We start from the raw sequence: 115,126 nt of genomic DNA on the forward strand, positions 1-115,126 counted from the left end.
TAAATGTATTTCTTCTTCTTTTTTTTACATAAATTAATAAAATCCAGACTCCTCGATATTTAAAACATGAAAAAAAATATTATACCCCCCTTGAAATCACTGCGGTAGTGCTTCAGGGGGTTTCCTTTTCAGCAAGAGAAATCTAGAGACTGGAGATCTGCCTTTTTAAATTCTTAAAATAAATCATGACAAACAGGTTGAAAGATGAACTGTGAAATATATTGGGAATTGATGCAATTTTACATTAGAATTTATAAGACAACTTAAAGTAATAAAACACTTTAATGCAAACGGTTGCATATGATGTAATTAATCAGAACTTGAAGAGAGATATTTATTTTAGTTTATTGCTTATGGAGCCTAACAGCAGATATTATCTGCTCTGTTAGGAAGATGCTCGTCCTCCCACACTTCAAAACCCCTGATTTTAAATATCCCTGTGTTTGAGACATGACTGTTTGTTTTTGACATTTTTGAAACATGTATTAACCAAATAGAAACATGAAAAAATGCTGCATAACTAGTCAATTATAGATTTTAATTTTTGCTGTTTGCTGCCATGACATTAAAATAGAATTGACCGAAATGGTCACACAATTGTAGTTTTGTAAACATACTAGAATACTATAAGGATAACTGGATGATTACAAAACAAAAATGAAATAAGTCTCAGCCCCTGTTTTCTGGCTTATGTCATTTTATGTTAAAAATACATTTCCATTAGGTTTCTTTTTCACACACACCTTTTCATGTTCAGTTTAAATGATGAAAACCAATTCCATTAATAGAAGCCACAGTGTGTGTGAATACTGTGAATATGTAAACATGTGATGGGGAGCGAGGGTGTCACAGCGTGGTGCTGTACGTCTCTTTGGCCCTGAGAGGCATCGGGTAATAATATGGAAGATCCCAGTCTTTGTGCGCTGTGAATGAACTGGAGTTCCTCATGGTCCGGTCCACGTATCCAGAGACCGTTGGGATCTCTTCTCTCGGGTGGTCTCCACAGTGTGGGACGGTGGGTGTGACGAAGCTCTGCTTCATTTTGTACCGGCTCGTCCAGGTCTGCATGGGTGCAAAGGTGGCGGGCTGCACCGGGAACTCAGCCTGGTCCATGTGCTCCTTCTGGCTCAGGAAGTCTCTCAGCACCTGCTTGAAGATGGACGACAGCTCCCAGGGCCCAATGTTGTTGGAGGCAAGCACCTCACGGAACCTGTGGAGGCGTGCACCAAAGATTTCTATCAGCAGAATGTCGAGTCGCCACATTTGCAGACTGCAGTCGTCATGTTTCAATGTTTAAAGGGCTCAAACTTCTGACATTGACAGTTTTTAAATTGTGTGTTATGAATAAGGTGCAGTTTGTGATAAAAGCAGAAGGGTCATAGTATTAAAGTGGCCTGGTGGTGGGTCAGATGGCATCAGATTTAAGAGCGACAAATAATGTGTGACTTCTAGAAAAATAATTCAAACATAAAGCAAGTCCTTGGTTTAATACGTTATTGTAAATATAATGATGAGGGATGCAGGTTTACTTTAGATTTAGTTTCATATTGAGGTCATATTGATGTGCCACCTGTAATAGAAACATAACACCACTGTCACCAGTGTGGCTTTTACTTCTGCTCTGCATCACTTAGATTTCAAAATACAGTTATTTTAGGTGTTTGGTCCAACTCTGTAGTTGCATAACATGGATCACTGTGGAGCACGGGAGGATCGTGTTCCTTTTTTGAAAGCGGTTAAGGCAGGTAGACCTGGTCCGAGAGTGGGATATATCCCCCACAGCCCTCTCAAAACGTCCCCAATCATGAAGATTTTATCCTGAATGGAGAGCGGCAAACAAGTGTCATGAATATCATGTATGTTCTTCAGTTATCTGGTTATATAAACACACAGGAGTGACCGAGTAGTGGTTTTTTATGGGAAATGATTAAGTAGGTCACAGTGCTCAACCATGTCTAACAACTCATTCACCTTTCTTCCGTTCTGACTAACAGATGTTGAGTCTAAACAGGCCTCACTCAACCTTCCAGCGTGCCCTTCACATGTTGGCACCCTACGTAGTCTGTGTCTGTCATGGTAGCACATGATGGCTTTCTCGGTAGCTCGCCCCTGCCTCCTTTTCCCTTTTGCTCTTCTCCACATCGCCTCCTGTCAGGCCTCGTGTTGACGCCGTAGCAGCTAGCTACTGTTGACAGTGTGCTCATGTGAGGCCTGAGCCACATATCACAGCCACCACACACCTGGAGAGGACAGCGACTGCATGGATCGGGGGGATCTGGGCACACAGGAACTCCAGCTGGTGCAACTCGGATGAGGGGATGAGTGTCCGTAGCCGGGGGTACTTCTGGAACCAATGGAGGCTCGGGGCAGCGTGAGCCAGCCGGTGCTCCCGCTCCACTTCTCTGGCCAGCCGTTCTCGTTCCTCCACGTGCCAGAGGAGCTCTGCGATCAACATGCGGCTGGGAACGACCCCCGAGCTCTTCAGAGACGGCGCCTCCTCCTGAGCTTGTCTCCATGTCTCATGAGGCCATTTCATCCAGCTGAACAGCGGCATGGTCCTCGTGGCACACGCTCCCTAAAGACTGAAGGAGCAGCAACTGCATGTTTGTCTACATCGTGGTGTACACATAGAACATCCACAACAGCAGCTTTGCTTAAATACATTTGAATTCACTGGACTGATTGTTCCTTCATTAGTTACGGCCATTGCAGGCTGATCTGCAGAAATAACTAATTATCTGCATTGTTGTGGCTCTTCAATGCATTTCAACCTTTGACAGTGAGAGAAATAAGTTTAATAAGCTGTCTGGCCGCTGGTTCTTGCCTCATTGTGATGACTTCAGGGAAACTAGCTGAAGTGTTATAGCCGATGGATCCAGCAATTACACACTCTGCAGGTTCCCAGGTCAACCTCAAACACAAACTGTACAAGTGTCTTCACACATTGAGCTGTTGTAAAACAGCTTTTCAGTTTAATGACTAAACTGCAACTCCTCATTATGTCCAGAGATGAGTTATTACATTGGTGCCGGGCTCGGTAAGAGAAGATCAGTACTTACAGCTGTGAAAACTGCACCTCTGACTGTTTTCTGAGCAGTTGAGAAATGGGGAGATGAGCTTTTTGCAGAGTGCAGCCTCCAGCTTCTCGTCTCCATGGATGAGTCTGTGTCAACTTGACTCCAGCGCTTTCTGTTTGACCACGTCCTTCTGTGTCAAATGCCAGATGTCGGCTGCAGTCCTCTTGGACCCCGTCGTGGGAAGCGTTTCTCTTTTGGTCTTGTGCTGACCGTCTTCGTCTTGCCACTGCTCCTGTCACGCAGACTTTTGTTTTTCCAGTAGAGTTCGTCACACAGTGCTATCTGAGAGCTGTCACCTCTCTCCTCCTTTCACCCCTCACTCTCCTCTGCGCAGCGTGCAGCTTTGTTGTAAGCTCAGCTGCTTCGTGGCTTGCGTGAAATGTGTGCATTGGAGAGAGAGAGAGAGAGAGAGAGAGGATGAGAGTGCATATGTGCGCTCAAGCCGTGGGTGTGTTGTGTTCGAGCTCCTCTTCCCACTGTCAGGGTTTGTGTCTGTTGTGATGAAATCCTGCCTTCACCAAGAGTGCACACAGCTGGGAAGGCTCCTGAGGCGACGGAGCTATGGGCCCCCTCCAGCCAACCGAGGGTAAAGTCAAGAGGAGCCGCTGACCGAGTCCAGTTACAACTTGGCACTGAGCAATGAATTGGACAGAGATGCTGGGATTTGAAACCATTTTCATGTAATCATAAGACCGCAAAGGAGCGAAATCGCCATACTTTTATGATACAATAATGAACTAGTCCTCCATGACTTCTTTATCCTCATTGGATGTGTTTATATATTAAATGGGAATTCCTTACTATTGAAAGCTCGAATTCATCCATTTACATAAACGCTGAATCAAAAGATCAGATTAACGCACCAATAACAATCCATTCAGTCGGTGGATCAATTCCATAATAATAGTGTTGAAAATGATTTCACTTGTGTTCATTTAGAAAGTGAAACAAAGTCAGTCTGATCAGGACGTTTGAGAGCAGCATTTCTTCTGAATCCTCCAGGCCAGCTTTGAAAGCATCAGGTGAAGTTACGTAACAGACGTACATAACCCCAGTCAACCCGTGTTTACATGGACTAGGTTATACCTCTATACCGGTTAAAACTTTTCATTTCATGTTGCATATGTTTTGTTTGTTGTTAGATGGCCTTTTTCAGACGTCTAACAAGCATCCAGGTTTTCTACATGCATTGCAAAGAAGACTTTTTTGTTATCCAGTGTAAGAGCCAGTTTAAGATTGCTGCTGTTAGCAGTGGTTTTGTTTATCTGAAAAAAATCTGCAATACTTTTGTTTCAGTTTGGTGGAGGTCTTTGATGAGGACAGCCTAGGAACTGTGACGCCAGATGGAGGAAGAGCCCAAATACCAAAGACTGCAGAACGTGAGTATTGGCCTTTGAGCTGCCTTTTTTTTTTTTTTTACATTTCTGCACGGTTACATACTCAGATATACAAAATTGTTTTTATCTTTTTTCTTGGTTGAAAAACAGTTTCTAGTCCTCTCCAATTTTGTATTTCTAGGTACTCCTCTGCCTCCACTGGGCAGCTGCACATACCCAACCTTGCCCATAACTAAAAACAGACATAAGGTACGACACAGAGTCCATTCAATCAGCCACAACGTCTAGTGGTCTGATAATCCTCTCATTCACCTGTGATTTTGTTTCTTTGGTCCTTTTGTGGTTTTTTTACTGAAATTGTGGCTATGTCCTCAGGAGATAAGAGCACTTAAGCTTTTACAGTTTCTTCAAGATGAGCACAAAGTTATTTGATGCTGCAGGACAATGTCTAGCTTTAAATAAACCAATCTGTATTTGTCAACAGGAAATGCTAAAGCAGGACGTGTGCGTGTGCGTGTGCGTGTGTGTGTGTGTGTGTGTGTGTGTGTGTGTGCGTGCGTGAGCTGTATTTTCAAACTGCAGATTATAAAATCCCAATTACCTGCACTACATCCATCTGTGCTTAATTTTAAAGACTTTATTATTTCAGTGATATGATGCAGCACATGAATGCTTCCTCTGTTAACTGCCTCTCTTTGAACTGTGTGTGCGTGTGCTTCCAGTTGATTTCCCTGATCGAGAACAACTCCGTAGTGATCATTCGAGGAGCCACAGGCAGTGGCAAGACCACTCAGCTGCCACAGTACATTCTGGACCATTACAATGAGAAAAATGCTTCATGCAAGATTGCAGTCACCCAACCACGGAAGATTGGAGCCAGCAGTATTGCTCGCTGGGTTGCTACACAGCGGAAGTGTACGCTGGGTAGTCTGGTGGGTTATCAGGTGGGTGCAACACGCCCCTCTATGCAGTACAGACACCTAGATTAGCACGTAAAACCTGAGCAACACTTTATGTTAGTGAGCATATACCCTCATCAAAAGACCGCAGACTACCAAGGTCATTTTGCCCATGTTGGTATATTCGGTGTTTAAAAAAAAAACGAAAAGAAAAGAAAGGTTGTTTTTGAGTGTGTGTAGGTGGCCTGTCCCTTTAAGACACTGTACTGCGTGAGAAACATGATTCCCCCCATCCAGGCTGTAACAAAAATGGAGAGAGGAGGTAATGGGGGAGGTTCAGAAGTTGTAGCGGCTGCTGCAGTGGCTGCAGTGAACGGCTTTAGAAGCCATCGAAGCAAATCCTCCGTATTTAGAATCAGCGGGCAGAGTGACGGCAGCTGTGGGAATCCGCGCCTCCGTCGTGGGCAGAGCGCCGTGTCGTGCCGCGCATTCCGTTGGACTGGACGTGAAAAATCATTTTACACACAAAATATGCAAGTACTTTCAAGAGAATGAGGTTAGATAGATCTTCTTTCATATCACTGTGGAGAAATCCCATTCTCAGGTGCAATACAGAGAAATTCACAGTTTAATCTGCCCTCAGTCCTTCTCATTTCAAGTCATCTGTGCTTATCAGCTCTTCAATACATCTTCACTTAAAGTACTTCATTTGTATTTTCTTCATTTATTTTCAGACTGTAGTTTTACCGTCCTTTAAAGTGGCAATAAATAGGTCCAGGGGAGTCGTACTATCAACATAACTGCTACATATATTGGACAAACTTTATTTCCTATCCAGTGTTTTCCTGACACGGCGCTGTAGCGCTTCGTGCTGCTGCCTCACAGAGAGAAAATCCCTGGTTTGAGTCCGGGCTTGGGGGGTTTTTCTTGGTAGTTTGCGTACTTTTGGTGTGATTAACTGGTTATTTGTCTTAATCCACAGTCGTAACAAATAGTATACAATAGAATGAGATATTTTAAAAATATTTGACTTAAATCTAATGGCGGCTGTTGATGCTGTCATTAAATACAGTCAGAAATAACTCATACTTGTAGTATATACTAATAATCATTATACTAACTCAGCTTTTCCTGGATTTAGTGCAATTTAAGCAATGTGGCAGTGGTTTTCTGTACTTTTTTGTTAAAAAGTACTTTTGAGGACAGATGACAGCAAACCAGCAGTAATTGCACTCTTCATCTGTTTTACATTCAGTTTCGATATGATCTGAACTTGTTTTATTCTCCGCTGAGTGAATAATGTACAGTCAAACGGTCTCCCAGATCATTTCCAACCTGTGGGAGTTTTTCCACTCGTGCACCGAACAAAACGTATGAAGCTCTCAGCTCGGGTTTATTTATTGATGAAGAGAGAACATTTCCCCCCCAAAAAATCTGTTTTTCAGGTCAAGTAATAAAGACAAATGTGAAACATTTGCGCTTTCTCCTCCAGTTTTCTCCTCCTGCTATCATTGTGAGGAATGTGTTCACGCATGTCAGATTTGGTTCATGGACAAACTGTGGTGAGACATCTCTGTTAAGTCAGAACAATCTGACACCAACAGGTGATCATCTCTTTCTCATGTATCGTCCATTTACAGGAGGAATTCAAAAGCAGCACAAACCAAATCCAACTTATTAAACAATCACATACATGCTGAATTAAGGAGCTTTTAAATCAGTACTTGCAACAAAGCAGTTTGACTGGTTTGTTTTGGAAACCTGTGGTGAGGTTTAATGTTTTGTACAGTCATCTTCCCTGTTCATATGATCCAGCGTGCAACAGCTTTACAGGAGACTTTAAAGTTCTGCTGCAAAACGTATTTCAAAAAAGACTCGATTATGCCATCAGGGGTGTCAAACATACAGCCTGCAAGACAAACTTGACTATCCAGAGGGTCAGATTCCATAAAGTGACACACAGTAAAAATGAACCTATATTTTTTTCAATAAAAGTTCCTGCTGTTGGTGTGTTTTCACTGGGGATTGCACGATGAAGATCAGGGATGCAGCAGTGAAAGCTTGGTCAGTTTGGCATTAGCTCCAAAGCCAAACTGGAAAAGGATGAATCTGTGTGAAGACTGCAAAGAAATACTGCAGCAGGCAGGAGTCAATGATTTGTTGTAATTTTAGATGCAAGAAAATTCCAGATACAAGCCACAGGACAGTATCGTTTTCACACCGTCTTGTAGAAGTAGGCATAGGGGAGATGTACTCATAATTTACACTAAAACAAAGACATAGAGTCACAGTTGTTGTAATTTAAAGGTTATCATGCTCTAATATTACTCGTTCTTGGACTAAAATGAGCTGGTTTACATATCTGAGGCTAACTTGAATACAGCAATATCTTTCTTCACAAGTGAGAATTCAGCCTAAAGCAGCGCATGTTGAGATGTTTGGATGCGCTTTTAATAGATACGTATTCAAAGCAGTTTGCAGGCCCAGTGCCAGGATTGTTCTTCTCTAGAAACACACAGAAAGTCCTACTTTGGAACAGAAATACCCTCTTAGAGAATGCTAGTCTTAAATCAACATAGACTACATAGAATTTGTATCAACTTTGAGAGGTACAATGTGTATTTTTTATTTAATTACGACCTCAAATAATTAAACTAAATGAGACAAAACTTGAACTGCAACCTTATCGTGGTGGGGGAGTTTGAGCACCCGAATGACCCTCGGAGCTATGTTGTCGGGGGGCTTGCCCCCCCAGTAGGGTCTCCCAAGGCAAACAGGTCCGAGGCGACGGGTCAGACTAAAAGCAGTTCACAAGACCCCCATGGACACAATCACAAGGAGCAAGGTGACGTCGCCCGGTTTGGCGCAGCCGGGGCCACACCCTGGAGCCAGGCCCGGGGTGGAGGCTCGCACACGAGCGCCTGGTGGCCGGGTTCTTGCCCGCGGGACTCGGCCGGGCTCAGCCCGAAGGGACGACGCGGGCCCCTCCTCATCCTCCTGTGGACCCACCACCTACAGAGGCTGCCGTAGGGGTCGGGTGCAGTGTGGATTGGGTGGCAGTCGACGGCAGAGGCCTCGACGACCCGATCCCCGGACACAGACTCTGGCTTTCTGAACATGGAACGTGACCTCGCTGTGGGGGAAGGAGCCCGAGCTTGTGAGGGAGGCTGAGAGATACCGTCTAGATATAGTCGGGCTCACCTCCACTCACAGTTTGGACTCTGGAACCCAGCTCCTCCACAGGGGCTGGACACTCCACTTCTCTGGAGTTGCCCGCAGTGTAAGGCGGCGGGCTGGAGTGGGCTTGCTTATTGCCCCACAGCTCAGCCACCATGTGTTGGAGTTCACCCCGGTGAACGAGAGGGTTGCGTCCCTACGCCTACAAGTAGGGGACAGGTCTCTGACTGTTGTCTCGGCCTATGCATCGAACAGCAGCTCAGAGTACCCAACCTTCTTGGAGTCCCTGGGAGGGGTGCTGGATAGTGCCCCAACTGGGGACTCCATTGTTCTCCTGGGGGACTTCAACGCCCACGTGGGCAATGACAGTGAGACCTGGAAGGGGGTGATTGGGAGGAACGGCCTCCCCGATCTGAACCCGAGTGGTGTTCTGTTATTGGACTTCTGTGCTAGTCACAGTTTGTCCATAACGAACACCATGTTCGAGCACAGGGGTGTCCATAAGTGCACGTGGCACCAGGACACCCTAGGCCGGAGGTCAATGATAGACTTTGTGGTCGTGTCATCTGATCTCTGGCCGCGTGTCTTGGACACTCGGGTAAAGAGAGGGGCAGAGCTGTCAACTGATCACCACCTGGTGGTGAGTTGGATGCGCTGGACTGGGAGGAGGCCGGATAGACTCGGCAGGCCCAAACGTGTTGTGAGGGTCTGCTGGGAATATCTGGCCGAGCCCTCCGTCCGCGCAGCCTTCAACTCCCACCTCCGGGAGAGCTTCTCACAGATCCCGAGGGAGGTTGGAGACATTGAGTCCGAGTGGACCATGTTCTCCACTTCCATTGTCGAAGCTGCTGCTCGGAGCTGTGGCCGCAGGGTCTCTGGCGCCTGTCGTGGCGGCAATCCCCGAATCCGGTGGTGGACACCGGAAGTAAGGGATGCCGTCAAGCTGAAGAAGGAGTCCTACCGGGCACTGTTAGCTCATAGGACTCCCGAGGCAATCGACAGGTACCGGCAGGCCAAGCGAGCTGCAGCCCGGGCTGTGGTGGAGGCAAAAACTCGGGTCTGGGAGGAGTTCGGAGAGGCCATGGAGGAGGACTTTCGGTCGGCCTCGAGGAAATTCTGGCAAACCGTCCGGCGCCTCAGGCGGGGGAAGCAGTTCTCCACCAACACTGTTTACAGTGGACGTGGGGAGCTGTTGACCTCAACTGCGGACATTGTTGGGCGGTGGAAGGAATACTTCGAGGACCTCCTCAATCCCACCACCACGTCTTCCATTGAAGAAGCAGAGGCTGGGTTCTCAGAGGTGGACTCGTCCATTTCCCAAGCTGAAGTCACCGAGGTTGTTATGAAGCTCCTCAGTGGCAAGGCACCGGGAGTGGATGAGATTCGCCCAGAGTTCCTTAAGTCTCTGGATGTGCAGGGACTGTCGTGGCTGACTCGTCTCTGCAACATCGCGTGGCGGGCGGGGACAGTACCTCTGGACTGGCAGACCGGGGTGGTGGTCCCTCTCTTTAAGAAGGGGGATCGGAGGGTGTGTTCCAACTACAGAGGGATCACACTCCTCAGCCTCCCCGGGAAAGTCTATTCCAGGGTACTGGAGAGGAGGGTCTGGCCGTTAGTCCAACCTCGGATCCAAGAGGAACAATGCGGTTTTCGTCCTGGTCGTGGAACACTGGACCAGCTCTATACCCTCCACCAGGTGCTTGAGGGTTCGTGGGAGTTCGCCCAACCAGTCCACATGTGTTTTGTGGATCTGGAGAAGGCGTTCGACCGCGTCCCCCGAGATGTCCTGGGGGGGGTTCCCCAGGGAGTACGGAGTCCGGGGTCCCTTGTTGAGGGCTGTTCGGTCCTTGTATTCCCGGAGCAGGAGTCTGGTTCGCATTGCCGGCAGTAAGTCGGACCTGTTTCCTGTGCACGTTGGCCTCCGGCAGGGGTGTCCTTTATCACCGGTTCTGTTCATCATATATATGGACAGAATTTCTAGGCACAGCCGGGGGCCGGAGGGGGTCCAGTTTGGGGACCACAGGATCTCATCTCTGCTATTTGCGGATGATGTGGTTCTGTTGGCCCCATCAAGCCTGGATCTCCAGCGTGCACTGACACGGTTCGCAGCCGAGTGTGAAGCAGCTGGGATGAAGATCAGCACCTCTAAATCCGAGGCCATGGTTCTCGACCGGAAAAAGGTGTCTTGCCCCCTCCAGGTCGGTGGAGTGCCCTTGTCCCAAGTGGAGGAGTTCAAGTATCTTGGGGTCTTGTTCACGAGTGGGGGAAAGATGGAGCGTGAGATCGACAGGCGGATCGGTGCAGCGTCTGCAGTTATGCGGACGTTGTATCGGTCCGTCATGGTGAAGAAGGAGCTGAGCCAAAAAGCGAAGCTCTCGATTTACCGGTCGATCTTCGTTCCTACCCTCACCTATGGTCATGAACTATGGGTCATGACCGAAAGAACGAGATCCCGGATACAAGCGGCTGAAATGAGCTTCCTCCGTAGGGTGGCTGGGCGTACCCTTAGAGATAGGGTGAGGAGCTCAGTCACCCTTAGAGATAGGGTGAGGAGCTCAGTCACCCTTAGAGATAGGGTGAGGAGCTCAGTCACCAGGGAGGAGTTCGGAGTAGAGCCGCTGCTCCTCCACATCAAGAGGAGCCAGCTGAGGAGGCTCGGGCATCTATTTCGGATGCCCCCCGGACGCCTCCCTAGGGAGGTGTTCCGGGCATGTCCCTCCGGTAGGAGGCCTCGGGGCAGACCCAGGACACGCTGGAGGGACTATGTCTCTCTATGGCCTGGGAACGCCTTGGGGTGCCACCGGAGGAGCTGGAGGAAGTGTCTGGGGTGAGGGAAGTCTGGGCAACTCTGCTCGGACTGCTGCCTCCGCGACCCGGCCCCGGATAAAGCGGTAGCCAATGGATGGATGGATGGAGACAAAACTTTATGATATGCTGCGGTTTTATCTAAAATCAACAGGTTTTCCATTCTTTTACCTGGAGCTGATATGTTGATTGTATCAAAGAAGCAGCGGGGGGGGGGGGGGGCTGATTAACACAACTGGGTTATTAACTATGAGTGTTTAGTTTATGAGCGTTTATGAAATCAATCCAGACAACGGCACCCATAACTTCGAAAAGCTGTGGGACTCGACACCTGTACAATAAAGACATGACTAAATGTTTCATTTTCCTCTTCTATTTCCAGACACCAAGCCTCCTATCGTGCCCGTGTTGTCACCCGCCTCCAGCTCGCTCCCCTGGCCCGTCATCATCGGCATCCCCGCCGGGATTGTCTTCATCTTCGGCACGGTGCTGCTGTGGTTCTGCCAGAGCAGGAAACACTGCCCCCCTCCCAGCACCCAGACCACGCAGGCCCTGCCGAGCCCCCACCGGCCGCCATACCGAGAGCGGGAACGGAGCTGCGCGGCGCCGTCGTCCAGCTCCTCCAGCCCAGAGAAAGACTGCATGGCCTCCGTGAACTACGAGGAGTACCTGGCCCAGCAGCAGCTCCTCCTCAGCCAGGGAGGACCCACAATCCCCCCGAAGATCTACCCCAAAATCTACACTGACATTCACACGCACACTCACTCCCACGTGGACGGGAAAGTACATCAGCACCAGCACATTCACTTCCAGTGTTAGCCTCAGTGCCCACTAGCTGAGCCGCGGACCGACGGCAGCTCCGGACTGACTCACATCCACGTGTGTGGAAAACAGTGGCCAGTAACACACATCTTGTGATATTAGATGGAACAACTTCCGTCAGGTGGTGCTTTGTTTGTTTTTTACCTGTCACCACTAAAATCCATTCGACTTTCTTGTGCACTTATTTCAAAAAGGACATTTTTGCCAAGTGTGAGTTTACCTGCAGGTGTTCAGGCTCAAAGCTGCTTGTTGAGGGATGGTTTTTGGATTTCTCTAAACAAAGGTTTGTTTGTTTAATCCTTCACATAATCGTTTCATGTGGAAGACGGTACTCAAGTTTTACAAAAGGGCTGGTGTTTATGCTCCTTCTCAGGTTGCCCTTTTGTTTGTTGAAGATGCATTATGCTGGGAACGCTGACCACTAACTGAACCTTCCTCACTTCCTCACCTCACCTCTCCGTTCAAGCATAATGCTCAGATTTTATTAGTCTTTTCATGGCATGCAAACCTTGCCAGAGACTGCAAGGGATGGATGAAGTTGTGTTTCCGTGTTGGCTGTATGCTCTTTCATATCTTTTTAACCTTGTTGTTTTAGGTAGTTCCCGTTACTAGTCAGTAGCATGTCGAGGTAAACCAGCCGTCGTTTGACCACAACTTTATCCAAGCAGTTTATGAAGCTGTAGTCGTTTATAATCAAACTGAGTCATGAATATTTAATTTATTTTGCTAAAAAAAAATGTATCAAAGGTTTATTTTTCAGAGCAAGGCATTTTACATATCTATGTAATGTTATTAAAGTGTACTGTTGTTGTTGTGTATAGTACTTTGACACCCAGTTTAATCATATTTACTTCATGCCAATATTTAGTATGTAATTGTTTATATTTGACAATCTTGTATGATGTACTCTGTTGAAGGCTCCAAAACAACAACAAAAACATCTTAAGTTTGAAGGTTTGAGAGTTTGATTAAATAAGCTGAAACAAACCATCACGTGGAGAGGGTTCTTCAGAGGCTGCAGGTGTAAAACCTTTGGGAAGGAGGTCGTCACAGTGGTGGCGAGCTGTCCTGAGGTCAGCTTTCCTCCTTTGAGCAAGCTGAAGTGTCTGCGGAGGGTGATGCAGAGGGCAGCCAGCGACGGGACACAAGCTGCTGGGAAGAAGCGCTCAATAGACACCGGACGCACACAAGAGCAGTCTCAGTGTTGCTTTTTAGATGAGTGATGGGCCCTGCACCCAGTGACCAGCATCTTTCCCCCATTTAAGTGACCCCCCCCTACTCCTCTTGCCCCCCCCCCCGGTCTGCACCGCCACCTCATTCAACTCCGATCTGGGTAGGATTTCCTTTCACTATTTAGGAAGTGCATTGTCCTGCTGTGGGAGTGACGTGACAGGACCCTGCGATTGCTCGGGGAAGAAGGGGAGCATTGTGTCAGGTGAGCTGTGGTTTTGTTGTGAGCGTCGCAGGATGGAGGTGAGCTTTGGCTCCAGACAGATGACAGGAGAGTCACTTTGGACCGCCTGGTGGTTCAGACTGCACACTAAAGGGAATAAAGTTCAAAAAAAATGTCTACCTCCATAGGCTTTTCAACGTGAACCCTGAAAGAATTAGGCAAATCACAAAGGCAAACACTGCCCTCGAGTGGCTACAAGTGCTCATCTACCAAACAGAATCAAATTGAACCCGATTACTGTTATTTGGAGCCACAGTGCCAACCACTGCTCCAATGGGTCCATCTAAAACCATCTTACTACCAAGAGTGCGAACCACTAATCCACTGTGAGCCAATCCCTAATGAATGGGAACATTGAAATACCACAGAAAGGCTTTGTCTGTTATTTCAAACTAAAAAATTATTCTGAAGGAAATGAAGCAGACACACAGTGTTTTTGTGTTGTGTTTCTGTCACACAAGGAATGATCATCAAGAAAAACAAGTGTGGAGATGCGATTTGTATTTATTGAAATATCTTTAGCTGTTTTTTTCCCCATTGTAAAAATCTGTACGTTAAGTGATTTATCTTTTGCTAAACCAGCTTTTAAAAATGTATTTCAGGTTAAAGGATTTGAATGAAGTTTCTTAAATCCTCTTCCAGGCAGAATGTTTCAAATTTAATAATTTCTGAATAAAGGACATTGTGGATAATGTTATTTTATGATCAGTAGTTGAAGTACAGGTACATTTAATACTGCAAGTAAGCTTGTACTTGCAATTTGGGGGAAAACTGCAAAAAACATTTGATTACAGTTCAATTATTTGTTCTGGAGTTTGATTTAAATTATTCAGTTAACTTTGAAATAATATTTGACTTAAGCTAGAAATATAAAAAAAACTAAAAGTTTAGTTTCAGTGTAAAACGTGTTTAACTGTAAAAAGATATAATAATGTGACAATTAGAAGAAAACAAGCCCCAAAATAGCGTGTAATCATTTATTAGTAGTTGGTTTTTTTTTACAGTAAAAGAACACAAAGACAAGCAATAAACTACACATGAAGCTGATCAGGACCACAACACAAATAAAAACAAGACAAGTAGACGTACACAGTATGTTCAGTAATTAAAAACAATCTCAGCCCTTCTTAACTTTGGTGATGAGTTCGTCACAGAGCTTGGTGAGCTCTTCAGCTTCTTTCCCCTGTGAGAAGCAGAGCGGCGTTGGAAGGAAAACTTCGCAGGTGAAATGCAGCACACCGTGAATTCCTTCACTCACCTTCTGGTCCAGGTTCTTCTCCAGCGACTGAACCTTCAGCTGCTCGCGGCGCAGCTGAGCCTGAAGCGCAGAGACTTCAGCCTTGAACGACGCTCGCACCTCAGCGATACCTAAATTCGCTCTGAGTGGGAACAGTCACAATCCGGTCAGTCGCTGCACGTCTGCGGAGACGTCACATGACTTACAACATGCTGGTGCTGCTTACTGCCCGATTTTCTCCTCGGCGTGAGCTTTGAGGGTCTGATAGCGCTTCTCCTCCTTTTTGATCCTTTCCAGGTAGTCTTGAGCACAGGACTTCAGGGTCACTTCATTCTGTGGGAAAGGACAAAGAAAATTATTCCTCAGCACTCCAGTCTGGTGGAAAACAGCCGGGCTCGTTCAATCTCGTCTCCCACCTTTTTGTAACCCTCGATAACGTCCTTGTACTTCTCCAGCCTCTTGAAGAGGTCTGAGAATGACCTCTCCAAGGCGTTCAGGTCACTGGATATTTGCTCCTTTTCCAGCAGGGCGTCGTCGAGTTTGGCCTGGGCCGCCTCCCTCTCCTTCTCCTGTTCGGCTGAGCCATGACAGACAAAACAACATTAAAACGGATCCACACAACAAACGCACAGGTGTTCAATTTACATAAATATTATCTTACCCAACATTTTTGCAATCACAAGCTCAAATTCTGCTATTATCTTCCTGTGAGGTTGGAAAAATAAAACAAACATGTCAAAAGCCTTAAGAGAATGAAACTCGTGTGTGAAATGAAGCCCCACACAGTTTGACGCCTCACCTCATTTCAAGACCATCGTCAAGCAGCTTGTTAAGCTTGGTGCTCCACTGCTCCTCTTTTTCTTTGACCTGTTTGAGACATTTATTTAATTCTACAAATTAAAGAAGTGTAATCCAACTTTACACAATTTACAAACACGTGAATGCTCAGACTATTATGTGAAGACTTGTGAATGCTGGCCATAATTCTGACATCAGAAACTAATTCTGTTGAAATGCATCAGTCAAAAAGCTAAACAGCGAAAACACGTGTCACATCTGCATGTGTCCAACAACGTCTTGAGATTCAGCCATCGGGTACATGTGAAATAATTTTAAAGAGTAAACTTAAGTGTTTGAATAAGTTAAGCAAATGAGTCCATCTACAACAATTGCTTGACGTGTGATGGGGAACCAGGTAGAAATATTAGAATTGCATTGCTGGAAGCCAAAACAACTGAACATTTATAAAATATCAACAAAGCTCAACTGCAGTTCTTTAACTTGATAACGTTAGTAAAACTTTGTTCAAAATCTTTAGGAATGATATGTTTTGATGTAGTATGGCCAGTCTTGTTAAAGCAACGTCGATCCTCGGTAAACTTGCAAGTCTCAGAACTAAACACGGATGGAGTGTTGGACGCTCGACTCTCAAGCTTCATGATGCTGGGAACTGGACTCTGTAGGAGGCCACGTCGTTAGTCCAAAGACTGTAGAGGACTGACATGAAATGTTTTGTAGCTTTATTACGGTACGCTTTTTTCAAAATTTGATGAGAAGAAATACAAAAGGGCCAATTCCTGCCATGAAGGGGTTCAACCTGCTCCATGTTTGTGCTCTTCTCAAGCATTAGAAAACTCACGGAAACACAGTGGAAAATCTTCTGAGGTTTAGATCATCTGTTCTTTTGTGTCACAAACATCATTAAATGTTGAGTTGGACATACCTTTTCCTGCACTTTGGCGATGGCGGCGTCCATGTCCTTCTGGCTGTACTTCAGCACTTCGATGATGGCGTCCTCCGTGCTTGCCGACTGAGGGAAGGCGAGTGGGAGGCCCTGGAGGCCTGGAGTCTAATGAGAGGCAGGCATGGCAGGATGAAAGTGAAACATTGTGCTTAAAACCAAGCGAGTCAGCTGCGGTGGATGAAGAGAGACTCACTGGTGTCTCAGCATCAACCAGCAGCGTGAATCCATCTTTTTCTGCGTCTTTCTCTGCCATCTGTGGAGTTTCAAGCCTGGATTGTGCAGAGACAAAGACGGATTGTGATCAGGCTGCACATTAAATTCATCTCATTTTGTTTCACCTGACGTTGAAAATGATGGCGACGTCATACCGTGGAAGTAAGTTCACAGGTGGAGGCACGTTGACCTGAGCGGGTAGGCCTTCCACCTGCTTCGGGCTCTCCATCAGGAGGGGATCGAACCTTAGGTACAAGGATTGTTTCCTCAGAGCCGACTCCTTAAACTGTTGGCAGAAACCATCACTTGACGAAACACTTTCAGGTTGTGTGCAAGTTGAACATCGAGTTGGCATACTTACACTGTTGCACCCAAACTGCTCCAGGTAGTCGATCTGTCCATCAAAGTCATTTGCCATGACTACAAATAAAGATCACACATTCAGACTATTTCATTTCATAAAGACAGTCCAGCTCAACAGAGAAGAGTAGTCATGTGGAGTGATACAATGCTTAAGTCAAAAAAAAATGAACAACCGTACATTTGTGGAAAATGGTAGCAAGACTCACAAGTGGTTCCAGGAACAAACTCTTCATCAAAGTTGTACACGTCACACTGGGACTTCGGCTGAGGTGGAGACGCTTCAGAGGTCGCAGGGAGACTCTGCTCTGGAGTGTCACATGCAATTAATGGCTCCTCATCAGGAGCAAGCTTGTGATCAGCAGTCTGATCATTGAAAAAATAAGTTAGTGAAAATGCAAACAACCCAAACAGAAACCGTTTCATAAATGGAAATTAAAAGCATTACTATTTGTTCCACTTCATCAGTGGGGCTGGTGGCTGGTGCGTTCTCTTCAGTGCTGCAGAGGAAACAAAAGAAAGTTATAGACAAACTAACAGGCAGGCAAAGAAAATAATAATAAAGAAAAAGATACTTTCTGGACTTTGATGGGATGTATTTATTTACCATGGTGGTGAGGCAGCTTCCTTCTCCACAGAAATGTTGGTTTGATCTGGAAAATCAGGCTCAGTGAGAGAAGGTGTGGATTTCTCACTACACATCGGAGAATTGCTGATCTTGGTTTGTGTGCCAAAAGGATTGAGATGCGGGTCGTCAAGCTTTTCCAGGTCAAATGAGTAGGCACTTTTGAGAATGGGAGGATCTGCACCATCTCCAGGTGCAGGTTTCCGTGAAGCCTCTGCTGCAGGTTTGATGTCAGACACAGGGTTGGCCTCTTTGGCTTTCAGACCAGGAGGCCTCTTGCCCAATATCTTCGGTGGTGGTCTTCTCTTGACCTCACGGTCCTCACTGAAATTAAACTCAAGTTTGAGCGGTGCCTCGGTGGGCTGGAGGTCTTCGGCTGGAGGTTGGGCAGTGCTGGCAGATACTGGAGCCACATCAGCAGTGGGATCTTCTATGGGATGAACCGGCACCTCCTGGGTCAACTCGGGCGTTTTGGTAATCTCAGGTGTACGCTCTTCTGAAGGAGGATGCTCATTCGACAACTTCCTCTCAACAACTGGCGAATTCTGAATTTTAGAGCCACCGGTCTGGAAAGGGTCGATTGCGTCAAGGTTATCAAAATCCAGCGTGTAGGAACCTTTTGTTGGGAGCGGAGCATCCTCCAGAAAACTCCCCGACAGCTTATCTTGAGTGTTGCCAGAGGATGTGTCAGCAGACTGGGGCGTGGCTGCGGATGAATCTTGATCCTCGGCAGTCAGGACCTTGACCACAGTGACCACACTGCTCTCTGTGGAGCTGATGTCCTGCGTGACTTCAGCCAGGGAGGTTTCTAAAGACGGGATGAACGGTAGAGTCTCATCAAGGGCCGATTCTATTTTTGCTGACTCTTCCAAGACATTTTCTTGTGTTGGTAGAGACTCCGGGTGACCTGTTGGGGGGCTTTCAGTAGCAGGCTTCACGGGAGAAAAGGTCATCTTGTTAGACCCCTGAAAAGGATCAAGAGAATCCAGGTTGTCAAAATCCAGATGGTAGCCACCCTTGCTTTGAATCGGCATGTCATCGTCGGGATAAGATGAAGGCTCTTTGAAAAAGGTCAAGAAGAAGGTCAGGTTTGTGTTGCTCTCCTAGCAGTGACAAATGAGAGGAATAGTTTGACTATGTCTGATAACGCACCTTGACTGGGCTGCTGGGTGGCTTCCTGTGGCAACGTACTGCAAATAAATACACAACATGAGAGTCCTGCACATTTTAAATGGCAGAATTATTCATTTGAAAGCAGATCAGCACACAAGATTTGGTACTTACATTGAATTATCCAGACTTAAGGACTGCATTGCATTTAAACACTCGTCCACGCTCGACATCCTAACGGACTTGCTGGGAGACAGAATTCTTTTCGTCACAGGATCTCTTCGGGGGGTCTGAAAACAGACCTGCACAAAAACATTTTTATTAATCATTTGTGCATAAATATTACCTGTATAAAACAATTTACATTTCATCACACTTATGACATTTTTTTAAACAATAATTTCAGTATAGTAGGGATGTCAAACTGGTTGGTTAAATTACAATAGCATCAAATCTGTGAGAACAAGTTTGTGATATGACACAGAACTTATACAGACTGAAAAGCAACAGGCTTTAAAAGAAATATTGAACATGTAAGACAGTGCAAACTCAAAGAAAAATGTACAGTTGTCTGTTTATATGCCATTATATTTTTATGATCTGACTGATAGTAAAATGGCACGTTTGTAGTATATGAACTAATTTTATGGAGTTTGACACTCCTGCAGTGAACATGTGATAAAGAGTTAATTTCCCAAGTGTACAATCATTCCACTGAAACAGTCAGAGGTGGGCTGCATTTAGAGAAATGTCAAACTCAATGTAGTGAAAGATGCGTTTTGTTCTCAAGGACAAAAAAACAAACAGATGCAACGACAAACATAAGAGTTTCTAAGTCTATAAACCTGCAATCTTTACCACCAAAAGACTGCCCTGGACCCATGGAAAAGTCAAAGGTTCAAAAAAACAACTCAATTCTCTTTGAAATGCAATAACATGCAATCTTAAAACTTCAGATGAGGAAACGATAAACTAATAAACTAAATGAGCATGAGAAATCCACAAGATGTGATAAACATTTTACTTGATATAATGACATAATGAAACATTCTAATGTTCACGTGACTGCATCTTAACATGTACATTACATGCAATTTTCTGGAAGCAACTATAAAGAGCCCTGGTCTGGCTGTTCATGTACCTTCATCCCTTTGGGCGCCGTGTTGTTGGACAGGTTCTCCGACTGGCGCAGGATGGACGGTCTCCCAGTTGGCTGATCCAGTGCAAATATGTCGTCACTTGAGCTGCTGCTGATGCGTTTTACCCTGGGACAGACACCCCAATTTTCATCGTTGACGTCGACAGAACTCATCCTGTAAAAGTGGAGAAACGAACTGTTGAAGCAAACAGCCTAGAATGTGAAAGAGGCGTCACTCTGAAAGCTGCACTGAGCTGATAAGACGCAGTTTGTGTCTGAGGAGAGTGAAGAGATAATACGATGGAGTCAACGCAAGAATCAAGGCCCAAGTAAATGGGTCAGTTTAGTGATGTTTGTTCATGTACTGATAGACTTTCAAGGTAGGAGGAAGGTTTGTGGGTACAATTTTGGAAAGTCATATTTTCTTCAAAAGGGAACACTGATGACAAAACAGCGTTGGAAGCTAAATATACTGGGCATCAGTGTACAAGTTGTCCAAAAAAAGTAGGAGAATCAGTGCAGCAGTTACACAGTTTGAGCAGTAGACGGCACCGACAAGCAGTTTTTTTTTGTATACAAACACCGCCCAATTTAGTCACATTTTAAAAGAGTTTTGTTTTTGCGGAAAACAGCCTGCAGTCCAAACGTCTCTGATCTTGAAAAACTATACTGAATACATCTATTATTCATGAAGTCTGAAGGCCAAGGAACTCGCGCTCACCTGCCACAGAATTGTAATGAACTGTTCAGTGTACAGTTGTTTCTCATCGTTTTCAATAGGCATCATTGTTGCAATAATGCTATATTTCCACAATATAAGGTATTCTAAGTGGGGCTGCAAAATATGTCACATGAAAAATACACTTCCAAGACACGTAAGTGGGTAAAGTCTCCATGCAAGTTCCATACTCTGTATATCATGTTGGTTGGAACTATATTTCCCTGGTGGCCTCTGGCCCCCGAGGTGTTGGGAATGGTTTGGATCAATTCGGAGAAATAGAAAGATTTGAAAGTACGAATCCAAACTCCCAAGGACATAAACATCAAATGTATTTGTTTAGCCAGTATTTTCTTGAGTGTGCCCTTCCGAGTTTGACTTCAGAAGTATTTACTCAACACTGACGTTTTCTGGAGCCACATAGTCGAAATGCGTTCATCGTAATACGGGTGTGTGAAACAGGAAGAGAGACTGAGATTGAGAGATTGAGCAGTTATGGCACAGATGGCAGTTGTACCTAATGAAAACAGTCAACCACGCAATGGTGAAGACAGCGTCTCCTCCATGCTATGCTCGCAAATGATGAGAAAGAACAATTTGAGTTCATAATCTTAAGATTGAGAAACATCTTAATCTTTAAAACATTGAGCAGATTTTCTAAAAAAGACACCCACTGAAGTTTAGCAGTTTATTAACACGAACAGATTCGTATTTATTTAACTCGCGTTGAAAGTTAGCAACAGCCTCGTTAGTCAACAACGGGCGTCCCAACTCGAAGTGAACTTAATGTCAAGCTTGTTTTTTTTTATGTCACATTTTGAACCCAGAAAACCTCTGCAACTTCTTCATACTGTCTACATACAAACACCCACCTGTAAAAAAAAAAATAAAAATCTCTTGATGGGCGAAGTTATCAGGTATTTCCGTGAAATGTAGAAATTAAGACGCAGACGTTTCGGAAATATCCTCGATATGAACTGCAGCCGTTTGGATTTTAAAACTACAGACCAGCCAATCAGATCGCCAGAAGCCGGCCAAAGCAGCCAATCAGGTTAAAGAAGAAGAAGCGTCATTCTGCGGCTGCGCATTGTCAAAATGTTGTACGAACTTTATTAGTAAGACAGAGAGGGAACACAACAAAAACGTCATCGGAGTTGAAGCAGCTGCTATCTGAAAACAAATAACAAAAGCATTGTTGAAGAAAAAGTACAAAATCTAACGTTTTGTAATTGAATACAGCCAAATGTCTCAAAACTTAAAAAAAAGACTTAAAGTAAGATTAAACACATACAATTAATTTGAAAAAAAAAAAAAACTAAATTAATAAGTTAAATAAACATCTACCATGAATAAAGCTGCAAATCGATGGACGGAAGGACAAATTAAATTAAATTAAATTAAATTAAATTAAATTAAATTAAATTAAATTAAATTAAATTAAATTAAATTAAATTAAATTAAATTAAATTAAATTAAATTAAATACGTCGCTGGTGTTTTTGTCATCCGAAAGAAGGCGCTGTGCGCGCTCACCACTGCTGTGCTCCCCAAATGAAGAAGAAGAAGAAGAAGACGAAGAAGAAGCTCCAGCTGCCGAGTTGAGCTGCCAGCCAATTTCAAAAGATGTAAACAGTTTGCTCTTCTGCGTCGACATGCGATAAACTAACTTTATTCCACCTCCTAACGCCGAATATCTCTGTCAGCGATGACTTCCAGTGGAAAAGGTAAACACTTAAACGCTAATAAGGAAGCTGTATGCATCAGGAAAACTCTCCCGCCGTCTTACGTTAGTTTGTATTTCATTGCAGTTAGGCTAATACGATCATTGTTGACCTAAACTCCGCTGTTTCATAACAGACGTCATTCTAAGTTCACAGTGGTCTATTAACCAGGGGTCCGTTTCACGAAGCAGGTTTAAGAAGCCATGGGCTTAACACCGAGCTCTGAATTGAGTTACACTGAGACAGAAAACGCGGAGTTTTCGGTTTCACGACGCCGGATTTTGATCAGTTTGATGAACTCAGAGTAGTTTCATCTGGAGTTAAGCGCGTGCACCACGACTCTAAAAAGACCGCATCAATGGAGCCCCGATTCAACGAGTCACCATGACAACTGAGAGGCGGAGGGCGGAGTTTTTGACGCCAGTGGAGCAGGAAGTATTGATCCGATCATATGGCGAATATGAACGTATTAAAAAAAAAATGCAACGTTGCAGCGGCTGCCTAAGAGAGGGAGGCGGCGTGGAAGAAGATTGCTGCTCAAGTGAATGCGTAAGTTCAAACGTCTTTGTCATCACAATATTATTGCAAGGGAATACTGCTTGATGGTAGCTTATAAATTTATTTCTTTTAGGTGCAATTCCGCGGGAGAGAAGCCTCTTGGCAGCAGATGAAAATGAAATATAAAAACATTGTCCAATCGGGTGAGACCGCTGCCAATTTAATTGTTAATCAATACATTTCTTAACGTAATTTCGATCATGTGTGACATTGTACAGTAAATATCAAGTGGCCATTTGACTGTGAGGTGTTTTATTCCCAACATAATGCTGTTTTCAAACACATAAATGTCTCACCCATATCATGTGCTGTCAAATAACTAAGGCTAAACTAAGACAGACTTTACTCAGCCAACAGAAAGAAGGCAGATGTAAAACGGGTGGTGGCCCAGCACCTCCACCTTTAACAGAGGCGGAGGAGCCCTAAGCCAGAATGTTGGGAGGCCAGTGGCTGAGGGAATCCCTGGAGGAGCTCCTCTTCAGAGCTCACCCCTCAAGATACCACTTCCTTCATAATATATAATATGCCGAGGCCTATATATCTCTTTAAGCCTATTTTTGTTCATCTTTATTTCCCCATCATGTCTTTTGTTGTTGTCACCCAACAGATTGTGATGGTGCTCTCTGCCTGCTGGACCCCCTCATGCCACAACAGACCTTGTAAGTAGGCAACACTCCAAAGATCTTGCAAAATGGTAGTTTAAATATACTGAAACATATTCATCTAGGATGAAGAGTACGAGGAAACCCTGTCTGCTGCCTTTACAGAGGAGGATCCACAAAGGCCTGTAGAGGTATGATAGTTCTCATCCCGTTTACATTTCTTAAACATTGTGGTGGAATAAAGAGTGATATTTTGTCTACACTGAAGTATTGACACATTATTTTTAACAGGGCCTGGCTGGGCAGCAGCAGGAGGGTCCCTCAACATCCACTGCAAGGACTGACACAGTGAGACAGATGTTCAGTAAACACCAGAGGTTCATTCTGTGGAATTCATGTCCAACTGTAATAATTGAATGTCCTCCTTATGTCCTCCCAGTTATCTGTAAAACAGATCTATAGACTCCACCTGCTCCAGAAGATGGAAAAAACTGCTAAGGAAATGCAGATGTGTAAATTGAACTACTGGAGCACAAGTTAAGGGTGGGTGTACAGTCCCAGGTGAATTATGCTAACTACTAACTACATTAACTAAACTAGCTCTTGTATTTGTAGGAATTAAAAAAGACCAAATGAATTGTGCATCATGTCTTTATTTGGTGGTGGTGGTGGTGGTGGTGGTGGTGGTCAGACCCCGAAGTGATGATGTCATATGGTGTCTCTGACAGCTCTGCCATTTGCGAGGAAACGCAGCGCAACACACAATATCTGCTATGACGTCAGGGCAAGGCTCAGCTGGTGATGTTGCTAATGTACAGAGCGATTAAACTGTGGATGTACATAATGGTCTCTGCAGTAAAACGTACCGCTCAAAAAGGAAGGTGTCTGCAAATGCCAGTACATCTATGGTCTGATGATGTGAATATTATCTGCGAATATTAAATTCTCGGCGAAGTAATGCTGCGCCTTCATCAATCGGATCATTATCAAAAGCACATTCCATATTGAGGGAATAAAGTTGACGTCTAATTTGCCTCTGGAATAAGGCACTGCAGAACTGTTTCACCAAAACTCCCCCGCTGAATGAGGAAATGAAATCCCGTGTCCGTCTGAAAGGGGGCGGAGCCAGAGCAAAACTCCAGGTTCACTGACAAAAACCTGCTCCCGACCAGGTTAGTTCTAGAGCGTCTGTTGCCCCGGTAACTGACCGGGAGTTGACGTTACACCGCTTCGTGAAACAGGCTTGAGTTACCCCGCTTCCTCCGGTTTGAGTTACCTCCCGTCGTGAAACGGAAAACCCCGCATTTCCCTCAACTCGGTGTTCAATAACCTGGGGTAATCGATAAACCTGCTTCGTGAAACGGACCCCTGATGGCAAACTATGTTTAACAATGTTGCTGTTTTGTTGACAGGATCGTGTGATTCATCGCAGCTTTCTGCCAGGTAATCAGTGCCATTTCACGCTATACGCAGGCTTCTGCACAGACGACAGCAAATACCTTTTTTTCTATCAAAATGTCAGCTAGTTTTAGCGTTCCGTAATACAAATGCCAGTGAGCGTTTCACAAGGACACATACCAGCTATGTTGCTCAGGTATAGAGTTTCACAAGAATATTTGAGACTCCATTGTACTATCAAAGTTAAATGCATTATTAACTGTTCGATAGCTGCAGCCTCGACTGCTGGGAAACTACACCATAGTCCAGTCTACTCTCTGCTCAGTTAATACATGTACACTATGTGCTTTTACGTTTGTTTGACTGAGAACCAATTCTGTATAATTACATTGTTTCCATCTTATCGACACAACAATCTGGTTTTGAAATATGTTTCAATAAGGTTTTTGGCTGAATCCAATTCCTTGTAACCTGAAAATAGCGCTTCAAGTATGAAAAAAATATACAGCTGTAACTGACTCATTTGTCGTTTTCAATAAACTAAACTCTTGGTTTGAGGTAAAGCAGCTGTGATAAACAGTTTTATCCCCTGTAACACAGTTGATATATGTCATGACTGGATGTTTCATTGGGCTACAGCGGCGAAACTGATTCCATCAAAGTTTTCGTTCGAGTGCGACCTCTGACGCAGAGCACGGGGCTGACCACAGATGGAGATCAGAATCTGTGTCTCGCGGTCACCTCCCCCAACACCATCCGCCTACTCTCCAAACCGGAACCACGGACTTTCATCTATGATCATGTCGCAGACATGGACACATCTCAGGTTTAACTTGATTGTACCACTGGATTAGATCAGGGGTGTCTAAAAAATGGCTTCTGGATAAAATCAGCCCACCATAGAGTCCAGTGTGGCATGCTGGCATAACCTTGCCAAATATTACATTAAATTTCAATGAAATTGCTGGTATTTACATAGTGAGGATTGTAATATTGTGTTTCAGATGGTAAACAGAATGCAGTGCCGATAGAGCAGCGATCCGGCTACATAAGATAAGCAACAGCATCAAAGCCACACAGTGAAGTGAATGCTTAAAACGTGTGGGCTGAATGCTCTAAATTAAGGACTTTCGATGTATTATCGACCATGAGGCACCATAAACTTGGTGAGGTTTTGTAAAAAACAAAAAAACGACAACCCAAAAAAAGTAATGAAAACTCATTGTTATTGTATTCATACTTCTTTGCACTAACAAAGGGAAAACATATCTAGTGGTGCTTGAATGTGTATTTAAAGTTTATTATGCCATGATTTTACTGGTCCGACACACTTCAGATCAATAAAAATGGCTTTGACACCCCTGACTAAGGTGAGACTTTTTAGTCCAAATGACTAATGACACAGTGCCTGTGTAATCTTTTCTTGTCAACCTTCAACAGGACTCTGTTTTTTCATGTGTGGCCAAGAATATTGTTGAGTCTTGTATGAATGGATATAATGGTACAATATTTGCCTAGTAAGTACATAATTTTTTTAAATACCTATTTGAACAAAAAGGAATATCACACTCTCGGTATTGTGTTTAGTGTGACGCGCTTTCCCTTTCATGTCTGTAAAGAAATTCTCTTTAACTTTTGCAGTGGACAAACAGGCTCGGGAAAGACCTTCACTATGCTTGGTGAGTTGATTGTATGTTCCTCCTCACATTGTGTCTGAGGAACGGACAGTATCAGGACACACCCGCAAAAGAGATTATTAATCTCAATGTGTTTCTCCTGAATAAATAAAGGCTAATGAATGAATCTAACTTAAGTTACACCATTTCTCTCACTAGGGCCGTCTGATCTGGATAACTTCACACATGAACTGAGGGGTGTAATTCCTCGAAGTTTTGAGTACCTGTTTTTCCTCATTAACAGAGAAGTTGAAAAGGTTAATACTTCATCTTCACAAATGTATTGCCAATCTGAATTAAAAACCTGTTTTCTAATTTCTGTTTTCCCTCCCCAAAAAAGTCTTCCCAGTCAAAGAGTTTCCTGTGCAAATGTTCATTTATTGAGATCTACAATGAACAAATCTATGACCTCCTGGACACGGCGTCTGCCAGCCTTTTCCTCAGGGAGAACATCAAGAAGGGCATGTTTGTTGAGGGAGCTGTGGAGAAGTTTGTGAACTCAGCTGCTGAAGCCTATCAGGTACATGTTCTTTTGTCTTTACTCTCACGTGTGGACGTCTGGCGAACATAATGTTTGGTAGCTGACTCAGTTTAAGCATATGAAACATGTCTTTGAAAACACAGGTGCTGTCGATGGGCTGGCGCAATCGACGCGTGGCGTCCACGTCAATGAACCGAGAGTCCTCACGATCACACGCAGTGTTTACTATGACTTTGGAGTCCAAAGAGTCCATCAATGAAGTGGTGAACATCCGCATGTCTCAGCTGAACCTGGTTGATTTGGCAGGGTCTGAGAGACAGAAGGACACACACACGGAGGGCTCCAGACTCAAGGTAAGACTGTACCAGAATACTCTAAACACCACATGGGTACATTTTTATTTGCTGTTGGTCACAGCTGCTGTTTGCACTGCTTTCCTTTCAGGAAGCTAGCAGCATCAATCGCTCCCTCATGTGCCTTGGCCAGGTGATCATGGCACTGGTGGACGTCTCTAATGGGAAAAACCGCCACATCTGCTACCGGGACTCAAAACTCACCTTCTTGCTCAGAGTAAGGCCCTGGGGATGGGGACTTTTTTATGTTGCTTTTTGGAAACAATAGCCTCATCAGCACAGTGTTCTTAATATTATGTTTGGTTATTCCAGGATTCACTTGGTGGAAATGCAAAGACTTTCATCATAGCCAATGTGCACCCTGGTTCTAAGTGTTTTGGAGAGACACTGTCCACCTTACAGTTTGCCCAGAGAGCAAAGTTGATCAAAAACAAGGTATCGGTTATGCAACAAACCCATAGATCACTTTAAAAATTAGCAGGTTATTAAGGCTCCTATGAATTAATATTCAGAGCGGTCTGTCGGGATTTGGGATTTGGTTTTGTCAGGCCATCGTCAACGAGGACACACAGGGAAACGTGAGGCAGTTACAGGCTGAGGTGAAGAAGCTGAAGGAGCAGCTTGCGCAGGCGCTGACATCTCAGGGAGTAGACTGTGGCAGAGTCGTAGCACCAGGAGGAGCTGAAGTCACCACAGGTAACTATATGCAAATCCACCAAATATGAACCTTAATCTCAGCTAATTGATGCATATTTGGAATTAATACTTTCTTTTTATTTCCTGGGTTTTTTTTCTAAGGAGTTGAAGATGTTCAACGTGATTTGTTGTATAAAGCAAAGTTCATGGCTGCGGTTCGTCTGTGGAGAAAGCAAGATGAGGAGAAAAGGGTACGGAACGTATATTGTAGGGCTTTTTTTTTTAAAAAAAAGAGAGAAAGTATGTTGTTATTGCAAGGAAAAGTCATATTTTGTTGGGATCTACTCAGATCCTTCTCAGGAAGGTGGCTCAGCTCGAAGAGGCCTGGACGCAAAAGGACAAATTCATTCACTCCAGCAGAATGATCATCAAATTTCGAGAAGACCACATTTCTCGCCTTGAGAAAAAAGCGAAGGCCGGACAAAGCTCACTGTCAGAGGAGGAGTCTCAGGCGTTCATAGACCGACTGAAGGACGAGATTAAGATCCTGAGAGATCAGGTAAACACTGTCTGACAGTGCCTATGCTTAATTTGCAGAAGATTGAAAACATTATCCGTTTGGATGCCAAAACATTTTTATTCTTTCAGGGTTGTTATGAGACGCTCCAATACTTTTACATATTCATTCAAAAAATCAAGACATGACGTAGCCTTGTAGTGGAAGCATGACGTTGCCGGAACAGCCAGTAACTTTGGTGGAGATTCACTAACAAATGATTATTAGTACTGCTGTTTTGGTTTATCTCTACTTTTCCTGCTCCTTGTGACAAAATTATTTCAAAAGTAGGTGTTGTGCCAAATTCTGCATGACAGCTGACCATTGCATCCTTGTGTGAGCTGGTTGAGGAGGGCACATGCCGTTGAAAATGGCAAACGTCCGTCATGACTGATTATCTCAAACCAAAATCATACAATCACTTAATGAGTACATCAGTCATTATATGGATCAACACAGGCCTGAAAGATCAGCTAACTTATCACATTAACGCTACAACAACACAGCTATGAATATGTAGGATTAATGTGTCGTAAATCGTCCAACACCTGGTACTCGCCATATTTATCATCTGGTAAAAGCTAAATATCTTTAATAATGATCTTACTCTATTAGTCTTCACTTTTTTTGTACTCATCTGCCCTTTCAGGTTGAACATCATCCAAAAATGACTCGATATGCTGCAGAAAATTACAGCCTGAGGCAGGAAAACCGTCAGCTACGTTCTCTTGAATGGGTGATCAAAGCCGAAGGGGTTGCCGCTGAAGTTGCTGCAGAGTTGGAAGAAGCTTTCCAGAAGATTCTGGAGTCGGAAGGTCTTACAGATGGTAAGTCAATACAGAAGTGAGAGTAATGTAAAATAAGAGGAAACAGATTTCAGTTATCCTTTTCCTCCAGGTACAGTTGCTCCCTCAGCATCCGTGGCTACAAATAACGCAGCTACAATCGAGAGACTGAATGCTAAACTGCTTCAGAAACAGTCGGATTTCACAGCCGCTCTTCAAGCCTTCGATGAGTACAAAGAAGTCACCAAGTAAGGACTTCATTAAATGAGGAAAATCACTCTTCACAGCACATCGACTGTCCTAAAATGTTCATCATCTATTAACAACCTCATTTCAATCGTGAAGTCTTGTATAATTCCATCTGGTGCTTTGTGCTGCAGGAAACAGATATCTCAGTTGGAGGCTGACAAAAGATATCTTGACAAATCCAACAAGCATTTGGAGAATATTTTGAAGGCCACACACGATCATAAAAACCACGAGGTTTCTGAACTGAACAGAATCCATGTTGAGACTATAAAGGTGAGTCCAGGTTGAAAGAAGCTGTTCTTCCTATTTTGACATGCATGATCTTTATCATCTAATAATATGAAACCACTCCCATCAAACCAGATTCTTAGCACGCCCACCAAAGCATACAACCTGCGATCGCGTGTCGTGCCTCTCTCCAGCCCGGAGCACCTGAGTGGGACAGATGACATCTGGGCTGAGGAGCCTCCAGCAGACATGGCTGAAATGGCCTTGACAGAGGAACTGAGACAAGTCCAGGTAAAGCATTGGCAACTATTCTCAATACAGACGTGCCAGAGGAGTCCTACTGTCTAATTATCAATTGTCACATGTTCCCAGGAAATTGTGAGTAATGTGCAGACGCAGCTGAATGAGGAGGAGCTGAAGAACAGCAGGTTGATGCAGCAAATTGCCAAACTTGAGGAGCAGATTGTTGTGATGTCTCAACAGTTGGAGAGAAAAGATCAGGTTTGAAATCTCATTAACGGTCATTAAAAAGTAAGGGCTTTAAGTGCATCAACACGCTCTTTATTTTTCTGTTCTGGCTTTCACGTAGCTACTCGCAGCTGAGAGAGCAAATAGGAACAACGATCATCTCACCGTTCAAGAAACTATTAACAACCTGCAACAGAGACTTCAATCTGAACAGCAAGCCGCAGAACGTAAGGCCTCGATGTTTGTCCCAAGCTTTTCAAACCTGTAGCTTCCCCACAGATTGATGTATCTGGCTTTTCTCTCCTTTCAGTTCTGAGGACTGAGATCCGTGACCTGCGTCTGGTGCTGGAGTCCTCCGATAAGGAGCTGGAGTCTGTGAAGAACGAGTTAAAAGAAGGGCAGCGTGAGCAGCAGAGAGAGATGAACCAGCTCTCCAGCAGTCTGATCACCACACAGCTACAACTCGACAAAGTCCAGTAAGCACGAATCGTAACCAGAGGTGTCAGACTAATTTTAGACCAGGGCAACATACGTTTGTCCTTGGTGGCAACTTTGAAAAAATGGAAAACTTGCTTCCCCATGATTTAATTATTAAAATATTATGCAACAGTTGGGATTTGACATGAAGTTGTGGAGAATGTCATCTATTTGAGTCAATCCCCAGTACATGAATGAGAAACGGCAGTTACATTTATGAAATCCAACTGTAAATTGTAGCTATCATTTTTCAACCTGTACTCCCGTAGCCTGTTGGGACCCAGTGGTGTTCTGGCTTTGGTCTACTCTGTTCTCTTCTCGGTTGAGTTTTTTGACATGCTCACTCCCTGGTTATTCCAGCCTGGAGTGGGAGCAGCTTCTTGAGCAGCATCAGGTCCTGCAGGATTCGTTCGACCAGCTGCAAGCCGAGGCCAAGTTTGACGCTGATCAGGCCAAAGGGCAGATGAGCTCCAGCCAGCAGGAAATTCAAAAATTAAAGACGCGGGTCATGGTGAACAAACTCTTCAAATAGTGTGTGTGTGTGTGTGTGTGTGTGTGTGTGTGTGTGTGTGTGTGTGTGTGTGTGTGTGTGTGTGTGTGTGTGTGTGTGTGTGTGCGTGTGCGCGCGCGCGCGCCACAAAATATTAACAATCTTTTGTCTTATCTTTCTTCTTCCGTAGGAATTAAATAATTCTTTACACGCTGAGAAAGAGCGAGCAAACACTCTGATTGCCCAGCTAAAAGAAAACAAAGAAAGTACATCAAAGTGAGTTATTGCTTTTTTTATTTATTTGTATTTAAGATTGCTCTCATATTAATTTGGCTCTCTGTTTCTTTAGAGAACTGATTGAAACTGTGGAGCAGAATGCACAACTCAAAAAACAAACCTCTGATTTGATGGCACAAAATGAACAGCAGGTCAGATTTCCTGCATTTGATCAAAAAGTAGTGTTGCAGTAATCACAGCTCAGTGGTTTAACCTGGGTGTCTTGTTTTTTTTTTTTTTTTTTTTTTTAAAGAATTCCTATCTTGTAAATCTTGAGCAGAACCTCACCTCTGCCCACGAAAGAATCAAAAGCTTGGAGCAGAAGACTGAGCAGGACAGCGTAAGCCTGCCACATCTCCATTTGCTAAAGTTTCAGTGTGTCTGCTGCTCGTCTGATACAAACATTTGTGTTGTTGGACAGGATGTTGTTTTGGATCTGATCAACCAAACCAGGGATCTGCGCAGTGAACTGAGCCAGAAGGATCAGACCATTAGCCACTTCACTGAAGATTTCAAAGACATCACGGTATTCCTTCTATTGAAACCTTTGTCCATCTGACACAAGTTCCCATTTTATTTCCCGTCATATTGGTTTGCCATTTGGATCAGTTGATAAGATTAACACTGTCTTTTCTCTGCCAGGTAAAATATAATGCTGCCTGCCTTGAAAGGGAAGACATCAGAGAACAAAACTGCAAGATGCAGACCGAAATCTGTGACCTGAAATTATCTTTAGAAAAGAACACGGCATCAAACAAAATAGAGGTGATTTATTTTCTGAAGTCGGTGTTCTAAAGTCATGTTAAATAATTTGGTTTCACATCTTAATTGTGTGACAACAAAGAAAATGCTTAAACAGCCATCTCTTCTTCAGGTGGAGGTTTTGGAGGAGGAGGTTGTTTATGCCACTGAGGAGGTTGAAAGACTCACAAAGGTCTTAGATGAGCAGAATGGTCTCCTCCAAGCAGCTCAGGAACAAACAGCCCAGAAGGAAGCCATCATACGGGATCTGAAGGAGAAGGTGACGCTCCTCTTTCAAATATCTGCACAAAGAGTGAACAGATCTTTACTGTGGGAAAAATCAACGAGCATCTTCATGAAATCTCTCTTTTCAATTCAGGTCCAACAGCAGCAGGATGCAGTGGAGAAAACGGTCAGAAATGGGATCTTCAAACCTCTTGCTGAGCTGACAGCCACTCCCAAATCATTACTTCGGGTAAAACTTGCCTATTTATTCATCCAATATACATTCTTGTATTGAGGTTTTGTTTACACGTGACTAAGTGACATCACGAACCGTTGTGCCGCCATTTTGGGCGTCGAAGTATTGGTAAACACAATTAACCACAAGTAAACAATGTCATCAAACAGCAGTTAGGAGTGATACGTGCATTTTTACATGTGTTCAATGTGTCAGCAAGCCACACAGTAAAGCTGTCCACAGCTGTGAGTTGTCTGGATTGAGAAAAAAACAATATACATGGATAAACTGACATAGTTGGTGACTGACAACTCATATCTGTTGCCTCCTGGTGTGTTTACTGATGATGTGAAGTGTGAGCGAGTGTGTGTTGGAGGGAGGTGAGAGAAGCAGTCGATCGGAGCAGGTCTAGCTTAGGTACAAAGAGCTGTACATGTAGAGAGTTAATGTTAAATAGATGCTACAAGTACTGAGCATGAAACTGAGTCCCACGTCTTGCTTCCCGACTGCGGTGAAGCGAGGGAGTTGACCCCGAAGGCCCGGAGCAGAAGTTCGTCTCCCCGACCACGGTCTGGACACTGGAACAGGAGGGACTAACTTCTGTAATCAAACCTTAAAAATGGTCCACTCAGAAACAAAATAGCAAGCTGATATGACATGGGCTCTGCAGACTCTACAGTACTTGGTTGTCTCCCAGCCTTCCCTCCTCACATCCATCCCTCCCTTCTCTCGGGGTCAGCAGGGAAATGATCAAATGAGAGGTATGGGCAGGTTTCCTGCCTGCTAACGAGCCTGCAGCTACACAAAAGATGTCCATCTTCTCTGACATCTGATCAAATTATGCCTAAAGTGTGACTGTTTAGCGTGTTGTTTACAGTCAGGGGACGTCCAAAATGGCAGAACCTGTAGTAGCGCTTGACCTCTGACTTCACGTGAAAAACTTCAATACCGTTTTTATCAAACTTAGGGTTATGGGGGCCTGGAGCTAAACACAGAGGGACGGTCAGTCACACACACTCACATTCACTCCTACAGTCTTTAAAGACAACAGGCAACCTACAAAGTGCCCGTGGAGAATATGGAACACGGGAAAGCCCAGACTCTAACCGGAGACATTTTCGCTGTTACATGTTATTTTTATTTTTTTTCCCCTTCCTTTTCAGACACCTTCTACCCCAGAAAGCTTTAAGAGAGATGTGTCTGAGGTCCTGGAGAGCCAGGAGCGAGAGCTGGAGAACAGGCGTTCCTCCATGATCACCATGGAGATCCTTTTAACAGAGCTGAATGCTGAAAGAACCGCCAAGAACGAGGAAATCGAACGGCTTAAGGTGCATTTTTATATGAAAGTCAACCAAACCTGTAATAGTTTATTATTGCACTCATTTTGACCACTAATGATTTGGTGCCTTCATTGTTATTATTGACACTACAGTATGTCTGGGTACTTTAAATTCCATCTCTTGTCATTGTGTATCTCTAGATGCAGTTGTCTGAGAAGGAGATGGTCCGAATGGAGATCCAGGGTTTGCTTGATGAGTTTTACATCAAGCAGAGTAACTCCACACAGAACGGAAATCAAAATGGGTTGAGTTCTTCGTCTTCTTCTTCTTACGTGTGGACGTGTGTTTGAGAGGGAGCAAAGAGGGCGATTTAATTTACTGAAAAAAAGCGGTTTTGTTGTGTGTCTTTCTTTTTTTCAACTGTGTGTTTTGTATGATCATTATTATGGTTTGTTAGTGTAGTTCAAACTTAGTTCATTGGTGTTTTTTGTGAGTTGTTCCGTGTCTCGTGGCCTGGATGGCGTCCTCTGAGGCGTCTCCCGTGTCTCTGAGACATGGAGTCCGGTTGGTGCCGCAGCCCAGCTCCACCGTGGAGCAGGTGCTGCAGGTGGTTGGGGAGAAGTTGGGATATGAGAACATCACCTACGCTTCTCGTACCAATAAAGCAATGGTGGTTTTCTTCAAGGACGCAAAGTTTGTGGCTGATCTTGTTGAAAGCGGAGTTGTTATAAATGACGAGTTTACTCAAGTGTCCCCGCTGGTCCACACGGACCACCGTGTCCGGAGTCCCCCCGTTCATCTCCAGTGAGGCTCTGGAGCGAGAACTGAGGAGGTTCGGTGAGTTCACAAGTGGTTTCCGTCCTGTTGGTTTGGGCTGCAAGGACCCAAAGCTGAAACATGTCCAGTCTCTGCGGAGACAGGCTTTATGTTTCTGGACTCTGCGACTCAGACACTGGATGTGTCTTTCCGTGTGAAGCATGAGGAGGGTGTTCACATGGTGTATGCAACCTCTGGGAGTTGTAAATGCTTTGAGTGTGGAGAGCTGGGCCTCTCGGGGTGCTGCAGCCACTGACTCCAGTGTGACTGAAGCTGAGTCTGTGCAGAAGGAGAAAAGGGCAGAGGAGGTGGAGGACAACATTTCAAGTGTGAAAAAAATGAACCAACAGGAAAAGCTCAGGCTGGTACTGGTGTACAGGTGAGGACTGCTGGGGAGCAGTGTGTTGATATGGAGGAGGAACTGCAGTGGTCAGGCTGCTCCAGAGGCTGCAGGACTGGACTCAGAGGATGAGGTTAACTCTGACACTGCATCACTTGCAGGCAGTGTCTCTCAGAACTCGGATATTTACTCCTTGGATGAGATCAATGAGTTTCTGAGGGATTCTTTTGGTCGGCAGGTTGATGGGAGGAGTTATTTTCCTAATGCAGACAAGTTCGGCCAGACTGTCAGCACACTTCAAAAATCAGTCAGCACAGAACTGCTGGATGAGAAAAAGCGCTATCGTTTGAGAAAACATGTCACTGCAGTTAAAAATTCTTTAAAGGGCAAAAAAGATGAAAATTTCAAAATAACTGTATTATGATCATACATACACAGGGTGTTTTCTTATCTGTTGGTTCTCTTTGTCTGTTCTGTGTTTTCCTCTCCTCCTCTGATGGCCTTGACAGTCGCCTCACTAAATGCAGTATGAATGGAGGGAGAAATGCACAGAAAAGGGGTTTGTTGATGGAGACAATCAAACAGAAAAAGATAGATGTAGTCTTTTTACAGGAGACTCACAGTGACACCCTTGATAAAATAAAGATTTTATCAAGTTTAGAAATTGGAAAAAGGCAGACTTTTAATAGTTACAGTGAAAATTGATGATTTAAGCTTTTGCTTTATTAATTTGTATGCACCGAGTGGTGGTGCAGAGCGGTTGTCTCTTTTTGAAAAAATGAAGGCAGTGGTGACAAACATTGGTCATGGTGAGACTGTAGCGATGGGAGGAAACTGGAACTGTTGTCCAGTCGATGGTGTGGACAGGACAGGAACAGAACCCTACCCCCAGTCCTCCCGGTTCCTCTCTCAGCTGGTGATGGAGGCTGACCTGGTGGATGTGTGGAGGAATAAACACCCCTCTGATGTACAGTTTACGTGGGTCAAAGTGGTGGATGGTTGAATCAGTGCAGCCAGGTTGCATAGATTTTATATGTCTGCCTTTTTCCTCACTCATGTTGTAAGCTGCCACATTGTCCCTGTTGGTTTTACGGATCACCATCTAGTTTTAGCAGAGCTGTTTTTTATCTGGTAAAAGAAAAACGGGGTCTTTTTGGCATTTTAACGTTAATCTTTTAAATTATTTAAATATTTGTGAGAATTTTAACTATTTTTGGAAGTACTGGGCAGAAAAAAAATGTTTTTCTTCTCTCAGTCAGTGGTGGGAGGTGGGGAGGGGCCAGATCACAAGTTTCTGCCAGTAGTACACCTCCTTTTCCACAGCCAAGATTTGGAGGGCAGTTAAAGAGTTGGAAACAGAAATTAGTGGACTGCAGAATGTTTCTGACCCTGACACTGGTTTGCTGTTCTCTAAGCAGCAACAACTGAAGTCTCTTCTTCAGGAGAGAGCCAAAGGAGCCTTGGTCCGAGCCAGGCTCAGAACTCTGACAGGGTTGTCCCATCTCAGGCCAGCTGTACAGCATGGCTGTTGAGCCACTGCTGCGCAGACTGAAGAACCGGCTGAAGGGTCTGTGTCTGCCAACGTGAGCTGCTGAGTCCTTGGTGGTTGTGTCGGCTTACGCAGATGACATAAATGTTTTTGTAGAGGGACAGGAGGATGTGCTTGCTTTGCAGGACAGTTTAGCCCTGTATGAAAAAGCCTCTTCAGCCAGAGTAAACTGTGAGGCGGTTTTGGTGGGACGATGGTGTCCTCAAGGCACTTCTGACCTCCCTGGAAGCCTCAAGTGTGGGACCACAGGCATAAAAGCCTTGGGTCTGTGGCTGAGAAATGAGGACAGAGAGAAACAAAACTGGGAGGGAGTGCTGGGTCAGGTTGTCTAAATGGAAATGGGTGCTACCACAGCTGTCCTACAGGGGAAGAACTCTTATAGCCAACAATCTGGTCGCCTGGTCTCTGTGGCACAAACTTAAAGTCCTGGTCCTTCCGCCGAGCCTCCTGGAAAGACTGCAGAAAGTCCTGGTGGATGTTTTGGGTGCGAGCGTCGGTCCTGTATCTCCCTGTGGCAGAGGGGGGACAGGGCCTCATCGACACCATATCCAGGACTGTGGCCTTCAGACTGCAGGCTTTACAGAGGCTCCTTTGTGGCTCGTCTGTCTGGACGCCACTGGCATAGCTGTTGCTCAGGAAAGCTGGGAGACTTGGACTTAATAAACAATTATTTCTGACAAACACAGCTGAATGTGACCTTTCTGGACTGACTCCTTTCTACATGTCAATGATGGAGGCATGGAGGACTCTGGACATCTCCCGTCCGGACGCCAAGCCTGGGTCGTGGGTCTTTGAAGAGCCTCTGCTCCATAACTGCCTGATCCCCACCGCGGCCTTCTCCTCAGCCACCTTGAGAAGCCAGCTCATCCATACAGGGATCACAAAGGTGGGCCATCTGCAGCCACGCAGCAGCTGACGGAGATGATGGGGGTTCGGTCCAGCAGAGTGGTGCAGCGCCTGGTGGAAGAGGTGTGGCGGTCTTTTCCTGCTCCTCTTCGTTCCTTTGTGCAGGACAAGAGTTGACCAGTGGAGTAGAGGAGAAGACTATGTTTCCTCCTCCCTGAAGGTTTGTCCTGCAGTGGGAGATGGGAGGAAGAGGAAACTACTGACCATTACAATGCCCAGACTGGGCCTCTTCCAACCCTGCCCTGGGAAGGAGCTGTACAGCAGCTGTGTGAAGGTCCTGAATCTGCAGTCGCTGGCTGGAGTGAGGGAGGTGGACTGATTTGTTTGGTGGGGATTCGTCCCCTAAAGGGAGCTGGCGGGTCCTGTACAAACCCCCCGTGGAAAAGCGGAGGGGTGACCTCCAGTGGAGGGTGATACATGGAGCGGTAGCTACCAACAGATACAGAGCCCACCTGGATCCAAGCTCTTTTTGTTCAGAGCCTGAAACTGTGGAACATCTGGTGGTGTCCTGTCCCAGGTTGACTAGTCTTTACACGCTTCTATGAAGGCTGGTGGAGGCTCTGCCAGAGGCTTTTTCTGTCCCCCTTTTTGGTCCGAAGTATATATAACACAAAAAGGCATCAGTGATCTTATTGAATTTTATCTTTGCATGTGCAAAACTTTCCCTTTGGTGAAGCAGGAAGAACCAGGTCTCAGGTGTTGCTTTTACTGATCCACTGCATGTTTTTAAAGGTCTGATCACTGCTCACCTGAGGCTGGAACACAGTTTTTATAAACTCACAAAGAACTTGACTGGTTTTATTTCAGTGTGGGGAATCAGGCGGGTCCTGTGCTCCCTTGGTGAGGGGGACTGTCTTATCATGAACTTTTAATATTCTATGTGATCTTGTGTTGATTTTATAGCCCATCACAGTGTGTGACCTGTTTGTGGTTTCACGCTGTGTGATTGTCTGCAAACCATTGTTTTCCTCCGTGAGGAGGGATAAACATGGATTTCATTGATTTTTGTGTTTGTTAAATAAAGGTTTTTTCAAGTCAAGTCTTCTTCTTCGAGTTGTACTCCCCACTGTCATCCTCTCTCCAGGGTTCCTGGAATAATCCCAATGAATGTTGTCTTTCAGTGAGGCGTTGACTGATGCCATCAAACTGTCCATGCTTAAAGACCTGCAGGAGGAGAGAGCAGAGAAGGTACATTCACACAGTTTTCCATATGAATGGATTTAAATGAAAAAATCTGCTTTAATTGAAAGATTTGTACAGATTTTATTTATGTGTTCCACCTTGTTACACAGACTTTAATTTACTTCAACACTTTAATTCCTGCTTTTTAAGGCTCATCAATGTGTCCACCTTGTAGTGAACCTTCTACATTCACTTTTAAGATGTCTTATTATTTCCTTTGACACAGACAAGGCGACCTGGAGATTCTTCTTAAACTTACCAAATGTGACCTGAAAAAAACGTTCTTCAGTCATTTAGTTTAGTTCTTTGTTTTTTTTCTTGGGCCTCCTTGTGATACTGCTCACCAGGACATTTCTTTCTTTCTACTGATTTGATCACATCTTCTAATTCTCCTTCATGAGTTTATTTAGATTATCAGCCTGATGTTTTCTCGCTTCACTGAGTGACACAACTATTACCTGAAGTACAGACATTTTATATGCTCGATTAAAATTAGATGATGAGGGAATTACTCTTATCGGACCCTGAAACTTCTAAGCTGACAATTGCCCCTCGAAAGGCAGAGACCACATGTATATATATAAAACATCGTTTACTTGATTCGTGTGTCAATGCAATACAAATATCAATGTTTATTTTCATTGTGACGTCTGTTTGAATGAATTCTTCAACAGAGCAAAATGATGCAGAAGCTGTCCGATGCTCACAAAAGGTGAGTTTGTGCAGGAGGCAGCTCTGTAGACTATCTCGACGCCCTCACTGATGTTTGGTGAGCAGCTACGTCTTTCCTTTTTTCTGTGCATCAGAACGCAGACACAGGAGGCCATGTTGGCTCAGTCTCAGACCTGCATTCAAGAGCTGACCTCAGAGCTGAGGAACCGCTGTCTGGAGCTGAGAGACATGAATCTGCGGGTGCAGGAGGAGCAGAAGCTGCTCCATGTGAGTTTCTCTCTCCAATTTCACTTTCTCAGCAAAAATATTTTGATGGTTTTACTGCGTTTCACTTCTGCATCACAAATGCAGCGCAAACTGATGGGGAGTGGCTGGCTGATTTCTGTAAAACATTATCTTTCCTGCAGGAGAACGAGGTTCTCCGGAATCAAAACATCAAGCTGTCGGAAGAAAATGGAAAATTGGTGGGACACAAGAACCACAAACAGAAGATCGAATATTTGGTCAAACTCAAAAAAGACAACACCCAACTTCAAGAGGTACGCTACATTCCCTCTAAACCAATAAATGATGTAATATCTGATCACTTGACATGCTTTCAATACATTATACATTTCCTTGTTTATTTGCAGGAAAATGAAAAGCTCCGGGCAGAGATTTGCTCACTGAGGGAGAACGGAGGATGTCCTCAGGAGGCTATGTGAAGCTCTCATCTGTAACTGAACAGTGAACGTTCTCCCAAGTTTATTTTGCTCTTCTTGAAAAATATAACTCACAGTTGTAACGGTGGCGTAACAGCCAAAATATTGTCATGTGTTATTAGTTGGGGGTTTTTCTGTCACCTGTGACACAAGTTATGTAATTTTACCTCTTGTGTTTTGATGGAGGTTGTTCCAGCTGTGACAAAACCTCCATTGGTGCAGCTCCACCTTCATCTATACGTCAGGACTTGTTTTTTCACATTTGTCTCAGACTGCATGTTTGTGTCTAATGTTTTAATGTTTGTCTGTTGTTAATGAGTGAGTCCATGTTTTGATTTCTATCTGATTTTTAAAAAAATGTTTGTCGTAGTGGGCAGATATTACTTCCTCTATATTGTAATAAAAGGTTTTTCATGGCCAGGAAGTTTGGCTGTGGGATTATATCTTCATGATATGTGTTGTTTTGAGAGAAAAGCTCATTTATGTCTCCTGAGATAGTCAGTCTGATTGTCCTGTCCCGAGAGGTCACCAATGATGTCAGAAATCTGATTGCTCTTAACTTTTAAATGTAAATGTGTGATGGAAAGGTCTATATTTTTGCAAAATATTATTGAAAATGACTACAGTCTCCACGTGAAATGGTTTCATGTGGTGATTGTAGTCATTTTTGAAACATTTCAGGTACAAAATACAGTGAAATATCCAAATATCTTCTTCAGCAAATGCATGTTTTTACAAACTCATGCTGATGACATGGATTTAAGGCTACTTTTCATGGCAGCACACATGATATATCAGCTCAGGACTCTGTTGTGTTTCCTACTCAAAATATAGATTTTTTTTTTCTTTATTTTGTAGACTGTTTGGTGGGCTAATGGAGCCTTATGTTTGACCCCCATTTCATTGGGTCAATATATTTTAACAAATCAAATAGATTTGGAAACTGAAACAGGAGTAATAAGGATTTATATCTGGTTTTTGAACACGTTGTCTGCTTTACGTCCACCGGAGGCTACAGCGCCCCCTCGCAGCTCCCTCGGACACAGCTCAGCACCCCGGAGCGTCGGAAGGGACATGCTGATAAAGAAAACTTGAAAAATGAAGAAAGCCTTCACTGCAGAGCAGATTTCAGACTGGTTCACCTCGGGAACCGCGTTTGCAAACATTAAACTCTCGGAAGAAGTGCCTGAAACAAAAGTAGATGGGACGTCGTCGACACAGACCAGGTATGAAAACGTTAGCTCGCTAGTTAGCATGCTAAGATTCCGTCCGCGCTGCTGTGAGGGCGTCACGTGGCTGACGGTGCTAACTAAAATAATCGTTGACGTATAAAGGTGTCTTTTTGTCAATATATTACTTTATGACGTGTAATTAGACGTTATAATTTTTTTTCTATTACAAAAGTGTTTGTCAAGTAATATTTTCAATTATCGAAACAAGGCATTTGGGGCTTAAAATACTTGAATAATTCTGAATATTTATTGAAATATGATTTGTAATTTAATTTATTCAATGTGCTTTATATAGATATCAAATTAAATTTGCAGTATCTGTAGCATGAGGTCATGAGAACAAATGGTGCTGCAGCACCTCCTGCTAGATGGCGGAGAGTCTAATTGATTATTTTAAAACATATACAAATTATTTTCAACACTACTAAAACATCCATCCATCCATCCATTTTCTGCCGCTTATCCGGGGCCGGGTCGCGTAGGCAGCAGTCTGAGCAGAGTTGCCCAGACTTCCCTCGCCCCAGACACTTCCTCCAGCTCCTCCTGTGGCACCCCAAGGTGTTCCCAGGCCATAGAGAGACATAGTCTCTCCAGCGTGTCCTGGGTCTGCCCCGAGGCCTCCTACCGGAGGGACATGCCCGGAACACCTCCCTGGGGAGGCGTCCGGGGGGCATCCGAAATAGGTGCCCGAGCCACCTCAGCTGGCTCCTCTCGATGTGGAGGAGCAGCGGCTCTACTCCGAGCTCCTCCCTGGTGACTGAGCTCCTCACCCTATCTCTAAGGGTGACTGAGCTCCTCACCCTATCTCTAAGGGGGACTGAGCTCCTCACCCTATCTCTAAGGGTGACTGAGCTCCTCCCCCTATCTCTAAGGGGGACTGAGCTCCTCACCCTATCTCTAAGGGTGACTGAGCTCCTCCCCCTATCTCTAAGGGTGACTGAGCTCCTCCCCCTATCTCTAAGGGTGACTGAGCTCCTCCCCCTATCTCTAAGGGGGACTGAGCTCCTCCCCCTATCTCTAAGGGTGACTGAGCTCCTCACCCTATCTCTAAGGGTGACTGAGCTCCTCCCCCTATCTCTAAGGGGGACTGAGCTCCTCACTCTATCTCTAAGGGTGACTGAGCTCCTCACCCTATCTCTAAGGGGGACTGAGCTCCTCACTCTATCTCTAAGGGTGACTGAGCTCCTCACCCTATCTCTAAGGGTGACTGAGCTCCTCACCCTATCTCTAAGGGTGACTGAGCTCCTCCCCCTATCTCTAAGGGTGACTGAGCTCCTCCCCCTATCTCTAAGGGTGACTGAGCTCCTCCCCCTATCTCTAAGGGTGACTGAGCTCCTCCCCCTATCTCTAAGGGGGACTGAGCTCCTCACTCTATCTCTAAGGGTGACTGAGCTCCTCACCCTATCTCTAAGGGTGACTGAGCTCCTCACCCTATCTCTAAGGGTGACTGAGCTCCTCACCCTATCTCTAAGGGTGACTGAGCTCCTCACCCTATCTCTAAGGGTGACTGAGCTCCTCCCCCTATCTCTAAGGGGGACTGAGCTCCTCACTCTATCTCTAAGGGTGACTGAGCTCCTCACCCTATCTCTAAGGGTGACTGAGCTCCTCACCCTATCTCTAAGGGTGACTGAGCTCCTCCCCCTATCTCTAAGGGTGACTGAGCTCCTCCCCCTATCTCTAAGGGTGACTGAGCTCCTCCCCCTATCTCTAAGGGTGACTGAGCTCCTCCCCCTATCTCTAAGGGGGACTGAGCTCCTCACCCTATCTCTAAGGGTGACTGAGCTCCTCACCCTATCTCTAAGGGTGACTGAGCTCCTCACCCTATCTCTAAGGGTACGCCCAGCCACCCTACGGAGGAAGCTCATTTCAGCCGCTTGTATCCGGGATCTCGTTCTTTCGGTCATGACCCATAGTTCATGACCATAGGTGAGGGTAGGAACGAAGATCGACCGGTAAATCGAGAGCTTCTTCTTTTGGCTCAGCTCCTTCTTCACCATGACGGACCGATACAACGACCGCATAACTGCAGACGCTGCACCGATCCGCCTGTCGATCTCATGGTCCATCTTTCCCCCACTCGTGAACAAGACCCCAAGATACTTAAACTCCTCCACTTGGGACAAGGGCACTCCACCGACCTGGAGGGGGCAAGACACCTTTTTCCGGTGGAGAACCATGGCCTCGGATTTAGAGGTGCTGATCCTCATCCCAGCTGCTTCACACTCGGCTGCGAACCGTGTCAGTGCACGCTGGAGATCCAGGCTTGATGGGGCCAACAGAACCACATCATCCGCAAATTGATGCAATTTTACATTAGAATTTATAAGACAACTTAAAGTAATAAAACACTTTAATGCAAACGGTTGCATATGATGTAATTAATCAGAACTTGAAGATAAATATTTATTTTAGTTTATTGCTTATGGAGCCTAACAGCAGATATTATCTGCTCTGTTAGGAAGATGCTCGTCCTCCCACACTTCAAAACCCCTGATTTTAAATATCCCTGTGTTTGAGACATGACTGTTTGTTTTTGACATTTTTGAAACATGTATTAACCAAATAGAAACATGAAAAAATGCTGCATAACTAGTCAATTATAGATTTTTATTTTTGCTGTTTGCTGCCATGACATTAAAATAGAATTGACCGAAATGGTCACACAATTGTAGTTTTGTAAACATACTAGAATACTATAAGGATAACTGGATGATTACAAAACAAAAATGAAATAAGTCTCAGCCCCTGTTTTCTGGCTTATGTCATTTTATGTTAAAAATACATTTCCATTAGGTTTCTTTTTCACACACACCTTTTCATGTTCAGTTTAAATGATGAAAACCAATTCCATTAATAGAAGCCACAGTGTGTGTGAATACTGTGAATATGTAAACATGTGATGGGGAGCGAGGGTGTCACAGCGTGGTGCTGTACGTCTCTTTGGCCCTGAGAGGCATCGGGTAATAATATGGAAGATCCCAGTCTTTGTGCGCTGTGAATGAACTGGAGTTCCTCATGGTCCGGTCCACGTATCCAGAGACCGTTGGGATCTCTTCTCTCGGGTGGTCTCCACAGTGTGGGACGGTGGGTGTGACGAAGCTCTGCTTCATTTTGTACCGGCTCGTCCAGGTCTGCATGGGTGCAAAGGTGGCGGGCTGCACCGGGAACTCAGCCTGGTCCATGTGCTCCTTCTGGCTCAGGAAGTCTCTCAGCACCTGCTTGAAGATGGACGACAGCTCCCAGGGCCCAATGTTGTTGGAGGCAAGCACCTCACGGAACCTGTGGAGGCGTGCACCAAAGATTTCTATCAGCAGAATGTCGAGTCGCCACATTTGCAGACTGCAGTCGTCATGTTTCAATGTTTAAAGGGCTCAAACTTCTGACATTGACAGTTTTTAAATTGTGTGTTATGAATAAGGTGCAGTTTGTGATAAAAGCAGAAGGGTCATAGTATTAAAGTGGCCTGGTGGTGGGTCAGATGGCATCAGATTTAAGAGCGACAAATAATGTGTGACTTCTAGAAAAATAATTCAAACATAAAGCAAGTCCTTGGTTTAATACGTTATTGTAAATATAATGATGAGGGATGCAGGTTTACTTTAGATTTAGTTTCATATTGAGGTCATATTGATGTGCCACCTGTAATAGAAACATAACACCACTGTCACCAGTGTGGCTTTTACTTCTGCTCTGCATCACTTAGATTTCAAAATACAGTTATTTTAGGTGTTTGGTCCAACTCTGTAGTTGCATAACATGGATCACTGTGGAGCACGGGAGGATCGTGTTCCTTTTTTGAAAGCGGTTAAGGCAGGTAGACCTGGTCCGAGAGTGGGATATATCCCCCACAGCCCTCTCAAAACGTCCCCAATCATGAAGATTTTATCCTGAATGGAGAGCGGCAAACAAGTGTCATGAATATCATGTATGTTCTTCAGTTATCTGGTTATATAAACACACAGGAGTGACCGAGTAGTGGTTTTTTATGGGAAATGATTAAGTAGGTCACAGTGCTCAACCATGTCTAACAACTCATTCACCTTTCTTCCGTTCTGACTAACAGATGTTGAGTCTAAACAGGCCTCACTCAACCTTCCAGCGTGCCCTTCACATGTTGGCACCCTACGTAGTCTGTGTCTGTCATGGTAGCACATGATGGCTTTCTCGGTAGCTCGCCCCTGCCTCCTTTTCCCTTTTGCTCTTCTCCACATCGCCTCCTGTCAGGCCTCGTGTTGACGCCGTAGCAGCTAGCTACTGTTGACAGTGTGCTCATGTGAGGCCTGAGCCACATATCACAGCCACCACACACCTGGAGAGGACAGCGACTGCATGGATCGGGGGGATCTGGGCACACAGGAACTCCAGCTGGTGCAACTCGGATGAGGGGATGAGTGTCCGTAGCCGGGGGTACTTCTGGAACCAATGGAGGCTCGGGGCAGCGTGAGCCAGCCGGTGCTCCCGCTCCACTTCTCTGGCCAGCCGTTCTCGTTCCTCCACGTGCCAGAGGAGCTCTGCGATCAACATGCGGCTGGGAACGACCCCCGAGCTCTTCAGAGACGGCGCCTCCTCCTGAGCTTGTCTCCATGTCTCATGAGGCCATTTCATCCAGCTGAACAGCGGCATGGTCCTCGCGGCACACGCTCCCTAAAGACTGAAGGAGCAGCAACTGCATGTTTGTCTACATCGTGGTGTACACATAGAACATCCACAACAGCAGCTTTGCTTAAATACATTTGAATTCACTGGACTGATTGTTCCTTCATTAGTTACGGCCATTGCAGGCTGATCTGCAGAAATAACTAATTATCTGCATTGTTGTGGCTCTTCAATGCATTTCAACCTTTGACAGTGAGAGAAATAAGTTTAATAAGCTGTCTGGCCGCTGGTTCTTGCTTCATTGTGATGACTTCAGGGAAACTAGCTGAAGTGTTATAGCCGATGGATCCAGCAATTACACACTCTGCAGGTTCCCAGGTCAACCTCAAACACAAACTGTACAAGTGTCTTCACACATTGAGCTGTTGTAAAACAGCTTTTCAGTTTAATGACTAAACTGCAACTCCTCATTATGTCCAGAGATGAGTTATTACATTGGTGCCGGGCTCGGTAAGAGAAGATCAGTACTTACAGCTGTGAAAACTGCACCTCTGACTGTTTTCTGAGCAGTTGAGAAATGGGGAGATGAGCTTTTTGCAGAGTGCAGCCTCCAGCTTCTCGTCTCCATGGATGAGTCTGTGTCAACTTGACTCCAGCGCTTTCTGTTTGACCACGTCCTTCTGTGTCAAATGCCAGATGTCGGCTGCAGTCCTCTTGGACCCCGTCGTGGGAAGCGTTTCTCTTTTGGTCTTGTGCTGACCGTCTTCGTCTTGCCACTGCTCCTGTCACGCAGACTTTTGTTTTTCCAGTAGAGTTCGTCACACAGTGCTATCTGAGAGCTGTCACCTCTCTCCTCCTTTCACCCCTCACTCTCCTCTGCGCAGCGTGCAGCTTTGTTGTAAGCTCAGCTGCTTCGTGGCTTGCGTGAAATGTGTGCATTGGAGAGAGAGAGAGAGAGAGAGAGAGGATGAGAGTGCATATGTGCGCTCAAGCCGTGGGTGTGTTGTGTTCGAGCTCCTCTTCCCACTGTCAGGGTTTGTGTCTGTTGTGATGAAATCCTGCCTTCACCAAGAGTGCACACAGCTGGGAAGGCTCCTGAGGCGACGGAGCTATGGGCCCCCTCCAGCCAACCGAGGGTAAAGTCAAGAGGAGCCGCTGACCGAGTCCAGTTACAACTTGGCACTGAGCAATGAATTGGACAGAGATGCTGGGATTTGAAACCATTTTCATGTAATCATAAGACCGCAAAGGAGCGAAATCGCCATACTTTTATGATACAATAATGAACTAGTCCTCCATGACTTCTTTATCCTCATTGGATGTGTTTATATATTAAATGGGAATTCCTTACTATTGAAAGCTCGAATTCATCCATTTACATAAACGCTGAATCAAAAGATCAGATTAACGCACCAATAACAATCCATTCAGTCGGTGGATCAATTCCATAATAATAGTGTTGAAAATGATTTCACTTGTGTTCATTTAGAAAGTGAAACAAAGTCAGTCTGATCAGGACGTTTGAGAGCAGCATTTCTTCTGAATCCTCCAGGCCAGCTTTGAAAGCATCAGGTGAAGTTACGTAACAGACGTACATAACCCCAGTCAACCCGTGTTTACATGGACTAGGTTATACCTCTATACCGGTTAAAACTTTTCATTTCATGTTGCATATGTTTTGTTTGTTGTTAGATGGCCTTTTTCAGACGTCTAACAAGCATCCAAGTTTTCTACATGCATTGCAAAGAAGACTTTTTTGTTATCCAGTGTAAGAGCCAGTTTAAGATTGCTGCTGTTAGCAGTGGTTTTGTTTATCTGAAAAAAATCTGCAATACTTTTGTTTCAGTTTGGTGGAGGTCTTTGATGAGGACAGCCTGGGAACTGTGACGCCAGATGGAGGAAGAGCCCAAATACCAAAGACTGCAGAACGTGAGTATTGGCCTTTGAGCTGCCTTTTTTTTTTTTTTTTACATTTCTGCACGGTTACATACTCAGATATACAAAATTGTTTTTATCTTTTTTCTTGGTTGAAAAACAGTTTCTAGTCCTCTCCAATTTTGTATTTCTAGGTACTCCTCTGCCTCCACTGGGCAGCTGCACATACCCAACCTTGCCCATAACTAAAAACAGACATAAGGTACGACACAGAGTCCATTCAATCAGCCACAACGTCTAGTGGTCTGATAATCCTCTCATTCACCTGTGATTTTGTTTCTTTGGTCCTTTTGTGGTTTTTTTACTGAAATTGTGGCTATGTCCTCAGGAGATAAGAGCACTTAAGCTTTTACAGTTTCTTCAAGATGAGCACAAAGTTATTTGATGCTGCAGGACAATGTCTAGCTTTAAATAAACCAATCTGTATTTGTCAACAGGAAATGCTAAAGCAGGACGTGTGTGTGTGTGTGTGTGTGTGTGTGTGTGTGTGTGTGTGTGTGTGTGTGTGTGTGTGTGTGTGTGTGTGTGTGTGTGTGTGTGTGTGTGTGTGTGTGTGTGTGTGTGTGTGTGTGTGTGTGTGTGTGTGTGTGTGTGTGTGTGTGTGTGTGTGTGTGTGTGTGTGTGTGCGTGCGTGCGTGCGTGCGCTGTATTTTCAAACTGCAGATTATAAAATCCCAATTACCTGCACTACATCCATCTGTGCTTAATTTGAAAGACTTTATTATTTCAGTGATATGATGCAGCACATGAATGCTTCCTCTGTTAACTGCCTCTCTTTGAACTGTGTGTGCGTGTGCTTCCAGTTGATTTCCCTGATCGAGAACAACTCCGTAGTGATCATTCGAGGAGCCACAGGCAGTGGCAAGACCACTCAGCTGCCACAGTACATTCTGGACCATTACAATGAGAAAAATGCTTCATGCAAGATTGCAGTCACCCAACCACGGAAGATTGGAGCCAGCAGTATTGCTCGCTGGGTTGCTACACAGCGGAAGTGTACGCTGGGTAGTCTGGTGGGTTATCAGGTGGGTGCAACACGCCCCTCTATGCAGTACAGACACCTAGATTAGCACGTAAAACCTGAGCAACACTTTATGTTAGTGAGCATATACCCTCATCAAAAGACCGCAGAAGTCACAAGGAAGTAATGAGCAATTGCCCTCATTTCATCAAATAACATTGACTACATTTCTTTCACAACTTGAAACAAGTGTTTGTGTTCTTGTGTTGACAGGCTCCGGTGCTCTTTGTTGCTAGGATAACTGCTTGTGTTATGCAGAACTCTGGAACTGTGTGTCTAATAATAACCGTCGTCTCCTCCGCTCGGTGTAGACCTTTGCACTTGAGTATGATGTTACTGACCGTGGGAGCAATAATAAACAGTAAATATTGGTAGAAGAAATAATTCTTGGGTAATGTAACACAACCTTTATATTCTGGTTTCCGCCACTTGATAGGAGGCCTTTCTGCAGACATTTTGAACATGTTTTTTAAATTGTGAAAGCTGTGTAGTCCGTAAATTAAAAGGTCGTCGCTCATACCTGAGTCGGCCACAGATGGTCATGTTTGCATTGTAGACAGCAGTTTCTGACGACTTCTAAGCTACACTGCAACTTGGAAATAAGTTGACTGTGTGATGTCAACCGGCATCCAATCAGACATGACAGCCACTACGACTTTTATCGTACACAAGAATGTCATCCTGCATGACATTTTCATACACTGCAAGTGCTGCAAGGAAAGAAATTAATGAAGCTAACTACGAATTAAGCTGTTTTGGGGTAAAAAAAAAAAAAAAAACAACAACAAAAAACAAACAAAAGGAGGAGTACAGAGGTTTCCAACCTTTACAACTGTTTTTCCTCATTTTCCACCAAAAGATGCTTCTGTGCAGCCACCAAACACATCGAACCTTCAAAATGAAGATACCATTTTGAAGGTTCAGTGTTTTTGGTGGTTCCACAAGAGCAAGACAATACTTAAAGAACAACTAAACTAAATTTAACTCGTCCTTTCATGTATTTAAGGTTGGCCTGGAAAAGACGGCGACTGAGGACACACGGCTGATCTACATGACGACTGGGGTGCTGCTCCAAAAAGTGGTTTCAACCAAATGCCTCACAGAATACTCTCACATTTTCTTAGATGAGGTAAAAGAAATGGTTTTATGGTAGTTGTAACACAAAAATCAAGTTCTATGTGATCCACTGCAGTCCCTGTTTAATTAGATTGTAAATAACTTGCAGTTGTTTTCTGCCTTGTAGTTGGTCTTTCCAGATTTTTTTGCTGCTGTAAATGTGCATTTTTACGTGATTCAGTGGTATAATGAATGCCTCTATCAAGGTTCATGAGCGAACAGAGGAGATGGACTTCCTCCTGCTGGTTTTGAGAAAGCTCCTTCATTTCAACTCTCATAACGTCAAAGTAAGTGTTGAGTTAAAGGAAATATTTTACAATTTCAGTCATCATCTGTCCTATGTACACTTACACCCAATACCCCGTTTTGTTTTTTTCACAGATAATCCTCATGTCGGCTACCATTAACTGCAAACAGTTTGCCGAGTACTTTGCCACTCCAATTCCAGGCGGAATGGAACCAGCACACGTGTTTGAACTGGAGGGGGCGCCCTTCTCCATTGAGCAGTTTTACCTGGACGACCTCCTCAAAGTGTTTCCTCACAGGGTAAAATGAGGACAGTAAAAATGGTCGGTGTTGCTCACATTTCATTGGCTGAAGCCAAGTTGTTTGAATTGTGTTTGTCTTTGGCAGATTGAGAGTACTCGGCCAGAAGAACCACGCATCTCAGACGAGATGTACAACCTAGCCATCAGTCTGATCCAGAGCTTTGATGAGGTGGAGGGCAAAGACACCAGGTGAGGATGTCATGACTCATGGGTATAAACAGGGTTGTCATTTACCCCTTTTTCTTTTTCTTTTTTTCCCCCCTGGGAGTAGTTCTGGAGCCAAAGAGGGTGGCAAAACTTCATCAGACAGAGGCAGTGTTCTGGTTTTCCTTCCTGGTTTACTTGAAATATTCTACATGCAGGAAGCTTTGGCCAAGCTGGTCCACAAAAGGTAAGTCTGTTGAATGTTTTTTCATGTTGGGAGCAAATCCTGAAAGCCAACGGTTACACCACAGATGTTAAATGAATCTTGCCTAATGTTTAAAGTTGAATTCACACCGATGTGTTGCTACCTTCCAGGCTACAGGTTTATCCTCTGCACTCCACTGTGACTCTAGAAGAGCAGAACTTTGTGTTCCAGCCATCTGTGCCTGGATACAGGAAGGTAGGAATCCACCGATCTGACTCCGCCATGTGTCCAGTGTACATGTTGGACTGGTGATCTTCTTGTTTTCACAGGTTATACTTTCCACCAACATTGCAGAAAGCTCAGTGACCGTCCCAGACGTCAAATATGGTGAGTTTTATATTTGTGTAGACTCATTGGCTGTGAATATACACACAGACACATCCATTGAACACATGGGGCCTTGGGATGCCACGTTACAACAAATAAGAGCATTGGGCCTAAAGCTGCTGCAGAGCAATTGAACTGCAAAATGAACAACAGTTGCAGGCTTAATATTTACATTCTTATTATGTAAGAGAAGGCATTAAATGTGTGTGAGCGCGAGGTTTATAAAGCGGGTAACACTTTGGAATATGTTGGGATAAAAATTATTTTGTCTAAACAAATGTCTTTTAACATTATAGGTGTCTATCGGCCTCCCTCTGCAGATCACACTTTTTATGATCAACTTGCTGAAGTCTTGAATGAGTGCAATCACAACAAAGAACTATTGCTTATGGGTGATTTTAATGTGAATTGGGAGGATAAAACCAAAAGGAAAAAACTAAAAATGATTACCGAAAAATTCCACTTAAAACAACTAGTAAAAGACCCAACTAGGATTGCAAAATGCTCAAGTACACAGATTGACTTGATATTTACTAACAGAGCAGAAAGAATAACGAAAAGTTATCATTTAATTAGCGGCCTGTCCGACCATAATTTAACTCTGTGTGCTAGAAAACTGTCTAAAAATAGATTTAGGAACACAGCAAATAAGACAAAAATCTGCAAGTGCATACCGAAAGCTAAACAAGAAGAATTTGCAAGTGAAATTAATAGTTTGAATTGGGATGATGTATTATCCTCTGATGATCTGAACTATGGGTGTAACACTTTCACTAACAAAATTAATTCTGTGAAAGAGAGATTTAGTGTGAGTGTCAACACACAATTTAAAAACAAAAATAATTGACCTTGGTTCAATGAGAATTTATGGAAGCTGATGAAAACTAGAGATGCTGCACTGAGGAAGGCAATTAAAACTAGAAGAGAAACTGATATGCTGGTTTATAAAGGTTTGAGGAACAAAGTTATCCAAGAACTAAGATCAGCTAAATCCCGATTTTATGTCAATATTTTAAATGAGGCAAGAGGCAACATTAAATTGATATGGGAAAATATAGATGATCTCACAAGGAGAAACCATAAATCTATAGGAGATCTTATATTAAAAGTACAGGGAGAGTTAATTGAAGATAATCGTGTTGTTGCTTCTGCTCTTAATAATTTTTTTCTTGAATCTGTATGTGAACTTGGGAAAAAATTTCCAACAAGAAAACTGGATGTTGCTCCACTAGATAAAACAGCCCCGGTCTTCCAACTGGTAGAAACAAATGTGTCACAAGTACAAAAAATCATCAGCTCTCTGAAAAGCTCCAAATCTAGAGATGCTTTTCACTTTGACACCAAGTTTGTTAAGTCACATAAGGATATTTTATCCTGTCCTGTCACTCACTTAATTAATCTCTCTTTTAAACGTAGTCTTTTTCCTGAGGACTGGAAATGTGCCATTGTCACACCTGTTTTTAAATCTGGAGACCGCCTTGAAGCTAGTAACTATCGACCTATAAGCATACTGCCAGTATTTTCAAAATTGCTGAAAAGGTTGTCATTGAACAACTGACCTCATTTCTGAACACCAGCAATTTTGGTCTACATTGTATGCAATTTGGTTTTAGAGCGAACCATTCAACCGAGACTGCCTCCTTACATTTAATAGAGCAAATTAAACCACGGCTCGATAAAGGAGGAGTAGTTGGTGCTGTATTTTTAGACCTGCGTAAAGCGTTTGATACAGTTAACCACAGTGTCTTAATATCAAAACTTTCTAAATTTAATTTTTCGCCTAGAGCTCTGGCTTGGATCTCGTCATATTTATCAAACAGGAGGCAATGTGTTAAAGTCTGTGATGCACAGTCCAGTTACAGGACATGTACTATGGGAGTCCCACAAGGATGGGTATTAGGTCCTTTATTATTTAGTCTTTATATTAATGATCTTGCTGAACAATGTGCTGATGTCGATCTGCAGATGTACGCAGATGACACTGTTGTTCATGTACATGCTAAAACAGCTGACTTAGCAGCTGCTAAGTTAACAACTGCACTGGAGAGAATCACTCTTTGGCTTGATCAATCATGTTTGAGTTTAAATGTAAACAAAACAAAATGTATGTTTTTTTCTAAAACCATGGTACAAATCCCTGATGTTGAGATTCTCATTAAAGGTGAACGAATTGATATAGTTACTGAATTTAAATATCTTGGCGTGTTTCTGGATCCAAATTTAAATTTTAAGAAACATGTCAAAAAAATGGTTAAAACCATAAAATACAATTTAGTTAATTTTAAACACATCAGAAATTGTCTCTCTCTGGATGCAGCCAAGATATTTATGCACGCCATGATTCTGTCCCGCATGTCATATTGTATCACCTGCAGGGGGCAGGCTGGTGAATCTACTCTGAGACCTCTGGAGTCTTTATACAAACAAACTTTAAAAACACTGGACAAAAAGCCAATTCGTTATCATCATTGTAGGATCCTTGAGAAACATGAGTTATTGAGCTTTGAGAATTTTAGGTTATTCGCCAATTTGTGTATGGTCTATAAAATTTTTAATGGTTTGGCCCCACAGCCATTATGTGTTTTTGTCCACGCTCGCTCGTCAGATTCCATCAGATCCACTAGAATATCCTCCATACGAGATTGTACCATACCATTTCGCCGCACTGTAGCGGGGCAATCTGCTTTTTCTGTAAGAGCCACAAACCAGTGGAATACCTTACCTGACGCCGTACGGGGCAGTAGCTCTCTCAGAGTCTTCAAATCTAACCTAAAAAAATCTGTTAAAAGCTGCTCAGCTCTGCAACCACTAGCTTGGTCCTTAGACTTCTTTTTGTGTGTGTGGGTGTGGGCGTGGGTGGGATGAGGGAGGTGGGGGGAGTTGCACGCAGACGTGTGTAGCCATGTTGTTGTGGTGTTTTATCCCTGTATACTGTTTAATCTGTCTTGTTACTGTGTTGTATTTTTGTGACCTGCCAAGGGACTACAGATGCAAATTAGCTTAAAGCTACAATCTGGTATAGTGCATCAAATGGCAACATTTATGTTTTAACTGTACATTGTCCCTTTTAAATGCATTAAAGAATGAATTAATTAATTATTTTAATCCTCTTAAGAGGTTAATCATAACCATTGTGATGTGAAGTTATAACTGGAGTACTTTGAGACTTGGATAGAAGGTAGAAATACAACACAGGCTGTAGACTCCAGGACCGGCCCCCCTCATACAGAACACACACCGAGTGTAGGGTCACAGTTTGACGACTAATACAAAGCAGTTCTACGTTGCCATATGGTGTCCTGTTGTGTTCTGACTACGGTTGTTCGCAAAGCTTGCACAGGAGTCAGCGGGTGACACATGTTCAGGGAATTACTCTGTAAAAAATTTACAAAGAAATTAAAGAGTGACGAGTCCAAAGTCCATACTGGAAACTGGAGCTTTAACCCTTGTGTGGCATTGGGGGAAAAAACGTCCACTTGGAGTAATTTTTCCTCTTAATTTGACTATAACTTTCACTGTATTGGCTCAAATGGCATGATTTTTGCTGAGGAAGCTTACTTTTACATGCAATTTAAAAATTTGATTTTAAATTTTTCCCTCGGTCAATAATGCACTGTCGGCAAAAAAACTTCCTTATGTGGCGTTGGTGGCTGTTTTCATCCACTAACTTTGACCCCTGTAAAAATATATCAGATAAATATTTCTTCAAAATTTTTTCACATAAATCTGTTAATCAACTTCAGTCCTGATCAAAACTACCAAATATTAAAACATTTTTTTAAAAATGAACCCTTTAAATGCCCATTTAGAAGATGAAGGCACTGAAATGGGGAAAAATACACACAAAATGACTCATTTTCAAAATAAAATGTGATCGGATATTGGATTCTTTTTACATGTTATTACAGTCTTGGATATGTCAAAGGTTAGTAATGTAATTATCTTTGAAGCATATTTAGTTTTTGTGCAAAATCAGTTTAAAAAAAAAACTCCCTGTTGTGGCGTTGGTGGCTGTTTTCATCCACTCACTTTACAGCTGTAAAAACATATCAGATAAATATTTTTTTTCCGATTTTTTTACATAAATCTGTTAATAAACCTCAGTCCTGATACCAAAAAGTATTACTTTTTTTAAATTAACCTTTTAAATGCCAATTTAGAAGATAAAGTCACGGATATGGGAAAAATACACATGAAATTACCCATTTTCAATATAAAGTGATTGAACATAGGAAATTCTTTATTTTTTTTATCTTACATTACAAACATTCTGAACTTTTGTGCAGCAGCAGGGATTCAGTCCTTCCAGCAGGACTTGCAGCATGTGATCTGGTGCACTTTGCATGTGTGCCCTCCACAACGGCTGCATGTGTCCACTTCTTTTTCACCCTTTGCACAAGATGCAGGCCCCCCTCTTCCCTCCTGACCTGCTGGTGGCTGCTGATGGCTCTGGCTCTTCTTCTGGTTCTGCTGGGGCAGCTGCAGCAACCTGCATTTCTCACCAGTGCGGCAGTAACTGCTGCTCGAGGAAGATGCTCTCTCCTCAACACTGCTGGAGACACCAGAGCGTTGCCCAGCTCTTCTAAGAAAAGCCTCCTCTTGCAGTGTTTTCCCTCATTCCACGAGGGATCCACCGCCAGGAAGATAACCAATGCAATAGGCTGAGACCTCAACTATGTTGAACAATGACGCCTGGGGCCACCGATTGGTCTTCCTTTTGACGCTGTAGGTGCCGACAAGCTAAAAAGATAATCGAAGAAGAAAACAATAAGTCCTGATTTCAAAACGGGAAATAGCTGCACATGGCATATGGAAACTTCATCAAAACTAAAAAATATATATCTTTTACAAGCACAGAAATTCAGTAGAAAGCAAACAGCAATAGGATGCATGTGGTAAATATGTATTGGCACATACCTTATCTTGATTGTCAACCCCGTCTTTGCAGCGGTTGTAGGAGACGACAATCTCTGGCTTCTGCTTTGAGCCCTCCGTCAGCGCTGGCTCCTGGTGTCTTCTGCTCAGCAGGATGGCATTTCTGCCTTGTTTCAGAACATAGCTCACAGCTGTGGTGTTCTTGGTGAAGCCAGACACGGAGGAGAGAGCACCTCCACCTTTCACCTGCACAATGTTGGGTGGCAGCTCCGGCTTGTTCTTTCTCACAGTTCCAACCAAGGCCAATTTCCTCTTCAGGAGCTCCTGGGCAAGTGGGTAGGTGGTAAAAAAAGTCGAGGGTGGAGCAAAGTCAGCATCGGACTCTCCTGAGGTGGTGGTGTCTGAGGAGGATGACTCTTCACTCTCCATTATAAGATCCAGGGCCTCTCTTGCACTGAATTTCCTCTTCATGTTTCTCCTGCTCTTCTCACTAGCAAATGGCCAGCAGAACTTATGCACGTGCTGAAATAGACTTACCTTGTTTATGTTTATGTTTGGCCCAGGTCAACTCTGTGAAATCTGAGTGCCAAGGGACCTCTTCCCAAGATGAAAAGGCCACCTGGCCAGCACTTTGTTTTTGTTTACTCTATGTAGACTCTGTGTAGCTCCGAGAACTTGGGTGCATGTTTACATTTTTTAGCTATATCAAGGTCAGTGCACAAAGGTCACACACACACACACACACACACACACACACACACACACACACACACACACACACACACACACACACACACACACACACACACACACACACACACACACACACACAGAGACACACAGACAATGGGTGATTTTGTGTGTATTTTTCCCATATCAGTGCCTTTATCTTCTAAATTGGTATTTAAATGGTTCATTTAAAAAAACATAATAATTGTTGGTAGTTTTGATCAGGACTGAAGTTGATTAACAGATTTATGCAAAAAAAATGGAAAAAAAATATTTATCTGATGTATTTTTACAGCTGTAAAGTGAGTGGATGAAAACAGCCACCAACGCCACATAAGGGAGTTTTTTGGAAAATCTGATTTTGCACAAAAACTAAATATGCTTTAAAGATAATTACATTACTAATCTTTGACATAGTCAAGACTGTAATAACATGTAAAAAAGATCCAATATCCGATCACATTTTATATTGAAAATGAGTCATTTTGTGTGTATCTTTTCCCATTTCAGTGCCTTCATCTTCTAAATGGGCATTTAAAGGGTTAATTTTGAATTTATTTTTTTTAATATTTGGTAGTTTTGAGCAGGACTGAAGTTGATTAACAGATTTATGCAAAAAAATGTTGAAGAAATATTTATCTGATATATTTATGTAGGGGTCAAAGTTAGTGGATGAAAACAGCCACCAACGCCACATAAGGGAGTTTTTTTGAAAATCTGATTTTGCACAAAAACTAAATATGCTTTAAAGATAATTACATTACTAATCTTTGACATAGCCAAGACTATAATAACATGTAAAAAAGATCCAATATCCGATCACATTTTATATTGAAAATGAGTCATTTTGTGTGTATTTTTTCCCATTTCAGTGCCTTCATCTTCTAAATGGGCATTTAAAGGGTTAATTTTGAATTTATTTATTTTAATATTTGGTAGTTTTGAGCAGGACTGAAGTTGATTAACAGATTTATGCAAAAATTTTTTGAAGAAATATTTATCTGATATATTTATATAGGGGTCAAAGTTAGTGGATGAAAACAGCCACCAACGCCACATAAGGAAGTTTTTTTGAAAATCTGATTTTGCACAAAAACTAAATATGCTTTAAAGATAATTACATTACTAACCTTTGACATAGCCAAGACTGTAATAACATGTAAAAGAATTCCGATGTCCGATCACATTTTATATAAAAAATAGATAATAATGCGTGTATTTTTCCCATATCAGTGCCTTTCTTTTCTAAATTGGCATTTAAAGGGTTAATTTTTACTATTTTTAAAAATAAATTTGGTAGTTTTGATTAGGACTGAGGTTGATTAACAGATTTATGCAAAAAAAATTTCCAAAATTTTTTTGCCAATATATTTTTACAGCAGTCAAAGTTAGTGGATGAAAACAGCCACCAACGCCACATAAGGGAGTTTTTTGGAAAAGCTGATGCTGCACAAAAACTAAATATGCTTCAAAGTCAGTTGCATTACTAATCTTTGACATATCCAAGACCGTGATAACATGTAATACATTTCTTGTCTCTGATCATTTATTATATTGAAAAGAGGTAATTTTGTGTTTTTCCCCTCCCAAAATCAGTGACTTCATCTTCTTACTGGGCATTTAAAGGGTTAATTTTTACTATTTAAAAAAAAAAATTGGTAGTTTTGATCAGGACTGAGGTTGATTAACAGATTTATGCAAAAAAAAGTTGAAAAAAATATTCTTCTGATATAATTTTACGGCTGTCAAAGTTAGTGGCTGAAAACAGCCACTAACGCCACATAAGGAAGTTTTTTTGAACGCCACACAAGGGTTAATGTTCAAAATTGGCATGTGAACATATATACATGTTGCTCACTTTATATATAATTAATGACACGATAAAACTTTGAGCTTACTCTTAGGAATGGGGCAAATCCGATCCAGTATTGGTATCGGGTTCCGATACCAACGTATTTCACAAATCGGAAATTTCCAATCCAACCTGTGAAGATTTTCGATCTACAAACCTTGTTTGTGCTTCACTGTTGTCAAAATGGCTCCACAGTGATTCCTGTCGCTGCTCTGCTCGCTAGCTGCAAAATGTGGAATGGATTTCCTCAGCGGAGGCAGGTCTCAATGAGATGCGGAGTAATGAGTCAGGAAATCCAAAGCCTCTGATGCCAGGCATCACTGTTGTAAAACACCTCGCCCAGGAGAACAGCGTTGATCGCGGCATCAAAACAATGAACAGCAGCTCCTCCACACTGTCAGCAGGCGATTCACACCTCTGTGAAGCTGCGTCCTCCTCCACACTAAACTCCCTGAAAACAGTCCCAATTGCTTGTGCTGTGTTAGAGCTGGAAAAAATTCTGTTTGTGCTGCATTGCTCAATAATTTCTCCAGGGATTAATAAAGTGATTATGAAGTTTTAAAGATAGAATTAGTTTATTATGAGATGATGACGTCACACGGACCCCCCACATTGTCCACATGGAAGTAAAATACTTTGTACTGCTTCCGTTTCTCACCTTATACTAACCTCAAGTTGTCTTTTGAGAGAATACATGCAAACATTCCTACATTTCATATTTTACTGCAAACAGGAGTTTATTACTGCATCATATAAAATCAACAATACTGATAATAATAATAATAATAATATTAAAGCAAACAGAGCTCTGGTCTCAGCAGATAAACAAATTCAGGTACCAGGATTGGATCGGAAGTGACAAAATGTGGATCATGCACCTCTACTTGCTCTCCGTGGTCCTAAAGTTCAGTTATTTTGTTAAATGTCCTGCTTATGACTGCTGAAAATCACATCGTCCTCACAGAAACCACCTACAGCGAAAAATAATTTCTGATTTGAATCATGTCTGACTCACTCAAACACACCAAATTAACATGTGATCACCAATATTTGACAACTGATGTAAAGCTAAACTTAATGAGTAAATCAGACCTTAGACTTAGGTACAATATTACAGTTATATGACCATTTAGGCCTGGGCATTAAACTGAACATTTACCAATACTGAAATTTACGGAAATTACCAAGGTCATTTTGCCCATGTTGGTATATTCGGTGTTTAAAAAAGAAAAGAAAAGAAAAGAAAGGTTGTTTTTGAGTGTGTGTAGGTGGCCTGTCCCTTTAAGACACTGTACTGCGTGAGAAACATGATTCCCCCCATCCAGGCTGTAACAAAAATGGAGAGAGGAGGTAATGGGGGAGGTTCAGAAGTTGTAGCGGCTGCTGCAGTGGCTGCAGTGAACGGCTTTAGAAGCCATCGAAGCAAATCCTCCGTATTTAGAATCAGCGGGCAGAGTGACGGCAGCTGTGGGAATCCGCGCCTCCGTCGTGGGCAGAGCGCCGTGTCGTGCCGCGCATTCCGTTGGACTGGACGTGAAAAATCATTTTACACACAAAATATGCAAGTACTTTCAAGAGAATGAGGTTAGATAGATCTTCTTTCATATCACTGTGGAGAAATCCCATTCTCAGGTGCAATACAGAGAAATTCACAGTTTAATCTGCCCTCAGTCCTTCTCATTTCAAGTCATCTGTGCTTATCAGCTCTTCAATACATCTTCACTTAAAGTACTTCATTTGTATTTTCTTCATTTATTTTCAGACTGTAGTTTTACCGTCCTTTAAAGTGGCAATAAATAGGTCCAGGGGAGTCGTACTATCAACATAACTGCTACATATATTGGACAAACATTGTTTTTGTGCAGTGGAGTCATCGTCCATTTATCGTTATCGAGGTGAACTGATCAATGATATAGATTTGAGGCCATATCACCCAGCCCTATGACCATTATTAATTCTGAGGTAAGTATCGGAGTTACGTTTTGTTATTTAAAAGTCGTATTCGCTCTGTTGGTGGTAGAGATGACCGCATAATTTCTCTTTGTTTAAGTTCTCCATTGGTCAGGCATCCTGCTTGATACTAACATGATCAGTGCAGTGAAGAGCATGACAAGCTAACAACAAACTTCTGACTGATGAATATTCTCGACACTTAGCGAAAATAGGTTATTTGAGTTAAGTTGGAAATACTGCTGTTGTGTGTACCAACAAGTTTGTTGGTGTTGTCGTTGCTAATATGTGGTATTGCACATTCTTTTGATAATTTTTCATGTGCCACACAACTGTTACTTAGTTTTATTATTGACAAATTTGAATTCTGCATTTTCTCCTCATAGTGATCGACTTCTGCCTCATGCGGCACTTGGTGTGGGACCAGGAGACAAACTACCAATCGTTGTGTCTCACCTGGGCCTCCAAAACCAACTGTAACCAGCGCAGAGGTGCGGTGACGACAGTCCTGAAGTGTCACTGTCAAGTGTGAGTATGCACCCGCCTCGGTTCTTCTCACACTTCACATCTCTTCCATGTCAGGGAGGGCAGGACGAGTGTCCAGGGGCTACTGTTATCGTCTTGTCACCAGAGACTTCTGGCAGAATGAGGTTCCAGACAACATGATTCCTGAGATATTGGTGAGGACGTGAAACACACGTGGCTGCATTGCTCTTTTGGTGCTTTTTTTCTTATTTGACGTTTAGATTTGACCTGTAACAGTTTGTTGCTGTGGTCTGATTTCCTCTCTCCCATCAGCTCGCTCCCTTGGCTGGTATCGTGTTGAAAGTGAAGCTGCTGGACATGGGCGACCCCCAGTCCCTTCTCTCCGCAGCACTCTCTCCCCCCAACTACTGCGACATTGTGAAAAGTGTGCTCCAGCTCAAAGAGGTCAGGAAGAAGAAGCATTAATGTGGAGTCCAGTGTGCCGGTCATGATGATGATGATGATGTTTTTAGGCGGACAGCTGACCACTCAGCTCTGTCACTCAGCATTAGATCTTAATCTCTCCCTGGATCAGCTCGCGTTTGTGTTGTTAGGCTTGTAAATGAGGGTGGTGGTGTTGTCGTGTGCTTTTTCAAGTGGGAAGGAAAAAGGAATTGTGCATGTGATTGTGTCCGCGGTGATGTTTTTCGATAGTTATTTAGCTACAAGAATTAGAGTACAACTTCCTTTATAGTCACTATCAAAGTCTCCTCTGGAAAGGCATTAGGTTAAGTGTTAAGGCTGAGTGTAGCAAGAACTGGATTAATATCCCAGTTGAAGGTCTAATTTTGTCAACAAAGACCTTTAGCGTGAGGTGGAATGACCTGCTGTGGTAAAAAGAACAGCTGAAAAAACTATTCTTATTTAAACCCCAAGATCAATGTCTTTTTCTGTGTTTTCTTTATAATAAAGTGTGAGTTAATATTCGCTCTTAACTCTGCAGATGGGAGCATTGTCTGTGAAGAGTGGTGGACGAGATGGAAACGCGGACGGCCAGCTCACCTTCCTGGGCCGCGTGCTGGCCCACCTGCCTGTGGACCTGTACCTGGGAAAGTTGATAGTCCTGGGTCACATCTTTGGTTGCCTGCATGAGTGTCTCATCATAGGTCTGTTTGCACTACCTGAACGAAAACAGTGTGAGACAACAAATCCCGTTATTCTGAGTGCTTGATGACAACAGCATCTCTCTCTCTCTCTCTCTCTCTATTGCTATCTCTCTCTCTCTCTCTCTCTATTGCTATCTCTCTCTCTCTCTCTCTCTCTCTCTCTCTCTCTCTCAGCTGCTGCGCGCTCTCTCAAGTGTTTCTTTGCCATACCATTCATGCAACAGCTTGCTGGCCACAGGTGAGTCACGGGTCACGGCCAGCAGTTACACAGTCTTCATTTCAGAAGCAGCATAAGAATCAATAACCAATCATAACTCTAAAAGTTTCTCGCTTTTTTTTATTCTAAAGAGGTTGAAAACATTGTGAAATATATTTTTGCAACACCTGAAAAAAAGAAAATTGCTAATCCTAATTTTGTCCATCGACCATGTGTTATATTTGCAATGAATATTTCCTCTTGTGGGCTGGTTTTGTCCCACATGCTGTATGTTTGACACCCCTGTTTAGTGTTTTTGTGTGGACATGATGCTTTTGTTGATTTAGCATGCATTCTATTGATTGAGTTGTGGATACATCAATGAATGGCAAGTCAAAAGCCTTGTACATCATGTGCTATATTCTTCTGAAATCTTTTATACATTTTTAAACTTGTGGTATCTTTTATCCTGCAGGTTTAGATCTCTTCGTCAGCCACTTCTCAGATTGGATCACTTGCTGGCTCCTGTGTGATGCCTACAGTGTTTTGTGTTTGTGTACTGAACGGCTCTATGTCTTTGCAGGAGCAAGCTGTCTTATGCTCAAGGCACACTGAGTGATGCCATCGCCATCATCCATGCCTTCCAGGTAGAGCATCATCAATAACAATCTGTGGCACCTTTTGTGTTTTACATGCCATGCTGTTTGATTAAAACCTTCATATTGTTGTTTCTCCATCGTTAGTCATGGCAATCAGCCAAGCAGAAAGGACAGCTGAGACATCCCAAGGTAAACCCACAAGGGGGCGTCAGCTCGCACTAAACAGCTTCACTTAGTCAGTTTTGCATTAACAGTTTGAAAGACTCTTGCAGATACTGAGATAAACCCTGTGCTGTTGTTACAAATGATGCCTTTACCCACCTAAATGGATTTCTGGCACATTTTATGGTGTTTAAACCTGAAATTGTCACCTCAAAATTGTTCATTGTGTGATCATGATGGACAATAAAAACAAGAATTGTCTCCTCATTTTTGTGTTTTCTCTTCAGGATGAGAATATCTGGGGAAAAGAGCACTTCATTCAAGTCAAAAGGATCAAAGAGGTACAGAGGTGCTGCTCAGAGCTTTGTCAACACTTCCTTGAACACATTTAACAGGACTAAAGTATAATTTAAGTCCAACTACAGTAATATAAAGAAACTAGTTTTATTTGAACTTGTAGTGTTATTTTTATGACAGTACAGTTTTTTGGGTTGGATTTCCCTCTTAAATTGAACATTATATGCTTATGATCGATCTTTCTGCTGTTTAGTGATCTTAATCAAGGACAAGCCACCTGAATAGTTCAAGTAAACTGGACTTGTACTTAAATAGCTGCACTTGGTCATTAAATACACAAAAGTATTTTTCTCCTCAGTTTAGAGTTTGATTGCTATATGATATTCCAAACATTCAATAAAAAATGCCAACTTATTAAATCCATGCCCTTCTCTATCTATACACATTTAAAGTTTTGGCTCCCACATCACCGTAGCCATACACTACAAAATATACATCTTAGAGTGTCCTTCCTTGTATTGTGGCCAGCCTAACACACACACACACACACATACAATAAACTTGCTGATTAATCAACATCTTGATCTGCCACCTGTGATATGGAGGGATTATTTCGGCAAAGGAGAAGTACTCAATATGATGGATTTGGACACATTTATATACAACATCTGAGAGAAATAGGCCTTTTGTGTACATAAAGAGTCTTCGATCTTTTGAGTTTCGCTCATTATAAATGGGAGCAAAAGCAGAAGTTTATATTTGTGTATATATGTGGTTTATATTTTCGCTCAGTATGATACTCATTTCTAATTTTATCATTGTGATTTACTGCCAATTAGACATAATTGTTAGTTCTATTCATTTGCAAGTTCTAAAAATTAATTACTGATAGTCATTCAAAATGACCATCTTTTTTTGAACAATGTCTTTTTATTTTCAAATATAACAAAACAATATAAACACGGAACTTTTACATCAATTTCTCAATAATAATCCCACCACCCTCCCACCCACAGGTAATGGACTATCTATAAGTTTACTAAGCACATTCTTAAACATATGTACAACAAGAGAGAAAATAAAAAGTAAAACAAAATAGCAGGTACATAGTCACTTGGGTTATGTTTCAATATTGGCAGCTGCCATGTTTTCTACAAAAGAGAAAACAAAAGGTAATATCACATTTTCTGGTGGACCCATTAATGGTATATCTATTTTTTTCTAAATGATTATGACACATGACTTCTCTAATCCATTGGCCATATGTTGTCAGATGGGTATCCTTCCATTTAAGTAAAATAAGTCTCCTGGCTCGTAGGGTGCAAAAGGCCATCACATTTCTAAAGTGCCCAGGGAGAGGAGTGGTCCCCGGGGGCACACCAAACAGTGAGATAATTGGAGAAGCCTTAAACAGATCTTTGTAGTCTGAAGTGACCCATATGCCTAGATATCTGAACTTTTGGGGACTTATTTTAAAGGGGACTGACATTAAATGCTGTTCCTCCACTTTAGTAATGGGTATAAGTTCACTTTTATGGCGCTTTATTTTATAGCCTGATATTTTTCCAAATTTTGAGAGTAGAGCTAATAGTTTAGCAATGCTTGATAGAGGGTCTCTGGTAAACAATAACATGTCATCTGCATAAAGTGAGACTTTATGCTCTGAACCTGCTCGATGGATGACCTTGATAGAAGCGGTTCAAGTGCAATAATGAATAGGAGTGGTGACAGAGGGCATCCCTGCCTTGTGCCTCGTTTGAGCTCAAAGTAGGTGGACAGATTGTCATTCGTGCACACGGCTGCCATTGGTAGAGTATATCGAATTTTAACCCAGGATATGAATTTAGGCCCAAAATTAAAAATGTCTAGTCTTGAAAAGGTAGTCCCACTCCACCCGGTCGAAGGCCTTTTCAGCATCGAGTGAGAGAACGACCTCAATATCGTCGGGAACGCTCAGAGTGGGACCATAGAGAATATTAAACAAGAAGGCCGTTGCTGGGCTAATCCCCCGCCGGAGGGCTTTATATTTTCTCACAAAGCCAGCTCTAAGGCAGCACACTTGGTACACTAGAGGGTGTTCCATGGGTCCTAGTAGATAATTATGTAGAATCTGAAAGGTCTTCTTCATAAGCTATGTCAAAATACGTCTCCAGAGCCCAAAAGGTGTTTTTATGCACTTAGTGACCCTGTAACCTGATATGCAAATTAGGTCATGGTCACCATGGTGCCCCTTCTCCCCAGGTGGAGTGTCCATGTGTGAAGTTTGGTGACTGTGGGCCCAGGAACTGCTGAGAAATGAGGAGAAATGTTTATATGAAAATACATGTATTGTGCAACCATGATGAGCAAACTTCAGACCCTACCCTACCCTTCAAGGTCAAGGTCAGGTCACTTGGTGTACTGGAGGTTATCCCTGGAGTGTGTATCATGTGTGTATAAAATTTCAGAGCCCTAGGTCAAAAACCTAGGCCTCCAGAGCCCAAAATGTGTTTTAAGCACTTCGTGACCCTGTGACCTACTTAATATGCAAATTAGGTCAAGGTCACCATAGTATCCCTTCCCCCTCTGAGATGTATCCACATGTGAAGTTTGGTCACTGTGGGCCCAGGGGTTGCCGAGATATAGGTAGAAACGTTCGAACGGACGGACATACGGAGACTGTTTCAAGATCCCCCTTCGGGGCCTATCAGCCACGGCGGGGGATAATGATCTCCTAATGTTATAAAAAAGTGAATCATTTAACCCTATTTAATCAGGTGCAATAATCGAGTGAATAATCTTTTCAAGGTGACATGCCAGAATTTTGGCAAAGAGTTTTGTGTCTGTGTTCAACTGTGAAATAGGCCGACATGAACTGCAATCAAGAGGGTTTTTTCCTGTTTTAAGTAGCAAAGAAATAACTGCTTGGCGCATGGTTGGAGGTAAGGACTTGGACACAAAACATTCCTCAAATACCAATAGCAGTAACGGGGAGATTTGATTTGAGAATTGCTTAAAAAACTCATTTGGGAAGCCATCTGGCCCTGGGGCTTTACCACTTTGCATAGCACTAACTGCTGAGGCTATCTCCATGGCTGAGAAGTCTTTTTCTAATTCAGTAGACAGTTCTGGATCTACACGGGGAATATTCAGCGATCTAAAGAAGTCATTCAAAGCGAAGGGGTTGGCAGACAAATCTGAAGTATATAATGAGTGATGAAAACTTTTAAAACATAAATACATTTTTTCATTGTCAGTATATTTTATACCACTTTCATCATTAATTGCAGGGATGGTGTGGTTAGCAGTTCTTTGGTGTAGCTGATGTGCAAGCAATCGTGGGTGTTGACTTTATCCTCTTTAATAGAGTACGGCACCTGGATTTCCAACGAATGATGAATGTTCAATAAATGAACGCTGAGCGACAAATAAATGTAGAATGACTGATAAATGGATGAATGAATGAATGATTTTCTGTAACAAATATAGAATGTACAAATCAGTAAACAATAATGACAATCATGCCCATAAACTGGAATTAAGCTCCTCTAATATCACACTTATACAGACAGAGCTAGCAGATTAGCATTAGCTTAGTTTACATCTGAGCTAAATAACACAGGGCTGTTTCCAAATACACACCTTCTAGCATATAAACTGAACATAAAACATTTGTAGACGTGCTTGATCAACCATTAATGACTTGCTTCTTCACGAACACATTCAACATGTAATGAGGAGTCCACTACCATCTTATTATTGACAGAAAAACTGTTCACCCTGACATGACATTAGGACCCCAGAGCCTAACTGGACTGTCCGAAAATAATGCCTGACGGAAAAACCCTATTTCAACAGAGCACATCACATTTTACAGGGAATTTGTAACAGGCATAGTATGAGATTATTTGGCCCTTTCGATGTGCCTTTAGTGATTCCTATACAATGGAGGGTGACATTTCTGGTGTTTGATTAATGTCAAGAAACATTTTAATTTCAGCTGATATAAAAGTGGTGAACTCTTTGTCTGAAAGAAGGGTTAAGTCGCCACAGACGACATGTGATTTGTGTATTTGAAATCAGCATTTTCATAATTACTGGGCCGCGATCTGAGATGACTGGCTCCATATTTGTAGTCTTTTACAATATGGAGGATCCTTTTGTCTATGAAGAGGTAGTCAATACGTGAATATGTCCTATGGATACAGGAAAAGTAGGAATATGCTCTGGTAGGGGGGTTGAGAAATCGTCAGACATCTACCATGCCATAATTTTTCAGGAAGTGCTGAATAGAGTGAGCTGATTTTGACAAGAATGCCCTCTTAAAAACACTCCGATCCTTATAGGAAAAATGTGTACAAATAGTATCACCACTAAGTATGAGAATTGGGTAGTTTTGTTAATCAAAATAGCAACACCTCAAGTCTTTGAGTGGATATTGGATTGGTACACTTGGCCAGCCCATCCTCTTAGAAACCGAGTACTATCTCCTGAGCTTATATGGGTCTCCTGCAGAAAGGCTGTATCTGTATTGAGCTGTTTTAAGTGTAAAATGACTTTTTTCCTCTTAACTGGATGATTCATGGATTTAATGTTCCAACTTGTGAAGTTAATAGGGCGCCTGTATCCTCTTAACCCTCTGGGGCCGATTGACGCTCTGCAGCGTCAAAATCACATGACCGTTTGAAAAGGCAGTAGCGTCACAGCACAGCGTCATCTGGTCCAGTGTTTCAATCCGTGTCGAAAGTGCAGATATAAAACTACAAGCTCGTTTTTAAATGATGTTGATAGCCCAAATAAAAGCGGAGATATGAGGAAAACTGTGTCCGTGTTTTTCCGCGACATTTTAGTGCGTCAGGTGCAGAAGACCGGTCAGGAGTGAAAGTGAAAGTAACTGAGCAGCAAAAAAAAACAACACTTGTAATGTGCCAGTATACCTTTCACTCATTGGTTGAGAAGAAGAGCCCATGTCCAATCAAAAGTTTCCATAGTGGGAGGTGTCATTTTGTTTAGTTCACCCGTGAAAAAGTAAACAGAGGGACGGAGACAGCGAGAGTGAGTTGAGATTTATATCAGAGAAAAAGCGACTATTATCATGATTTGACCATTTAGTGAGATTAGAGTGTTTTTTAGTTTCAAGTGAACTCTTTTTTTTTTTTTCTATCAAAACAATGACGCGCCTTATGAACGTCAATCAGGCGCTCCGACTTTTTTATTTTTTTTTTGAAGGAGAAGAGCATCGAGTCTGACACTGAGTTTGAGAGTGATTCTGATGGCAATATTGAAGACCTCAGCTTATTTTTGTTAGAGAGGAGACAGGTGTCCCCCAGACCAGGAGACGTGTCCCCCACCCTGTCCCCATCATTCCAGCTCCACCACAACAGCCAAAGGCTAAAATGTAAAAATTGCCTGCAGGAACACAAGAAAAGGAAAAACACTTCATGGAAATGCCATGTGTGATGTGTCCCTCTGTGTTGTGTTGGACAGAATCTGTTTTTTTGAGTGGCACAAATCATTTGTCTTCACCTGACATTATATGTGTGACCTTTTGCAAATAGTTTTACAAAAACGCCTGAGGCAGTGCTTCTATTTCACTGTAAATATCTGTATATAATGTTTTTTTCAGTCCTGTTTTGATACATTTTAGTTAATTATAGTTTAGATTTACTTTACAAGTAAACAAAATGATTCGTTAACCATGTCTGTGAATTTTATAGTCAATAAATCTATGTTTTTACCACCCGAATTTGTAATTTTATGGTGTTTTTAGATCCACTGTTTTAATACAGTATGCCAAAGTGATGAAAATACTTCAGAAATGCATTTATGAGGTTGTCCTGAACAAAATGACACCAAAAAAGGCAAGGTTTAAGAATTTTATATCTGAGATATAAAGGAAAAATCAATTGTAGTGAAAAACGGCACAAAATGCTTCAGGCCCCAGAGGGTTAAGTCACTCATGTTGGCCATAGTGTGTATGCAAGGACATATGCATGAAACCCAAGGACAGTAAAGTACAATAACAAATATATTTAAAGACAAAGGTGCAATGAAATATTTTCGGTTTGTAAAATGGTCCAGTTAACTCCCACCCCCCTCACCTACACGGACAAGGTAATTACAACATCCCTTGAACAAAAATCCACACATGTTGTGCTTGTCTTGGGGGACTATAAAGCTCATTGCTTCACCCGCCAAGCCTACCAAGCAGAATATGAACAGCAAGATTCAACGTGACAAAGTCTGTAGTACTATATTGTACAGTGTATCACAGTCATAATTATGAAAGAAAATATTGAGTGACTAAACAAACATTAGTATTACAACCCTTAATAAACATAGGATAAACTCTAAAAAAGGATGGACGTGCAAATCAGGATGTCCTCAAACTTGTAATTACATAGAAACATTAATATGAAAATGTGAACTTAAGTTTTCTTGTCGAGAAAAAAAAGAAAAAGAGAGACATTATAGATGTGTAAAATAACTAACGTTCTAGGAATTAGACTCACTCTGTATCACAGAATAAGCAAGTCAAAACAGGCGCTCGTACACATTTTAAAACTCAGGAGCACTGTCCAGCCTCCATACCTGGAATTATACTCGTCTTCACATATGCCATAGCCTTGCTCGGATCCGTAAACTCCAGGGCTGCTCCTTTGTAAGTGATTTTGAGGCGGACTTGAAACATTCTTCTGTACTAGACTCCCTGTCGGTCGTGGAGGAGCTTTCTCACCTCCGTGAACGCCACGTGGCCTTGGCCACCGCCGGAGTGTAGTCGGGGAAGATGGTGATAATTTCTCCTTTAAAACGTAATGGCCCGCGAGCACGGCGCAGTCTTGGTAGTAATGAAGTTTAGCAACGATGGTGTGTGGTTTTCCAACCGATCTCTGGGGTCCCAGGGTCCGGTGCGAGCGGCTCTTTGTCCAGCTGCAGCACCTCCGTTAGCAGCTTCGACACCATATCTGTGGTGCTGGAGTCGGGTGTTTCGGGCATGCCGATAATTCTTATATTGCACCTCCTCATTCTTCCTTCCATGTCCTCACGCTTATCTTGAAGTTTTTCCATCTCTTTCATAGATGCTACTTCCTGCGACCATGTTGAGAGTGCCCCCTCAACCTCTCGGATGTTCACCGTCATTTGGTCGATCTCGGATTTCAGTGCAGCGGTGTTGTTAATTATCTCCGTTTTCACTGCTTTCAGCTCACTCTTAAGAAAATCGAAATCTTCATCGAGGGCATTTTTCAGCTCCAACTTTATCACCGCTGAAATATCCGCTTTAAGTAAGAGAAGGATTTCTGACTTTAAGCTCGCCATTTCCATCTGTCCCATATCCGCTGGGGGTGGGGTCTTCTCACCTGGACTCTTGGAAACACTCTGGTCCGAGGAGTTGCTGGGCCTCATGCTGTCCGGACCAGTAAACGTATATTTCCGCAAATTAGTTGCCATTTGTCCGTCCCCACTGAGGGAGCCTTCTTTGGAGTTATATCAACAAAGTTGTAGTTGCTGAATACGCAGAAATACTCTGCGTAGAGGTTCGACGGGAGCTCCAGCTAAACACGGGTTACTCCATTGCGGTCAAGCCACACACCCCGTTTCCATCTTTGTAATAGTTGTTTGTATTGTATATTACTCTCTAAACGGCTTAGAGGATGAAAACATTGAGTACAATTCTTTATGCCTCTGAACAGTTATATCAACTGAAACGTGTTAAATTGTGAGTTTCAAATGTAAACTGAGCGACACAAATACTCTGTGCACAGTGTCACAAAGAAGTCTGGTGTTAATGCCTGTCCAACAGTCTTGAGTGTGAATCTGTCCAGGTTGCAGAGCTGTACGAGGAGCTGAAGAATCGCGTGTCTCTATTTAACATGGAGATCCAGGACGGCGGGGAGTCCTCCAACTACACCACTACTCACAGACAGAAGTTCATCCTTCAGGTGACACTGGAGGACGTTGTCTCCTTGCACAGTGAAGTGTACGTCGTCTCATCGCCTCATCCTTCCATGTTCTAGGTGGTCATGGCTGGTGCCTACTACCCAAACTACTTTCTTCAGAGTGCCATTAGTGACAGTTTTGCTTCCAAGGAGTTGAGTGGCTTCGACCCCCGGACAACAGTGATGGTATCCACACAGTGTCAATTGAATTTTAGAAGAATACTAATGTAGGAATAACACAGTTGTCTTATTATTATACAACTTTCTAATGTGATAATTTTGTTTTATGCTTTGACTTCCTAAGACTTGTGTTATTTTCCAGCTAAGGAACCTCCCTCCATACAGCTTCCTGTATTACAAACAGCTGCAGTCACTGTTTCGCCTGTATGGTCAAGTCAAAGCCATTTCCTTTGAGAGTTCCAGGTACCAGAATGTACAGCAGAACAACAGGCCGAATGCTTCATCTGCTCTTAAATGTTTCTCAATTCAGTTCTGTCTGTGTCCTCAGAGCGTATGTGGAGTTCTTCAGGACAACCCAGGACTCTACGGTGCTGCCCGAAGTGTCTCTTTCCCTCCTTCAGCTCCGTCAGAGGGTCCCACTGGAACTGTCTGTCTTCCCCACTGAACAGATTGAAATCTGCGCTGGGAACAAACGAATAACTCACCTGAAGTACTCACGGTAACACTCAGCAACGCCACCGAGCTGCAGCTTCAGCAACTTCGGGGCTTTCCAACATTCTCTTATCTGCAAGACTCTTCAGATTTAATTTGATCCTGACAAGAGGTCAGAGTCTATACAGTTCAGGATTACTATTGCAACAACGCATCATCAGTGGGGTAAAACTAAATTGTCTCAGGACGGTCTAAACCAGGGGTGGGGGAACCTTTTTCACCTCAAGGGCCAAATCAACTTTTAGAAAGTACTCCAAGGGCCCTACAATTTAGCAGCATACATTCTAGCGTTCATACAATACAGCGGTAGGACAGATGGAGGATCATAATGTCTATGCATGTCAGACTCACCTAATGCGATGCCTGGAACTGTTTATCTTTGACGAGGCGTCCGGTGTCAGCTGGCAGTGATGATGATGCTACTCGAAGTTGGTTTTCCAAGGTTGGATCAGTCAGTCTTGAGCGGAGGCGGGTCTTTGCAAGAGTCAGTTTTGAAAAAAACTGTTCACAGCGGTATGTTGTCCCAAACAGATGCATATTTCAGGGCATGTCTTCTCAGAATGGGAAAATTCTCAGCATCAATGTACAGCTTGTAAACTTCAAGCAGAGGGAGGTTGTTGTACTTCGCTTTCAGCTCATTGTTGCTTTGAAGCTCAATTATTTCCATTTGTAAGTTTTCTGGCACATCAGCTGGTTGCACATTGAATGGCACAGCAAAAATGTCCAGTTCATTTTGTACATTTTTCACATCAGAAAACCTCTCATCAAATGCCTGACTGAGTTTTGCACAGTCTCCAGCATATCCAGTTGTGACATCAGGCTGTTGTTCTTGCAGAGTGGGAAAGTGCTCAGTGTTTCCCCTTCCCAGTTGTGCCTGCCATCGCCTTCACTTCACTTCAAATGATTTCCCATTTGAAAGTAGAGAGCTGATGAGCTGGTCGGGACCTTGCAGCTTGATGTTTAGCTCTGACAGGTGCTTGGTAATGTCCACCATGAAGGACAGATCACTGAGCTCTGTGACAGGTTTTCCCTTCATCTCCATGAAGTGCTTGACTTCCTGGCGGAGTGCGTAGAACCGTGAGAGCATATTTGCGCAACTAAGCCATCGCACCTCACAGTAATAAAGCAGATCGCCGTACCCTGCCTCGAGTTCGCTGAGCAGCTCTTTGAACTGGCGCTGGTTCAGCCCTCTGCTTTTAATGACATTTATGACGGACACAACGGTTTTCATCACATTGTTTAGCTTCAGGGAACGTGACACAGACTCTCCTGATGTATGATACAGTGACATACAATTAAATCATTTGGATCCAGATTCAGGCGGCTCATTTCTTTTTTGATTAACGCAGTCAGTCCCTTCTGTGCACCGACCACGGCGGGTGCTCCGTCAGTAGAGACGCCGCTCAACTTCTCAAAAGTCAGTTCAAATGTGTTTATGGCCGCAACAACTTCCTTGAACAAACCCTCACCTTTGGTTGTATCGTGCATGGCTTGCAAAGACAGCAACTCCTGCTCCGTATGGAAGTCAGCTGTAATCCCACGCACGAAAACTGCTAGTTGCGTTGTGATTGTGACGTCTGTTGTTTCATCGCAGGCCAGAGAAAAATATTCAAAGTTTCTTGCATTGTCCTTAAGCATTTTTTCAATATCTTTTGCCATGTAGGTTATCCTGTCTGAAACGGTTCTTCGTGACAAGCTTACGCTTTGAAATAATTTCACCTTGTCTGGTGCAAGCAGCTCTGCGGCGACTCCTTCTCCGACTCTCCCTCGGCATGGCGCTTCAGCTTTTTAGCTATTAATTCACTCACCGCGTAACTTGCTCGTGCAGTGTTTCCTCTGTCACGCTGTGGTTTTGTGAAAGCTGCTTGCTGGGCAGTCAAAGTCCAACGAAGAGCATTTATTTTATCCAAACGCATTTGTCCTTTCAACTGCTGGAGTTCAGCATGTTTCGTGGTGTAATGGCGCTCGAGATTTGTCTTCTTCATCACTGCCAGCCCATCGCCACATACAAGGCACACAGGCTTGCCTTTCACTTCGACAAAGAAGAATTCATTTGTCCAATTTTCCTGGAATATACGGCATTCAAGATCCACCTTTCTTTTCTTAGCGGTCGCCATGATGCAGCGCTTGTCAAGCAAGTCAGTCACTGCCGCAAACTGTTGGCGCTCAATATGTCACGTAAAATCATATGACCCCTCTCTATCATATATTAGATATTAATTTTCTGTTACGGCCCCCATGGCATATTGTTGTTTATTTACGTGTACAGTCACAAAAAAAAAAAATTATAATAAAAAAAAATTTGAATGAATAAATATGAAAAATGCTTTGGGGGCCGGGTCAAATGGCCTCGCGGGCCATATACAGCCCGGAGTCCTGTGGTTCCCCGCCCCTGGTCTTAAACCCTGCTCACGTTTCTTATTAGTGGGTTCAGACCGACTAATGGGGAATGGAATGTTTTATCGTCATTTTTCAATCCTACCCTTCCTAAAGGTTTGCTGTAGTTTACACCTTGTTTGTCTGCTTTTCTGGACAAGAGCATAGACATAGTTTGGACTGATTTGCTGTAGTGTTGGACTGGAGTTTTGTATTTTCCACTGCATTAACACATAACTACAACAAGTCACAAATGCCACAAATTTCAATTTGTGACCGAGTATCACAAATTTGACTGTATTGTCAGGACTATGAAGCCGCAGTTCCACCATGCAGTACATGCCAGAGCGGGAGGGTATCGTAAGGCAAAGAACACATATTTATTCATTCACAGAAAATATGGTTAAAATGTAGGCGGATTTGTGAACGACTCAGGGACACGTCGAGCGAAGAACATGGAAGCAGCCGGCAGTGACTGGTTCTCTGTAACACAGCACAAACTTCAGCGTCCAGCTCCTGTTGAATCTTTTCCTATCCTGATTCTGAGAGGAGCGTCTCCACCTCGTTTAAAGAACACTATGTAGCGCACCGACATTTCAATAAACCCAGTTAACAAAACAAATTGAGTGCAAAGCGGAATTTGTAAACAATGGGAGGGTTTACGGATGATGAAATATGTAAATATAGCGGGCAAGTCGAGAGTGACGATGGGCTCAGCCCCGCGAGTCGAGACCGGGATTGAGGGTGCACGCAGCACCACAGTGCTCAAGCCGCTCAAGCCAGGCATAGGTATCAATCAGCTGATTAGCTTTGCAACCTCATGTTTGACATCCCCACGGGCCAAAGTGTTGCAGAGAAATGGCAGAAAGGTGTGACTATAGTGACAACTGGTCATGAGAAATCACACTTCACAGTGGTGCCACAATGTTGTGGAGATGGACCAAACTTGCCACCAATGGTCATTTTCACACAGAAAACCATGACTTAAAGGCTGAATAACTTGCCTTTCCATATTAAAAGTCTGTTCCTGGTCTAGTATTTTGTGAAATCAATTTCCAAATAAATGCGGCTTATAGTCTAATGCGACCCTTGTTTTTTTCTTCTTTGTGATGCATTTATTGACTGGTGTGGAGTATACTCAAGAGCGACTAATACGAAAATACGGAAAATGATGATCCAGAGGAGAGGCGTTACACTCCGCCACGAAATATTGTGACACGTTACCATGCGTTACATTTAATTGCATGAAATGGGGCTGAATCATTACGCATGGGCACCAATATTGTTCCGCCCAGTTGTGCACCATTGTGCTTTGCAATTTTCTGTCATGAACGCTGCAAATCGGGAGAATTTGGACTGCAAGAGGGGGTAGATTGCCGGCCGCACATCACTGTCCTCTGGGTCCTCTGACTCAGCCTCACTATGCAGAACAACAGGAGGAGGAAGACTGCAGGAGAATTCTGAGGAACTCTGTGGAGCATTCAGATGCGTTAAGTCAGATTACGGATGTTACAAAATGCGTCATGAATGATGGGAAATTGATATTCGTAACACATTGTACCTATGTGTAAACCCTGCTTTACAATTTTTTTAAAAGTTTGGACTGTGGTTAGACAGTGCTTTCTTTAAGTTTAGACTGGGCTTCCACTGATTTGCAATAGCTTGGGGCCTTTTAATCTGGTTTTAGGTGCAGTAAGCGCTTTGAACCTGCTGAAGTAGTAAAGATGTGCACACAAGCAAAATCCATTTATCATTTCACTTAAGCTGTGATGGCTCCTCAACTTGAAAATGTAGAATTGACTTTCAAAGATCACAGCTAGTTTTAATGTTTTATTAAGGATAGCTAGTGAACCATGGAAGCTTTTTCACAGTAAAATAACTGGTTTAGACAGGACACTTGAAGCACATTTCTTTGTGATGTTTCTGTACAGAGTTAATGTGGACTTCGAGCGTCAGTCTGTCAGCCCGGTGGGAATTGTGAGCGGGTCTCTTTGTCCCAACAAAATCCCGTCTAAGCGCTTCTTTGTGGTGAATGTCACAGAGGTCAGTCTTCCATATTAGACTTTGTCTGACACATTTACACTTTAAAGGAACAGCACAGAATGTATGCAAATATTTAAATTGTATCGTCTCTTCAGGTGATAGAGGTGGGACATTTCTGGGGTTACCAAGCCGATGACGCCAGCTTGAAAAAGCAGCGCCATCTGACAACACAGATTAATGGGTGTGTCCTGCGTCCCGTGGCCGTGTCGCTCTACCCCAACCTGCTGTGCCTGGCTCCCTACTCCGAAAATGAGCAGATTCTGTATAACCGTGCCAAGATCCTGCATGTGCGTGGCGACACAGTGGAGGTGGATATTGCTCACACTCGCACAGCAACAGCTCTTTAGTATTTTTTAAGAACGTTTTAGTACCGCAAATAAAGTTTGATTTGATTGCTGACCAAGAAACACAAGTTTCTTTGAGCTTTGATGGACTTTTTTAGAAATCATTTCTTCAGAAAAGCTTCCCCCCTATCCCCCTCCAGGTCTTCTTTTTGGATTTTGGAAACACGGTGGTGGTTTCCTGCGCCAGCCTCAGAGAGCTCCCCAATGACCTGCTGTCACACCCTTTCCAGGTAACAATCATTTTAGTGGTCAGTAGTGTGTACGCACCCCTGCCACTTCACTGTCCCTCCCCTGAGCCCGTTGTCAGACACTAGCGGAGGTGCTGCATGTGGTTTCAGGCTCAGGAGTTCCAGATTATGGGAATGTGTCCTTCCGTCCAGTCCATCATCCATGGGAACCCTTGGAGCAGCCAGGCCCGACACCGCTTCATCATCCTGGTGAAGGGCAAGTCGGTCCTCGTGTCTCTGTACTCCGTCCTCTTCGGGGTCATGCGCGTGGAGGTGTTCATCGACACAAAACACATCAATGTGGTGGACATACTGATTGAGGAGGGACATGCTGTGAAGACGGAGGAGAGCTTCGACTCCATGGTGAGAGAGACAGCAAAGAGCTGAAGTTGTCCCACATGACATGTGTTTAATTATTAAATGTACGGCCCCTGCTGAGTTCTTAGATAAATATTCAGAGGTACAAACTTCCCTTTTCTGTTAAAACTGAATTTCAGAGCTCAAACTTATACAGAAGCTTTTCAAACGCCACTGATTCTCTTTCTCTATAGTGAAAAGTCTTTACAACCAAGTAAGTTCTGTAGTCCTTGCAGTACTATTTAGCTTTTCCTTTTGAAGATTCCATGATTTCTCTGATGTTGTGAAAACAACACTTTGGTCTCTTTGAAGATGGAAGTTGAAGGCTCCAGCTTGTGTTGCAGTCTTTATGTTGAGTCACAGTGATGCACTACCTGGGTAAGTTGCTCTCGGTTTATATACCGGATCTTTCTGTGCTCCGGCAGAATAACCATGAGACTCTGATGACTCTCTACAAGGACTTGGAGGATGGTTCATATGTTCCTAACTCAGCCAGCAGCTCCGTGATGGACCGTATCGACGACGACAAGGAAGCCATTGACAGTCTGCTCGCCCAATTCTCAAAGAGCAGCAGCTTGTTCCGGACAAAGGTCACACACACCGGGAAAGAATTAAATGGATTATAGGATAATAAACAAATCATAATGCAAGCAGGGATTTATCCAATTACATTGTTGTACTGTCTGAATACCTGGGATTTAATATTGAAACTCAGATTTAAATTCGGTACTAGGGAACTAAAGTTTTGTTTTTCTGGCCTTTTTTATTTGAGGATTCCTGCACCCAGTAGCTTATCTACTAACACATTTTGAATGAGGCAGTTGTTTTATTTTAAAACATTTTTAGGTTGAATTAATTGCATATACTATTGATAAAGACTTAAGGGCCACTAAACTAGGCTATCTAAGATCAATGGAATATTTCCTGGGATAAAAATGTTTTTTGTAGTTTGTGAGAATAGAAATAGCTGACTCAACAGTTAACTTTTCATTGGTATTCTATTTAAGTGTCTTGTCGCGAGTCTGCCCAATAGATGGAGCTGTTTGTGCTGCTCCCTCCTTGTGTTGGTCTTTATTCAGAGGCCCGCCCATTCAGTGCAAGAACCATAACAATCGGTAAAAACTCATGTCTAACCACCGGCTTCTCTCCAACACTGCAGGTTCGTCTGCACGGACCATCCAGTCCTTACAAGACAACATTCTACAGCTTGAGCCACAAGACACATTACAAGTAAGCCGGACACTTATCAAGAGTACATTGAACTCTCGGGCGCCCTTTACCTATGCAGAGCTCTCTCCTCCTGCAGGAATGTGCTTGTAGAAAATGTCAGCATCAACTCGTTGGCCCTGAATGAAAACCCTCATTACAAACACCAGAGGATGCTGGTGGCTGGATGTGTGTCAGTCAGTGGTTCAGGTAGAAAATACACAAACATGGTCGAACCTCAGCAAAGGGTACTGACATAAATCAGGTCTTTAAGTTTCATGGCAGCAGTTTATATTGCAGAAATTAGGGTTTTTCAACTCATACTGTGTGCTTGTGTTTCAGGGTCAAGCATTATGCTGCGAGATACCACCATCATGCCGCATGTCCCCGGATTGCCTGCACTCGTTTGCATGCTCTTCACTCCCGTCATGGAGCTGCGGTAAGAGATAATGTACCGATTCACCATCAGGTTCCCCTTCAGAAATATGTGACCTGGATTCAACAGTGTTGAAACTCCAGCGTGACAAGATTGGAGCTTTGTGACTTGGTGTGTTGACCTGATGGAAGTATGGAAGTAGTGATCAGAAAACTGCTTGTAAAGGGATGGAGTACTCGTAAAAGATCCCTGATACAACTTGGCAAATATTACGTGACGTCATGCGTCAGCAACGTCCACTGCAGGCACACTGAGAGCACGAGAGATGTCCGCGGTTTGGAGATTCTTTAATATTATATATTATATATTAAGACTGTTGGAAGTGTGCATAGCGTCAACGCAAAGGCTGTTGGAGGTGGCTCACAGCAACGCATAGCCTTCACATATTGTTTGTGTAAGAAGTACAAATTCTGACTTATTACATCGGTATTCAGTATTGGCAAGTAGCTAAACGTCGTACTTGTACTCATCCTGTAAAAAAGTGCTGTCGGTGTGTCCCTAGTCAGCAGCAATAATCTGCAAAGAAGCAACGGTTCAACCGACTCATGGTTCAGTTTAACTTCCTTTTGTAGATTCTCTGCTTGAAATCTCAGTTTTCTTTAAGCTACTGCCTCGGTTTCACACAAATATTTATATTAATGTGAGGTTGAGGTCAAAATGATTTGTCCCCCCCTATTAAATTCAAGCTCCTCCAGATGTTTGATTTTATGGCATGGACCCTGGTCTCCTGTTCAGCCCACACGCTGGCTTGAAGGTGTTTCTTCTGTAGAAGTTGAGTTTTTGTTGACCTGCATCCTTACAGCACATTTCTGTGCAGGGCTTCAGTGACTGTCTTATTTGACACTATAATTACAATTCCTGACTTGGTTGAATTAACTAATGTTTTGCCACTTGTTCTAGGGTCTTTATACACGTCTCTCGCTAGTTTTCTTTCCACAGTCTTTCAAATCTTTGTCTCACTGCATCTATGTGAGGTAAAAAACCTGCAAGGATGAGAGAAGAAAGACAACCCCAGTATCGAGAGCAATAAAGAGTCAAAACAATAAGTCAGCTTGTACAAGGACAGAGAAATGAATTCACCTCAGGAGCTGAAGTTCACCGATCTGCCCCGATCTTCATTTCTCTGCCCCGTTTTATTCAAAGTTAGAGTAGGAGGTTACATTTTCATACACAGACAAAGCAGGTTAACACTGGCCTGTGTGTGTGTGTGTGTGTGTGTGTGTGTGTGTGTGTGTGTGTGTGTGTGTGTGTGTGTGTGTGTGTGTGTGTGTGTGTGTGTGTGTGTGTGTGTGTGTGTGTGTGTGTGTGTGTGTGTGTGTGTGTGTGTGTGTGTGTGTGTGTGTGTGTGTGTGTGTGTGTGTGTGGTTACACTTGTATGTGGTTCACACAGTTGAAGCAGGAGTCTCAGACCAGACGCCCAGAGACCTTGAAGAGTCTCAGAGTGGTACAGTTTCAATAATACAAAGACTCGTGCCCTTGCAGGTGTGGAACAGTGAACAGTGGTTAAAATAGACATGCATGAATCAATGATAACTTACAAAATGTTAATTCCCATTATATCAAGTACTAATAATAAACATAAAGTACAAATTCACCTAACAATCTACCCGACTTTTTTTGTACTATGTGGCTCTCTTTGAGTATCTTTATGAGACTTCTCACTCCACCTCTTGACACTTGGAAATGCTGTGATAACCTTGTGTATCCCTTTGTTTTGTAAATGGACTTCACTAGTGCCTATCACCTGCGTGAGCAGCCCCAAATCGCTCTACATCGTTCATCACATTCACCCATTCATACACACATTCACACACCATTGTATGCATCAACAATTGAAGCATGATGCTTTCTCAGGTGACACCTCAAAGCCTTCATGAGGTTCGTGTACTTTGTGTAAAGTGTAGGACAACCCTCAGATGACTGGTTGATTACAAGTTGTGAGCTTTACAAACTTAAAGCACGGGGTTGCACAACAGTGGTTTGTGCTTTGGCTCAATAGAAAGGTCAGTCCTTAAGGGGACTAATCATTTGGACCCTGGTAGTTTTTGTGAAATAATGTCATTTCTGTGTGCAAAATAAACAATTGTAAGAATCCAAAATGAAGCTCGGATGTTTCAGAAAGTTGTGTTAAAAATGCATTGATCTGTTTAACGGCACTAAGGAATTTTTTGTAAGAAGAAAAAATAAATCGAATTTCATAGGGGGGTAATCATTTTGACCACAATTGTACACTTTTATTAAATTGAGTGGATTTGAAATGAGATGACGACCAAATCAAATTATGGAGTAAGTAATATAGAGCTATCGTGAAGCTGGAATGTAAGATCTGAGAATTTGCGGTGTGTGTCAGGGCCTGCCAACCTTTCAGAGGAAAAGTCTCTGATTTGTTGCCTATTAATCCAAACTGCTTCTTCAGGATATCCCTTAAAAAATGTAATATTTAAAAAGATCTTAAGAGTTAATCATGTGACTTTTGTTCCATTATTTTAAAATGCTGGTGAAATAGCTTTCATGTTTGTTTATGGAATGTGATGTAATACTAAAAACAACTTATCTGTACTAACTGGTGTAAAAGCCCCGACTGACAAAGAGGGAAATGGATTTTCATCTACCTGTGATAAATATAATTGATTTACTGCTCACAGAGAGAGAGGGGAGACCTTCCTGCTAATAACACCCTGCTTCCTGAGCGCAGTGTTTGTGTGTTGTGTCTGGTCCTGTGTTTTCTTTTCTTCAAACTGAGGCTCCGCTTCAGCAGGTTGTCTTCGTCATATTTTCACAGCCTCAACGCTTCGGACTGATCAATATTTTCCCATATTGTAGCACCAATTACGAGAGGACAAAGTACACCGGCGCGCTCTGTGGCCTCGGCTGGAGGTGTGACACCCAGGAGGCACTTCTACCAGAGCGCGACATCGAGCTGACCTTTGATGTAAACATCGATGTGGAGGACATCACAGAGGTATATACATTTTAGGGACGTATAAAGAAATGGCAACTCCTTCTTTTTCTTTTACTGAGCCACAGTCCCTGAAACACAGATGTATTTATTAAAAAGCTGATGGTTTCTCCGTCATCTTGTTTTTTTCAAAAAGTATCTCATCAGCTCAAACAGTTGTTTTCACGCTTGATAGATCCAGTCTGGTTGAAAGGTTAGTTAACGCAGGACGGATCTTAAGAGTATTTCTGTTTGAGCTGCATGATGATCGTTTAACCTCGGTCATGATTTGACTTGTTGGTTTTGGTAGTTTTTCCAAGATTTGTGTTCATTTGTATGACTCGTTTTGAACATCGTCCATGTCAGTAGGGCTCCGATAGATTGGCCACAGACTGCATAGAAATATTTGTTGTCGTTCAGTCAGTGTTCTGCAACTGTAGTTTCCCATTATTTGCTCTCTGCATTGGCCTACACGGGAATGGCAGAATCTTCAAAATACTTCTCAGTATAACTGAGTCGGCTCGAGCGCTGCAATTGTAAACATTATTAAAAGCTTTGTAAAGGCAGAGCCGTTATCGGATTGTACAAGTGAACTGATGAAACTGCTGTGAAGGTGAAACTGCAGTGTAATTACACCAGCCAGTAATGAAGTTCTCAGGAATGATGAAATAGAGAAATGGTGAAATACAGACAGCTGCGCATGTTCCCTCCTTCCAGATAAACACCCTGCGGATGGCTATGAACAGCCTAGTGAGTGAAGGGCCCAGAGGTAGTCTTCATCTGCACCGCGACAACATCCGAGTCCTGCAGAACGACTGCCAGAACCACCTCCTCAGGTCACACACACACTCATCCTCATTGAAGACTGATCTTTCAAAGCAAGAGCGAAACAACCGTTCTCATGGGCTTCATTGTGCAGATTGTTCACCAAGTCTCCTCCCAGGGAAGCGGTTGCTCCGCTGTACTATGAGCACGTGGACCAGTGGAATCAGGTCTGGTGCACAGACATTTCTGGGCCTTTTCATCTGATCCTTAGCTTTGTTGAAGCACATTTAGGCTGTTGATGGTGTTGATGTGTGGCCTGAACCTGCAGGTGGATCCTTCTCTGAGGGTGGACGTCGCAGAGCCTGGAGACAGACGCAGCAAAGGAGCTCCCTTCCAGCTCCACGCCGTCACACTGCTCAACAGCTGAACAGACTCGACCATGAGCAGCTGCTTTGAAGTCACCCGTTTCTGTGCAGGGGAGTGTTTAGTTTGGTTCTTATTTGAATTGGAGGTTAAATTTCCAGCATATTAGGTTGCACAGAAGCTGCTTAATATTTTATTTAGTAGCAGTTTGGATAACAGGTTGTGGTTCATGGAAGTTTATTGTTTGGCCGAGTCGTTCATTAAAAATAGTGTGCAACAGATGAGGCTCGTCTGTCTTCATGGTCTCATTGTGACCCAGGAGTCAAGTGTGTGTGTGTGTGTGTGTGTGTGTGTGTGTGTGTGTGTGTGTGTGTGTGTGTGTGTGTGTGTGTGTGTGTGTGTGTGTGTGTGTGTGTGTGTGTGTGTGTGTGTGTGTGTGTGTGTGTGTGTGTGTGTGTGTGTGTGTGTGTGTGTGTCTATGTATATGTATATGTATATGCTTAGGTGTGTGTGTGTGTGTCTATATATATGCTTAGGTGTGTGTGTGTGTGTGTGTGTGTGTGTGTGTGTGTGTGTGTGTGTGTGTGTGTGTATATGTATATGTATATGTATATGTATATGCTTAGGTGTGTGTGTGTGTGTCTATATATATGCTTAGGTGTGTGTGTGTGTGTGTGTGTGTGTGTGTGTGTGTGTGTGTGTGTGTGTGTGTGTGTGTGTGTGTGTGTGTGTGTGTGTGTGTGTGTGTGTGTGTGTGTAACACATTGGCTCATATTTATAGCTCCCCATTCCAAGTGCCCCATCCAAAGTGTTGTCACCTCAGAGTTAGCCGGCGGTGTCCAGAAGCTTGTCTTGTCAAAGTGAACTCATCACCAAAGTGTTTTACATCAAGGTACATTTATTTTTCTTATCCTTGTAATTAAATACATACTGTAAGTGCAAATAGTTAAAGAGTCCAGGGTCTACACAACTACAGAGTATATTTGAACATAGTACAAAGTTGGACAGTTATTCAAACAAGCTAAATATCACCAGATACTCCTTGTCGTCATAGTAGTTGTACAACAGTACCTAAAACATGAGTGTGTGTATTGTTCCTTATGGTTATACAAAAGCAAAAACCGTACAATTACCACATCTAAGACTCATATTGTTGAATTATTTTGTGCTTGAAAACACCAAAGGAAATCATTTTGGATATTTATATATATTGACATATACCGAGATAAGCCCCATCTGCTAACTCAGAAACATGAAGCGTATTTAACATTGGCAGCAGAGCAAGTCTGTGGGCACCTAGCCTCTTTGTGCCAAACCATACAGTTTGTGTGGGTAAGCACTGCAAAGCAAAAAATGTAGCATGATTTTTCAAAACTGCACAAAAAGATCAAATATTTACCCAAGGCTCGACTTCATGCACTTTTTAATAAGCAACACAAAAAAAGTCTTTCTTTTTTTGTCTTGGAGTTGTGAACTTGTCTACCTAGGAATGGGATTATGTACGCATGTGTGACTGTGTTAGTGTTTCGACTGCTATAGACAAGGTGAAGGCTTCTCCAGTGGATGCTTTTAGAGAACACCAAGATGACGTAGCACTACGGCCCACAGATGACCGCCAGTCTCCCGCACAGTGAGCCCGACTCCAGCTGGACTAGACTGTCCGCTTCGCAGGGAGACGTGCGGTTCTACTCCTCCTTCCTCTTGGCCCCAGGGATCTTGGCCTGAATCCTGGACAGAGAAAACGTATGGTAATACCACCGTCAAGAGATTCACTGCATTTAGTTTTGCTTGACGACATTCGGCGATCGTGTCTTTTTATGGTGCTCCTCAGATGTCATACGGATTTTCTAAAATGGGCAAACTCGCAGGGATTTAAGGCGGCTTGTAGCAGGATAAAAATGAAACATGAGCAAACTGCTCCCGAGGTTTCTGGGTTAAGACTGAGTAATGAATCGAGTTGGCATCAGTCAATTAAACTCCTTTCATATGAGTGTATTTTTGACCATTTTTCCATAATTGGAGAGTAAGAGAGGCATGCTGCAGTTGCCATGGTTACAAGTCAAAGCAACTATCTGTTGCTCAAGTACATCTAGATTGGCCTGTCTCATTTCCTTTTCATTCTTACTTTTCCTTGTACGGGCTAGTATCTGGAGCCTTTTCTTCTTTAAATCTGCTTTCCCTTCCTATTAATGTTCACCGCTGCAATCAAGTACCTGAAAGCCGCCCCCGTACAGGTGCACTCTTATCTGCAGATCAGCTCCATTAAAGGTGCATGCGTGTCTCACACCATTTTCAGGTGCTTTTACTGAACAAACATGAAAAACCTGCAGAGTAACGACGCCTCCATGTGTAAATGTCAACTCAAATATTCAATCACTCACTTCCCCACCACCAAGTTGATCTGGGTCCGTATTAGCCCCACATACTGATCAATCTGTGCCTGAAAACACAAGATAAGAGACACTTTAGAAGCTGGAGGCCATTTGCGAGCTCCGGGTTATGAACCTCAGCCATACCTGATGTTTCTCGTAGACCACAGGCATGGTGAACATGGAGACCACAGCTGGAGAGGAAAGATGAAAAGCCAGTTCAAACAGGAGCACAGGTCTTATCTTGAGTAAACTGGGAAAGTTAACTGTTACTGTACAGCGGCGCTGTGAACAGTGAAGGCTCTTAAGGACGTGCTGTTCATGTGGTTCAAACCACATGTAATTTAATGAAGCTCTGGTGTATGTGCAATGCTTCTTCTAGCAGGTTATTGAGTGGAACAAGGTAAATACTGGACGAGAGTGTGATTCAGCAGCGTGTTTATCTGGTCAGAGTGACCTCACCTAGGATGAGCAGTGTCAGGCCATTGAAGAGGGCACCCACATAGGTCAGCAGCCACATCAGAACAGCAAACTGCAACACAGAAGGCTGAAGTTTGAGACAGCGCTCAAAGGAAAACAGGGCTTATACAAAGAGACAAACCTTCAAAGAGTCGATCAGATCTTGTACGAGGAACAGCCTGCGGAGCTCCTTCATACAGGTGTTGGAGTAGAGCAGGATTTTGTCGGCATATTTACTAATCTGGTCCTGGGATAGAGCGATTTCCACCTCCAAGTAGGACCTGGGAACAGAAATGCACACCGTTCAGTGACAGTGGTAGATGTTTTAATGAAATTTGCCAGGTATTGTCTCCCTCACTTGAAGGGATGGCCCTCATCGGTCTTCTGCACAGCCTGCAGCACAGACTTATAGATCCTGAAGCTGATGGTGGCGGAGAGGGCTGCTAGGGCCAAGTAGGCTCCGACGCTGACCACGCTGAACTGGGTCAGGGAGAAGAGGAGCAGAAGCACGCTGCTGAACACAGCTCCCGACTGCTTCACATTCCTCCAGTAGAGCAGGTCAATCGCTGCAGGAGAGAAAGCAGAGTGTGTTAGGACCTGCGACCGCCACGACTAGGGGTCGCTCTGCGTCGAGCTGGCCTGGTCGTCCGCGGACGTATCCTACTCAAACTAGATCTTGCTGCTGTGCTCCACACACCAGACATTTGGGTCAAATTACTGGAAGCTGTTCACAACTCGGCGTCCTGGGAGAGCTACTGCTGTCACGTGGTCCTGTTTTAACCCAGCTTCCTAACCCAGCTTTTCATTAGGTTAGAGGGAGCTGATGACCTGGAAGACTCACTTTCTTTCCCTCCTATGTTGAGTGACGTTTGTGGAAGATAATGGCCGACTTTAACTCCAGGACGGAGGGCTGCACATTTTCTTATCAAGTCCCAGCTGGTCTGTTCTCATACGTATACAAACATACATACAAACAGGTACATGACTTCAGATGTACACCTGCACCGCTGGCTCTCAGTGCAGGATTAATGATTGACTTAAAGCTGTGTGAAAGAAGCAGCAGCAGAAAGAGAAGCACTATCAGCAGATAGTGGTTCAATGTGACCCGGCCAGAAAGACCACCCCAGTCAGCAAGGAAGGATGACGATGCACCACATTCTCAGTAACGCGGCAGGGCCATCATACATCCTGCCGCTCTGTTATCCCAGCTTCCTTACATTCTTGAGACTTCTTTGGATGGTGGAGCCTGTAACTTAAAGCCACTGACTCAGACGAAGAAGATGTGATAACTGAGGATTAGATCAGTGTACCATTGCAGCTGCCGGGGCCGACATGGGCTTCCGCGGCTGGAAACCCGGGGCCTGTTTCTACCACAAGTGTTGTGGCGGCTCTGCTTCACCTCTGCTGAACCAGCCGCCACAGCAAAACTCTGCTGGGCATCATGGCGTGTTAATGTAAAGTTTTGTTCCAGTGAAGGACTGCTGCTGAGGTCTCCTGGGTGTCTTTCTCTGAGCTGTGCGCCTGCCCGCTCTAATTTTAGCTGTGGAGTTGTGAGCAGCATAGTGATGACGGCCATCTTTACTCTCCAGTAAAAGGCATCCATGGATGCCATAAGAGCAGGTTGAACCTGGACGGCACCTGAACGGTCATTGTGACAAAGTGACTGTCCCACACTCTGGGTGCTCTCACACGTATGTCATCTGTTGGCTCTCCTCAGCCATTAATAGTGACTGACGGCAACCATCTTCCTGCCAGTGTCAAATCAAAGCCTCAGTGGGAAACAGCTGCTGTGCATGCACCATTCACCACAGAAGACATTGGTCCTGGAAACACTGACAAACTCTGCATGTGGCAGCTCATTGGAATGACCCACACACGCATAATAGAGAAGCACAGGTAGCACAGACAGACAGCAGCTGGAACAGCACACCGTTACAGGAACACCTGTTGGGACACAGGTGTTGACGGGCGACAGCGAGCCTGCCTCATGATGTGCTGTGCAGACAGCACGCAGACTGAAAAGCTTTAGCTGCAGTAGAAGCATGTACTGACCTGCGGCTCCCATGGCTGAACAGGGAAAGAGGCAGCTGCTTTATCCACGGACAAAAGGAGAGCACTGAAGGGGGAGCCCCCCCCCCCCCTCCTTTGTACGGGAGGGGAGGGGCTTCAGCCTCAACCAGCAAATCAGCACTGAATGAGGGGAGGGAGGGGTGGGGGGACGTGTACGGGTGCGGTTGCCAAAGAGCCACATTGCAATCCAGCGCACACACACTGTAACACACATGAACACTCTCCCTCTGTCTGAGCTCTTTTATCCTCCAGCTTTAAGAAACAGCCACGTGAGCCAAAACACGTATGTCAATGCATGGGGGGGGGGCTGCACTTAACATACAAAGATTATGTGCTCTGACTTTGAGAACATCTCTCCAACTCTGCCCACTATCAACAGCTATCTAACCGTGTAGACGACTCGGTTAAAACGCTTTGGTGGCAGAGATCTGCTGAGCACCTGCCTGATGCAGTTACCATAGTTACCGTGCTCCATTTTCTCCCCACCGCTCACTGAGAGATGGGAGAGAGGATGGGAGTTGCTGGGAGGGAGGCGACAGACTGCTCCTCTGGGAACACAGAGATTCATTTGAATCCGGGGAATCGGCAGAACATAATGTGTGTCTGGACCCCGACACATGGAGACGGCCACTCCCTCTATTGTGGAGCACAAAGGGACAACAGGGGGTTTTACACGAGGCCTGCAAGACCTCAAATCTGTACCCAAAAGAAAGAAATACCCTTACACTCAGTTAGCATTCACGTTAGAAGCAAAGTCTGAAATGTATCTGGTGAAAATAAAACTGACTTCACAGCTTCTTTCTGATTGGTTGAGGGGCATTTCAATTCTCCTCATTACGTAATCCTCCATCCAGCCAAGTATTCATATTCACGCCTGTACACACAGTAAGTGTTGACAACACAGATGAGGTCTAATTTCAGCCTACAGGAATCAAGTGTGAAGGCTGAATGATGAATCAGTGCAGAGGACGTGAAAGATAAGCTCTCCACCGCTATTCAGCATGCCAACAGTCCGAGAGAGAAAAAGCAAACGATTAACACGAGCGACAATAATATGATTCCCCATCCCCCTTTTCAGTAGTGGAACTAGTTTAGCCTGACCTCATTAAATCACTGAAGACATCCTTGTGGCCTGAAACCAGCCAAGAGCCAGACTGAGGAAACATTCAAAGAGCCTTGTGCTGCCAACAGTCTGGACACATTGAGCTGGCAGAGTCCGACTCTCAAAGTTTACCACATAAACTTAATATCTGGGTCTGACGTTAACACAATGTGTCATCAGAAGGAGAGTTGAGAGGTTTTTATCTTCAATAGTATCTGCTATGTGTCGAGTGGTGATCTTCAGCAGGGCTAAACTAAACCCAGATGGACAGTAGGAAAACGCATCCGAAGGATAAGCATGCAAACTGCACTGAGACCCCGGAAACCAGAAATGGAGTGCCAAGCACTACATCAAATATATCTCAAATAAAATGGCCTGAGGGAATCCTGGACTAACATGTTCTTCAAAACGTGATGTTGGCTTGAACTTCCAATACTGGTGTATGTTGGAGGTCTCTGGGTTTGGGAATGTTTTCAGTGTTTTTTTTTCTTCTGATTTGGAAGAAAACAAATGTAGATCATAAAATAATGATTTTATTAAAGCGCAGAAGAACCAGATGTGTTGCTCCTGTAACAGACCACCTGAACAGTCACGACATTCACGGATTCTCTATAAAGACTCCTCCAAGGAAATGTTTCTAAGTTCAAGCCCTGAAATCTTTACAATAAAGTATTTATGTTCATGTTGTTCTCTTGTGACGTGACCGGCTCTGATATATGTTGGACTATCTGTGTGGACGGCGTGTTTTGTGTACACTGGAGGATCGCCCATCCATGTTGACACAAGTGTCTCAGTGCAGGTTAAAGTGACCGGAGCTGCAGAGCTGGTCTCACTCAGACTTCGATATAAGACCTCAATAGGAAAGGTTTGGATTGTACGTGTCACAGCCATAAATGTGACAAGTTTATCAAGCAATTAAACATAAAAATGTTGTGATAAACACAATAGTGAGACAAACATGATTTGTTGGTTCCATAGTGGACAGCCTGTGTCCTCCCTCACCTTGTACGCTCACTGAGCAACAAAGTGGATTCTTGGGACTACGAAGGGCTGCTTGACCGCAGCCATCAGATACGGTTGTGTTAGCGGCTTCCTGCTGGACTCCCAAATGAACCGGCAGCTCCCCAGAGGTTGAGCACCATCACCACAGGGCATTGCACACAGATGTGCTGCTCATCTGGAGTTTAGTTTGCACACAGGGTGTCTGGAAAAGCAGCTACTGTTCTGATGGCAATGCCAACATTTTCTGTCTCTGGTTTTTGTTGTTAGGTTTCTTTTTTAATGAAGCTTCACTCTCATCGGCTCCAATAATGGCCTGAATAAGTTTTCTCCTTGCAGTTTAAAGAAGAAAAACAAAGTCATTAGTGTGTCGCCCTGTGAGTTCATTTTATATGAGTTATGCAATCATGACTCAAGTGTGCATCATATTTCCAAGGTAGTTAGTTTAGTGACAGTGAGTGAGAAATGCAATAACAAGGACTAAACAAAACCGCCTGCAGTTTCAGGAACTCGGCAGAAAATCCAGCAGCTGAGTTTCTGACTGCATCTGCTTTATTTTGTTTGCTCCCGACGTTAAGAACTGATCCGTCATTTGGTCTCAAATGTCCTCACAGCTCGGATTAAATCAGTAATGACTCAGCAGAATCCTGAGGAACAAGGTGTTTGGTCATCAATATACACAACATCTGATGCAGCACTTGTGTCTGTTGTGATGCAGAGAATAGACAATTCGGTCTGATTCTCCCTGCACAGCCTGATCCTAACATGATGGTAGACCCGACTGGAGGAAGGGGCGCCATTTTCTCTGCCGGCCCCATCTCCATGCCCGAGTCCACCGTGCTATGGAAACGGAGAGCCGGAGGGTGCTGATTTCCAACCCGGCCTGAGCAAGGTGCCATGGCAGCTAAGGAGATGGAGCTGATGTAATGGGGATGGGTGTGCCCTGGTTACTATGGAGACGGTCTGTCAGTGCCATCCGGATGATGACCGACCGCCTCTACACAAAAAAAAACCCAGCATACGCCATTTAAAAGTGGCTCCCCTGCACATATCCAAAATGTGTGTGTGTGTGTGTGTGTGTGTGTGGGAAGGGAGGGTGGGGATGCGATAACAATGACACGCCTTCGTCCATAACACCGCCGTCCATATTGTCATGCACCCAAACAGATGGCGCCCAGCATGCTGGTGTGGACATGCTTATTTTCCAAAACACGCACAAGCGTCTCTCATTCCTCACCCTTTTTTTTTTTCCCTCCCCTTATACACACACGCACACACACACAAAGCAGCTCTCCTCGGTGGTAAGGGAGTGCCCGTGTCAAAGGACACACCCGAGCAGAAATACTATCGGAAAACAAAATGTGCACATGCAAAGCACACATTCACACACTCCGGACCGAATGCCGACATTGTCATGAATATTTCAGCCGCATGCAGCAAGAACAACATTGCTCACAACCACCACACACACACACACACACACACACACACACAGGATGGTTGAGGAGATGACAGTAAAGGCATCGGTACCCTGGCCCTTCCAGCTGCTCCAGGAGCTCTCCTTCTTGGTCAAGTCTGCTGTGGCCTGCATGCTGGTGATCAGTTATTTCCCTGTTCTTTCTCTCTCTCTCTCTCTCTCTCGTTCTCCCTCTGTGCTCGCTCCGTTCGCTTCTTTTGTCTGCCTCCTCTGTAGCACAGACTCACTCACTCATCCCAGAACGGCATGAATGGTCGAAGAAAAAGATGCGGGAGAGAGGCTGCGATGACGGAAGGGGAGGAGAGGGAGGGAGGGAGGGAGGAAAATGTTTCCAAGGTGCTGCCGTTGCGCGGAGCAAAGACTGATGCTGTGGAGCGACACTGGCTGGAACAGGGGAGAAAGTGCGTATGTGGATGTCTGCGTGCTGGGGGGGGGGATTTGAAAACACATCACAGTTTCTGCTGCAGCAAACCAACCATGCAGTGATTAAGATCCCTGGGGGGGGGGGCAGAGGGTAGGTGCCAATCTGCAATCCTGAAAGAAGGTTTGCGTGTTTTCACAGTGAGAGCCCAAACAGGAATAGTCGGGGTCCGAGTGTTAGGAAGATTTATCCCTCATCATCTGACTATGGATGCACCGTCATGTGGTTTCCAGCAAGTCACACTCGCCTCTCCTATTGGCTGTTTTTTGTTTGTTTTTTTATCGTATTGTGATGTGCTATAAATATGAGCGTAACCCCAAGCAGTTCGATTTATAGTCTGATGTCATGCAGGCTGAAGACGGCGCTCGGCTCTCTGCTTCCAGACTTGCAGGTCTAACCGTTGTGACCCGAGATTGAAGCGGCAGCTTCCGCTGCGACTCGCTGGTGATTGAACAGGCAAAGTGCTGGTCAATAATTCACGGGGAGAGACGGCACACATGCTCCGTGTTTGTGCGTTATGATTTCCTCCTGTCAACACATTTGTGGTTCCGACGGAGCTCCGGGGAGGCAGAGTGGGCCTATGAGCACTGAGAAAAAGCACAGTCACCGTCGCGTCAGCACCCCCAACAGTCTGAGCTCAGGACATTTTTCAGAGCTGAGCCCCCGCCCAGCCTCCTGTTCTCTCCCCAGACACCAGCCACACCTCACATCTTCCCCCCGCCCTGGCCAATGCCAGATAAAGCGGGGAGGAAAACGTTTCCTCTGAACCAGGCTGAGCAGGCTCCCCCATCACTGTTGCTATGGTAACTGGTGTAGAAGTGCACCAAGTGATGAAAACAATATGAGCTCCTCTTCAGCACAGCAGGTGCACTGCGACCTCTAGTGGTGGAGAGAAGACTGCATGTGACCTGTTTTGTTTTTTTCTTCCCCAGCATTTCGAGAACCTTCTCCCAGTCTGAGTAAACAAAACAAGGCCTACAGTGATGTCAGTTTACATTTCAGTGTGTCTACACGCCCGGCTCAGCCTGAGTGTTGGTGTTACACAACGAGCTTTGAGAAATGTGTGAGAACCACAAAGGAGAATATAAAAATATATATTTAGGAGAGATGTCCTTCATGGCAAAGCCTTAAAAGGTCTGAAGTAGCAGTGTGCCCCACTTGTGGTAGCATAGGATTATGTAAACCGAGCAAGAGGGAGGACAGTCAAAATATGTATGGCAGCATCAAATGTGCAGCTTATTTATGACCAGTGGTGTGCAGTCAGGGGCAGCAGGGCCAGGACAGGGAGCCATGTCAAAAATGGTTATTCTTTTTTTCTTTTTATAAATAATAAATTAATTTTGTTGCTACTAGCCCTGACTGAAACGCCACCTCACACTACTGTTTATGACCAATCTAATGGCAAAATGTGGAGACAAGAAGCAGGATTCAGTGAAGAACCTCAGTATTTTCAATCGTTTGTGTTCAGATACTCGTGTTAGCAGGTTGACCCTTACAGAGCTGACAGACATACTGTAAATTAATCGGTAGATCTCTGCTGTCTTTGTCCTCAAACACGCCACCAGGGGGAAGTAGATCTGAGCAGAGCACAACACAAACTCTTCCCACCCACTCCTCCAGCACAGGAACATCCCTTCTTCCTCAGCAATGCTTTTTTTGGTTCCTGGCCTTGTCAACAAAGCCGTGCTGAACACAGCATGCAGGCGGTAACAGGAGGTAAACACTCACATCCCAAACAAGATGCACTGATCCAGACTGTTGATAATCAATTAACCTTGTGCAGATTCACCACTGTTTCTCTTTTCACTTGGATGGGAATGAGCGCCATCAGAAATGACATAACAAAGCTGTGTTTCGTAAACTTCCTACAGTGTGTACCACCTGAGACGATGCTATGACCAAACTGAAAGTACACTGAGGGAGGTTTGCCAGTTCATCTATCTGTCAATATAAGAGAAAGAAGGTGAAAGATGATACTTGTTTCAAATATGAATTTCATTTTATTCTAAATTTGTTACGTTTTTTCATAATAGTAGAAAATGAGTAATGAGTACCACTTAAGCCTTGTGTTATGTTCATTTGTCAGGAACAGCAATGACGTTCCCGGGTCAATTTGACCCAGAACATAACAGGAGGGTTAAAGGAAGCTCATGTGCCAGTGATGGTATGATAGTTTCAAAACCATTACTCTAAACTATTGTAAAGTCAATACTTTAGTTTACGTTCAGCAACTACTTTAATATAAACTTAAACTTTAGGAACTTTTATAAAGTGGCCTTAAATCAGATAAGGTTCAGCTTCCTCATTCCTTCTGTCATAGTTCTGTTTACCTCAGATTTAAGTCTCACTGAACATTAGCTTTAGCAACAGCAGCTGTGGTGGATATGTGTTATGCCAAGTTCTGTTATTAAAAAGTGGATCCTGTCACTATATGGAGTATGTTCAAAGTAAAGAACTGTATTGATGTCTGATTGACTCCAACAGATCAGAGTAACATTTACACTACTCTTCAAACAGACTGATGGAACCTCAGTGTCAGTTATTGAATCACACTGACCCACAGTGTTGTCAGATAACCAGCCTGTGATCTCACTGCTTTTCAAAGAGCATATAATCATAATCAAATGCAAAACTTCAGAAACCTGAACACTACAAAAAAATATTTAAACTATAAGAAACAACACAAACAATAAATCTGAGTTCCATCAATCCTTTTACTGGTCAATGTTGAATGATGTCTTGTGTGACCAGCGATCAAGAAAACAAATCAAAGAAATAATTTTCAGACTAACCTTTTTGCTTATCAAATCCCTCCAGAAACTTCGACACGGGGGCTTTTCCCAGGTCTTGCTTGCCGTCATTGGTGGACTTGAGCACGTCGTCCTGTGGGTTTTTTTCTGATCGCATTTCAGGAGGGACGGCAGCGGTCGGGGGCTTGGGCTTGCTGGGGCGATCCTCCTCTGTTTTCACTGGGTCTTTGACCTCTGTGATCAGGGGCTGGACTGGTGCCGCCTCGGGGATGTTTTGGGGAGGAACGGGGCTGAGAACCAGAGGGGATGGAGAGCTGACTCCCTGTTTGGGGCCGCCGAAGCCTTGCTCTCTCTTGGGGCTTTCTTCAGATGCAGACTCGATGAAGAGATCACTGTCGAGCTCGGCCTCTCTCTCCTCTCTCAGGATGCTGTAGGCTGTGGGCGGAGCATGGCTGCCAGCAAGGCCCAGACCGCCCTTTGCCACTGGGGGGTTGTCAAAGGGGTTGCTGGGCTGGCTGAAAGTGCCCTTGTTTTTAGGCGGTGGGGCAAATGGGTTGCTATTGGCCTTAGAAGGCTCCTCAGAGAGCAGCTCGATCTCTGAGTCTCCGGACTCTGCGCTGCTGCCGTCCTGCTCCCTGCTGCCGGCCTTTGTCTCCGAGCTGCTTTTGGAAGCTGCAGTCTGCACCGGATCAGCCCTGAACATGTCGTGTGAAGAGAAATCTTTTCCTGCACAAAGACGAGGAAAAACGGGCATGAGTGGCTGATAACTCAAATAACTCACAGATGATATCAGAAGAACAAAGAAATATCACTGTTCATATTACAAATGAACAGCTGAAGCTTCAAGTAATCGCTTAGCATTTCCCACACAATCCTTATTGTAACACATGTTCATAGTGAGTGAGAACACTCAAGTTCATTCTTAACTGTACGTACAGTCTTAGATAAAAAAAAAAAACACTTAATCCGAAGAATGAAAATGTATATCTTTTCTGGAAAATGTTCTGAAATGTCCCAAATCACAATAATTATATGATACTTATCTATGAATGGAGGGGGGTGGATAGATGATGGATTGATGGAAGGATGGATTGATTTTTTTTAAATGTTTGTGTGTTTTTACTGTGAAGCACTTTGTGAATCAGCTGTTATGAAAAGTGCTTTATAAAAAAAGTATTATTAATGACGGGTGGATGACGGACAGGCAGATGGATGGATGGACAAACAGACTATGGCTTGTTGGATGAATGAGGGACATCAGCAGAATAATTCCTGGGGTTTTTCCGAGAACCCTGCTTTCCTTTTTATTGTTTAAAATAAATGAGTGGAAAGTTAAACTTTTATGTATTTTTCTAAAATACATCTTTAAAACCTAATTTAAATGTGACATAGACATAATGTATTGTACATATAAAGACTAAATAAAAAAATGCAGAAAAAGCAAGAATGCTAACCTTCCCATGTGTGCGTGCGTGCGTGCGTTTGTGCGCGTGTGTGTGTGTGTGTGTGTGTTCCGTACGTGTCGGTGAAGCATTGGGTGTGGATGCTGGGCTGTCGTCCTCCGGCTCCGATAGCGTCACGGTGGGGACGCCCTGCAGGCCCACACTCAGGACATTTTCACGGTCTGAAACGGCGACTGGGGGCTCAGTCTGAGCTGGCGGCGGCTTTGACTCGGTCAGAGTGATCTTCACCGGGCTGGCTGTCTGCGGGGTGCCACCAAGGTTTCGGTAGGAGCGGTAGTCTGTCAGCTCTTCGTCAGACGGCTCCTCCACGTACGGGAATGAGTGGGAACCAAGCGCCGGCCCGAGGTTTTCTTCATCCTCTTCCTCCTCCTCCTCGTCATCTCTTCCTGGGGTCTTCTCTATGTAGCTGCCCAGTGCATCGTGGCCGGCTGAGCTTTGGTCCAGGAGGCTGTGTAGAGGCCCCTGCTTCTCATCCCCGTGGCTGATATCCATGTAGTTGTAGGATTCTGTCTTGTCTGACCCCAGCAGAGACTTTGGCCCGTCGTCTGCAAAGCTAGAAGTCATCTTAGTATTGGAGCTGAAGCTGGACGTGTCGCCGGAGAAGTGATCCAGGCCGGAGGAGCCAGAGGAGTAGTGCGAGGGCTTCAGGTCGTCTGACAGGTACGAGGATTCCCAGCCGGAGGTGAAGCTCTGGTTGGACAGCAGGGAGGTGTAGACATCACCGTCGTCATTCAGAGGCTTCCTGAACATGCCCGATACGGGATCATCTACAAGAAAACAAACATGTCAGATGGTGGAAAAGAAATCCTGCCAGCGCTCTGTGTCAGTCACATGATGAGGGAAAACATCCAGTTCAAGGCTTCCAGTCAGTCGGTACTGCCAGTGAGGGGCCGAGGCTCTGTGAGACTGGGCGCCCGGCTGTGTGCATCAGTGGGGAGGCACTGACAGAGGGTACTTGTATCCAATGGGAGACAAAGGGGGATTGTGCAGACCCACAAAAAATTGCAGCGCCACAACCAAAGTCTGTTCTCAATCATGCAAGCAGGGAACAGCCTGCACTTCCATCTCTGCATCACGAATCCTGTATCTTCTCAAATAAAACCTACACAACTCTCACACCAGGCAGGTTTGATATGTGCAACCTTGCAGTTGTGGTTATCAGAGGCTGTGAGAGTGTTCTCTCCTCTGCTGTGACATTTCAACATCCCACTGATTTATTTTAAGGCGTGTGTGTGTGTGTGTGTGTGTGTGTGTGTGTGTGTGTGTGTGTGTGTGTGTGTGTGTGTGTGTGTGTGTGTGTGTGTGTGTGTGTGTGTGTGTGTGATAACAGCTGGATACAGTTCTCTGAAGTGGTCAAGTGAAGTATGTAAGTTGTTTGACGTTATAGTTAGCTTGATTCACTATGAACATGCGTTATCGTCGCCTTCTTAAAAAATTTTTAAGACGGGCCTGTCATTTTTTTCAAGTTTTTCAGGAAACACAAAAAACTGAGCAATAGTGAAGTCACACTCTTGACATAGGCCAGTATACTATAGCCCCGTTTCCACCGCACAAAAAGTGCGGGGATAGACCGGTATAGTCCCTTATGGTTTGCATTTCCACCGCAGGAATTTGTGATTTTCCGGAAACAACCGTTCCAAAGGCGACCGCTTTTCCACCCCCCCTCCGTCAGGGTACCCGGGACAATAGAACGGGTCTGAGTTTGAGGAGCCGTCTGCTGATTGGTCAGTGATTTACTACACGCCCTCAGTATTTTAATATGTCGGCTGGATGAATCCTCTGCTGTTAGTGTGGTCAGCTTTGCACTGGTTGGTTTTTTTGTGTGTTTTTTTTCTTCTTTTTCTTTTCTTTGCTGCTCAACTTTCGTGTGAAAGAGCAGATGTGAGGAAGGGGGAGACCGGGGCTCGGGACTTTGCTTCGCGTCGAAACTTTTTGTTTGCAGCATTGTGTCAGTGCGCCCGCTGCATCGCCGCTGCATCTGCCCAACGGCAGGGGACGGGCCACGGACGCGATGCAAGGAGACGCTCAGAGCAGCCTCCGTGTTCCGGCGTGGAGCTGCAGGAGCGTGATCCGCGCTGGAGTGGCTGCTCCTGCGTTTGAGCAGAAAGCTAAAGGCTCCCATGTCCCGGAGCAGCGCACTGGCGCGGCTCTGTGCCACGGCCAGCCGGGGCGGTCGCTCTCTCAGGACCAACAAGGAAGTTGTGGCTGCAGCTCTGCAGCTGCAAATAATAAAATTTAACTAAACAACAAGTGCAAAGTAGAGGATGTAAACAACAACAGAGGATTCATAAGACCCAGATCTGCCGCCAAGCTGAGAAGACAGTTGCAACGTCACATATCTGCGGAGCTCTTAAGCCCCGCCTACTTTTTAAGCTCCTTTCTGCAGTGGAAACGGGTACCGGATTTGGCTTCGGTTACGCTTTGCTGTACCGCTCCGTTCCGTCCCTGCACTTTTTGTGCGGTGGAAACATGGCTTAAAGGTGTATAGTCACATGATCTATTTCACTGAGAATGTTGGTGATTCTACTAGAGGTGGGCAGCACCAATAGGAGTTGATTTAGGCCAAAAAAATATTTATTTTCAAAAAATGACTTGGGCAATTATTTTAAGAAAGTGACACTATGTTCATAAATAAACAGAAATGAAGAGAGATCATCACAGCTTTGGAACACACACTACATGAGAATAGTGTTATTTTCTGTTGTGCTGTATTATATTGTTATATAATGAGTTTGTATGTGTACGACATGAGCTCCTCCTCCTGCTGCTCTCCAGCCCTGCTGCTCTCCGGGCAGTGGTGCTGCTATAAATAGGGTCCAGCTGCTGAAGGGGGAAGAACTCAAACAGAAGCCTGAGGGTTCACTCTGGACGATGTAGACTGACTGACAGACAGAAGACCCGATAGGTCAGGACGTCCTGTCCCGCCCTTCACTTCCTCTGAAAAGCCTCGCCACCCTTCCCTTCAGCCGGTCATTAACAATACATCATACCGCAGTATGGTGACATGAATGCTCCACACCCATGCCGAGGAGGGGTGTGGTGACGTGACATAGAACAAAAGCAAAGCAGACTAAGACATTCAGGAGATAATGTTTATTTTATAATAAAAAAAACCTGGAATGTCCTATAGATATATATAGGGATCAGGATATCAAGCAGGGTTTCATAAAGTCATGGAAAGTCCAGTTTTCATTGTTTTTCTGAACACATGTACTTAGACTGGCTGGTGCTTTGTACAGACTACTATGTTACTGTTTTGTACAACGTGATCGCTGCTTTGTGACAGGCTGTAATACTCTTAAATTAAAATCTGCCCTCTTTGTCAAATTAATGTCTTTTGGGAGGCTGCTGTTTTATTTTTATTGTTCTTAAAAACCATGTTTCAGGAATATTTTGTTGAGGCTGGATCTTTACAAACACGAGTTGTTTACAATATTATTTCAAACTTGGTAAATGGTCATCCATCCATCCATCCATCCTTGTGGGCAGCTTTATTACACTCACAACTAGAAAGGTCACTCAGTAGAGCGCAGACCTTCGCCAATTTGTTTGCGTTACAAAGTTAGCATCGCGAGCATGTTAGCCATTTATATCGATGCTAACTTGCCTGTCAGGTAGCTTCATCACTGTGAAACACTGGGAGCGTCTCCATGGCAACAGAAGCTGATCTTTGATCTTCTCCATGAGGTGTCTCTACCATCTGCTTTGTATGGGACATTGTTTTGCAGTTTTGGGGGGATTTATTGGGAAACAGTTAACTGTTAACATTCCAAAATATAATCAATTGGTCTGTGGGTGATGACAAATCATCCTTGAAGATTTCATGCAATTCTGGTTTATAGTTTTTGTGAAAAGTTGGTCACATTCATACATACATACATACATACATACATACATACAAAAACATAACCTTCAGCCCAACTTTCATTGTCAAAGGTACATATTCTGTTAAATAATATACAGCACATTGAAACATCGGAGCCACACTCTGGCTAATCTGCCCACAACATCATGATAAGAGCTGGTTTTTAATCATCTACTAATGGATGGTTGAGTTTGCATGTTCTCCCTGTGTGTGCGTGGGTTTCCTCCGGGTACTCCAGTTTCACACATTCCCAAAAACATGTACTGGGGGTCCCTGAGCAAGACCCTCAGCCCCCTCAAGCTCCCCCAAGCACTGCTCTGTGGCTGCTACCTATGGGACAACTCAGAAAGGAATTTCCCCTCTGGGGATTAATAAAATACTATAAGTAAAGTGTATACATTTTTTCATTGTGAACCACCAGTTTTATATTATTAACCCCCCACCCCCCCAAAAAAAGCTCTGTACATGACTTCATATTTCTTACTGAGATGTCAGATTATTGAATTGGAGCAGCTTTGGTTCAATCAGTGAGACTGGTCATCTTACAAGGTTGCAGGTTCAATCTCTCATCTGTCCATATGTGGAAGTGTTCTTGAGCAAGACAGTGAACCCTAAACAGCTCACAATGGCTGGATGGAGCTCCTTACATGGGAGCACATGGAGCACTATGGGTCTGCTGAAACAGTTAGGAGAGTGATTTAGTATTTCAGTAGTTCTATCAATATTTCATTCCAGAGTTTTGAAGGTGATTTTTATGGGAGGGATTATTTTCAGCATAATAAAGCATGTTGAGTAACTTCTGAGAAGATGAATGTATTTTTAGTGATAAAGAGATAATGTTTTGTTATGTCACTGATTGTTTTGGTCGATAAAGAGGAGGACTTTAATGGACTTGTAGTGTGTAAAGGCCGAATCAAGTGTTAGATGTTGTTTTTGAGAGTCACAGTGTGGCCCCTTCACCGTCGATCGATATCTGAACTGACCTGAATATGTGTGAGAGACTGCTGCTGGGCCTCCGCTCGGTGACACGAACGCCCTTGATGTGCTGCTAAAGTGAATGCATAATCCTCTTAGTGCATTACCATGGTATAGGTCCCATCAGCCGTTATCACCCTGGCAACGCCGTCGTAATCTAACACTCTCTGATTCACTGTACACATAAATACTGTGCCGTGGGAAGCACTCACAGCCACCACAAACTGTGAAGAGAGGTGATCTGTGGAGCTGCGAACTGCTCGTAATCCTGTTGACTTTCCTCCTCCCCCCGCTGCTCCTCCCTACGTAACAGCACCCAGGAACACACCAGTGTTTGCTTAAGACATCTGCAACAGTCAAGAAGGCTGGATGCTCGTCTTCCTCTGCCACGGGGGGCAACAGCTCAGAGCAGCTGCTCGGCTAACTTGGGGGAGATTGAGGGCAATTTGTGAATCTCCCGATATAAGCACAGCGTCCAGACGCTGGAAAAACCCACGAGGCCGAAACAAATGCGGCGCTGCAGTACGATGGGATTGGATATGACAACAGAGGAATTCTCAGCTCGCACTGCAACCACATAACATAATGATGCCAGTGAAAGCACAGTGCAGTTAAATAAATAGGTCCTGGTGAATGTGTTGTGAAGGGGCAGTCCTTTTGTTGTCCTCTGCGGCCAGTGCAGCTCTGAGATTAATGCAGCCTGACAATCTGTGCCATGCCAAGCTCCTAATTATCAGGCAACGGACATAAACATGTGAGCACAGATCATATCAAAATGGACAGAGTTACAAAATGAATATATTACTATTGGAGCAAAGGTTTTCTGAGCAACTGGCACAGCAGGGCTTTTCTCCTTGAAGAACGTGTCCCGCTGCTGTTACTCGATATGGAATAAAGTCCGGAAACTACCGTGAATAATACAAAGAGACTCAAACTGGTTAAGGAGATGCAGAGAGAGATTCTACATTTCCCTCACAAACGGCGTGTTTTGAGTCTCGGGAACATCACCAGGAACAGTGTGTCCATCGCACACCATCATTAGGCTTTTTCCTCGGAGCATCTGTGAGTCTGCTGCTCTGAAACGAATCCATCACTCTGTCCGTGACCCCTGGCCGGTGGTGTTACCTTTCAGAAGCTCTCTTACACAGCATGACTTTGTGGAGGTCTTCTTTCAAAGCCATCTGCACATTTAAAGTCAAGAAATGCTTCAGTTGCTATTTCAGATATAAAATTGGCCTTTTTACCAGAAACCATTGGGATACTTCTTTTATTGTGAAGAGCAAAGACTCAAACTGAGACAAAGTAACAAACTAATTACATTTCATGAAGGAATATGCGTTTATTATAATTGATGTGGACAGGTCCGAATTTATCTGATGCTTCGGCTTCTGGCCTTCAAAGCTCAGGTTACGACACTTATGCTCTTAACATATTGATTACAGTGAACAAATGCATCGATGCAAGTCACTTTCTATTGAATGTAAGTAAAGGCGGAGACAATGGAAAGCACAAAGACGGGTACTACAGCATGATGGGGTACATCAGAACTCGGAGAGCAGGTCGATAGCAGAACAGCTGGGAGGATTCAAGTGCTTTGCTGCATTGATCCGAGACAACGACAGCACACAATTACCAAAATAAATGTTGGAAAACCTCCCATTCTTTAAAAATTCACATCACCGAAGGCCACACAGGACAAATGTTATTGTTCTAGGAGTGCTGGAAATACAAACCCACCCAGACAGTTTGAATAAAAGCCAATCTGTCCCCATTCACAGACAGAAGCACTGCTTTGTACAGTACCTGACTGCCACTGTATTGATTGTATCTGCCCTTGCCTGGGGAAAGCTTTATGGATGAATGGACAGGATGGGGGAGGATCCAGACTGAGCGTCTGCAAGCTGACTGCTTTGGGCCGAAGCTGTCACTTTAATGTGACTTTGAACGGGCAATTCACCAATATGTGGCATCAAAGAGTGTGTGTGAGGCAGGCAGACGACTTACACACCCACACGGCAGAATGAAAAGCAAATCAGCCTCCGCGTGGCTCTCCTCTGATCCAGAGGCATCACAATCCATGTACATTGGTTCTAACTATACACTCTCCATTGTTTCAATTCAAGGAATCTGCGTACAGCCCTGCTTGTCTTTGCAGAAGTGGAGCACTCTATTGAGATTTTTCATGGATTATTATGCTCCTGCACCAGGTATTCTATCATTATAGCTACAATCACACACAATTGTGTAAAGTTACTGTGGTTAATCACATTTTCCGTTCAAATTCAATTTTCTATTATATTCGATTAACACAACATGAAAAGTCTTTTTATGTGAATATTGTGAGAATTGCAACATTTCATGCAGTCCTAAGGTATTCATAACAATTACTCACATCTCGTGCAGATGTAAGAGTCTGAGGTCACAAAGTGGGTGTGGAGGGAGTAAAGTGAACATCCTGGGAAGAAACGATCAAGCATGATGTAGCAGAAGAGAAACTTGTGGCTAACGGAAAGAGACAGTTATTTCTGAGTATCAATCCAAGGAAGAAAGATAGTAACAACATAAACCGGTTTATATTTTTATTTGTCACGTCATCGTTGCAATAGAGCTGCATCACCATTGCATGTTTCTAGGTTATTGTGTAGCCTAAGTGACTTTATTAAAAACAAACTAAACTTAATGTTCAATGTGTGTGATTGTTCGGCTTTGCAGTTCTGCTGACCTGCAGGCCTTACTGGCCCTCCTCATGCTCCGGTTGTGTGTTTGACGCTGCTGCTCTGCTCCCTCGGGGAGCCCGGCGTGTTCTGCTCAGAGATGATTGTGTGCATGCATAGTGCAGTGCTGGACTGGGGCAGCTGGATGGCAAACATGGCATCATGTTTCACCTGCTGGCTTTTAATTGTTTCCTGGGTGAGCAGACATGAGATCCAAACACATTAGAAAGGAGGATTTATTGCTGTGAGGGCAGCAGTAATGTTTTCCGTATTTTCCCATTCAGCCCGGTCTCAGTCCGTCATGTTTACCTGAGCCCTGCACCGGAGCTTTAGATAATTGGTGATGAAGACAAAGATGAAGATGAAGGAGATTATAAACCTGTCATGAAGCACCGTACCTAATACATAAGCTTGTCTGACATGCAAAAGTTGGCACCCGGCAGGAAGCCGCTGACCACCGCCTGCTTCCCTCAGAGGAAAATACTAAATGATATCTCTGACAAAGTGCAATTTGTTGCTACAGGTTTTTTTCTCTGACATTTTGTCCATTTGAACTCTCACTTCTCCTCACAGCCTCGACTGGCTTTCCATTAAGCTCTCCCCTCCTCCTCCTCCTCCCCCCCTCCCCTTCTTCCTCCCCCTCTTCCTCCCCCTGAATTATCTCAAGTCTTTATCATCCAGTCTGAAAGGACCTCGCTCTGTTTGCCCCCCCCCCCCCCCCCCCCCCCCCCCCCCGGGGGGCAACAGGAACACGACTCTTGCTAGCAAAAGGCACAAATGCACTGCGCTGGCGTACGTAGTCCGATGGAGTCCACTAAGTGCTCTCTCTATCTGAAGGATATGGAACTGGCCCAGCCAGACATATGCTGCCTCATTCCTGTCACTGATGATAAACTGAGAGCGAGAAGGAGTCGACTCTAATCCCACTATCAGCCAGTAGATTGTACGAGAAGGTTTCTCGTGATGATTCAAGTCATCAGGACACGATGGAGTTACCAGCGTAATGCACCAACCAGAGCTATAAGAAGGATCCTGGCAGGACTGCCTCTCTGATTGTGTGCAGTACACACTGCGTCGTTTTCCTCTTTACCAGAGAGCAGGAGCAGAGCAATTACACACCATCTGGTGAAGACACACTCTATGGTGGATCTCTCTCTCTCTCTCTCTCTCTCTCTCTCTCTCTCTCTCTCTCTCTCTCCCCAGCCACGTTAAACTTTCAGAGGATGGGAAACTTCTGAGGACGAGAGAAGCGATACTGTCCTGTGATATCCAGATAAAGTTCAGTCCTGTGGTAATTCAATACGGCTGATCTCAGCATTATCGGGACGCCGTAGGTAGACCAGTGTTGTGAACAAGATTTAGAACCGATGTGGATCGATTACAGACAGACGCAATTCTAGACATCTTGAAGAGATACAGTTTCACGCTTCACTCTGACTAACACCAAACATTTTTCAAGCCTGGGTTTGAAAAACATTAACTTCCATACAGATACACCAAAAGGTTTCATCATATGCATTGATGTCTAGGCATGATATTACCTGCAATAAGTAAACAGCTATGTTGTTGTTGTCTGTGTTTGAGGACTTTAGTACTGTATTTCTTCTTCAAAATAACAGACGGGATGAGAATCAAAAACTGTTTCTTGTTGAGAAGCCTAACCCTAACCCTTATCTATTCCAGTGGGCCTGGATGTTGTGGCGTGACGACGTCATTCAGCAGCGGCCAGAGAGAAACATGGCGTCCAAGCGGCACAAACGTTGGAAGGTTTGGTTCCATTTCACAAGAAAGGAAGACAACATTGCAACTCACAATACTTGAAAATTGGATATGGAGGAAATATGATAGGACCAATATTGAGAAACATTTGCTCACACAGCAACGATAACGTTGAATAAATGTTGCATTTTGATGGTCTCCTTAGTGAATCTCAACCCAGCAGCAGCAGCAATAAGAATGTGCAGTGCAGTATGTCCGTTAGCAGGTCCTATGCTGTAAATGCTGCCAATTCCATTTCCAAATGAGAATCCATAAGAGAATCGATGAAAAACCGAATCGTTAAGCAGAATCAAGAATGGAATCAGAATCGTAACAATCTTATCACTTCCCATCCCTATATAACAGTTCTTTTTCTCTTCCTGGACCAGATTTGAATGCAGTCGGACTCCATCTGAGTGGACACACGTGTTTTTATGCACAGTTCATGGAAACATTGATATCAGTTATTGCAGCTCAGTCATAAATACATTTCAAATGTTGATATTGTGACGATGAAACATGGTCGCAGCCCGAACAGAGAAGAAAAGTGTGAGCCAAGTGTTTTGGCGTTTGACACAGATCAGAACAGACTGGATCATGTCTGGTTAAGAGGGAAACGTCCACCCTGCTCTGCTCCGAGTGACGAGATCTGCTCTGTTCCCACCAAGAACACAAGCGACGCAGTGGATTATTTCACTGGCATGGGCACAGCTCTGTGGGAGTCGCAGCACTGACAGACTGTCCCTTTTTCAAGGAAGCAAAACAAAGTCTATTTGTGCGCGTGCATCTACACACATCCGAGCGTGTCTGGCACTGTGAAAGTAGAGCGTGTGCTTTGTTTACTTTCTCCACAATGTGACGCTCAACTCTGACTTCCTGTTCACAGTTTCAGGTTGTGTGTTTGTCGCTTGGGTCGGTGCGATGAGCGTCTGAGTGTGTGAGCGAGCCGTGGAGGTTTGAAAGTTTAAAATCTGCTGTTGTGATATAAGGGAACCAGCAACATCAGGCCCGAGCTGCACAGAGAGAGAACCGGGCAGATTTTTATTTTTTTTTTAAAGCTTAGTCTCATGAATTTTTCAGTGAATTGGTGAATAAAGTGCAGGGCTCTAGTTTTGATCACCAAGCGAATACTGGGTCCTGTTTCTTGTGGATTAAAAATAGCAGCATGAGCAGAGCAGTGCTGTAAGAAAGTGACGGGCTCAGAACTAGAAGGTCTGCATTATCTTACCACAAAAAAAAAAAAAACACTGGAATAACAGCTAGGAGAGCTTTATGTCTTTAATCTGTTTTATCATCCCTTCACTCCCATTGTGTCACGAAGCCTCTTTTTTAATTCCAGATATGTGTTGGGAGCCAGTACAGCCTTCAAATCAGTGGATGTTTCGGGTCATTTAAAGTTCAACAGGCTATTCATTGATGCCTTCTACATCATATCTGAATCCTTCCTGTGAATTAAATTCTCCTCAACCAGCAACTGAAAGAGGGAAGCAGCTAGTCCGATATGACGTTTCATAACTGAATGTTTACCCGCCTCCGGGAAATTCCAAGTCAATGTTATAATGCACCATAAACACAAACATTTATCAACAGCCATGTCTGCAGAGTCCATTAATAGACAACTATTAAAGCTCTCAAAGACTTCATTGATGAACTTGTACAGCTCGATCTACCTTCTTTTATAGTTTTGCAAATGCACCATTCAGTGTATTGAGTCCCGAGCTGCTCCACCATCCAAACACTAAACACTGCATGTTAACACGTCACGGCCGGTTCCAGCTGTGACGTATTGCTGCTGCGTTTTGGGATTGTTGTTGTTGGGTTTTTTTTACTCTACTTTGCACTGGTGCACATCAGTCTTTAAGTTGTTGCTGCTGTATGCTGTGCAGTATTGTAAATAGTCATGATTTTCCATTCTATTGTCATTCTCAGTAGAATAGAATCACTTTCTTAAGCATGTGATAAGCCATAATTTATTTTGCAATAAATAGACACTTGATATTTTCCCCGTTGCGATTCCAAATAACAGCTCTTTTTTTCATTCTGAACTGGACCTTGTCTGATTTTTTTCCTTTTTTTTGGATCAGAGTATGTCAGAAGTGGAGCACATTGTTCACTTTTAGTCATTTCTCCCTGTATTTTGTGCCGTTGTGCTTCTCCTCTGCGTTCCGGCCTGTTGCCACTCGGTATGATGTAATGTTGAAATAATAAAGTGTAAGAGGATCCACTGTCAGTGCAGCCTACAGCATTAGTACTCCATCTGATTGACCCCATATGTTGACATTAATGCACAGTGCATCGCCAGACAGACAATCTTTACCAACATATTGATGTCATGATAAAACATTTTCAATACTCCATCTTGTCTCGATTTACTTCATATTTGTCATGCACATCCAGAGTTTGGGAAGCGGTTTCTGAGTCATTTTAATTCTGAAATTGATGATTTACTACTTAATTACGACTAGTTTAATCCGATTAGGTATTGAATGTTGTGATTTTCCAGGCCCCCGCCCCCCTCCATTGTGATTTCCAGCCATGTGAGCAGAATGCATCTGTTATTGCACAGAGCAGTTTGTGATGAAGCATCGTCCTCCTGAGGAAGTTTCTCGCTCGCTGCTTCGTCTTTTGATACAGAGAAGTTTACACTCCACAGACAGACAGACAGACAGACAGACAGACAGACAGACAGACAGACGGACAGACAGACAGACAGACAGACGGGCTATCGTAACCCTAAATCTGATAAACAGACTCGCTATGTTTATATGTTCATAATAATAATAATAATACATATAATGGGAATTGAACGAGATGTTGTTGCAAAGTGCACATCGGGGATTAAATAAGTGTGACTTTTACCTGTGGAAGCAGTTTCCATAGCAACCGGAGGCCTTTTCCCGTCGTCCTGTAAAGGATGGATGTGTTGATCCAGGGCGGCCGGCGCGTCGCCGCCTTTCGGCTTCAGCTCGTCGAAGCGGGTCGCAGTACTTCCGAACAGGCCGTTCCTCTCGTAGTCATCCCCGAACCACTTCCCCGCCTCCGAGCCGACCTCCTCGAGCTCCTCGCCGGGTTGTGCGGACATGCTGTGGGCTGATGTCGGACAGGAGATGGACCAAAAAGCTGCCCGGGCTCTTCTTCTTTTCTGCCTCCTCCTCCTCTCCTGGTCTGTGCAGCGCTGGAAATGAACACCGTGACTGAGACACACACTCTCACATACACTTTCTCTCTCACACACACACTCAACAGTGCGCCTCCTGTGTGTGTGTGTGTGTGTGTGTGTGTGTGTGTGTGTGTGTGTGTGTGTGTGTGTGTGTGTGTGTGTGTGTGTGTGTGTGTGTGTGTGTGTGTGTGTGTGTGTGTGTGTGTGTGAGCGGGGCCGGGGTTTGGTGGACGGATGAGGAACGGGAGGAGGTGTGATGGTTGGACTTGCTCCCACGATGACGTCAGGCTGTTATTCGGGACAAGTCGCGAGGTGTTTCCACTTTGTTTATTCCTCACAAACAAGCACATGAGCGTCAAGCGGCACAGTGCGTAACGTGGCGAAAATGGCTCTAGCGGCCTCGCGCAAGTGCGCAATGATGCGCAATTTTTTCAACTCATGAAGAAAAATGCTAGTATAAGATGCTCAGGAAGTAATATGAAGTCCATCTTAACTCTTGCATAAAACGGATAAATTGTTTTGATATTTCAAGGTGATTATGGGAGAATATATCTTGCTGCATGGCGCCCTCGTGTGGCAGTTCAAAGTATTGACCAGCAGTGGCGCACGAAGTCATGTGATCCAGCAGCTGTCAAACGTCAAATGTGCAGCGCAGTATGCCCGCTAACTTATTTCAAAATAAAAGCTCCATTCACCTCGCATTGAATCTATTACAACTTTTCTAAAGACTGATTTATGCAAGAACAAAACTAATTATTATAAGATAATTTTAATAATGTATGGATTGAGTTCAAATATTATCTTCAATATATCCAATTATATATTCAGGCCCTTTTGTGTCGTGTTTGGTCACATTCTAATTTTCAAATGCATTTTAATTCTAAATGACACATGAGAGTTTCCTAATATTGTGTGAGAGTGGTATCCTGGGATGTTCTACTCTCACTGTGAAGTGGAATTACCCCATAACGACTAGGAATTTTGGAGAGGAATCAACATGAAACTAGTATTTGGTTAGTTCTAATTTTAAAAGGGATTTTATTCTGAAATTACTTACCAGAACATCCTAATATTAACTCAGCGGTATCCTGGGATGGTCGTTAAATCATTAAGACAACTCGTCAAATTGTTTGCGTCAAATTACATTTTATGTTGAAATGCAACATCATATTGTAAAAATATAAGATTAACTAATTATGAAGCATGCAGATTGCCGATGCAAGCCTTCACAGAAAAGACTAAAAATGTTATATGAACATATTTATTTTTTTAATTTAGCCTTTATTTAGTCAGGAGAACCACATTGAGACTAGTATTCTCTTTTACAAGTGTGTCCTGGAGAGCTTTGGGGTGTGTGGGTCTCGCATGTTTTGTGGACCGTCGAGGAAGCCAGCGTACCAGTATATTTGCCATTCTGGATACCTGGTATTTACTTTTTGATTAATTGTTTATTTTACTTAGTTCCTGGTTCAAATTAACTTAAAAAACAACACAGATAATGTATAATAAAGAGACCAGTGCCACTAAAACTAGTGTGTACTTATTGTTTATTTCTCTCACAAGTGTTTGAGCATCTTCCATGATACGCCATGACGCTCCATGTGCTTCATGACGCGATTCAGTTGAGAGTCCAGGTCCAGGGGAGGGTGGAGATGGTGCCAATGACTCATGGTTCAGACCGCAGGGTCACTTGTCCGCTCTTTCACCACAAACACTAAAGTTGAGCAGCAAAGAAAAGAAAAGGAAAATAAAAACCACCAGTGCAAAGCTGACAGCAGAGGCTTCGTCCAGCCCACACATTAAAATATTGAGGGCGTGTAGTAAATCACTGACCAATCAGCAGACAGCTCCTCAAACTCAGACCCGTTCCATGGTCCCCGGCACCCCAACGGAAGGGGAGCGGAAAAGTGGCTGCCTTTGGAGCGGTCCAGTTCACATTCCTGTGGTGACACGCGAACCGGAGCGGTTTAAACTGGTCTAGGCCGGCACTTTTTGTGCGGTGGAAACAGGGCTTTGGATGAACGACTGAAAAAGCCTGGAGTTACTTTAAGGATTCGGGTTTCTCATCACGAGCGTTCGTCCTTGTTCCAAGAGACGTCAGTGGGGAAATCCAACATGGCGGTGTTGCGGGCGCCACCATACTCATTTACAGGTCCCCGCCATCTTCTAATCGCTCAAAGCGGAAGCGTGACCGGAAATGACGCATATGAAGTGACGTTGACATAAGCGACATACAGGAAGTGGACTGAAAACGTAGGGAATTACGTTTACGGAACCGCGGTGGGGGGAGAGGGGCCGATTACGTCATCTTTTTGCGCGAGTTCTTTACTCGAGTTGATAATTCGCTATATTTTGGCAATAGTTAATGATGGACATTATACACATATTTTAGACGACTTTGAGCAACCCCGTCCGATATTTTTTCGGCCGTCATTTCCAAAGAATGATTGTCCAAATGACGGCTGGACCGCTGTCTCAAACTATGAGGAGACGTGAGTCAAAAACACACACAGAATACTGGAAAGTAATTGTGCGATTTATTTCAGCACTCAAACAATTGTGTGTAAATGTCTGCAGAGAGCCTGAAGCGGAGATGACAATGTTGCATGTTCTGGCTGGGGGCGTGGCCAATATTGCGACGTTCTGACTGGGGGCGTGGCTAATGTTGCGTCGCTCTGTTTTGGGGGCGTGGTCTAATTTGCATAGCCTGTTGTTTTTTTTAAAGGGTCAGAGGCCAACGAAAGCCAATTTTCATTAGCCGATTGACACGTTAGCTCTGTCTGCCGTCTAGCGATCACATCGACCCACCAGTGCTTTTTTCATCCAAAGACGATGACAATTCAAATTTTCTGGTTCGAAGACCCCCAGTTAATCCAGGTCATGGGCCCTCTCTACTTCATCCCTGTGTACTGGAGGCCCCAGCCTGCTGAATCGGTCCCACAACACATTCCGTACTGGGGCCCTCAGTACTGGAGCCCAGAGCCCTCTCTGTACTGGGTAAGGCATTTAAAATTTTTATTATTACCTGGAAATACAACTTATGACAATTGTGTTAGGTCGAGGCAGAATTTAGACCAGTATTATGAATGTTTAAATGAACATTTCATGCAGTAGGTAACAGATATAGATTCCATCTACCTCTACTCCATCTACAGTATCCCGAATTAGATCCTCTGAGTTAGCATAACAAAATAAAAACTAATTATTTGGTGCACCTCTGATAATAAGTATGGAACTGTGGCCCGAGACTTTAGTCCAAAAATACTAATACTGGGAGTGTGTCTATAGTAGTAAAGTACCATGTTTTTGTGAAAGAAATTGAAGCCAAAATCTGCTGCGCTAATTAAAACTTTAGAAATGAATGAAACAAAAAAGGCCAAAGTAGACCTTTTCTTTATTGTGAAGAAGAGCGCTGTGACTTCTTCCTCCCGGTGTCCTTCTGTGGACAGTGTCTTTCCTCTCTTTTGTGGTCCTTATTTCTGCTTAGTCCCGTATTTTGGTTTGTTTATTTGTTGGTGTGCAGGAGGCCGAGCAGGAAATGGAGCAGCAGGCTGAGGAGACCACTCCAAGGTCCACTCTCTCTGCGACAGCTCCTGAGTTTGTCCCCGCTGGAGAAACTCTGAGTGATGTAAGAATTTTTTCATTCTTTAAAAAAAAAAAATGTGTATGTCCTTGTCCTTCTTCTGTGTTAGGAATCATTTGACGATGACAGTGACGATAACAGTGACGATGACAAAACCTCACTCAATAACATCGTCACGTACTACCTGAGACACCTCACTTCCTCATCCAGCTCCTTTGACTCAGTTGTTGACGAGATGACATCCATCCTCGACATCTTTGTCACCACCGAAGAGTTGCTTGAGGATCTTGTGGAGCTGATCTACACACAGGTTGGGAGACACTTGCTCTTCATTTAAAGCCTTTTTGGACCACCGTCACAGAAACATGTAACAAGGTGTCATCGTTTTTTTTTTTTTAAATGACATATCCTATAAAACTTGCTCAATGAGGAACAATGTTGATATAACATACACCCACTACTTTCTACTACTTTACTCACATAGAAGCTGGTAATTATAGTGCACAGCTCCAATTGTTTTTTCATTCACACAAATCACAGCCAAAATCAAACATGTTTACACAAATGTATTTGAGACAAAGGTCCTGGCTTTAGACACTCTTTGTCTTTAGATGCTAGAAAAAAAACGTGGTATTTTTATCTTTATGCTGCTGCTATGTGTGAAGTTGTTTAATGTTTCCCTCATTGTGTTTTAACAGATGCCGATGAGAAGATCCAAGAAATCCTCGAGAGCCAGGATTACTTTCCTGAAATTGACACAGAAAACGAAAACGAAGAGTGAGTACACCAGTGAATATTCAGAGAAAGATGTTGACGCATTGATTCTCTTTTCTTTAGCACACAGTTAAAAAGACAAACATAATAAATATGTCTTTTAATATGACACGAGGCACTAAAAAACTGTGAAAGCTCTGAAAACAATGATGTATGTAACAACGATGTATGTGCCTGTAAGTAACAGTATTTTTTTTGTGTCTGCAGGTCCGACTTTGAAGTCGTAATAGAACTTGAAATAGTGGACTTAGAGGAAGGCTCTGAAGATTAAATCATCTTCAATTTAGTCATTGAGGGGCGTGATTAAATAAGCATGCTTGTCTATGGAAGTAAAACTGTGCCATCAGATTCTGAATTCGAATCGCTAACTCTGAATTTTTTTACCATCGAAATCAGACTTTGAATTTTAAAAGCTGTCGAATTTCAAGTACGTATCTTTTTTTTGCTTCTGATTTTTTTTCAACATCTAAAATATTCAGTGTGTAAAATTCAATGTGTCAAAAATTCAGCTGCAAAAAAGTTCAGCTGTAAAAAAATTCAACCGCAAAATAAATTCAGTTGCAAATCAACCAGAATATCTGTGCAATCAGGACAGTCGATACCTGTCTCATTCACCCAACATCCAATCCAGGGAAGCTTTGTTGGTCACGTGGCAAGTGCAACACTGGGCCAATCAGCTGTGGCTGCCAGCGGTAGTGACGGTGCTTTGGTGAGTATTTGCCATTTATGTCTGTAAATTCTGCATGAGACATTAAACCACACATTGCAAATCACCAGAAGTTATGAAACAACATATGTGGCGAACTTTTAATGATGTGTGAAAAGGTTTTCAAAGAAATTACATTTCCTGTATGCAATGTTTGACATGCAGAAAATAGTTCAATTGTCTCCTGTTTGATTTTTTTTTTTTAACGTCCATTGAATACTCTGTGCAGTGCTTGTTATGGCAAAAACACATTTTAACAAACATAACCAGGTCATTGACGGTAGTACTAGAAGCACTATTGCTTAATAGGTTAAAATCTGTTTTGAATTTTTTTACAGCTGAATTTTTTTACAGCTGAATTTTTAGACACATTGAATTTTTACACACTGAATATTTTTAGATGTTGAAAAAAAAATCAGAAGCAAAAAAAGATACGTACTTGAAATTCAACAGCTTTTAAAATTCAATGTCTGATTTCGATGGTAAAAAAATTCAGAGTTAGAAATTCGAATTCAGAATCTGATTGCACAGTTTTACTTCCATACTTGTCCCACTAAAAACATGTGTTTAAACTCAGTCTTTCTGTCTGGAGTGTTTTATTGCGGTCTCAAGATGCACCAAAAAACCGAGTGACAGATGTGTCTGCCTTAGAGTGTGTCCTCATTTAGAAGATTCAACGTGTTTTGGGCTCCAGGTAAATTTGATTTGGTGGGAAATCTCAAAAATGGTCATAAAGGTCGTAGAGCCCTGCACCACTGTCAGAAAGGGGAATATACTGTGATCCTTCAGCGTTGGTTGATGCTATAGCGCCCCCTTGTGATGGCATATGAATATGAATCTCCATCTGACTAAATGTCACTGAGGACCAGTGGAAGTGAGCACATAAAAACACTCACATTACTGCAACACTATATATATATATTCACTTTTACTTCATCGTACACAGTAATGGGAGGTCACTACTCCAGACAGTCTGATTCTTGTGATCAGTGTTTTTGTAACTATTTCATTTCTCCTTTTAACAGAAATATTATTATTAACCTGCAGC

The 115,126-nt window shown here is 43.7% G+C and overlaps 6 protein-coding genes and 1 long non-coding RNA gene across 9 annotated transcripts; 3 read left to right on the forward strand and 4 right to left on the reverse strand.

Annotated features, from left to right (window-relative positions):
* Positions 1 to 846: 846 nt before the first annotated feature.
* Positions 847 to 2,554, reverse strand: LOC308142175 (protein RD3-like; the record flags this gene model as incomplete). The annotated part of the gene is made up of 2 exons (XM_080512512.1): positions 847 to 1,210; positions 2,241 to 2,554. The coding sequence occupies 2 exons, from the start codon at positions 2,552 to 2,554 to the stop codon at positions 847 to 849; spliced, it is 678 nt and encodes a 225-aa protein (XP_080368638.1).
* Positions 2,555 to 14,568: 12,014 nt separating this feature from the next.
* On the reverse strand, positions 14,569 to 20,171 carry LOC308142609 (transforming acidic coiled-coil-containing protein 3-like; the record flags this gene model as incomplete). The annotated part of the gene is made up of 16 exons (XM_080513109.1): positions 14,569 to 14,753; positions 14,829 to 14,949; positions 15,034 to 15,140; positions 15,224 to 15,384; positions 15,469 to 15,512; positions 15,607 to 15,674; positions 16,531 to 16,656; positions 16,745 to 16,820; positions 16,920 to 17,050; positions 17,126 to 17,184; positions 17,334 to 17,490; positions 17,573 to 17,624; positions 17,732 to 18,809; positions 18,902 to 18,939; positions 19,034 to 19,161; positions 20,001 to 20,171. The coding sequence occupies 16 exons, from the start codon at positions 20,169 to 20,171 to the stop codon at positions 14,688 to 14,690; spliced, it is 2,583 nt and encodes an 860-aa protein (XP_080369235.1). The 3' UTR covers positions 14,569 to 14,687.
* Positions 20,172 to 22,318: 2,147 nt separating this feature from the next.
* On the forward strand, positions 22,319 to 24,024 carry LOC308142180. The gene is made up of 4 exons (XR_013936996.1): positions 22,319 to 22,438; positions 23,601 to 23,652; positions 23,721 to 23,786; positions 23,887 to 24,024. It is a non-coding gene; the product is annotated as an uncharacterized lncRNA (long non-coding RNA).
* Positions 24,025 to 25,178: 1,154 nt separating this feature from the next.
* LOC308142610 (kinesin-like protein KIF15-A) lies at positions 25,179 to 40,684 on the forward strand (the record flags this gene model as incomplete). The annotated part of the gene is made up of 34 exons (XM_080513110.1): positions 25,179 to 25,189; positions 25,633 to 25,819; positions 26,434 to 26,510; positions 26,635 to 26,672; positions 26,829 to 26,926; positions 27,010 to 27,189; positions 27,294 to 27,503; positions 27,595 to 27,720; positions 27,816 to 27,938; positions 28,052 to 28,199; positions 28,302 to 28,390; positions 28,489 to 28,698; positions 29,345 to 29,522; positions 29,593 to 29,728; positions 29,861 to 30,002; positions 30,093 to 30,248; positions 30,330 to 30,458; positions 30,547 to 30,652; positions 30,736 to 30,901; positions 31,263 to 31,413; positions 31,583 to 31,668; positions 31,742 to 31,820; positions 31,922 to 32,008; positions 32,090 to 32,194; positions 32,311 to 32,433; positions 32,543 to 32,689; positions 32,789 to 32,884; positions 34,033 to 34,197; positions 34,350 to 34,453; positions 38,882 to 38,948; positions 39,617 to 39,654; positions 39,749 to 39,881; positions 40,022 to 40,153; positions 40,247 to 40,684. 34 exons carry the CDS (start codon positions 25,179 to 25,181, stop codon positions 40,316 to 40,318), a joined length of 4,095 nt encoding a protein of 1,364 aa, XP_080369236.1. The 3' UTR covers positions 40,319 to 40,684.
* Positions 40,685 to 41,413: 729 nt separating this feature from the next.
* tdrd9 (tudor domain containing 9) lies at positions 41,414 to 83,557 on the forward strand (the record flags this gene model as incomplete). Its single annotated transcript, XM_080513111.1, has 36 exons — positions 41,414 to 41,551; positions 44,623 to 44,808; positions 45,949 to 46,132; positions 48,213 to 48,280; positions 48,882 to 49,103; positions 50,106 to 50,228; positions 50,422 to 50,502; positions 50,597 to 50,761; positions 50,849 to 50,952; positions 51,035 to 51,154; positions 51,283 to 51,367; positions 51,442 to 51,499; positions 61,292 to 61,396; positions 61,488 to 61,585; positions 61,704 to 61,835; positions 62,374 to 62,536; positions 62,711 to 62,774; positions 63,316 to 63,379; positions 63,476 to 63,520; positions 63,781 to 63,834; positions 71,593 to 71,709; positions 71,785 to 71,892; positions 72,029 to 72,129; positions 72,215 to 72,385; positions 76,686 to 76,797; positions 76,893 to 77,105; positions 77,282 to 77,371; positions 77,480 to 77,731; positions 78,151 to 78,315; positions 78,885 to 78,955; positions 79,032 to 79,141; positions 79,274 to 79,370; positions 82,191 to 82,329; positions 83,023 to 83,141; positions 83,225 to 83,297; positions 83,399 to 83,557. The coding sequence occupies 36 exons, from the start codon at positions 41,414 to 41,416 to the stop codon at positions 83,495 to 83,497; spliced, it is 4,296 nt and encodes a 1,431-aa protein (XP_080369237.1). The 3' UTR covers positions 83,498 to 83,557.
* On the reverse strand, positions 44,463 to 46,170 carry LOC308142176 (protein RD3-like; the record flags this gene model as incomplete). Its single annotated transcript, XM_080512513.1, has 2 exons — positions 44,463 to 44,826; positions 45,857 to 46,170. 2 exons carry the CDS (start codon positions 46,168 to 46,170, stop codon positions 44,463 to 44,465), a joined length of 678 nt encoding a protein of 225 aa, XP_080368639.1.
* A 756-nt stretch (positions 83,558 to 84,313) lies between the features above and the next one.
* rtn1a (reticulon 1a) lies at positions 84,314 to 109,216 on the reverse strand. Of its 3 annotated transcripts, XM_080512506.1 has the most exons (9): positions 108,715 to 109,216; positions 96,600 to 97,310; positions 95,123 to 95,806; positions 86,620 to 86,827; positions 86,404 to 86,542; positions 86,265 to 86,334; positions 85,950 to 85,996; positions 85,815 to 85,873; positions 84,314 to 85,161 (listed from the first exon to the last, which is right to left on the reverse strand). In XM_080512506.1, the coding sequence occupies exons 1-9, from the start codon at positions 108,935 to 108,937 to the stop codon at positions 85,119 to 85,121; spliced, it is 2,184 nt and encodes a 727-aa protein (XP_080368632.1). In that variant the 5' UTR covers positions 108,938 to 109,216; the 3' UTR covers positions 84,314 to 85,118. The 3 variants fall into 3 exon arrangements, with proteins under 3 accessions (XP_080368632.1, XP_080368633.1, XP_080368634.1); XM_080512507.1 differs by lacking the exons at positions 95,123 to 95,806; positions 96,600 to 97,310; positions 108,715 to 109,216 and adding an exon at positions 91,963 to 92,144; XM_080512508.1 differs by lacking the exons at positions 95,123 to 95,806; positions 96,600 to 97,310; positions 108,715 to 109,216 and adding an exon at positions 88,314 to 88,368.
* Positions 109,217 to 115,126: the final 5,910 nt, after the last annotated feature.

Source organism: Blennius ocellaris (assembly GCF_963422515.1).
Source record: "Blennius ocellaris genome assembly, chromosome: 17".
Lineage (NCBI taxonomy): Eukaryota > Metazoa > Chordata > Actinopteri > Blenniiformes > Blenniidae > Blennius > Blennius ocellaris.

Bases quoted from the DNA above. Each gene is read 5' to 3' on its own strand.
- rtn1a (XM_080512506.1), bottom strand. From the start codon at position 108,937: ATGTCCGCACAACCCGGCGAGGAGCTCGAGGAGGTCGGCTCGGAGGCG. The intron at 85,874-85,949 runs GTATGGCTGAGG...TTGTGTTTTCAG, and splicing joins TGGTCTACGAGAAACATCAG to GCACAGATTGATCAGTATGT. The intron at 85,162-85,814 runs GTGAGTGATTGA...TTCTCTGTCCAG, and splicing joins ATCAACTTGGTGGTGGGGAA to GATTCAGGCCAAGATCCCTG.